The sequence below is a fragment of the Hippichthys cyanospilos genome, chromosome 8, assembly GCF_059441005.1.
Source record: "Hippichthys cyanospilos isolate Australia breed blue-spotted pipefish chromosome 8, RoL_Hcya_1.0, whole genome shotgun sequence".
NCBI lineage: Eukaryota > Metazoa > Chordata > Actinopteri > Syngnathiformes > Syngnathidae > Hippichthys > Hippichthys cyanospilos.
In genome coordinates, this window is record NC_142376.1 from 15727060 (window position 1) to 15871238 (window position 144179).

The 144179-nt window shown below is 38.8% G+C and overlaps 7 protein-coding genes across 18 annotated transcripts; 2 read left to right on the forward strand and 5 right to left on the reverse strand.

The window, feature by feature from the left end:
• Positions 1-4910: 4910 nt before the first annotated feature.
• Positions 4911-9089, reverse strand: pla2g12b (phospholipase A2, group XIIB). Of its 2 annotated transcripts, none has more exons than XM_088421433.1 (4): positions 8567-9089; positions 7720-7784; positions 7422-7587; positions 4911-6035 (listed from the first exon to the last, which is right to left on the reverse strand). In XM_088421433.1, exons 1-4 carry the CDS (start codon positions 9012-9014, stop codon positions 5917-5919), a joined length of 798 nt encoding a protein of 265 aa, XP_088277559.1. In that variant the 5' UTR covers positions 9015-9089; the 3' UTR covers positions 4911-5916. The 2 variants fall into 2 exon arrangements, with proteins under 2 accessions (XP_088277559.1, XP_088277558.1); XM_088421432.1 differs by having other exon boundaries at positions 7708-7784.
• A 5547-nt stretch (positions 9090-14636) lies between these two features.
• Positions 14637-83997, reverse strand: pde10a (phosphodiesterase 10A). Of its 7 annotated transcripts, none has more exons than XM_088421839.1 (24): positions 83880-83997; positions 83666-83800; positions 82914-83075; positions 48336-48467; positions 33791-33819; positions 32007-32127; positions 31503-31552; positions 31260-31400; positions 30275-30430; positions 29579-29629; positions 29018-29076; positions 28826-28877; positions 27571-27713; positions 27350-27442; positions 27058-27244; positions 24622-24764; positions 24025-24108; positions 23788-23938; positions 23543-23698; positions 22639-22811; positions 19983-20094; positions 19777-19857; positions 17753-17841; positions 14637-16698 (listed from the first exon to the last, which is right to left on the reverse strand). In XM_088421839.1, exons 3-24 carry the CDS (start codon positions 82984-82986, stop codon positions 16599-16601), a joined length of 2376 nt encoding a protein of 791 aa, XP_088277965.1. In that variant the 5' UTR covers positions 82987-83075; positions 83666-83800; positions 83880-83997; the 3' UTR covers positions 14637-16598. The 7 variants fall into 7 exon arrangements, with proteins under 7 accessions (XP_088277965.1, XP_088277963.1, XP_088277962.1 ...); XM_088421837.1 differs by having other exon boundaries at positions 31260-31403; XM_088421836.1 differs by having other exon boundaries at positions 32007-32130.
• Positions 83998-86520: 2523 nt separating this feature from the next.
• On the reverse strand, positions 86521-94087 carry tbxtb (T-box transcription factor Tb). 2 transcript variants are annotated; one of them, XM_088421568.1, is made up of 10 exons: positions 93991-94087; positions 91943-92032; positions 91546-91755; positions 91210-91474; positions 90991-91125; positions 90806-90867; positions 90350-90411; positions 89920-90105; positions 89519-89651; positions 86521-87871 (listed from the first exon to the last, which is right to left on the reverse strand). In XM_088421568.1, the coding sequence occupies exons 3-10, from the start codon at positions 91752-91754 to the stop codon at positions 87592-87594; spliced, it is 1332 nt and encodes a 443-aa protein (XP_088277694.1). In that variant the 5' UTR covers position 91755; positions 91943-92032; positions 93991-94087; the 3' UTR covers positions 86521-87591. The 2 variants fall into 2 exon arrangements, with proteins under 2 accessions (XP_088277694.1, XP_088277695.1); XM_088421569.1 differs by having other exon boundaries at positions 91943-92029; positions 93991-94052.
• Positions 94088-104922: 10835 nt separating this feature from the next.
• prr18 (proline rich 18) lies at positions 104923-106479 on the reverse strand. The gene has a single exon (XM_088421649.1). It carries the CDS (start codon positions 106332-106334, stop codon positions 105618-105620), a length of 717 nt encoding a protein of 238 aa, XP_088277775.1. The 5' UTR covers positions 106335-106479; the 3' UTR covers positions 104923-105617.
• Positions 106480-107083: 604 nt separating this feature from the next.
• On the reverse strand, positions 107084-118668 carry sft2d1 (SFT2 domain containing 1). Its single transcript, XM_088421648.1, has 8 exons — positions 118437-118668; positions 117386-117472; positions 116494-116576; positions 114666-114747; positions 114400-114435; positions 114265-114323; positions 111407-111436; positions 107084-109311 (listed from the first exon to the last, which is right to left on the reverse strand). The coding sequence occupies exons 1-8, from the start codon at positions 118500-118502 to the stop codon at positions 109272-109274; spliced, it is 483 nt and encodes a 160-aa protein (XP_088277774.1). The 5' UTR covers positions 118503-118668; the 3' UTR covers positions 107084-109271.
• Positions 118669-120843: 2175 nt separating this feature from the next.
• Positions 120844-135210, forward strand: mertka (c-mer proto-oncogene tyrosine kinase a). Its single transcript, XM_088422267.1, has 19 exons — positions 120844-121080; positions 121856-122171; positions 123404-123504; positions 123567-123737; positions 127277-127363; positions 128576-128691; positions 128767-128956; positions 129531-129676; positions 131154-131289; positions 131716-131866; positions 132399-132487; positions 132717-132812; positions 132901-132981; positions 133056-133148; positions 133236-133354; positions 133431-133540; positions 133639-133798; positions 134006-134142; positions 134226-135210. Exons 1-19 carry the CDS (start codon positions 120993-120995, stop codon positions 134665-134667), a joined length of 2829 nt encoding a protein of 942 aa, XP_088278393.1. The 5' UTR covers positions 120844-120992; the 3' UTR covers positions 134668-135210.
• A 392-nt stretch (positions 135211-135602) lies between these two features.
• tmem87b (transmembrane protein 87B) lies at positions 135603-143312 on the forward strand. 4 transcript variants are annotated; one of them, XM_088422093.1, is made up of 19 exons: positions 135603-135759; positions 136840-136900; positions 136997-137088; positions 137164-137298; positions 137391-137444; positions 137528-137696; positions 137873-137934; positions 138008-138191; positions 138281-138380; positions 138472-138565; positions 138783-138853; positions 140771-140880; positions 140971-141029; positions 141097-141200; positions 141272-141345; positions 141429-141496; positions 141719-141771; positions 141871-141901; positions 141989-143312. In XM_088422093.1, exons 1-19 carry the CDS (start codon positions 135613-135615, stop codon positions 142028-142030), a joined length of 1710 nt encoding a protein of 569 aa, XP_088278219.1. In that variant the 5' UTR covers positions 135603-135612; the 3' UTR covers positions 142031-143312. The 4 variants fall into 4 exon arrangements, with proteins under 4 accessions (XP_088278219.1, XP_088278220.1, XP_088278217.1 ...); XM_088422094.1 differs by lacking the exon at positions 138783-138853 and adding an exon at positions 139027-139098 and having other exon boundaries at positions 140772-140880; XM_088422091.1 differs by having other exon boundaries at positions 140771-141029.
• Positions 143313-144179: the final 867 nt, after the last annotated feature.

Genomic DNA, 144179 nt, shown 5'->3' on the forward strand with positions numbered 1-144179 from the left:
TACTAGTGGGGTTGCATATAACATGTTATTATGAAGTACTGTTGTTTTGGAGTAAGTGATTCATGAATCTTTTGAGTCATCTTGAGCGATCTTGATCTTGAACGGGTCACTTTCTGAAGTGATTTTTTTTCTACCCTCAGTTATGACCAATCAGCAGCCAGTGTCGGTCGGAGGAGGGACTTTATGACATTGACATGCTATTGGCATTCAAGAACGAGTCAGTGAGCGAGCGAACATAATTTCCTGTTGAAGACAAATCAGTGAGTGAAACAAACGCCTTTTCCTGTTCAGAACAAGTCAGTGAGTGAACAAACTGCTGATGCCAAACCATATTAAAAGAAGCACATATATTTAGATAAAGATTCATTATTACACTTGAATTCATAATCATTGTAGAGATGCACACACACATACAGCATTGTCCCACACATACTGTACATAGCAGCATGTTATTTATATAATAATAATATCCATCCATCCATACTCTATAGTCACTTACCCTCAACGGTCACTGGCTAGCTGGTTCCTATCCTACAGTCTTCGGACAGTAGGCGGTGGACACCCTGAACTTGTTGCCAGCCAATTGCAGGGCACACAGAGATAACAACCGTTCACTCACCTAATCACACCTAAGGACAATTTAGTGTATCTACTATGTATGTTTTTGAAGAGTGGGAGGGAGCCTGGAGTATAGTATACCTGGTATATGATTTCAACACTAACCACTCAGCGTGACTACAACATACATGCTCACTGGACACTTCATTAAATTTACTTTTATGAGTTCCAGTCAAAAAGGTAGGAATTTAACAAACAATTTATTCCTGTATCTCTAGTTCAGAACGACGCAACTTTGCAACTTTCTATTCTGTGAGCCTTTTTTAATATTGTATCTCATAAACCGAGAAAAACTGAGCATTGCTTTTTTTAAATTATTTTTTATTCTTAACATCTCATTATTTTGGCACAGATGTGAACATTGTGAACTCATTCTAGCCCGACAGGTCTCTTGTTTCATCCATCTGTATTATCACTTGCCCCTTCAATATTATAAAGTCCGCCTTGAAAGGATTTGTCATCCTCATCCCTGTGGGTGACTCATTTAATGCCTCTAGCTGCCAAGTCAATTAAAAGCCGTGTGTTGTTTGACCCAGGTGTGCGTGTGTTATGTTCAGATGTGAATGAGTGTGAAAAGTCAAACGGTGGGTGCACAGAGCTCTGCATCAACACATAGGGATCCAGATAGTGTGAGTGCGGTCCGGGCCGAGTGCTGGATGAGGACGGGTTCAACTGTCAAGGTACTGTACTATACTGGGTTCTGGATTCTCTGCACCGGCAGTTTTTAATGTAAGCACTGCGCAACTTTCTTTTCTGCTGTCTTGTTTGTGTCTTCTAAAGATGGCAGGCTGCCATGTAAACAATGGAGGTTGCAGCCATGGCTGCTCATCCCTGCATGATTCCTACCGGTGTCACTGTCCCAGAGGGCTGCTACTCAGCCATGACTCACGCACATGTCTGGGTATGCATGTCAACTACTACTACTACTACCACAACTACCACTTCTACTTCTGATACTGCTACCACTACAACTTCATTAAATTTACTTTTATGAGTTCCATCCATTCCATATGAGATCCATCCATTTTCTAGAGCCGCTGATTGGTGCCTATCCCAGCTGGCTTTGGGCAGTCGGTGGGCTATACCCTGAGCTGGTTGCCAGCCAATTGCAGGGCACAGAGAGTTGAAGAACCAGTCACACCTAAGAACAATTTAGTATGTCCAATTCACCTGCCATGCATGTTTTTGGAGTGTGGGAGGAAGCCACTCTGACTTGGGGAGAACGTGCACACTCCACAGTAATCATTTTTACTACACAAAGAAAGATTTACTACCAATATATATATATATATATATATATATATATAGATAGATAGATAGATAGATAGATAGATAGATAGATAGATAGATAGATAATAATAGTGCTTTTTGTATTTTTTAAAATGTGTCTGTCATAGTATTTGAGTGTATTTAATCAAATAAATAATAGATTAGTTGGTTCTACAGGTAATGAGCAGTTGTTTTAAGACCAATGAAGATGGCTTCAATGATAACATTGCAGTCGAAGTTGCTCTTAGGCCAGAGTTGCAAAGGCAAAACAAATCTGCTGTTTTGTTTGTGGTGCAAGTAGTGTTGCAGTTCTTTCAAACCAGGCTTACTTAAATATCCTGTATAAGCAGGCAAAAGCATTGAGGTAGTTTTCATGTCACTTGCGTTTTACACCAGAAGGCATAATTATTCTGGTTCTTTCTTCTTTTTTATCCCATCTAATTAATGAGAGTACTGTATTGTTACAATGTATTCCTGTTGCACAGCAACAGAACAATATCCATGGCCTGGATTTTGTTTGCCATTACATATGGTGATTGATTGAAAATTCTTAATTTGATGACAAATTAATTCCTCAGCATCTCTGGTGAGTATGATATGTTTAATTTCAATATTTTATAGTTTTTAAACTGCAGTGAATAATATATATAAGCATGCTGTGTGATGGAATAATTGTATATATGTATATATGTTATCATGTAAAAACACATTGCTTGCACCCCTCTTAACCCACTCACTCACACACACACTCACACTACATACGTAAACATTTCGGTATTATTTTGAAACTTGTAACCGCCTTCTTTGTAATCTTTGGAATAAAATGAGGAGGAGAGCCCCAGAACACCGGAAGACCCTGGTGCTCTCTCCCTCTTTTGCAAAAGATCGTGTTTGACTCAAAGTTTTGGTTTTTCTCCAGTCTCTCATTATTGATAACTCTGACACTGTGTTTTAGTATATGATGGTCTAATTATTGTTTAATTAAAGTCAAACAAATTACCGCAAATAAATGCACCCTGACACTTAACGGAGGAACACATTTAATTGTATAGTAATACAAGTACTTTTTGTCAGTAAAACGAGGAAAAAAACAAATTCGGCAAACTGCTTGTTGACACCAGTATTGCCATATAACAAACTACTACAGCTCTTCCCTTTGTGTCCAGAATGTGAGAACATTAGGAAGTTAAAAATAATGAGATGAACACCCTCTCCAACGCTTTGTGATGTCGCACCTATCTAGCTTGTGAACAATGTTTAAAATAAACCGGTGTATGGAAAAATTCCCTTGAAAGCAATTTTCTTTTACATAGAAAGAGCTACAATACATGGAAGCCCATACCCTTTGAAGAAGTTTGAGTACCACATACATTCTACTCTTTAATTTAGTTTTATTCGCGAAAGAAACTAATTTGATTCTGCAGCATAGCAACTTGTCATATCAGAGTAGTCTGCTGTCGCGGGAATCAAATGATTGACATTTATAGGGCATTGAACCTCATGTGTCGCATCAAATGCCAAAGTCAACTGCCCTTGGTTGCCGATGAGCTATTGGGAAAACACAATTGTGTTTGTGTGTGTGTGTGTGCGTGTGTGCGTGTGCGTTAACCATAATCGACTGCCAGGTGAACGTTTTAGGGCAATATTTTTGCACTATTTATTTATTTATTATTTATTGCACAATTTGAACAAAGAGCTATTTAAAATGCTTTACAATTACACAAAATTAAAAGAAGGCAAACTAAACCAGTCCATAAAACAAATAAATCAATACATAATTAAGTTAAAAGTGGGGAATGCAGATAAAACTCTTTTGGTAATACAGTGGAACTTTCCAAAATCAATGGAACGACTAAGGATAAGCAATCAAGAATGAACAAATGGATGGCACAGTGAGCAACCTTGTAAAAACTCTGTGTCTTGTGAGCAGGTGTATCTCAGATGAAACAGTTACTCAGTGCTCATCCAACGACCTGCTCTCCAGGCACTACCAGGTTCCTGTCTTCATGTTCATTGGCAAGGAGAATCGGGTGAGTTAAGCAGCATGCTGGGAGCCAGCTGGCTATAGTGAGAGTGTGTGGGCTTATGTTTGCCCGACAGTGTGTTGTTTAGATTGCTGACTGTGACTAATAGACATCTTTGTTAATTAGTCATTGTTTCGAATCATTTTTTTAAAACCTCACCCAATTATATCGATTTATTATTACTGTACTTTAATAATGTTTACTGTAGCATTTTGATTGTGCAGTATGAATACCATTTATTAAAAGTGATGATAAAAATAATGGTTAGCACGTTCACCTCACAGTTCAGAGATTTGAGTTCATATCCATCTCGCTACGGCCTTCCTGTGTACAGTGTGCATGTTCTCTCTGAGCCCGCTTGGGTTCTCTCGGGGAACTCCTAAAACATGCATGGCTTATGAGTGATTGGGTGCGTGAATGGTTGTAAGTCTCTGTGTGCTCTGCAATTGGCTGGCAACTGGTTCAGGGTGTCCCCTGCCTACTGCCCAAAGACAGCTGGGATTGACACCAGCAAGTCTGTGACCCAAGTGAGGATAAGCGGCTATTGAAAATAGATGGATGGATATCATCATTGAATTGCACTTGTCAGGTTAAATTTAAACTAATATCGTGTATTGCTAAGTTTTAATTGTTTAAATGAAAGTTACCTTGTCCCGAAATCAATACTTAGTATTAAAACAAAACAAAACAGAAAGTATTTCAGTCTTGTGTGAATCATGGAGGACATTTAAATAAAATCTGTGAATTTTAAATAAAAGAAAGATTTACTATATATATATATATATATATATATATATATATATATATATATATATATATATATATATATATATATATATATATATATATATATATATATATATATATATAATGTTATAAATCTTTGCATAGTAAAAACGATTACTAATTGAAGCACTTTTTGGGCAGCCTTTCAAACAACAACTGCATTGCATTGCGTTGCAGCACGAAGGGTGGAGCAGGGCTTGGCGTTGTAGAAAATATAGCTGCTGACATCAGCATTGTGCACTGTGCTGTTAGTTTCCTCTTCCTTGCTCAATTTATGGGTGGGTATGAGGTCAAACATTTAAACGGATGACATCATTATTGCCATCTCTCTAACAGTTCTTGTTATGAAAATACATAATGCCATCTATGGTGTCCATGTTATACTGTGTAGAGCTGAACCAAAGACTGTCACTGGCGGAAAGTGGATTAAACTCAATGCGTCTGTGTCCCTTTGCCGACGCTGCAATTTTCAGACATTATAGTAAGTGACATTTACTGTTCATGAAGTCATCACTATGGTCACAGTGCTTCATCGGTAAGAAGCATGAAGACACAATATTATTTGGAACAACAAGTGGTATATAATATCAATGCTTTTTCTTTACATTTGCAGCTTTCAGCAAAGTAGTTTTATATTACGCCACCTCTGAACATTCATTACAAAATATGTTGCATAGACATGACATGCATTTGTTCACTTACCAGTAACAATCAAGGTAAATACACCGAATAAGATACATCTCTACAGCTGCATGATGTTGTTTTTTAATGCAGGTCAAGATTGTTATATAAGTGCTGTTCATTTACCAATGTTTATTGATGTAGGTTTATATGATGGTATGTTATTGTGATTAGTTCAATCATTTTTATTGTTAAATGAAATTTAATATTTGATTAAGTTATACTGCAGTGTACCTTATGTCGTGTCTGGTGAGCGTAGATGACGAGCACTTCTTCTTACATTCATAAATAGCAAATAACTTACACTGAGTTTTACATCCACAAAACACTTCCTTTGTTTGGAGTCTTACATGAATGTTAATGGAGTGGTACAGGTCTAAGAATGGACCTGAACATGTATGCAATAGAAAGAGATTGTTTTCTGTAACGCCCAAACAATGAATTTCATTATGGGGGGGGGTTCGTTGTCATAGTTCTCTTTGTGCAAAAGTATGTATATTTTTTTCCTCGATGCAAAAGTTGTCCATGATGTTCAGCGTCACAGTTCATCCCTCTCCTCGCCTTCACACACACATGCTGCCCTCTGGCTGTTCATGTAAGGACGACATCCAAGAGTCCACACTGTGTTGTACAAGGCATCTGCCATCGACTCACAGGCTAAAAATTGGTAAAGCCACAAATAGAGAATTTTCATTAGCAAAGCATAGACTCATACTAGGTACACGCATAAATCCTTACACAAAAACTACATGAAACGAAAAAAAAAAACCAAACACAAAAAAACAACACAATCCCCTCCCCCCCCCCCCCCCCCCAAACTAACATTGATATTTGTTTTTGCGATGTTAAAAAAAAAAAACACACAGCATATTATCCCTCTCCTTTGTGAAAGTACAATGTTTATATTTACACATCTAGATATACCTGTAGGTCTTCTGTCATGTGTGCAAATTATTTGCTTTGGAAACATTATTGGACACAATGTGATTAGATCAGTGCTTCTCACTTATTTGCAAAGCCCCCCTGGGAAAGAGTGAACATTTCGGCCCCCACACCGACAGTGGTGACTATAAATAAGGTCATCATAAGTATACCTACAATTGTATCCTTTTTTACATGAACAAAAAAGCAATGTAAATGAACTTTCAACAAATGTTAAACTTACTTTTCATTAGGTTTATACAGGTTACATCTTAGTCGTCAAAGTGCCTAAAAATATGCCAATCCTTATTTAAACAGAAACATTTTGACCAACTGCACCATTTGATGCTGGGAAAAAAAAGTTAAATCAATAAATAATATTAAAACATGTAAATTGATCTTGAACATCAACACAGGAGCACCAGTATTGTAAACATTTCAACCTGAAGAAAAAAGTATAAACTTGCTGTTTGATTGATTGATTGATCATAATTGATAATTATTGTGATTTAGAATGACAAAAAATAATTGCAATTTAAACGTTTCTAACTGCCAGAGACTGAGGGTGGCATAGCCCACGACTTGAGAAGGACTGGATTAGATGAAAGTGAGGAGGGTAAGGTGATGGATCCCAGTTTTGAGCCTTGTTTCAATGTGACGGATTTCGCCAGCCCTATTGTTTTATTTATTCCACTTTTATAAAGGATGTGATGACATCCCATTTTTTCCCCTTCAAATCCAGTCAGCAAAGCAGTTGTTCGAACCATGTGTATGTCAATCACACAGTTGCCATTGTGTAACAATGATGAACCAATAAGAATTTTTCACATTGATGTTTGTGGCAAACCGGAACTAGAACTACTTTCTGCGTTTGCGTCTAATGTAGTCAAATCAGATGAGCATTCTTGGTAGCACCTTTCCAAAGTGTGACAGGGAGCTACGTTGTGCCAATTAATTTTCAGTTTTGTGATAAAGGTTTTACAGAAAAATAGTGTCTGCAAATGAAGGCGAGTACATGCTATTGAACTGTCATCTGTAATAGGATTTAGCATTAGCTAAAGTAATGACACAACCAGTGTTTTTTTTTGTTTTTTTTTAAATAAAGACTTCCTGTTTTCTCACCTTGTACTTTGGACACAAATCCGAGACTCCTCTTCAGGTCAGAGCAGATGTTATGAAGACAAGAGCGGAACTTGGTGTCGCAGTCATACTTGTTGATGCCACAGTTGTCATAACACACGTCAAGCTGATTGCAGCACTCAGTCATGGCTGGGATGCCAAGATCAATCTGGCACAGGAGAAACGCTTGTGTTCACGCCAATTAAATTGACATTTATATCAAGAGCTAATCAAACTGTGCATATTGGCTGTTTGGTGCCATGAACAGGCCACTAAGGGCAACCTCCACCTGAAATCCCACCATGGAAGAGCTGCAGCCATTGGGCTCTTGGTGCTTGTAGCCAGGGCGAGGTTGAGGAAGTTCTCCTTAAGAGACATAGAAGATAACATTCACACCCTTAGGTACACTTATGCAATGTAATAACTACTGTGCAGCACGCGGATGGAATAAGCTGCCAACAAAAGTGAAGCAGATGCCAGCGTTAAAGCTTTAGATCCAGGCTGAAAACTCTTTTGTTTTTCATTACATATAAAAACATCTGTAAAATATTTGTGTCTAATCTTTTACTTGCCTTATACATCATTTTAATGACTTGAGTAAGCTGTCTCTTATTTCTAGATTTTGTCGCATGAAGTTCTTTTCTTATTACATGATTTTAGAGGGTCAACTTTAAGATGTTCGACTTTTAACAATGTAAAATCAGACCGTGTTAGTACCTTGTATATGAAATGTGCCACATAAGTACCGCTAAGTAGCCTATAATAGGATATCATAAAGAGCTGCATTAAACACTGCATTTGATTGTAAGAATTATTTTAGGTAGCCCTATATGGGACAGAGAATCCCACTGAGGAACTTAATGTGTATTTAAAATCGCTTGCAACTAGTAGTGCAATTCAACCCTTCCACAAAAAACATGATGAGATATGATGTGATGTCAGAGTTGTTCCTTTAACATATAAGAAGTAACAGAGTGAAAGCTTGTCTCTCTGTTACGTAACCAAATCATGGCTGAACATCCCGGGTTTTTTAAGATGCAACATCAAGAAAGCCACCTTTGGGATTTCTCATCATTACAGAGAATGTTACGAAAAAAAGATTTTAGTTTGACCAGAAAAGAGGAGTGCATGTAAGCCACCACACTCACCGTATCTGCAGCGATACTGACAAACGCCATTGTGGCCCCCCACTAGCTCCACCAGGGAGTCAAAGTAGCCGTGCATTGTCTGGAAACTGTTCCTAATTGAAATGAGGCTCCAGCTGCTGTTGTTTTCTTCAAGTGGTGCGGGAACGTTCACATGGACTGTCTCAACTTCATTGTTCTCCCCCATCTCCTCTTTATTCTTAGGTTGATCCTGGTCCTCCACGTCTTTGCTGATTTCTCCAGGCCCTTCGACTTCTTCAGGAGATTTGTCCGTTTGTATTTCAGAAAGTTTGACGCTCTGGTCTTCGTACAGTTCGGTGTCTTCCACAGCAGTGTTTTGTGGATCCAATGTAGGCTCCTCCTGTGCTGTGGACTGGTAGTGGCCCAGAGTGGCACACACACCAGCAGAAATGCAAAGAAGTAGAAGAAGAGTAATGGTCCGAAGCAACATGGTCGTAAGAATGTCAGACGTGTTGTCAGCTGCGTGAGAGGAGTCTGTGAGTAAGCGATGACAACAACACTCAGCTCTTACTGAAAGCAGACTTTGGCCTGCGATTTGGCTCTGGCAGACAGCAGGGCACTTGTTCTGCAAGAGGGCAAAGGTCAGCTCCAATCAATAAATATGAGTCCCTACCTAATCTTCTTCTTTTCTTTTTTTTCTGGTTATTGAGCAGATTAAAGAGCTGATCTTATCACAAATGTGTCTATGAGACTAATGGGATTACTTGGTAATGGTAAACAATCATATTCATTCTACAGGTTTTATTCATACTGTAGCCGCTATCATGACAACATGACTGCCCTAAACAAAGGTGGTATAAAAAAAAATGATGCTGAAAAACTCTAAGATCAACCCACATTAATATAATTATAAAATTATGTAAGTGTAAATATTAAATATAATATAATTAAACAATTAATATAATTAAACATCAAAATAATACTAAAAAGTGAAAAAAGCAATGAAGAAAACCTCACGATGAATGGGAATTCAATTGTATAACAAACTATTTTACACTAATTTATTGTGAATTAGCATCTTATCGTTCCCTCATGAAAGGCAGCAACATGTGCAATTACGCAACATTGCATTCTTTTTTTAGTTAGTAAGTGAATTCTCCATTTTATAATCCATACATTTTAGAAAACAAGTGACATAATAATGAAAAAAAAAATAAAGGAAAAAAATACACTATTTGCAAACTAGGCAGCACGACGGCAGACTTGTTAGTAAATCCGCCACACAGTACAGAAGTCGTGTTTTTTTTTTTTTTTTGTTTCCTCCCAAATATAGTACAGTACGCAAAATATGCGTGGTAGATTTATTGGACTTTCTTAATTGTCTTGGAGCGCATTTGAGTGTGAATGGTTTTGTGCCCTGCGATTGGTTGGCATATAAATCATGGTGTTTCGACTGTCGTTTGATTCCGAATATTTTTTCCCCACCAGCTCACTTGTTTGTCAAAAGGCTTCTTGGGCTCCTTTCACTAGCGGGCAGGCGGTGGACCCCCACAAAAGTCAACAATTGGATTATCAAATTGTTTCTCTTCAGATTGCAAACTACGTATTTAAGACTGATAATTTGTCCTGGTTGCGTCGTCCAAACCGTCCCATTTGCCACAACAATTCCTTCAAAACGAAATCAAAATATACTTTTAAACAAATGGACTTTGGGAAATAGATGAGAGGATCATTATTCGTTAAATAATTATGGCATTTAAATGAATTATATCTATTAGTAATTCAATGTAACTAACATGATGAGGCGTGGTAAAAACGAATGCTTATGAATTATATTCAAGTCGATGCCGCCCTCTAGTGTTAAAAAAGGAAATGTGCTCGTTGTCTTTATGAGAATAATGTTTGCTTTGTGTAATACTAAACAAGACCATTCTTTTGTTGTTATTGTTTTACACTGCTTCTCCTCTTTAGGATCTATGGCAAGGTGGAGCATGTCCCAGATGATTGACAGACAGGAGGACTTTAGAAAAAATATGAAATATAATCCAATAGGATAGGAGCAAAGATTAATCTAAAAATCAATATTGCGGGAAGGGGAAGTCAAAACACGTGTTTATTTTTGGTGGGGACACTGTGTATATAGTCACATCTCCCTGTCCAACTATCCTACATACTGTGATAAAGACAACCAGTTACTGTCTTGTTGTGACCATGTGCAGTGTCTCCATTTTCAGCACTGCTGTGATATATTTTTTTTCTTCCAGATTTCTGATTGGAAAATGCAGCGTTAAGATATATGAGAGTCGCTGTTATCTTCAAAGCTAAAATGAGAGTGATGACATGTAGACCGAAAGGTCAAACTCCCTTGAGTAGTTTGCTGATTTCAGACAAACTGTCTTAGGTTTGAGGCAATCAGAGTCATTATCTGTCTTAGTCTAAGCAAACTGATAAAATGCAATATGTAATACTGTATGTAATACAGAAAAGACAACAACTAGTTTAGAAGAATCATTGTCAAACGTGGGTTTTACATAAAAGTCTGTGTGCTGCAGGACGCTGGAACTGGGCCCGGAAAAAGCAGTAGAAAATGGACAAATGGGTATAGTTACATTTCACTGAACAAGAAGAAAAACACAATTCAACAATGACCCATACTTTCTTAACTGAAAATGTTCTGATTTCCTGTATTCATAAAAAAAACGTTTACGTTTTTAAACCTAAACTCTCATGAGAGCATGTTGCACAATAGTACACTGGACTCTCTTTATGCCTGTCGAAATGACAAAGTGATTATTTGTTCATAGTACAGTACAGACATATGATTTGAGGTTAGCATGTGCAACAGCCCCAAAGGATAATGTGACTGACTTACTGTAAATGTGGGTTTACATGCAGGATAGAGCAGTGCAGTGTCTCATGAACTATGCTTTATGTTTTATTCCTCCAGGCTTGTTATGAATAGAACATTCTATAATAGTGTGTGTTCTTCCGTTTCACTCTCATTTATTTAGGCTTTTCCTGTAGTTTTTTCTGTACCAAAGAGCATAATTGGCAATTGATTCTCCGGTCAAAGTGGCCACTACATGTCAATATAGGGCAGTAGAAACATTTAATTTTTTCCAGTGTTTTCTATAAATTAAAAAGCAAAAATTGAGCTGTTTTTGTATATAGCTTGCTCAACATTTGAGCTCTTGAAAATCACAATCAAAGATTGCCCATTTAGTACATTAGATCGATAACGATATGCGAAAGAGGAATATTCAATACTATACATAGATACTGCTCAAAACTAAAACTAATATTATTTCATCGCCAATACATTACATTTATGTAACAAAAAAAAAGTTGTGTGAAAATTTTGTAATTTGACCCTGTTCACATCACTGATATCTGTGGTTGCTCAGATAGCTTTGAAGCTAGAATGAGTATAAAGAATAAATAAGTGTGCATACACCATCATTCCCTGATCTTAGGCCTTTTCAGTGGCGCTAGAAGGTGGTGGCCAGGGATGGCAATGGTCACCCCAATCAATTTGTCGGCCACCTCACAAGTACTGTATGTATTTTATTTCTTTATTCCCAGTAGTTGTTTTGTTAATAATAAACTACATATTCTGACACCTAATGAGCCATTCAGTCTTTATTTTATGTTTCTATGGTTACAGGGCTGACATTTTATTGTTGAAAAAAAAAAGTGTGTTTTTGTGTTAGACAGTTCCTGATTAGCCTCATGCATGGAACCTGCAAATGATTGACTGCAGATCAATGTCAACTCTTTATCCAAGTACAGTTAGTACGTATGTATATATTTTGTGAGGAGTTCATTTAAATTAATGGGGAATCTTATTTATGAGTTTGTATCAGAGAGATGCTACAAATATGTTAACTTACAATTAAAGAAAACTATCAATTAGCATTGAGTTACCAATGATCATTTATGCCAGTATACAGCTTGTTAGCTCATAGCTTGTTAGCTCACAAGTGTTAGCAAGTTCACTTTTGTTGAATGTTGAACTATATTGCTTTTGTTAATGTTAAAAGAATACAGTTTTAAATATACAGTACTTAAGCAACAGGTAATGAGCCTAGAACCTCGAAGAAAAAGAAAGCTTTGAACAGTCCTACTTGAAATTGTGATTTTTCTTGGTAAGGACTTTGAGCACTACTTTCCAGCCAAAGTACCTACAAACTGACAAGGAATGTATTCTGGACATATATATATATATATATATATATATATATATATATATATATATATATATATATATATATATATATATATATATATACACATATATATATATACATATATATACATATATATATATATAATTTTTTTTCATCAAACCAGAAGGGCTTTAAAATGGCAGCAGCCTTAAAAGTATGTCTCAGACTCCCTACATCTGTATGAAAAAAAGAGACAAGCGGAGGGCTCCCATTAGTGTGGTGCACGCTGCTTGCATGTTTTCCCAGTTCCTTTGTGGCTCTTCTCCTGGTATTCCTGTTTCCGCCCACATCCCCGAAAACATGCACGGTGGGTATGTTCAGTTCAATCAGGGGTGTCAAACTCATTTTTATCGTGGGCCACATTGCAGTGGAAGTTTCTGTCGGAGGGCCGGAATGACTGTAAAGTCAAATAAATTTTCAAGTTCGTCACACACTTTTCGAGATGGAAATCAGAGGCTGCTAAAAACTGTTCAAAAAAGAGATTGGGAACAAATCTGGGTAGTTCTTTCCCCCCAAAACTTTTAAAAGTTGAAGACAACTTGCAAATTTGACATTTTTGCCATAAACATGAAGTCCAATCAGCTTCTTGCGGGCCACATAAAATGATTTGGCGGGCCAGATCTGGCCTGGAGTTTGTTATCTGGACTCTAAATTGTCCTTAAGTGTGTTTGTATGTGTGAATAATGTGTGCCCCGTGATTGACTGGAAACCAGCTCACCCACTGCCCGAAGAAGCTGGGATAGGCTCCAGCTTCTCCGCGACCCTTGTGAGGATAAGCAGTTAACATGCATGGATTGATGGATAATTAGAGCTCATGCTGTCAGGACTTTTGGGGCCAATCGCAGATCAGAGAATTTAAAAATAAGCAATCACCGATCCAATCACAAGACGGGGCAATATTTCTTCTTAAACAACTAAGTTTCTGCATATACTTGTATACTGTTTATAGAGTATACATATTTTATAAAATAAAGCATTTTTACCATGGTTTAACCATCTGTGACATGCCCAAAACTCACAGGGATGCACTGATAAAAAAAACAAAAAACACCAGTGACCTCTCAAGACTTGACAGATATAAAGCAAAAGTTTAGTCACGTCGAACACAATCAACTTGAGACAGAAATAATAAATTCCAAACTTACTGAAATCAAATTACTGCACTGTAACTTAAACACGTTAGAGTACAAAGTAAACAATGCAAATAAGGAACTGATGCTACAAAAAATATTCCACTATATAAAATGTAGTCACACTAGTGCAAAAAAGTAGCATATCGTTTCCTCTCAAATTATTCATTCAACATAGAATTTGCAGAAGCGATCAAAGACATATTTAATCGCTTGGGAAATTGACATTACAGCCAATCACTGATTTTAATTATCGTCCGATCACATTCAAGCCAATAAATATGAATATTAATCCACTATTATGTATAAAATACATGTGTGTCAGGTCACTTATACCTTCGATGTCCACTGCTAGTTGACTCTCAAGGACCGCTGTTTGTGCCGCTTTTGCCTGCTTGACACGTTAGGGACTTGCCTTCCCATCTCACACATGTGACAGCACGCTCCCAAAAAAAAAAAAAAAAAACAGCCAGTGGGTACAGTGGAAATGGAACGAGCTTAATTTCCCTCAGGATGCATCCAAATACAGATGAGCCTTCACACACATCATCAAAGACGTCATTGAACACTACCAGGAGGTCTCTGTTGGACTTAACTCTGCTCCGGCATTTTCTTAAGACCCTTACAATGACACATTTGCACAAATGCGGATACGTCCTTTAGGCCTCGACAGTTTTACTATGTGTGAACTGTGTGTGTACCAAGTGTAAAATGGATAAATAACTACGACACACACAAAAACGATTCAACACAATGTTGTATTTTTCATGTATTTAATAAAATTCATTTTGGCTACTGCTCTTACGTTTACATTTGAAACATTCCTCAATTATTCTGGGTAACAGTAACATGTATGACCATTTTGTTTGTGTCTCAAACAAAAAAGGCCAACATTATTTTTCTTTGTATAAAAAAATATAAGTTAATTTAAAATTTAATTCTAATTAAGAAAATAATAGGTTTAATAGCAATAATATTAATAATAATCATCACCAAGAATAAGGATAAAGATATGCTAAACATAGTGCAGATGATATAACTGGTGCTTAAAAGTAGAAGGAACAGTGCAGTGTTGTGGACTTCACCGTGTTCTCAACCATGTGGGGTGAAAGTTTATAATAGACTCTTACACTCTTGCAAACACACGCGCACACTCACAGAAAGTGCATGACTGCCATTCAGTTTAGCACCATTAGAGCAGATATCGATTCTAGATTGTACACGGTACGCACCTATTACTGTACTTTATATGCAAATTATATATCAACTTTAGTTTAAGTGCATGCTAATTGTCGCTCTTGGTTGGAACTTACTGGAAGCGATTTTGAACAGTAAGACAGGACGCACAAAATGCACATGCTGCATTCATGGCATCAACAGAACATACGTTGGATACAAAAGTATACACATCAATGTTCAAATGACAGCGTTTGCACTCTTGTGCAACCTCCCGATCTCAATTGTTAATTTCTCTCCACAGCTCATATTAACAATGTTACTTTTTTTCAAAATGATCGAAGCCTGGCATTTGAAGAGAGGTGTGCAGACTTTTTGAGTATCCACTGGAAATGGGCAAAGTGCACATTCACACGATTGGGGCCAACTTAGCATTTGTGAACCAAATTATTAAAGGGACTACGTCCACTGGAATGACCATTCGAAACGTATTCAGGAAGATCTTGGAAAATCATTTCCGCAGGACAACGAGCCGATGGTGACGTGTTAAACACACCTGCAAAAAGTCAAGCAACAATCTTGCGGAACAATCCCAGAGTTACATGCAGCTTATCAGATTTGACACTGACGACACGGAGTAGTGCTCAAGTCTCATCTTCTATGCGTGGAAATCCATTGTAAAATGTTTCTAAGCCGTCTTAAACATGTGACCGCTTGCAGAAGGTTCCAAGTGCAAGTGATGGCCTAGGGGCAGTGCTGTGATGGGGGTCAACTTCAATGTTGACATACAGTAATCCCCGTCCTTTTGTGGTCGCAGTTCATCCTTTTTTTGTTAGAAAACAGATGGTGCGGGATGTCTGCCCTCACTGTGTTTAAACAGGTTGTGTGTCTTGATTCAAGTACTGCAAAGGATTTTTGCTCAAAAGTAAGAAAGAAAACACATTCTGACGTCCCCCTCATCTATGAGGTGGCATTATTACACCATGCATGTTCAATGTTCTACACATTCCTTCTGTCTCTGAATACCTTGCTGAAGTAGTAGTGACTCATTTACCACAGAAGGCAATCAGTACCATTTTCAAATATGAACCCACACGACAAGGTTTCACGTCGCCTTCCTGTGAAAGGTTCAGCGTAAGGCCTCTCAAATGCAAGACCGCAAAGAATCAACTCAAATAATAATAATAATAATAAAATCATAAGAACAAACGACACAAAGCCAAAGGAACAACCAAAATGGCACAAATCCATTTGAACAAATGAATCCCCAAACGGAGTGGATGTAGGGTGTTGAGTTTTAAATCCTCCCCGATAGCTGTCAGTTAGTCAGGGATCGCTAAAACCGTCAGCATTGACACCTCCGTCACCCATTGAGGTAACTTGTGTTTTTCATTAAGTCATGGCGCCTTTTTGCTGATCCAGCTCCTGCTGCCCCCCCTCTCCCCTTCCCCCCAATAAAAAAAAAAAAAAAAAAAAAAGCTTCAGAACTGTGGCAAGGTTTCAGGTTGAAGTCGTAATGACAAGCAGTCAACCCTTTGGTAGTCAGTTGTCCACCTTGACAGGTCCTGAATCAGAAGGCCGGCTAGGAATGACATCCTCCACCTCTCCGAGCGCTATCTTCTCCCATTGGCTCAAGTTCTCCCTGGAACACACACATAGCGCCTGCTTCAGTCACACTCAACGACCCCGTATTGAAATGAACTCCTGCCATCCATTTTCTATGGTACCATCAACTCATTTGAGTCCAGGCTGAATTGGGATAAGAACTGATGTACACCTTGAACCTGTCAGGAAATTGCTCGCCCTCACATCTAAGGGCAATTCAGAGGCGTCAATGTACCAAATAAGTGCACTTATGGAATGTGCAAAAAGTCAAGAATACCCACGAGAAATCCAGCTGAAGAATGGGGAGAGTTTCAGACTCACACCCCAAACCTCTGTTAGATGTACTGTGCAACGGGAAAGTATTCAAAGCGCTTTACTTTCTGCATTTCGTCATGTTCCAGCCTCATTCTAAGATGTACCAATATCATACCTCAACATTCTACACACACTATCCCGTTAATGGGGGGGGAGGGGTGTTTGGGGGACATATTTGAAAGCAAAAAAAACTAAAAAAAAAACTAAAAAAAAAACAAAACAAAAAACAAAACAAAAGCAAGACAAATGTCAAGATGGAGGTTCTCATAGGCTGGACACATTTAAATAAAGATTTTGCGCAAGGTTGCTATGGCAATCATAAATACTAAACTATTGCAAGCTTGTGCATCAAAATTAAATACTAATGTGCAATGTGATACACACATCCACTGGTCACAATATGTGTTGCAAGTGCTCAACAACTGCAGCTTAGTATAATTATAATTAACATAATCACTGACAATTAAGTGCAAATCAAAACTGAGCATTGTTATTTATTATTACATCATAATCTTATTTGCTTTTGTTTTTGGATTTGACAATAAAGCCAATTCAACATGCATACTTGGATTTGATAATGAATGGAGAACACAATCTGCTGCAATTGGCTGGAAACCAGTCCAGCGTGGCCCCCGCCTACTGCCCGAAGATGGCTATGGCTGGGATAGGCACCAGCCAGTGACCATAGTGAGGATAAGCGGCCGGAGAAAATGGATGGATGGATGAAAAACAAAATCTGTTTAGATTTTGTGAGACATGCATTATGGAATCCTTACTTGCACGCTTTTAGAAGTGGCCTGGATGGAGGGAAAAGATCTGCTAGTGTCGTATAACATGGAATTGCTACAGCATTGTAGAATCCCACCTAAAAATGGAGAGTAATTAGAACCATTATACAGAATCAAAGTATAAAAATTAACACCTGCACAAAATGCATGTATGAATTATTCACCACTGAAATATCCTGCTAATATGACACGTTCAATGTTAATGGTACAACATACATTTTACTGTCTTTAGCAACAAATATTTCTTTGGGGGGGCGAACCATAATAGTAAGTCTTTCTGTCTAACTCAGATACTAGGCAATACTTCGGCTGGTATTTTCTTTATTTCAACGTTTTTTTCAATTGATGATGCAGTAAAAAGAAATGACCCCAGCTTCCATAAGACCTCATGTTCGATGTCACATGCAATCTAATAGAAACTGTGCAAGACATTGTGCTAAATAGTTTACAATTATTAAAAAAAAAAGAGGCATATTCAGCAAATCCCTGAATTTAGACTGTATCCAATGCACACTCTGGAAAGCTTCAACTGGCGGCATCTTTTGGTTTATTTTAGGGGCTGCAAAAGCCTCTAAGTGATTTGGCTGCATTTTTAATACATTTCTGTTTCATTCATTTAGTTTTCCAAAAAGGACAAAATGTCAAATATAAAATGGTCATAAAATTATTGAAAGCATTTACACTCCTAATTCATCATTTTCAATAAAATATGATTATAAATTCGAGGCTTTTCCTTTTTCTTCAGGACACCCCTTGTCATGCATCATTATTCAGTCATTTCATTAATCACATCGAGAATGTTCTCATTTACAGTCGTTACGTTCCCTGATTTGTCTATGACCTGACTTATCAACTTAAAATAGCCATCAGTGGCTTCACTTTCACTTCTCCCAATAGTGCATAAGTGCAACGTAAAATGCGCTTGCATCAGTAAACACGAATCGGCATTGATAGTCCAGGCACATCAGTATTTGATTGCCTTGTTAGCAAACAGGGCGATTAAAAGCGGAAAGGAGAGAAAGAACTTGGAAGGATGGCTGTTGTTGTCAAGAAGGTTGTAGGTCTTCATTACTGCTGGAATCAGCAGTAACAATTAATTAGCTCCTGCTTAACAGCAGAATTATCAGAATATAAGTCAAGGATTTCACAGAATGAAGTCATTTGTGACTCAGACAGTCTAGGCATCATATGCAAATCAATATGGAGATTAATATGAAACATTTCAGGCAACTTGCATTATATAGGAAAGTAATTACTTGAAAGCAAAGCACGCCAGGAGATAAAACCAAATTAGCCTGTCAAGGCAGTCACTTTAATATGACTTTTGTTATTGATTTAAAACATCATTGGGGTATATTTTTCTTTAATCATTTTGGACAGGTGCATCAAAATCTATTCCCTGCAGCTTTATTTATTTTATATTAGACATGCAGTATAAAATGATTAAATGCACTAACGCTCCATCTCTCTCTCTCTCTCTCTCTCTCTCTCTCTCTCTCTCTCTCTCTAATACATATATACATACATACATACATACATACATATATATATATATATATATATATATATATATATATATATATATATATATATATATATATATATATATATATATATATATATATATATATATATATATATACACACTGTGTATATGGCCTTTTTAAATATACTGTAGTACTGTATTAATAAAAAATAAATACAGCAACATGTTTATTTATATTAATCATTTGTTCTATTAGGGTCCTTCAAATTTAATATGTTGATGCTAAACTTTTACACATTTTTGTCAGTCCTTGGATTCGTTCACATTCCGCAAATCCCCCTATGTCCTATGTTATGTTCTATGTCCTATGTTATGTAATAACTGGTGACGTTCCTGGATACAACTATGGCTCGAAAATAATGGACTTTTACATTTCTGAGAGGAGTACATGAATCACAACTTTGTTGACAATGTGCTGGCTATAAAACAATGACATCTTTAAAGTGAGTAAAACTTGTGGTCTTACTTGGCCTTGAGGGACTTCATCCTTCTTGTCTCGATCCATCATTGAGATGGGCTGCATTCCAATCTTCTTCATCTCATCTCCCTGTTGGAAAGCAAAAAGTACATTGATATGAAATCCATTTATGCAATAACGTTGATAGTAATTCAAACTTTTTGAAACTCTGAGAGCAGATGCACATTATTTTGAAATTGCATTCATTGATGTACCTCGGCCCAGAATTCAGCGTAGATGTCGTTGGCTGTGAGTCGTGTGATTTGCCATTGCTTAGTTACAGAGCACAGGTCACATGCTGTCATCATCAGACCAATCACACGGTCCCTGGAGGCGAGCAAAGCTACATTATCGCCTTGAGTGCTGATATACCCTTCACTAGTATTTCTGTGTGAGAATCTGCCCAACTCATCTGTACCATACTAAAAGAAAAAGATTAAAAGCTAGAAATATAGGCTGATAAGCTTTTCCAGTGTTTAAAAACACATTATAGCTTTCACTTTATAGGACAAGAAATTATATAAAAATACACGTTTTTCTTCTTTGCCCGTAACCGTAGCGAGTCACGCAATGATATTTAGTAAAAAGTTTGTTTTGAATATAATAAATGTGTATGTTAACACAATGATAAAACTGTTGAAAGAACTGTCATAGTATCTTATAACAATGTTTACACAATGAGAAAATTGTTGAAACAATTGTCATAAAGTATTTCACCTTAAAGTAGTGGTAAATTACACATGTACTGTATTAAAAATCATCCATTTTTTATACTGCTTGTCGTTATTAGTGTTGCACGTAACTATCTCCTCTGACTTTGGGCAAGAGGCAGAATACACCATGATTTGGTTGGAAGGCAGTCACAAGGACAGATTAGCCAAAAAACTGTTGCCGCCCACATTCACAACTATTTCTACAAATAGTCTTGCAAAAAGTCTGCAAATCTTAAGCAGTAGAGGAAAATAAACTTGCATTGACTATTGAGAAAAATATTGAATATTTGATTAGTCTGATGCGCTTCTGTTGTTGTTTTTTGGGTTGACTTTTATTTTTCTGCTTCTACTGCTTTAGGCAGTGGTATGCCAATTGCTGCATTTAAATGACAAGAACAAAACCATTAGTCACTAGCTATCGTGTGTTAAGGAGTGAAGGATGTGGATACTCAATAAGTCATTTTGGTAAGCCTGAGGAATCAAACAAATTCATTTGTTTAATTGGTTATTTGAAAATCAATGTTTTGAAAATTAAATAAATTGTGAAATCAAATGTTATGCACAAGTGGGAAAATGCTAGATTAGTAGTTTAAGGGACATATTTATATTATTGACTGCTTAATTGTGGCATTAATGAAAGTTATCCATGAGCTATGACCAGCCTTTTTGTTTATTTATTTCTTGCAATAGCTATGACCGTTGACACACACTGCTTCATTACTTCAATTAAAGTTGTAATATAATTTTTTTGAAGGGGTTTGTCGCCCAGTCCTATAACAGGTAAAAAAAAAATAGTGTGTGAAACAAGTGGATGCGGTCCATTGGCTCATTTTGGACCGTTAGTAGCTGGAGTCATTATTATTTTTATTGTGCTAAATTCACATCTTTTGGTGCAGATAATCCAAATGCTAATACGTGATGTAGCATGCTAATCCTAATGTTATTTATTAGCCTATTTTTTAGCCTTACGTGTGTAAAATAAGGATTTTGAAAATACATTTTAAAACTGAAGAGAGACTTTTTGAATGATTTCCAGTGGACAAGGAAGCTCTCTTTGGACTCTCCAGTGCATTTAAACTGTTTTGTGCTTCATGTGGTGTCTCGCAACATTAGCCTTAGCTTTTGTTCCGTTTGAGATCATGTACATGGACGTGGTTTCTTGCTGCCCATTAAATGTCATCATCAACTACAATCAACTTAGAATTTTTTCTCATCTACATCTCACATTTTGCTTGATTTGAAAGTGAAGAGACGATTTGTTTAGACGTTTGTAAGGTCACAACGCACCTGCGCATCATCAAGCCTGCAACTACAAAACCTGAACTTTGTGGAATGCAACACCTCTTTTGTTGTCTTTAACCTTGTTGTTTTCAACAAAACTTCAAACTGATTGTGTTTGTATCGATTTTAATGACCAACTTAAAACAAAAAAAAAACTTTTAATTATTCTTAGCAAGATAAAAAATAAAGTTTTATAATATAATGATAATTTCCCCACTAAGTGGAGGCACCATCTAGATTTCAACATTCTCGAATAATTTACTACTAAGGTCTAGAAGTCTTCTTTCTTTTCCGGTCCTATGTAAACTTGATTGTAGCCTTACTTGGTTGTAAAATAAAAAATAAAAAAAAACAGGTCCCCGCCGATAGCCCCACTACACTATTAACAGGACTATTAACACCTTAGTGACATGGGACGGTTGTTAAACAAACATAGCCATGCAGTCAGTGCTAATCGATAATATAACGACTTGCCAAATTGAATGTTGATACAACTGCATGACAAGGTTGGATTCAAATGTCGTGAATGATTTGCTGATTAAAAGTGATCAGCAGGTGTGAAATAGCAACCTGCAGTGCAGCATTTACTGCAGCACCCCAGCGGGAATTTGCCAGAATGTCCAGATTACTCACTCTGGGCCTACTTAGGAATGTGAGGCGGACGTGATCACCGCTTTCTCCATCATGTCTGTATCAAAATATATTCAAACTATTGCATGTAACAAGACTAGTGTATTATAGCAGTCAGTCAGACATTCATTAGCAAAGCACGGGATTATAAAGGGTTGCCAGCATTCTTTGAACTTTGAACCAAAATATTGCAACTCCGAAGCGTCAAAGATTTCAAGCGTCCATGGGTGACCTGGTGTGGCCTCACCTGTGTGAGTGGTTGTTGAAGTCTAGATCACCAGAGGTGAGAAGCTCTGACAGTTGCTGGTGGTTATTGAAGTAAAGGGCCAGGTCCGTGGCGATGATGGCCTTTCGGATGATCTCTAGCACCTGCTCGTACTCGCTGGAATTCAGGTTGGAGAAAATATTGTGCCCTTCCAGCTATGAGAAACAAAGAGATCAATAAAAAAGCAAAGGCTCCACTTATGAGGCGTTCAGTTCAGCTAGACTCCAAAAGACTAATAATAAAAATGGAAGATTTTAAACCATCACAAAATATGTTGACCATGTGTTTAAGTGTTTTCGGAACAAACAAAACAAAAAAACATGTTGGCGAGCGTTTGTCCTTGCTCTGATACACCCATGGACAAATGCCCATTGTATTTTATTGCCGTTTGTTTACGTTGACAATATTTCCATCTTTGCATTCTTTTGACCTTCTCTCATCCTTTATGACTGCGGGAACAATACACATGCAGTATCGATATGGATAAGCAAATATATGTTTTTGTAAACTGTAATGATAGTTTGTATTTTTTCTGAGTGGAATCCATCTTATCTGAAATAAAACCCAAAACAACATCAGGTCCTCCTGATTCAGGAGGAGGAATTTTGATTTATGACAAGTGGCAAAAGGGCTATTCTAAGTTCTACCTACAACTTGAGGACGCAAAGTTTGAAACAGCATCTCCCAATTTTTTACATTTTCAAGTTTGAAAAGCACATCCCCAATTTAAAGTACAATTTTTGCCACTGTACTGCAATATATATTGATAGCACCGCAATATGTTCTGATCCTAGAGCTACCTATACTGCAGCCCATGAGCTGTGCCACTAGAATCGCACAATTCTCAGAGTGGGAATCAAATTTGCTTTTCATAGTGGAGCTCTACCTGCAAAATGGAGACAGTCTGAGAGAAGTGATGCTGCTCCATAGTGGAGGTGGAGTAGAGAGCAGCCAGTGGGTGGTCAAACTTCTGAAGGTAGGTGTTGCTGTACCCTCGATGGTCCAGATCATGGCACAGACAGGCTATCAAGAGCCCCTTCTTCTATAAAAGTAAAGAGAATTCTTGCAGCCACACTCTACACCTAATGGAATACTAATTGAATTCAAAACATGACCCAATGAATGACGAACCTCTAGCTCTGTGAAGGTCCCAGGGGTCTTTTGTAGGATGGCGTACATACAGTGGGCCACGGTCACGGCATGTTTCCAGTTGTGGTAGGGTACACGCCGGTAATTCTTGCGTACGGACATGGTGAATCGACAAAGCTTTTCCAGCTCAAAGCTAAGTCACGTAATAAAAAGAGATGAGCGAAATAAAATGAGCTTTGATTGGGATACTGGCATCCTAACAGCTCTACGGTAACTTACCTGGTCTTTCCACAGGAGCTGTGAACCATGTAAATGAAAACTGCTGGCCAGATCTCCTCAAAGGGACTTATGTCAAAGTGAAACCTGGAGGAGGAAGAAGAGTCAATTTTGCTGGGTGGGTTAAGACATGCAAATGTCTTCCTGTTATGACATTGTTGGCTTTTAATACCACCCTTATTAAAGACAAAACAAATACAGCATTCAAATTCATATCTGCTTAAATCTTTTTTACCTCAGTCATTATAGACTTTTAAGCACCTATCCCACAGAGAGTCGAATGTCTGCGAGTGTTGGCGAAGATGGTGGGTGTTGCGTTCTCGTCGGAGATTTTTAAAGGTCCCAAACGTTTGCCAAACATTTGCAAAAAAATGCTTATTGAAAATTAAGCCCGAAAGGCAACGCATACAGTACACCATAGAGCCAATGTATGAAATACTGATTAAAGAACAATCCTCTTCTTGTCTGATGCCGACACAGCATTATTGCTTCTTTTTCAACAGATGTAAGCATCAGAAGCAATGAGTATAAGGTATAAGGTGCGTATGTGTACATTTATGCAGGCATTATGAAGAGAGAAGCCCATAATAGAAGACTCACATTTCGATCTCTTTATAAATGAGTGAGGGAAGGTTGAGCTGAGTGAGAGTTTTCCATTCTTCTGAGGTGCAGATGCTGTGGTAAGACAGTTTTTCCATTGTCACTCTGTAAATGCATTCAGAGTGGCGAATTCGATGGTACATCTACAGACAAGGCAGACACGGGAAAGTCAAAGAAAAGGCTTGAAACAAAGAAAACACGAGCAACTGTAACCATTCAAGGCATAACCTATCACCAAATTTCAGTAATCAAATAAAGGCTGTTGGCACAAGCTTCCTGTAGAATCCAATTTACTCTATATTGATAAAAGTATTGAGACACACCTTCATGAATCTGTTTTGGCTACGTTTCTTTCTTCAGCCACAATTTTAACAACATTTCACTTTCTCATCTTTTGGGGCAGTTTCTCTATTCTAGCATGGTCCATAGAGCCTTAGATGGATGGCTTTGATAAGAGTTTGAGACCATGCGGCTAAATGAGCAAAGAGGTCCATTAACTGTGTGGCTAAATGAGCAAAAAGTTCCATATATTTCAAACGTCGTCACAGAAAAGTGTTCCAGGAGAGTCTATGATATCTTCCCACTAGTAGAACGAACAGGTGTACACTTTTGCCCATATAGTCCCAAGAGATGGTTCCCAAACAGTTTGCCGGGCGGCGTACATGAGTGTGCCGTGGTAGCTTTAAAAGCCTACACACACCTATCCCACACCGGAGGTCAGGACACGTCTGGGCATCAGTATGCGCTGTCTGATTAGTTTAGAAAAAACCCTTATAATGTTCAAGCCGATGGCGTTTTCAGCACGGTGAATCGGCACTGGACAGTTGAGACATTTGATCACTCTGAATGGCTACACACGAGGCAAGAAAAGAAGTGAAGAACGTGGATAAACAGTAAGTGAGGAAACGCTTTGACGATGTTGCTCATTTTTCATATTGGAACCCTCCGCATTTCGACAATGTCTGTTTGGACAGAAAAACCAAGATTGTGAGACTTTGTTTCATAAATGAAATAGATAAGAGGTAGGCACTGTTTACACTTTTATATGTCATGCCTTCTTAAAGTGATTTCTGGGTATTTTCTTTCTAACAATGAAGAATCGTGACTACTGCTGCCAATGGTTTGGATGGTTATTACTTCTTAAGCATGTACAGAATATATTTAATAGTCAGCATCTCTGTCTGTTACTGTTTAATTTTTGTTATTTTTCCATCGCGACGTGTCGACAGTCGGTCCGACACCACGGGTAGGTGTTGGGTTACAGTTGCCCGACATCAAATTGGTGTATCCAGGCTTTACTGGTGTGCCGTGGGAAATCAATAACTTTCATTGAATTGGTTAAAAAAGTATTTACAGCGGACCGTGGTTTATGACGTCCCTGCCTTAGGTTCTTTTCACCTTTCAACGTGGACCGCAACATTTTTTTTTCCCCCTCTTTATGCTATTTTTTTTGCCTTACGACATAAAAAAACAACAGCTTTTCTTCTTACACATAACGGATGTGTCTACTAGGGGCAACGCGCTCATACGTCACTACAATGCTGGTCTGCTATTGGTCGGAATCACGACTCCCTAATATACTGGTATACTATTAATCGGTGTCACGGGGTTGTGAAGATGCTGGTTTGCTATTGGTCGGCGCACAGGGTCACAAAGATGGCTGCTTGAAGACTTGATCCCGTGTGAGAGTGCTTTCAATATTGTATTTTTGGTGCATTTTAGTGCTTATTTCACATTTTAATTGTTTAGCCACGGGTCCCAAGATTTCTTGTGATGTTAAAGAGAGAAGTACGAAGATGATTTATATGGAAACGAACTCAAGAAATAGCCTAGGCAAGGCTGCAATCACTAGGGAATTGGGCAACAAGCTCGTCACGCTACTCAAAAGTAAATAAATCCTTTCTATATTTTTTATTTATGATGTTATTTAATTGTATACATGTGTATTATGTATATGTATATGTTTTTATCTGGGTTTTTACATGCATTAGCTAATTAACATAGGTTTGGATACGGCGAATTTGCGTTACGATCCCAACCGCGTAATGGTTTCATCTCGTAAACCGGGGGCCCACTTTATTTATAACAATGTATTCTTGTCTGTCTATCTATGCCAACAACTTGTAGTGACAGACAGCAAATAAATGTTCTTCTAGTTTCTGTCACAAAGTATATTATTGACACGTATCCACTTTGTGATAATTTGGTTGGTGGTTTGCTGTATTTTTTTTAACTTAAACTATGTGACTTGACTCAATGAAGTTTGGGAATCACGAATCTAGATCAACAAACATGTTAACTCATAGCAACGATCATTTAAATTGTAATACAAATCAACACTCTCATACGGGGGCAACATATCCTTGCTACGAATGTGCGGCGAAGGATAAGTACAGTACTGTTGTTGTGAATGAGCGTATTTGTTCACTGACTCACATTTGCACAGTGTAAGGCCAGGGCGCAGAAGACAGCAAACATCTTGAAGTTGTTCTCATCTGTTTTAGTGAAGGCACTACCGCTTAACTTATTCACCATCTGCACCACTCCGATAACAGTCCCCCTGCTCACGATGGGCATGCACAGGATGTTCCGCGTAGTGTAACCTGTTTTGAGGTCCACCTCTCTGTTCAGTAAATCCAATCATCACAAAGTCGGTTTAGTACACAAGGGAAGAAGAAGCAGAGTTGTTCATGAAAATGAAGTAATGCCAAGCGCTTTGAGTGTTTACCGGTTAAACCGTGGGTCTGCATAGGCATCTGGGATATTTAAGACTTCCCCTGTCCGAGCCACTTGACCAGCTATTCCTTTGTCTATGGAAAACCTGCAAGGACATGCGAGAGGTTTGCGGTCAATTAACATAGCTAATGATTAGCAGATTGATAATAAAAACACAAGGAAGCATGTCAACTTGGAGTTTGCTAAAAATGTCAGGAAGGGTATTCTACACACCTAATTTCTTTGGTTTTCCTAAAGACAGGCTTGCCTTCTTTCTCCTCACCAATATCGAACAGGTCAGAATACAGTTCTTTGTTGTTTTGATCTACCTGGAAGAGTGCACACCTGTCGGCATTCACCAGGTTTTTTGCATATATCTGTAAAGAAAAAATAGCTAGCCATCAGAACAGGGATGCCCGAACCTTTTTGCCCAAAACCAACTTTTCCGGCTACCAACCATTGCAATGCTCCTTTTTTTTGGAGGGTGGGACTACTTGACATTCTTAACTGCTAACGTTGTAATGGCAAAGGTCAACATTTATAATGCAAATTGTTTGTCGATGCATTTATTACATTTATCCTCCACTGATGTGGCTGACTGCATACTACCCTGTGATCATTTTTTTTTTACAGTGTAATTGAAGTTATATAAATAACACTTGACTGTACAACAAACCTTGATATTTTTGTTTTTAGGTGATAACCCTCCCTTATTAAGTATTGCATAATGTAAAGTTATGTATAGTTATGTCTCCAGAGATTTTAATGTGCACTTATAGTGTAAGGAATCATATGATTTTTTTTTTTTTTTTTTATTCATTACTAGTTTTACGTTGCGCTGTGAGTAAGAAGTGTTGGCTTTTCATTTAAATGTTGTTGATTCTCTATTAAGTGTTACTACATGGGCTAATCATTTATGCGATAATTGTTTGCTGTTCTTACGATATTGTCAAGTTACCTAACACAGAATAATGAGTTGCTGGCATCACAGCCATTGTTCATCCGCAGTTAGTTTTTAGCCGCAATGTTTGCAGTTTTTTTTTCTTTTTCTTGTGGAATCTTGGGAAATGTGGTCAACCAATACTACCTTCGCAATCAACTGATCATGATTGACAAATTCAGCATTCCTGCCTTGAAAAATTAAACATGGCATGATGATATGGATTTATAACATCCTGCATTACAACAACCAGACATGGCATTATGCAATATTTATATGTATGTATGTATGTATGTATGTATGTATGTATGTATGTATGTATGTATGTATGTATGTATGTATGTAAGTATGTATGTATGTATGCATGTGTGTATATCTATATGTATTTTATGGCAATTGTTGGACTCACATTTTTCGAAAATGTTCTGTAAAAAAAAAAAAAAAGTCCAAGCTAATTGGAAATTGCAAAATTAACATGTTTTGTGCTTTTATTTGTTGACACATCCTCTTATCACTCACAATGTAAACAGAAACAAGAAGACTACTTACCATAATGTGTTCAAGTAGAGAATCTATTGCCACAATATTATCAAAGTATGTTCTACGAGACAAGAAGAAATGATGCCTTGACATGTTTGACAAAACATTGAGAGCATGAAAATGAGAAAGCACTCTTAGGGAGCATTGTGGCAGTGCTGAGGCTAAATTCTAGTTGTGTCAACGGACAAGAGTGACTCTTACTTTGACACATCTAGTAGGAAGTCATTGAGCTCAGTTTGTTTGGCGAGGCCTCGGCAAACCTACGAGTCGAAGAAGAAGTAGGTCAGGTCATACGTGAACTCACACATTTCCCACTTGCAGCATCCTGCTTGTACTCCAAACACACCAATGTGTCTACGCCAGTATTTTGCAGCAAGCAGCCAGCCAGGGAGTGCCGTGTGCTGCAGTCCTATGCAGCTCACGATGGCTCAAGGCCCACTGTGGCCAGTCTTGCAGTGGGACACTGCTTCTCTTAGGTGTTATGCTAGGGGTTCACATAAAAACAGTGCCGGGGCGTAATGACGTCCTCTGAGACCTGTTTGTTGAATCTACGGCTTAGCTGATTGGACAGGGCCTGGTCGCAACCCCGTTCCAGTACACAGTGGATTTCTCCATTAGAAACAGCAGTGCAGAACCAGAACAAACAATGTCGCTAACATCATTATAAGTGGGCATGTCAGCATCCACCTTATTCCCAAACATGTATTGAGTACATTGGAGTGTACAGCATTTGTGCACAGGTCCCTGTGGACGTTTGCTTACCTGTACTTGATGAATGGCAACTGAAGCCCACGCTAAGTTTGCTGTTGCAACCTGGGGGGGCGGAAACAGTAAAATGTCATTCTTACATAGCTTTTGTTAAAAATAAAGTGAACTGAAGATGCTTTTGAAAACATTGAAACAAAGTCAATTTGACCCATGTACTATTGAAAGTGATGCTAAGAGATCTTCTTTCCGGCTGCAATATTGATTCTCCTCAGAATAATTTAGTGGGATTAAGTAAAAAAATACATTTCGAAAAATTAGAAAAACTAGAAAATTAAAGCTGACTGTATGACTGTACAATTTAGTGAACAGGGCAGTTCTTTGATGCAAAGAGGATATCCATCCATCCATCCATCCATCCAAACAGTATTGTAAAAGATATACTTAAATAATCAATGAATTGAGCAAGTGGGACTTTTAGTTGCAAACCATTTGGTAAAACTGCATATAGCTCATGTTTTTCATCGACAGCAAAATTATTTAGCCTCTCTGCTCCCAAAAATTTCAGTTGGCAATATGTAAACATACCATGGGCTCTATGCACTATGGGTTTCCTTTGTTTAAAAGAAAGCCTGGTAATGTAATGTAAAATTAAAGAAATCCCTCCCTTTAGAGATGTGTTTCAGATTAGGGCAAACACCATGCTAGGCTCCATTGTTCAAATGTACTGTGTTTTGTCTAGGTGAAACTGACCTCTTGGTGGCTGAGGTTGAACGGCTCCTTGCCCCAGTGCCGACGCAGCTCCAGTATGGCGATGAGGTCCCCGATGGCAGTGAGGATGGGGAGGCACAAGACAGAATGAACACGGATCCCTGAGTCCTGCCCTGTGCCATCTGGGAAGCGCTCGTCCTGGAACACACAGGACGATCGCGTTCCATTTATCAAAGAGTTCTTAGCTCAACCAGGTCCAGTGGCTGCAAGAATACGATCATTCAAGCACATTTTTATGTACCGTATTTTCCGCACTATAAGGCGCACCGGATTTTGTCTTCTCCTTCTGAGAGCTTTGACAGGGGATGCTGTTGTGTACCTTACACTGAAAAGATGTCTCTGTACGACTTCTTTTTTCGAAAGAGTTCTCCACATGACCTCTTTTCATCTGTGAAGCTCTTTGAGACTTCGGTGATTTAGGGCTATACAAATTAAATTTGATTGATAAGGCGCACCCTCAATTATTGACATATTTTAAAACTTTTTCAATCACAATAGCAATACTCAAAGTAATAACAATAATAACTCAAATCATAACTTTAAACTCTCAATAGCATAATAACTCAATGTCAATATAACCAAACTTGTTCAACTGTAAACACACAAAAGAAACAGGTAAAGCTTACTTTATCAGTTCACTCCCCATCTACAAATCCCAATCTCAATATTGATCCATATATAAGGCATACCTGATTATAAGGCGCACTATCAGCTTTTTAAAAAAAAAAAAATCAAGGCTTTTAGGTGCGCCTTTTAGTGCGGGAAAAACGGTAGTTATTATAGTAAACTATATCCGCGGCCATGTATGTTGAGTGTGTTGACGCAATTATGCGCGCGCTGCTGGAGTAAGGTCTCGATCTAATAAAAACACAGTGCCAATTTCTTTTTTTTAATCGTTATCACAAAATTCTCATAAAAATAGTTTGTTCTTCACACAAGTTATTAAACTGGCAAAAGTCAGCCTTACCCCCATGATGTCTTCTACTAAAAGCGTTTTGCGAGTCTTGGCAACATGAGCTGCAATGGTAGTCCCGAATGCGATGGGGCCAGAGGGCACAAGGCTTGGGGGACCGTCCTTGGTCCTCGTTGGGGTGAACAAACATAAACTCTGCTTGGAAGCATAGGAAACCAAAGAAAAAGTGTAAAAGACAGCGCAAACACAAAACTACAAAACACCAAATTGGTGGTAACATATTTCCTTAGTGCTTACATTGTTGCATTCTCCCAGAAAGTAAAGTGCAAATCCGTCAGCTTTTGTTGCTGCAGGAACGAGAAGACAAATGATTAAACAGTGGAAACACAAGCAGGTCAATGAGATTGTGATCAAAGATGTCCATATTTTCACAATAAATAATAATATCTCAAGAGAAATTGAGTTCAAGACTGACTGTCAATACTGGAACGGAAAAGATATCTCCTTGTAACATGATATGGGCTTGAAGGCTCGTTTGCTGCATACGCACTTAAATCTGAAAACATGTGCATGAGTTTTTGTGCTGCTGTTTAGGTTGGCAACATAATTCTAATGAGCTCAGACAGTTACTTACTATTATGTTTTTTCTTGATGTGAAATAATCCAAAAGTATCCGTCTTATGCGTATGACTCACCAGGCAACTAAAATGTGCATAGTGTCTATTATGGACACACATGAGTTTTTCGCTGTCTTGGTGTTTTTTCTTTTTAATACGGATAACCCTCAATCCCATCTCGTACCTGTTTTGATGATGTTGCAGAGTTCATAGAGCATCAGCTTGTTGTCTCCTCCAGTGTCCAGGCGCTGCTCCATGTGGCTGTTGAGTTCATACACCACACCCTGCATGTTTGCATCCTGGTACTGCTGGACACAAACGGACACAAAACATTGCTTTCCATACTGTCCGCCCTTGAGTGAACAAACATGAAATATACAGAAAACATGCGATATTTTTGTCGTTGAAAGAACTAGGACCTTCCCAGCATTCTCATAGGGAGAAGGTTAATCTCCATCCGCGACCAGAACCTGCTATTTCATCTCCGCTTTCGAGCAGCGAGATCACCTAGCTCGCATCCTGAGCGGGGGCTGTCGAAGCGTCACAGCTCTGATTAAAGCGCTGTCGAGCTTTGGCGCGCACCTTCATCTTAAAAGTGTGCTTATGTAACAGGCAGACCTCCTGCCTTGCACAGGGCCAAAGACCTGTCATGTCTGCGCCTGCAGGGAGGGTGAGGATGATGGTACAGCGGGGAGAGCGGCGCTCTAGAAAACCTTCCTCTAGGGATCCATTCGACCCTCCCACATCCTGTTTGCGCAGACGTATGGATGACGCACCAAAAGGTTGCGTGACCCTCATTTTTTCCCTGCGTATATGGGTTTGTAAGTCCCCTTCATTGAGGTCATGAACCACGCTAAGAAGACAGATACTGATTCCCGTGAGCAGAGGCATCGGAATCAGGTGTGAGTTAGGTGTAAATACACGAGGGAAATCGTTCCAACTGTCCGGGTAAGACATTGCTCGCTAACGTGTTCGCTGACGTGGATTTATTTGTTTAGTTTTTCATCGCACAGGTGATGTGTGTACTATAGGATGAACAGACATCACGGTTTTGAAGCTTATGTAATGAGTTCTAGCGGATTTTGACAGTGCCAGTATGCTGTCCACTTTTCACTCAGATCCTTTTCTGGTGTCCCACTGTTATTTATTCAAGCCAGTAGTTTGGGACATGTTTATGTCAGCCACATGCAGTCTGTGATTCTTACAATAATCCAATTAATTATTACTTTCACATTCACGTTTGCGGCAAGCCGGAACTAGAACTACTTCCTGCTTTCATGTCTAATTCAGTCAAAGCAAATGCAAGTTGAGCGTTTCTGGCAGCAAGTCTTTAATGTGGGCCAGCAAGCTATGTTATGCCAGGTAATTTGCAGTTTTATGAACATTATCTATAGAAATACTCAACAGCAATTTCAAGTCTGTGAGCACATTACAGGGGGTGTGTGGAAACATTTTCTTATTTGTAATATAACAAAAGAAGTTCAATGTCACAAACACGCAATTCTTGAATAGTTACCTGTACCAATACCACTAGTATTTGGTACAATCACCTTTCTTGGAGGGTATATCACATTCTAGCAATGTTCCTTATTTTTTTTAACACAGCAAAACATTAATGTCTATTATCTATTCTTTTCATTTCTAGTTTCTGATCATACAACAGTCACAAACAGGTAGGGACTAGTATGGACTGCCACATCGAGTATTGATACCTTATAAGCTGTTATCGGCACTGATACAGTACCTGGCATTGGCACTCGCCTTATCTAGAAATAACACAACCACTGGTCCCTGTTATGAACAGATCCTGGTCAGATTTTTTTTTTTTAATTGTACAATAGCAAACATATTTTCATATTTATAAACGGTAATGTATTGTCATTAAAATCTTTGGAGAGGAAATCCAGATGATGCAAAATAACACAAACAAACATTAGTCCAGTTCATGCTTATAATGAGGAAACATACCCTGCTGACCTCTTTCGATGACGTGTCATCTGTGAAGAGAGGACAAGCACATTTTAGAGAAAAAAATACAATTGATACATCAAAAATAACCAAGTTTGTATGTTGTTTATGATTACCAGTGTTTCATTATGTTTGAAAGTTTTATCGCATCTTGCATCTATTTATTACCACCGACCTTACCAAATCATCATATTTTGAAATTAAAAAGGATTTAAGCTCTACACCACTTTGGTTAAATTTGTACTGAAGCAAATATTAAAAATTTTAGTTCCCAATGGTTATATGATTTTAATTTCATCTGGGTAAAATTGATCTTCTAGAGGTCCTTAAAGTTCATCTGGGCAAAACTGATCTTGTAGAAGTCCTTAAGGCGCTACTCTGGAATGATGCTAGCGTTTCTGCTGGCAGCGCTGTAGCAACACATCTCCAGAATTTGACTTAGGGATTACATATGCTATTAAAGCAGTCGCTTCTTAATTTTACCTCACAACACCGCACTCTCAATTCATGACACTATACAATCGCAGAATCGTGGCTCAGTAGTGGTAGGGGTTGACAATTTAATCTTTATACATAATTTCACCTTTATACATAAAGATATTGTCCATCACAAATAGTGAACAATGTTTCACACGTACCATTGATCTCCAACCACTTTTTGGAGCAAGTCGGGGAGAAAAAGACACACTATACCACAGGACAATATATCAAGATAATCTTTAGTGGATGAATGGAGTGGTCAGGTTTAAAATTGGCCAAGAATATCATTCCATGCGTGCAGCAGAACAATGAATACAACGTGTGTAAAAATAGTTAAGTGCTATGAATAGCAATAATTCTATGGTATTTAGCAATAATGAATAACGATCATTTTTACAATAAAGTCACAGTCAAGTTGACTAACAACTAACAAATTTTATTTTTAGTCAGCGACAGCTTTGTTATGCAAGCCAGCCACTGGTCAGGATCATTTCAAGAGCAAATGACTCACATGTGACAACTCTGTAGATGCCACTCCTCCCAGAAAATTACATCCTGCTGACTAGGAAATGAATTATTTGGGATCATTTGAGGTTGTATCTTAGGTCACTAAAAAGTCCAATTGACTTGAATTGGAAATGTGCGTTAGCCATTGGTATCTAGTGATCGTTCCTTGTCACTGCTACATGTGTAAGCAATTGGTTGGTAGATTAGCGTACTGTCTTGAACCATTTGATGTTAATGACCTGTTGAACATTCGGCCTCAACCAAAACTTCAGTGATGGGATGTAAAAATGGTAAAGCACTTGGAATCTATCTCTGAAAAACTATTTCAACATTATTAAACATTATTCTCAGGTATGAGTCCATACATGATGCAAATGTATGCATCTAGATTTTCCAGCAATCGTTCGAACAATAGGAGGCTCCACAGGAAATGGACAAATGAAGGCTTGTTGAATTCTCAGTGCTGGTGGTTTGGACTAAAGAATAAATTTTAAAAAGGACTATATATTGCACATAAATTGTGGATTTATATTTCCTTTTCTTTTACTCGGGGAGACATTTGTTCTAATTATGATGCTATTAAAAGCAAAATCCAGTTAGAAATCATTTTACTTGACAAGTACAAAATTCCGAGACCTCTGGACCAAATTCCTGCAGGGATTTGAGGCTATTGGGAAGACCGTAAACAGATGAAAATTGACTTTGGACATACACATTGACAATATTTAATGATTGCCAATGACAATAGTTACTGGATTTATACTGTGGGAGTGCTACTTGGGATGAAAATAAAACCATTCTCACAGTTTGAGCAGTCTTCGGTGCACATGTGTCAACAGAGCACAAGAGCAGGAACTGCTCCGATCTCTTTGATAACATTTCATGTGATCCAACCATGGAAAGCCTCGGGTGCATTGGAGAAAAGAAATCTTGCTGACTCAAGCTGGTGCAAGCTTTGAAACAACCCTCTGTGCATGTGAAAAAAGAATTACAGCCGGCCACATTGTTTGCTGTTTTAAACATGCCTCCCTTCGTTTCCTAACTTAGCCGTGAGAGCTATTTTAGAGTGAACCCCTGGCCATGTGTGACGTCAAACGGAGAACAAGGGGGTGCACTTAAAGAATGCAACGCCTTTGAGGAAAAATAAAGCAAATTGTCTTATTTTATACAGCTGGTTTCCAAAGTGACTTTTTAATGCCAGGGACCAACCGGAACCAATTAAGTCCACCTCCTGTTGCAAAACAGTTGCTCCAATATATGACAAAAAAAGCAGCATGCAATGTGTGTTTCACCCTTTTTTTCCTTCCTTTTACTGGAGAATCCAATATTTAATTTTATTACAATAATATTGGAATGAAACACAATGCTAAGTGAATCTTAACAGTCTGGATGTTGCATGGCGCAATATTGTATCCAGTGACTCATGTTGTCTTCTCATGATATACTCAATTAGGTTAATGGGAAACTATGCAAGATGTTTAGACGGTCTAAATATAAACTGTGCAGCATTGGAATAGATGAAGAAAAAAAAATTCAGATCTAATGTCCTGTTGTTTGGGTTCATCATGCTAGTGTTGATGGATTCATATCAGAAGCCGTTGTCATATTAATGAATAAAGTACGATGAAATCGCAGCGCATCCAATTTGCTCGGAATCCGTCTGCCTATGCCCCACTCAAAGTTATCAAAATTGGGTTAAGCCAGCGGTCAATCTACTTTTACCGGACATAGATAGGGTTCATAGCAAATGTAAAGTTTAGACAACTTTCTGCACCCAAATTGTCAGGCCATGCCAAAGGATGCCCGTCACTACGCCAGAAATCACTGCTTGGCACAGAATGGTCAGCTAAATTTTCAAACATCCATAGCAAGGCCTGCATGAAAATCAGGATACGCCAGCATTTCCACATGTGCCTCTCCAAAAATAGAGTCCTGAGTGTCCACGTGCTCATGTAAACATGTGAGCACGTAGACTGTGTTAAACCATGGTGTCTGTTATAGTTTTTTAATTGTTTTTGTTTTGTTTTGTTTTGTTTCCCTTTGTAATGTGTTAATATGTTTAATAAAATCAATCAGTCAATGTGCCTTACAATGTCACCAATGAGTCCAGGCTAATGACAACCCCTATTTTCAGTGACAGCCTATGCTTTCAGTAAACAGCTACCTGTGGGTGGAACTCAGAGATGTTCTTGGAAAATATCCAATACCCCTAGAGCAGATATTATCTACTTTATTATGAAAATTGAATAAAGTTTTTAATTACATGTCACTGATGGTGTAGAGGTAGTTTTGCCTGCCGTTTGCGCATGCAGCGTGGGCTCAGTTCACGCTCATTGACGGTGGCTGTAGAGAAAGTGTAGTTGCCTGTCCCTTACTTATGACCAGTCCAGAGTGTGGCCTTTCACCATGCTAGAGTAGGCTCCAGCTCGCCTACAACAAGTAACCGCATCAATAAATTCATTGGAGTGTCTGTGAGTTTTGCTGAGTTTTGAAGAACTCTACATTCAATAGAAAAAAATTAATGGCTCTCTGGTGAACTGTTGATGAGACACAAACTTGATTGAGAAGGTGTGTCGCACTACTCTGGGCTTAGACTTTTCTTTTTACCTAAGCAAAATTTCTCAGTCGACTGCGTCTAACTTGCAGGATCACTGACGGGAGCTTTATTGATCTGCTGCCACGGTTACATAATCTCCCACAGGACACTGAGCAGCCAGACTGACTCAGCGCTCGATACGTGTCAGCCTAGTGGTGGTCTTCAATTGACCTCGTTTATGGAGGACATACTAGCAACAGAAGATGAGCTATGCTGCATACCACAAATGGAGTAAATTGGAAATTACAGATGAGCGCCTTTGAAAAATGCATAAGAAATGCCCACCAGAGTTGGAGGTCCCACTTGCTAAACCAAATTTGGCTGTACACATTGGCTATACAGTGAGCCTCAACAGCTGATCTCACTGATCTCCCAATCTGAGTGTTTTTTAGCTTCACACATGACAAAGCCATATAAACTGTTTCAATGATAAACCTATCACATAAAATGTTCCTGAACAACATTAACATCATTTAACGTTACGTATGCATTTTATCAATGGTAACTAGAAGGGTGGCTTGGTGGAGCAGTAGTTGGCACATCCGCTGCACAGTTCAGGGACCCAAGTTAAAATCCACCTCGCTCCGACCTTCCTGTATGGAGTTTGCATGTCCTCCCCAAGCCTGTGTGGGTTGTCTCTTGGAACTCCGGCTTCCTCCCACATTCCAAAAACATGCAGGGCAGGTGTATTGGACATAAATTGTGCTTGGGTGTGATTGGGTGCGTGAATGGTTGTTTGTCTGTGTGCGCTCTGCAATTGGCTGGCTACCAGTTCAGGGTGTCCTCCGCCTTGTGACCGAAGTCAGCTGGGATACGCACAAGCAAGCCTGCGATCCTTATGGGGATAAGCGACTTTAGAAAATGGATGGATGTTAGATTGTTGCTTAAAATGTGTACAATATTTAAAGGCTGTGATGGTAAAAGTTTGCCCTCTTGAATGGATGAATTAGAGCAGAGGTGTCAAACCCATTTTAGCTAGCATGAAGGAAAATCTATCCTCAAGCGGGCGGGACAGGTAATATCAAACCAATATCTTAATCTATGCGTGCTGGCCCGGTCCCAGATCCTTGTGAATAATGGGGGCCAATTGTAAATATATTGTTGAAAAACAAAACAAAACAAAAAAAAAACTTCAAGTCAAATAACTTCCTTTTTGCTCCCCTTTATCACAATATAGCAATTTTACCTTTAACCTAAACAGGCAAAAACAGCATGTATTCGGCACACGTTTTTTCCATCTTTAAGTCCTAGATAGGCAGGAATTTTCAGGATTTTAAAGAAGTTTAGGGGTACAGAAGAATTTAAGCAATGGCTGTTTTGCTTCTTAAGACTATTGGCCGAAAGCTGCCATTGTGCCTAGTAAAGAATTAATTTTATAAAAAGGATGGTAATTTTCTATTATCGTTTTTCCATTTGTTGATAAAATACATCTTGTGTATAGAACCTATAGGATGAAATAAATAAAGAAATACAATGACACACAAACATTCAGGGGAAAGATAATGCTCCAATTTAAATTTGTGGTTGTACAACTTCTTTGCAAGGAGTGCAGTCAATTGCCAAGAATCGGACAAAATAAAATGGTGCAATGGTGTCTCAGTTTGGACCCTGAATGGAACCCATGTGATGATATTCATGACAGAAAATGTTGGAAACACAAAGAAGTAGTTGCTAATGCTAAAACGAACGCTTATTGAGTTCCTTTACATTGTCTCACTGAAACGATAAGCAAGCTATTTTGCTCCCCTCACATTTGTGCCTCACCTAATTATTTGCTAATTGCGTATCACTTTAAACAAGACACACATCTTACTGGTAAGTCTTTCTACCATGACAAGTCATTTCTTTTTTTTTTCTCTATAATTTTGAAGCTGAACCCTAAGAGTGTTGTGCTGTGTTGCGTTGTGTTGGTATGTGCAGCCCGCATCCCTTCCCTCTGCCTGGTGGCAAGCCCTGCAGGTGAGACAGAGCACTCATCCAACCAGTGGGGGGTATGTGTAACTGGGGCAATCCACACAAACACATCTTTGTCTCTGCCTCACTGTCATCCACACTTTGAACTAAAATGGGGAATCAGCTGCCTAACACGCTTGCCCTTTAGGCTCAGTTGAAAGAGTCTAATCTGAAACAGAATACACACTTTCAAGCACTTTTTTCAAAGCAGCATTGGGATGGATAACACTCCTGATACAAATTGTCAAGAGTTAAATCGAACCACAGTGGGCCCTTGCTAACCACAGGGGGAAGGGCCCTAACACAACCACAATTAGCGAATATATGCAAATATTTGAAACGCCTTGAAAAGTGACTGCGAATGGCTGTAACGAAAAACGATTTGAATTGGATCATCAGTGTTGATTTTAAACCTTTTGAAATTTTACGCAATGCTCATTTCAAACCCTAAACACCTCCAAGGTTTAACTTCACTTCCTTGAATCATTTCCAAGCATTCCATGTTTATTCTGCGCTCTCAGCACTGAGCGAGCAGGTAAGCATGACTTGCAAGAGGCCTGATGATGATAGCAAGCCTTCGAACAACCCGTGCAAAACTAAATACACACCAACCTTATCCATGTCTTTTAGCTTTGCTTTGTTCTAGAGCTGGGGAGGAGAGATTTTGCACCCAGTCAGCCAAATAAACTACAACACCATCATTTACTAGTTGCAATGTTTTCATGTAAAACATGCTAATTTGGGGAAAATGTGTGTTTGGAAGCAAACAGTCGGACAATCAACGTCAGTGGTAAATAATTCCCCCATGGGCAGAACTGATGTTATAAATATTGGTTTCCCACGAGACCAATTTGCTAGGAGGAATGACTCTTAGTGATTGCGGTTGCTTGAAACTGTTTTTGAATTTTAATATCAGTAAAATGCCTGTTTTGGCTCCTTCATTCAATCGGACGGGGTAGGCTCCCGCAACCCTTGCGAGGAAAAGCGGACAAGATGATGGATGGATGGATGGATGGATGGATGGATGGATGGATGGATGGATGGATGGATGGATGGATGGATGGATGGATGGATGTTTTGTGGGCTGCCGGCATAGAACGATATCAATAAGGGGACGGAGTAGCCACACAGTGAGAGGTGCAGCTTCAGTAAACGAGATGTTTCACTTCCTTTTTCAAAATATCCGTGCCATAAAACTCATGTTTGATAACTAGCATGAAGGAAAATCTATTAAAATAAATTAAATCGCCAGTGTGCAAGATATAATTTACATACATGTATTATGTTTAACTGTGGGATGTGGAAAAATACTATACAGTATGGATCTTGCTTTGTGCACTGGTGCATACAGTAGTCATCTTGTAAGAGCAAATTATTCCCACAAAGTTGGGACTACGATGAAATTGTCCGAAATAAAGTGTGGATAAACTTGACTGTCCTGAGCAGAGTCCTGACCTCAACCCAATAGAACACCTTTGAGGTGATTTATGAGTGGAGACTGAGAGCCAGGCCTTTTTGTACAATAACAGTATGACCTCACAAATGCGCTTCTGGAAGCCGGTCAACATTTCCCATAAACACATATCCAAACATTGTTGACAGCCTTTCCAAGAAGAATTGAAGCTGTTATAGCTGCAAAAGGTGGACTGACTTCATACTGGACCCTATAGATTAGAAATGGGGTGCTGTTTCACAGTGTCCGTGTTCCTGACTATCGTCATGGATGAAATTACTTACAGATGAGTGTGGGTTTGAAACTGGAGGATAGTAAGTTTGATAGCCACTGCAAACCATTGAATTGAAACCGGGAAGAAAAGCATATGAGATAAATGAAGTAGTAATAGAAGTAGTAGTAACTGCTACTCTGCATTTGTGTTACTACAAATGTACACTTTGTATATCAAACGGTGATTCTGTTTTTATTCTCTTTTTCTCTTGTTTTAATTTCTCTCTCTCTCTCACGCACACACACGCACACACACACACACACACCCACATGCACCCACGCATACATATACACACACACACACACACACACACACGCACACACCCACACACTTGTGTGTAATTCTGATGTAATCCAATGTTGTCCATCACATGATAAAAAAAGAACGGGACATGCTGCAGGGACTGCTTCCAGGAAGCAGTTAACTCAGCACTGATCACATGATGACAGGGCCTGCTGATCTTAGAAAAAGTATAAAAACTTATCAGCTCTTAAAAGTGTCACAAAAAATTATGACTAATAGTGAAATGAATCTTTATTGCTTTTATTACTACAACAGTGCAGAGGACAAATGTAGGAAAAGTGTGTATATTGATAATCTAAACGTTAACAAAATCTACACTTTAAACAACCTTTGAGAGATTTTTTTTGAGGCTCCATACGCACAAAAAGGAAACCCTATCAGTTACTATGCAAATTCAGGTTCACTAGCGACCCAGTAGGAAAGTAACAGTACATAAAAAGAATCTACATAAAGAGTCTACAAACATGAACAAAGTGTAGGAGTTGTACTTTGTAAATGCAGGAACCATCACAACAAAGGCAATGCCCAATCTGTTAATTTGTTTAAAAAAAAAAAAAAACCTTCAAAGAAAACAAGATGAGTTAGTTTTAGCTCTTTTCATCCTCTTAGAAGTGGATAGAGTAGCATAAATAACCCTTCTTTAAGCAAGTTCAATTAGAACATGGGGAGCAAGAACAAGATGCTCCAGGGGTACGCTGACTAAGTGGGGCTACAAGACCAAACCAGGCATCTGTAAATGTGGAGCACACCATGGAACATTTTCCCATCTGACCTCGACAAATCTAACCCCTGTAGCCAGAAAGACTTGCAAAATTCATTACACTGGCAAAAATTGCTGTCGAAAAACTGAAGACAGTCGGCTCACATCTCTTTGAGAAAATGAAAAGAAGTTGGTATGCTAGCAGTTGATAAACTTGAAGCGTGTCTAAACAAAACAACAAGGAATCTCTGAAAGCAAAATATATTTGTAAGGAAAGTGCGAAGGTAGACACACAAGCCACACATCATTGAAAACAATTCTTTTTTCAAAATGTCTTTATAAATTAATAACAAACTAATTTAATCCAAAAGGCATGTTTTCAAAGTCCAGACATTTATTCCCATGGATGTATTTTTATTTTTGAAGTGTTACACTAAAAGAGGCTCTGAGAATGGCTGATATAGAATCATTTAAATATTCAACAATTTAACTTAATAAAATGAACCATCAAACTGCAAATGTAGAAATGTTGAAACGACTATAGACGTATCTTTATACCGGTGCATTTACTTTAAACTGTGTGTTCGACTGCAGTATCCGTCTTTTTCGTTCCGGCTTCCTTCTCTTGGCTTGTAGAAGGGAGCGAAATGGTAAATGGCTGAAAGGGGGCTCCTCCCAGTCTTGCTCAAGGTTTCTTATTTTTCCCCAGACGGGGTTTTGTTGAGTTTTTCCCTTGCATTTCGGGGAGATTTGTTCAGGGCATGCCATTGTGAATGTGTGATGTTCTCTGTGCTTCTTTCACTTGTGAAGCCCTTTCAGACTCTGTTGTCATTATAAAAATAAATTTGACTTGACTTGAAAGCTCGGCCAATTCATACATCTCTGGCTTAGGGTCTTTTTTCCTGTACAGTTGTGCAGGTAAAGCAGGAGATCTCGGATAAATATTTGAGGCTTGGAAGTATGTGCTTTTAGCTTGGGTCAATAGTTTCCATCGTTGATAAATTATCTTTACAAAATTGCTTGACTCATGGATGGTCATCGAGTTCCTTATCATGTGGAAAATAATGTGTAAATGAATGCTCATTGACTGTTTTGTAACAATAATGAAAAAAAAAAAAGATTTGTTGCTTGTTGGGAAAGCTTTTCAGTTGCAGGGTTGTAACAGTCACTTACTGTTAACAGCACTTACTGTGTTTTTGTAAAACAGTGTAGGACGCTCTTTGAATGACAAGAAGTGAACAAAACAGTTAAAAACTCATGCTGCTAAAATTAGGCATGGATGCAGAAAAACCTCTGCAATAAAAGATTTCCTAATTAAAAAAAACCCCAACAACTTCTAATTCCAAGGATACACCCATTAAATTTGTGGACACATGCTGTCAGGGGAACACCACTACCAGGTGGCTTACCAAAAGAGAAGTGTCGACTAATTATGCTTATTCGATTCCACTTCATTTGAGCCGACACTACTTTGCAGAAAGAATTTTTTTTCCTCAAAAACAAAATATAAGAATACATTCTGAATTTGGTTCGATAATAGCTCAAGAAGCAATTGGAAAAAGAGAAAATAGTACACAAAAAAAATAATACATGCCCCCATGGCTCATTACTGGTGCTGGTCCAAGTTTGCTTGCCTCTCTTTCATGCACAACTAATATCACTAACCACACACATTATAAAACTTGATTAGCATTAAAAAGGACATATAACCAAGCGGTTCAGTTGAGTGTGGTCCACCATGCTAAGATTTCAAATGGCAATAGATGTGATGTAAATCCAGAATTTAACATATTTGCATTCTGCCAATCAAGTGGTAAAACAAAATTTACCGTTGAGATTTAATACATTTTAAATAATTTGTATTAAACAGAATAATCGTATTGTCCTGAACACAATTTGGTGTAAACAAGGCCTAAGTGAATGATTCTAGCACCATAATGTGTAAATTCTGCTTGGTCCTGATTGTCCCTTCCTGTTTTTGTACTAAGCATGCTAAAGTCTCTGTAAAATGATCTCAAATCTTCTCCCTCACTGCTCTGTGATAAAGTTCTGCTCTGATTCCTCTGCACTGACCCAAGCTGAATGACTCCAGCGAGTTTTTCTTACGTGGCGCCAGAGAGTTTGATTACCACAAGGGCCTTGAGAAATGGACACCCTTCTATTTGTATGAAGAGAGCTGCTAGAAAATGCGATAAACGTGTCCTCCGCCAGTTTCCTCATTTGCTCCAACACACCCAGAGCCAGCGTCCTCACTGCCACCGCCGACAATCCAACCCCCCTCAATCCCCCCCTCCCCTCCCCTGGGCCCCCTTCAGCCGAGCTGCATGTCTCTGGAGGATGCCTCTGACGTCAGCAGCTCGACCGGGCTGTGCGCCAGCACTGTGGGCCCTTGATGGATGCCGTTGGTCTGGGAAACAGCTCACTTAGTGTGGAGTGTGGAGCGGTGCACACTCAACACGGCCCGCTTCAACACATCCAACAACCTGTAAACAACCCGCGGGCCCGTTCCCTCTCTTTGGTCTGTCTATCACACACTTTGACAACTGAAGTAGAATGGAGGATTCATAAAGCAAGAAGACCCCAAAAAATAAAGAAATTAATTAAGGCCGAAAAAGAAGTCCACTTCAGGGAAAATATTTTGGTGCAGTGGCATTTTTTGTATGACAAGAAAACTGGTGGGGCACCAACCACTTACATACCAAGAAGACTACACTGCTACTCTTTAAAGCAGTTCCACACCATTTCTTGAGCCAAGGCACCCATTTTACATAATCTCATGTCACACCACCAGACAAACGTGACACAAATAGAATGAAGACTGTCATAATGATAATCTTAACTCAGTTTTCGCCGGTTTATCGTACCTTTTGCTATCCAATGGAAGCAGTTTAATTGTTTTCCTGTTATGAGATGTGGCTGACACGTGAGATAATGACATATGTACTGGTAATTAATGAATAATAATTCTCATACAATTTAAGTAAAATTTGAACATTTCCCATTTCCCATATGATCCCTCACAACAGGCTCGTGTGCCGCAACACTTCAAATTTCATTACCCTACAGGACTTTAGGCATTTCACAAAATTTCAGCGGGAATAATAACACTGAATAGTAACTGTAATAGTTAAAAGTCAATGAAGAGTGGCATAGGGAGGAGTGGTCTTCATAGTTCTGAAAATCCAACGCACCTCTGGTATTTGTAGCCAAAAATGCGATCAATTTTGCATTAATTGTTTTGTAGATCTATTATGGTATCCTAATATTTCATTTTATTGTTTTTGCAAAAATGCCTTCACACCCCCCCCCCCCAAAAAAAATCAGCAGTTTAGACATACATTTTTTCCTTGATAAGATCATTCAACACATATATTTGTGCTCCGAAGTCCCCCCAAAAGTTCTAGCCACGCCCACTAGGCAGTTTGAGAGGAAAAGAGGAACAGAAAACCAGAAAGACACACACTCAGGAAATTACATTCAAACAGCACTATGATCATGAGACACATTTCCTATATACAGTACATCAAAGCTCTGTATTATATATTTCGAATGGGTTGGTACAGTATATAGGCAAGTCCAATTTAGAGTTGTGAATTTAGTAATGCCAGAATATTCTATAGCTGGTAATCCTCACTAGGGTTGCTGGATAATCCCAGCTGCCTTCGGGCAGTAGGCGGGAAACACCCTGAGCTGGTTGGCAACCAATTGCAGGGAACACAGAGACGAACCATTTATAGGTCCATTCATTCACCCATTCACACTTAAGGACAATTTAGAGTGTCCAATACAACGGCAATGCATGCTTTTGGAGTGTGGGAGGAGGCCGGAGTGCCCAAAGAGAACCCATGCGGGATCGGAGAGAACATGCAAAGTCCACATAGGAAGCCAGCTGGAACTGAACTCGAGACACTGAACTGTGCTGACTGGAAAATATACAACATACTAATTAATTATCTGTGCTCCTTCGCTTTAATACGGTACCATGTTTTGCCATTTTAATGTTTGTTGTTTCCACATAGCAGAGTATGTGTATATGTATTGCTTGTATGTAAAGGTATTGCTGTATGCTCTGTTTGTATGTTTTGCTGCACTGTGTCTTGATGTAGCATTGGTTTTGAAGGCTTCATAATTAAGGACTGGATTTGAAACAACACCAGATATGGGTATCGGTGCTTATACAAGCCATAGTTGAGGGTATCGATACTTGCAACAGCTGCTGATACCAATATCGGCTGCCTGCTTGTTTCTATTTTACAATGAGGTGCTAGAAATGAGAAGAATAGAAAATTAAAAAATTAATAATTAAGGTAACAATCCATTTTCTTCTGCTTATTTGGGTTAGGGTTGCTGAGGTTGTATCTTTAGCTGGGAAGCCCCTTTCCTCTCTCTATCCACTTTGTCTAGCTCTTTCAGGACTATTTTAACACATTCTTAGGCCAGCTGGGAGATATGGGGCCCAATTTTCATCCCAAGCCTAGCTCAACGCACAGTGTAACTATAGCGATTTGCAATCTGGACGGTGCTATTGAAGTCATTTTAAGATACCACGCTCATAGTCACCTACTTTAAAGCATTTCAGCCGGCCGACTAAACAGCACTGCTGAGATTCAAAATCTTTCTCGGGACTACAGGGAAGAAAAAAAGATCTCAGACCACGGAGAATGAACAACATCATGTCAACAGCGTGTTGCGAAGGTCAACTTAATAAACTGAATAAACACACCAAATAATACTTGGAGTAAAATGCAAAGGTGGACTTTTATTTTAAATTTGGCCTTTAAAACACTGTGTAACTGTATTAGCGAAGTGCCGAGCTTAACTCAATTTTTATTGCCTTCACATCTGCCCAGGACGATGCTTGTGACATAACAGTCGATTCCTGAAGTCCAATGGTTGCGTTAGGCAATCTGTAAAAGAGTTAGTTTTTTTTGTTTTTGTTTGTTTTTTTTTTCATTTGCGTGCCTCCCTACTCTAAATCCCTCATTTATCGTGGTTTATGGGGACCGGAGCCCTGGAGCAAATTCCACAAAGTCGGATATGCCCTCTTATGGCCATTATACCTACATAAATAAAGTGGATAAATTGTATTCAATAAAACCACCTGCCCAGTGATCTCCTAACCACAGATGTGTCTTTTTTTGGGCACCAACCTTTATCTTTATTTACAGAACACAACATACAGTGTGCCAGAGCGTGGTGGGCAGCCACTATCTCTTCCCACAGCCCCAAGCACCACCCCCTGCCACCGTACTGAACTACAACACCCATGCACCACAATTTTTTGTGGCCTGGCCTGTGTTATCTAGTCCCATTCTTGTCCCCTAACTGCCGTGGGGAGACGCAGGGGAGATTTGCTCTGCAGGGTTGCCCTCGGGGTATCGGCCATTGCACATCGACCAAACGGGACAATGGGGAAGAAGAGTTCACACTGGAGTAGTCACTTTATTTCAACAATGACCACTTTGCTTCACCCCATGCAACAGTCTCGCTTACACAGTTCTCTTCCACACTCATTAACTAATCCAGCCGTGCCCCCCCCCCCATCCACATGTACGTCCCACACAGCTCTCCGTGACATTCATTCACCATACCCTCAACACTCGTAAGAATTGTGATGAGACGTTGTTGCTGCTGTTTCTTCTTTTCTGCCAAAATTCCCTTAAATATTGCCATGACTCCACTGGTCTAGAATTACAAGCAGTTTAGTTTTAAGCAAAAGTGCCTTTATTGGGGGCAGAACAAGACTGAATATTAACAGGCTGTTATACTGGTTCAGACTCCACGTTAGGATGTGGGAGTGTTATTGCAGGACATGGGAGTGTTATTGCAGTAGATCCGGTGGGTGCTGCTCTAAAACAGTGACACAAAAGTGTCGTATCACTGCACCTACGGCATTGTCAGCATGTGAATGTCGATATATGTATTTTTGAAAAATCTGCAAAGCGGTGAAGCCATGAAACTTGAACTGAGATATAGCAAGGGCTCACTGTCGAAGATTTTCTTGGGTCGATGGATCGGGATGTACCCACCGTCATAATCACTGTAAAAGCAAATTCTGAATGCGGAAATGGAAATTCAGGGCAGCCCCTATTTGCGGTTGATTTATTTGGTATTATGTGGACTCAAATGTACAAACACGCAACAGAAGGAACACATGACAGTTAGATCTCAGTCTCAGTAAAATGAAATAAGCAGAACCAATCATAATGTCGGAGTGATGCCGAAAAGTAGACATTTGAACGAGTGTGTGTGCGCGCGTGTGTGTAGTTGCGAGTGTACCTGCAGGCCTGCTGCTGTTCTTCCTCTTGAGCCATCTGTCCAACGTTTCGGCGCTCACGCTCTCCAGCACAAAGTCATCCAGCATCTGCGGGTGCAGAGAGAGGTAGGCCTTCACTTTCTCATCTGTCAAGCCTGAGAAGCACAGAAGCAAAAGACTGTTTTAGCTCACTTACTCCACAGCCGTGTTCATGAATAAATAATGCACGGAGATTTGGAAAAAACATATGAGGTTTGGAGGTAAACAAGATATGGAGGATGACATAAGTGTTATAACTTGGTGTGACAACATGTGACATGCTGATAGTTCTCATACAGGAAGGCTATGCTTATGTTTACAGTCAAGCTGTGTCTCGAGGGATGGGAGCCCCCAACAGAGGCAACAGAATAAAGGAGGACTCGATTGTGCTTAATAGGCAATTAGGTTCTTGAGAGGTCGCTAAGTGCTGCTGTTTACTGTCTTTGTTGTTAGGGAAAAAGCCTTTTGCCAGATTATTGTTGTGGGGAATTTGTTTTTAATGCATCACCGGAGTCTGCTAGAGAGAAACCAACATGTTTAGGTCCTCCATTGGTGTCAAGGGTTCGACTAAAGCTTTGAGACAGGACGTCATCACATCAAAATTTTCATTCAGATTTGAACAATGGAAATTTATTTCACAACAGTGAGTTTTTCACTGTTCTTTTTTTAAAGCACTAATTATACACCAAAATATTGACGCTGTGCTGTGTGTTGCCATGTGAATCAAATACTGCATTTAGTGGACAGCATAAGACACTTAAAATCCTTGAATTTTCTGTGTTCATAATAATCAGGTGCAACATATGTAAAGATGTTTTAGTTGAATTCAATTTCACTCAGGGGGAGCACTGTGGTAGTGATTAGCACGGCCGCCTCACAGTGCAATGTCATGGTTTCACTCCAGTGTGTAGTTTGCACGTTCTCCCCGTGCCTGGGTGGGTTTTCTCCTGTTTTGCGTTCCCTTCAATTGGCTGCCAACCTGTCCAGGGTGTTCCCTGCCTGCTGCCCAAAGACAGGTGGGATAGGTTCCAACGCGCCTGTGAACCTTTTGAGGATATGTGGTAAAGCTAATAGATGGCTGGATAGACAGTTTGACTCATTTGTTATACTGGTTTGTTTCTCTTAATGTGCAGCAAGGCACCGTATAACCCATTGTGCAGACTACATTTTCATTTTTAAATTGAATCTGTTCATTGAAACTGTGCCTTATAATCCTGTGCACATTATAGCCTACAAAATATACAAGATAAATTCCCTGCCCCAGAAAAAAATTATGATGCTAATAGATGTCCAGCTAAACAAATGCTAACAGCTACTATAAGAAGAAAAGCTGGCATCGGACTGGAACCTAATGAATCATATTTTGGTGAAATCCATATTTGTTTTTTAAACTATTGGTCAGTCCACACGTGTGAGTGATTGCGTGACAAATTATTGACTAATCTAAAGTGTTGAAAATAGCTTCATAATTTTCACGATGGAATGCTAATGGTTGAACAAACTAACATTTTTAAGGTGTGTTGAATTACATACATATTTTTTAAAACCTAGTGGTCAGTTCACATATGAAGGTGATTTTTTTTTTTTTTTTTTTTTACAAATTATTGACTAATGTAAAGTTTTGAAAATGCAATGCCAATGGTTGAACAAACTGCATTTTTTGGGATCTCCTGAAAAGTGATGACTGGAAATAGTAAGAGTCACAGAATGTGATACACAGAATGTTTTGCCAGTCCACATGCAATAAAATACGATTCAAAAGCATTAGGCGAATACTGGTTAGAGCGGGAAGAAACCATGTTTGGTAACATGACCACTGTTTAAAATTGGCCCCATACCAAACCCTCTACAAATCTAACAATGAAACCTGTCTATTTTGTCCACAGAACAAAAAAAGCAAACAACAATAAGAATGAATTATGGAGTTTCATGGGAAAAGTTCCTAGATTTATTTTTTCTTCTGTCCATGAACCAAAAAGGGGTTGACCAAAGAAAAGCAGCAAGTGACATAGCCTACTTCATATTCAGTAGCAATAATGTGGTGACATTTGTCTGTTAAATATGATTCCATTTTGACAGTGGCAGGTTCTCTCAATTTCATAATTATAAGCAAAGGGCAGTACACTCTACTGTACAGTATTTTCACATTTTGGATGGTTAGAAGCTGGTTTTATGTACTTTTCCTGTTTTAGCAAATATTGTTAAAATTTTACAGTTGAATCCGACTTGGATTTGAATTCAAGTTCTTATGCCCCCTGAAATGGCAAAAATAATTACATATATATTGAAGGATATACTGTTTATAGCATAACTTAAATTCTGCTCGAATCAAATCATTCACATGCACCTTAACACAATCACTGAGAATTGACCTCAAGCTGCTTGGACCAAAGTCAGGTGACTGTACCACTACATCAGTGGCTGTCTTTTAATATGAATTAAATTATTAGTTGAAACACTGAAGTAAACATGCAGGCATGTCAAGGTCACACAGATCTAACATTTGCAGGCAAATAAGGAAATGGAAGGTGGAAGTAAAGGGGGTTTTGGAGGGTGCAGGATGCTGCTCTGCAGTCTGACACTGTCCAGACACGAGACACAGCGCTTCAGAAGTGCAAGGCCTCATGAAACTCCTGGCCAGCTCTGACGCAAATCGGCGGAATATGGCTTCATAAATCAAAGCAACTTAAGGGGGTGGGGGAGGGCCAAAGACAGCTGCTGTAGACAGAAACGGGAGCCCAGCATTGCTGAAACTTTTTTGCTTTTTGGAACACGGGAAAGTTAATGTCATAAGCACTTAAACATGTATACACACACACACACACACACACACATATATCTATAAGTAATGTGGTCATTTATGAGCGAAGTGCGACGGCATATCCTTAAAAAAGCTAGGTTCTATTAATTTTAGAAAACACTAACAGGATGAGAACGGGATGTTTCTGTTGGAGAACGTTCAGCCGTGGAGCTGGTCCTCGAAAGAGTGTTTACTTCATGTGATGGTATATTTGTGGGGGAAGCATGCAGGTCAAGCAGCGTGGTGGCAAACCAAGGCAAATTGATGCACTTCATTTGTTTCCTCGTGAGCAAAACATTAAATGTGGCCTTGAATGCTTGTTGGCATAATCTTGTAAATAATGAAAATTATTGAGACTACTGTTATATATTTTATATATGTTATACAGTATATATTCATGACCAAAACACAGTGTTGACAATTTGATGCTCACCTTAAAAGTTTTGTATTTCAACATCTATCCATCCATTCAGTCATCCATTTTCTTAGCCGTTTATCCTCACTAGCGGGCATGCTGGAGCCTATCTCAGCTTTCTCCGGCAGAAGGCAGGGGACACCCGGAACTGGACGCCAGCCAATCACAGGGCACACATAGGACAAACATCCCTTCACATGCACACGTAAGGGAGAGTTTGAAGCATCCAATTTACCTACCATGCATGTTTATACAGTACAGTGGATAAATTTAATTCACTATACGGCTATCCTAGAGAAATACAAAACCAAATATTCATTAGACTTGAATGTATCCCAGCAAGTCATCTTCTTTGCATTGAGTTGATCAGGTTGTAAATTGTAGCTTGGGAAATGTTTCCCTGCTCCACTTCAATGGGTGTCTGAAGTTGCTGGATTTTGGCAGGAACTGCACGTTATTGTATATGCCGAGCAGAGCATCCTAAACATGCTGAATGGGTCACATGTTTGATAAGTATGCTGGCCATGCAAGAACTGGCTTGTTTTCAGCTTCCAGCAATTGTGTACACATCCTTGCAGCATGGGGCCGTAGATTTTTATGTTAGAACATGAGGCTACCATCAAGGATGAATGGGCCTCAGCATCTCGCCACGGTATCTCATAATCCCTTCCCCATCATGGGCAACAAAATCCACAAAATTACTGTCAGGAAATTGCCATATTGCCCGGATGACTGTGCGAAGATGATCTTGAAAATTAAGAAGCTGGATGTGGAGGTCATGGATTGGTGTGGTTACATATGGTCCGTGGATGCGAGGCCAGTTGGATATACAGTACTGGCGAATGAATGTCAATGCCTTTGGAAACAGCATATTAGTCCCTCCAGGATTTCATTTGTATGCTGTTTTCATTCTGGCAGTTAGATTTTGTGGTCTGATCAACAGAATAGAAAGATATGTTCACATTAACTCTATCTGTTCATACTCATTCCTGTTACAAAAACTAATTTGACTTTTAATACGAACGTGACCACGGACTCTGCAATGCATTCCGTATGTGCAAAGCTTGACACTGTGACACACACAACTGACAATGTAATAAAACAAATAAATAGTCTGCGTGGTTTAACTAGGCTTTATTACTATGTTTTATGCAAAATGTTTATAATATCCAGTTCAAGTTGGTCGTTTACACTTTGTTGAAATCTTTGCTTTATTACTACTTTGTTATGCTTCAAACCCATTGCTCTGTGAAATATTTTGAAATGACACGTTGGCCATGAAGGACAATCAAGTCATAGTTGGAGAACAGATTATTAATTATCTTGAGTGAAACATACACAGGCTTGCAGGCAATAATTGTCAACATATTTAACCATCCCTGAATTGAATGCTTCACATGGATATAGTATTAAAGCCATTAAGTTAAGGAACTTACTTGACTGCCACTTGGCTTTTCAAAATTGAACCCGACTGCAATATTTGTCAGGCCCAGGAAAGTAGCACTAACGTTTAAGGAATAATGGCGCAGCAGGTATGTGGCTTTAATTAATAACAAATAGTGCCACTAGAATGACTGTAACATCCACTAAAATCAAGACTTGAGTTATGTAAATTGACTGGATAGATGTATCTTTATTCGAGTCATGTATTGGCGGTCAGCAGCTTGTTGCGCTGCATGTTCACGGGTGAGTGGAGCCCATTTGGCAGAGATGTGGTGCCTGACTCAGACTTGTGCTTCCTGTGTAAAAGCTGAAGCCTGAGTTCATGCAGTGAGGTATTGTTACATAATACTTATCTGGATGACAACACACCACACCCTGACACAGGGAAAGGGAAGGCCAAACGAGTCATAGTCTGTCTAGATCACTTCACTGATCATTTCAAAATTAAGCATGTGAAGTCTAGCAGTCACTCAACAAAATTGGGAGTTTGGAGCTCAGAACGCCACCAGAATGAATGCACGTTGATCAGTGCTAGCAAAATTAGCTTACTTCTTCAATGGACAGTGTTTCCATAACATCACCTCGTGACTACAACACAAGTCCAAAACAATGCAAGACACTGGCAGAGACACACATGCTGTACGTACTAAGGTCACCAGACAATCATACACCACAGCAGCGGCACAAATTGCACATTGTAAATACACAGATATAGAGAATAAAGAAAAAAAAAATCTTACTCTTAATAGCATTTTAATACCATGCTCTATATCAGTGGTCCCCAACCCCCGGTCTGCGGACCAGTACCGGTCCGTGGATCAACTGGTACGTGGCCGCGTGGGCTGCACCCGAAATAATGTTTTGGAGATGATTTAGTTTAATGGAGGTCGCGTGACTGGGCGCGAAGGCACGTCGGGCGACGCGATGGATGGAGGGATGGAGCGACGCAAATGGCCGCGTGCGGTCACGAGAAGCGAAATTTTGCCTTTTGCGTGAAGTGATTTTTTATTTACTTATTCCGCGTTTCGAGTCGCCACAGCCAATCAACTTCGGGACCATTCAACGGCTCACGCAGGGGGCAGGAATGAATCATGGCGGCCGCTTTGCAGTCACCGAGAGCGATCCAACACGGACAGCTGAGCTTTCAATACGAAACAGAGGCAAGCAAGACCCCACACCTGGCTTGTCGAAAGGCGGAAGCGAGAAACTGGTATGTGCAGCGTTTGCTTCACTTAACAGCTGTTGAACCGTAGTTACTGTGCTAAGCTAACGATAGCGCAGCATTGTCAGCACAATATTTAGCACGGTCTCGGCCACTTGATTGCGACATTTTATTTTTTGGCAGGCGAGTATTGCCGCAAAGAATAAAGGTGCTGTCGGTGAAAATATTGGCTCTGTCACATCCCAGAAAAGTGAAAGTTCTCAGTTCTCTGCTCTTCTTTCCGGCCGGCCATAAAGTGCACAACAAGCTCGCTCCAATCCCCTCCCCTCTCCTCGCGCGATAATAAAAGTGGACAAAAAAGTACAACAGCGACAGAAAGCCCCGTCCATACATTTGTGATGTGGTTTTTATAGCAGCCAGCACCCCCGGTCCGCAGTCTAAATTTAAGGCGTTGACCGGGCCGCGGTGATCAAAAGGTCGGGGACCACTGCTCTAAATAACCTGTATGTATGCATCAGCAGTTAGCTTAATGATTTATTAATTGTGATCGCTACACTGAGCACGCCCTGATCTGCATGGATTCGTTCTGTAGTGTAAAATACCTTAGGTGGGATTGTGACTGTAATTGATTGTTCATCTCAGTGTGTCCTGTGATTGGGTGGGAAACAGGTCAGGGTGTACGCCGCCTACTGCTCGAAAACAGCTGGGATAGGCTCCAGCATGCCCGTGATCCTCATAAGGATAGGCGGTCCGGATAATGGACGGATAAAGAAATAAAAAACAAATAAATACATAAAGTTGGGTAGATAATTTGGTTATTTTCGATGTAGCCCGCGTGCTGAAAAACTGAGGGTACCCCTGGTGTAGTGAGTTAAGATTGTGTTCTAAGGTTAGCAAAAAAATTGTATTCTTATTGGATAAAACCCCAGTCAAATTTATTTATTCATTCAACTAGGTAAGGGTTGACTTATATCGGATACGTATTTTCATTATGTACATTACAGGCTTTCCATTCATTCGTGATTTTAAAGCATTGAAACAGGCCGCGATTAGGTCAGCAGTTTATTAAATATAGCTCCTACTTTTATTCCCCCGTTTTCTCAATCAGGACTGGAAAACGGCGAACTGCTGGATGACATCTGACCTGTTACACTTTCACACAAGAAGAAAAAGCCCTAGAGTCCATTTGACGCCACATTTCTTTTATATGAGGCTCCTTTGGAGAATTGCTTAAAAAAGTTCTATGAAGCAAGGCCTTATTTGTCTAGCCACAGCTTTTGTGTCGAACAATGATTGGGATTGCATGGGAATGTTCTCTACTCTTGAGCAACGTATTTGACTTTCTATGTTTTATTGCTGTTGCAAGGGTGCTTTAGAACAAAGGTTTGAAATCTCAATCAGAAACCAAGCTGGCAAAGCTTCAAGTTGATAGACAACTCAGAAAATGACCATGTTTTAAAGGCATAAAGACAGCTGCTACGCTGAATGTGGTGTGCATGTGAGGATGATGAAAAAAATAAGCATGTAAATATTGGCAGCTTTCAAATAAATCAGTGTGGAAAAATTCAGAGAGCAATCTTATCAGTTTATCCTCCAGTTTTTCCCGTACGTCGGTAACCACCCACTACAACCACATAAGGCTGGATTTTTGCTGGCTAGCTACAAAAATTGTAGAAAAAAAACAATAGCAAAAAATGTGGTGTTTGTCATAAAGGATTGCTATGCATGCAGAAATCGTTTGTCTATGTAAGCGAGACTAAACATCAAGTTACTCACAAGGCAAATGATCTAATAATCCCAGTATCGACTCAACAGTTCCTGCTCAGCCGTCTAAACAAACGTTCGTGTTGCTGACTCCCAGTTACCAGTTCAGTCCAGTCTGCTCTTGCAATGCCAGTGATGTGAACAATATGTGTTGGTAAAATGTGCCCCGTTATGCGGCGGTTTCAGTCAAAGCAACAGGTAGTTCTATAAACCCTGGTAATTCGAATTCCATATTTTTTCCGCCTGTTCCTGACGACAAGAGCCAGCTGCTATTTAGGATAGAAGGCATGACAAGCAAATAGCACATATGTAGTTCAAACGTATACTGGTGACTCATTTATATCTCTAACATTTCTGGACATGGTGAGAAATGATCATGATAAATACAAATGCTGATGTAAACCCTGTTGTTGTGCACTTCAGTCTGACTGCTGCAGTATTTGACACTTTCCCTTGGTTTTCTTGGTCCTTTCCTTGATTTTCTTGGTTAACTCTTTTAGTGCCATGGACGAGAAGTCTCGTTTTTTTAAAATGTAATAAAAATGATCAATGATGAAATTATCATCTAATACGTTTTTTGTTTGTTTGTTTGTTTTTTTATGGAGGGTAGCTGACACCCTTGACTAGTGCTTAACTATTATTGTAGTACTGTACTGATAACTGTGACCATTGGATGGCAGTGTTGCCATACATACAACACAGATATTACATACTTGCAATTCTAAGAAAGGAATGGAAATCAATCTTTCATATGATACCACCCACATTTACATAGACATAGCACGCAATATTCTGTCAGCCTTGAAAGATGTGTGAAAATGCTAAATATACTGGCACTTTAGTGGTTTCCTTTTCCAAAAACCGCTTGGCACTGAAAGAGTTAAACGTGTCACTTGACTTTGTTTAAAAGCATCATACCAAAAAGTAAACACAGGAGATTAAGTCAACATAGCATCACAAATCTCAGTGGTTTTTAAGCACATTGTGCCTCTCTGCTTTTCAGCATATTTATTCATGTCAAAAGGTTGATGTGTATTTGAATGTGCGACAGACTGACCAAAGAATCCTCAGAAAGTTATGTTTTGATCTTAACTCATTCAATGCCAGGGAAGTATTTTAGACCTACGATTTATTTAAAACATACTGTTAGTCGTTAAGAACACATTTATTTGCAATTTTTTGGATTGTATAATAATTTAATTTATTCATTTGAATGAAAAATGGTCTAAATCTTACATATTGTTACTTTATGTATCTGGGATTTCTTGTTCGGACTCTTAAAAATATGTGAAAATGTGTCCCTGGCATTGAATGAGTTAACCATGGATGATTTTGGCAAAAAGTCCTTCGATGAAGATGCCATCATAATGCAAAAGAATCACTTGCTAGCAAGATTAACAAATGAGTTGTGGCATTAAAAATAAGGAGAGCTGTTTTTATTTGTCTGTGCTAGTTAAGCATGAGTTTAGTATAGCGAGAATGATGTATGATCATGTCTGAATGTGTAGTTCATTCTTTTTTCAAAGAATCACGGAAATCGGTTTGTAGTTTTTGCAGAACTCTGTTTGACTAGATGACAAAACAACTTGATTTTCATTGATTGGCCATAGTCATCAAATGCCCTTAGAGACTTAAGAAGATTTTTTTTTTTTTTTAATGTGGTCATGACCTCAGTGAGCCATGCATGCAGGAGCATGTTAAGTGAGCTTGTGCCTTTAGTGCTCTGGTCAGATGATGTCAAGTGGTCATGTCATAAGTCTAGCTGATCTTTAGTGGGCAACATATTTCTCCTCTGCTACACGCTCGAGAAAAAAAATGAGTGAAAAGGGTAAAGGAGCACTTCTCTTGAAGCTTACACTGCCTGGCACAGAGTCAAGGGCAAGCTGCCAGGGTACTACTTTTCACTTTTCATGACAAGAGTCTGAGGCAGGAAGGGAGAGGATGTGTGAGGGGTGGGGAGTGGCGGGCTGGAAGCAGGGTGCGTGCGTCAGCAGCTCCGCCTGGGACTCCCTTGCCAGGAGGTTTGAAGCATGTGCTTCTTATCTTATCTACCGTGTGAGAGGGGCGCAGCACAGCGGCCAACACCGACATTCAGTGGGCACCAAGAGCTACGGTGAATAGGCTTTGATTCCACTCTCACACTTTTCACCTCATTTATTCATCAAGCCAGGAAGAGTGTGTGTGCAGGTGAGTGCACACACATGCTTCTTCTACTCCTCTGCAGTTTGTGTCCTGACCTACACTGCTAAATCAATACAAGTCAGCTCAAATGTGTCAGATTAATTAGATCATGGGTGTCAAACACATTTTAATCCCGAGCCAAATTGTACTTCTAGTTTCTCTTAGGGGGCCGTTATGGCTGTGGAGGCAAATAAATTTTATTTGTGATCATCACACATTAACATAATTTTGATTTGAGGACAACTTGTAAAGTTGGTATGTTACAGAAGTGGACACTTGGTCTACATTTATGGACTGTCCATCAGTCCGTTGCCGACGCACGCCCGTTTTGATGAGTGACCTACGAATGACAGGAATGGTAAAAAAACGGTAAATTAAACATAAAAGTTGCAATTTTCTTTCATCGTTGTAATCGTTAGAATAGACATTACGTCAGATGTCCATCATGGAACCATCACCCCGCCACGCCCCTTTTTACTCACTGAAATTTAATTCTACTAACTTGGGTGTTTATCTGCTCTATTGCCAAATCTTTATAGTTCCAACTGAACAACTAACAATAGTCAATTTACAGTACCACCAAGCAGTGGAGACATATGTTCAGTTGAGTGAATAACCCGAATCAGTTCAATTCACAACTTGTCATTCACAGCTATAACACAGCTGACTTTACAAGAGATTTATTTTTAGTTGCTCCCCGTCTTAGTCCTGCAAGATAATTGCAAAAAAAATCTTTAATTCCCTAATTAAAGACTTTTTTTTTTTAGTAAATTCAACCTCAGCAATACTTTGTTTCACTTGTAGTGTATGCGACTGATGAATTTTAGACAAACGTCAATGAAACCGTCTCCTGTAGTTGTAGGGCAGGCAGTTATAAATGAAAACGGCATGTACCATTTCAGAGTAATGTAGAGCATGGTATTGCCATCCAGTGGACATGATTGCACTCATGTCCCCTGTATTAAACATGATGGTGTACTACAGCCTAGGCTTAAACCCGTTAGCTGGCTTTGTTTTCGTGTTACACTTATATAACTGTGTTGTGTTTGAATTGCATTGTAACTGTAGAACTAGAGAAATGGTTTTACTTTTAAGTGTAAATGAAAAAAAATTTGCATGAGCGCAGACAGCCGTAGACCAGCGCCTGACGAATGGCGAACCAGAAAAAAGATATCAAAAGTCACCCTCCAGTGGTGGTGGAAGGTTGGGTAAGAATATATCGACGGACTGATGGACCAATGGATAGAATTTCGTCTGGCTTGAAGAAAATGACGGACCGATGATGACTAAATGGGTGGCCAGGGTGTCACAACACCTCAGCGAGGGTGGCCAAGTCAGGGTTTCATTAAATAATATAATTGCTTTTTTTATTGTATAAATTTAAATGTAAATATGCAGTTAAAGAAAATAACTAGCAGTTGTGAAGCAATCAAAGAATGTTGCCTGAACGTAAATATAAGACAGAAAAAACACATATCAAACAGTTTCCTTAGGTGATACATGATAAATAGTTTCAATTATGATTAATTATTATTATGATTAATTTTAAACATGTCTCACAGTCATTGGGATGCCCATATATACTACATTATTAGAGAGAGAGAGAGAGAGAGAGAGAGAGGATCTCCATGGAAATGTAATTTGCATTATTTCCACTTCTTTAGCCCAGGTCATTACACATAAAGGGCGGGGGCTATAAATGGCAAGATGAGATGTAGATAAGATCTTGGTATATGCTCACGGGCAAACGGTGACACACAACAGACACACATCAAGTGGACCATGACCTTTCACCTCTTGTGACTGCGGCGCAATCCATCCACGTTCTCTCCCGCTCATCCTGTTCAGGGTTATCGAAAAAGTTGAATCAAACCCAAATGGCAACAGACTCCATCCTGGACTGATCGCTTGTCAACCGCAGGCAATTACAAAAGTGGCATTGAGCTCAAATGTAGCCTGCGCCAGCTGCATGAATGTGAACCCAAACCATAATAATTCCACATCAACTTGTTTCGTTTGATGAGAATTCCAAGGATGGCACCAATCATTAAGGTTCTGAGTCAGCATCTTATCCAAACCACTGGTTTGATGTACGTAAATGCCGTGACGCCAAAACCCCCCTCCCGCTAACTCCACTGCTTCCCAGAGCCCCGTCGATGGGGTCGCGTTCGTCATTGCACATCTGGACTGATGTTGAACTGATGGGAAGCTGCTAATGAGAACCACAGAACCCAGATCCTCTGTCTTCTCCTGTATCACATTTTTCAATGAGCTCCAACATGAGGACAAGTTGGAAGGGAATCTATCTGTCTGTGGCCTTTTCCCATCCCCTCAGATACCAAGTCTTTGACCAGCTGACAAAAGGGGTCAACGGATAGAGGATGCCTTGAGAAGAATGTCATCTGTTTTGTCACTAATATCATGCACTGTGCCCTGGCTCTGATCCAGCACTCCGCAGATTTTACATACAATCTTTCAAACTGCATTTCAGTCTTATTTTCTTTGGCTTCTTCAACTTGATGTTTTTAAAGCAACTGAAAAGGTCTTGCTCCAGGGCGCCCCCAACGGTGCTTTATGTAAACAACATCCAAGTCACTGCTGTCAAATGTAAATCGTGACATCCTGAGAAGCGTTTGGGAGGATTTTTCATATCGGCTTGACGTTGTCCATGATGCCGGCAGCGGCCATATTGAGCCCTTTTTAAACATAAAAAACTTGTTATGTACAACAAATTCAATTTGAGTTCTCTATTGTGTTTCATTTTTGTTATAGTATCACATGAGGCTTTTTGCATATTCTCTTTGAATCAGCCTATGCACTTACATTGTCGCTAAAAAACTGAAAAATATGTTGAAAAAAATGCAGTGAACATTTCCTGCCTGACAATGTTCAACATTCTTCATCCAGTTTAGCAATTTATGGAAAAAACAGTTGCGCGGAAAAAAAACAAACAAAAAAAAACTAAACAAATCACTGCGCGATCACATTATGGTTGACCTTAAATGAACATGGCTGTCTAACAAAGTGGCCATAGAAGACACTACAAACAGCTGGAACAACTCTTGGATGTTAGGCATACTTGGGTCACAACGAGATGAGCAACAACATACGTCAACATACCCAAGTCTGCATTAGTTGGGTAATTTTACAACACGTTTCAGTTTAGAAGGGACAAACAAAGATAAACATATGCTGCAAAACAAACCACCTGTTTGGCCTGCCAAAATGAAGGGCCACATGCCATAGCTTACAGTATAGTAACTAACTATACTGTACAAGACTCATGTCATGATTTGTTCTATTAAAAATCCCATAACGATTATATACAGCCAGTAGTAGACAAGCAGGAAACTAAGAAGAAAATATATTCATTTCCAGCATATCATTGTCATCTGGACAAAACGGCAAAAAAAGACAAGTGCAAAAAAATGCAAACACAATGAAAGAAAACCTTTGCAAAAAATAATAAAAAATACCGACCACAAAAAAGATTCAAAACAAAAAACAAACATACACACATACAAAACAGCTGTACTGTACTGACAAAATATGCTGCAAGATGACACCAAACAATGGTGCGATGCCACTCGCTGGCAGGACCTTGACCAATCTATCACACAATAGGGATGCGGCATATATCACCCATACTGGAGTGGCATATACAGTACTACACATTTTTTTTAAATAAATAAATAAATTTACAGCATTGTGACTTGAGAGATTTTGGCCTGAGGCCAGAGATTTCTTAAATCAAAAAGGAATAGGGAATAAGCAACATCATGGCCTATGGCTTTACTTTTCCTTCGTGAACTTTTATTTAAAACTCAATTACTTTTTGAATGATATGTCTACAAAGGAAATGGTGGCTGAAGACCAAATTTATGCAAACTAACCGTGATTTTGTATTGCTTCCCACACTTACGTCTATAACATAATAGGAGCAGTGTAAACACATTACTATTGAGACTTGGGAATTCTTTCTATGTATACTAACCTAGTGGTGGACAAAATATGTCAACATTTTGGAGCTAATTGGTCCTCAGTTTATAAAATATTGTGATTCCAATCAAATTACTGGTCTCTCTGTGACATTTGAAGTAAACAATGCATGGTCTGCATGGTCTTAACCTGCGTGGTCTGAGTGACTGTCGGCGGTTAAATTTTTAGCCTCAACAAAGACAGGCTGTTTTTCCAACCCTTTATTTTGCCCCCTCCAGCCCAAAGACCTAAAACCCCGACTCTTCCATGTCAAATAAGATTGTCGTATTCTGAGGTGTGCTACGCGTGGACTTGTCGCGGTAACAATCTTAAACAATGAAGACTGACAATCTTAAATATTAAAGGCATTCAGTATTGAAACCAAAACTGAAATGAAAATGTTTGACCAAACCGAAAACCGACAATGAAAAACGCTTGGTCAATTAATTAATTAAGTATTGTAAACACAATAGTGACTAAATGAACCATTTTGCAGTTATTAATGCTTTGACAGACTTTGCTTGCTTTAAAGTCTGACTGCGTCTGAATGTACCACTTGTACTGCATACAGAGTTAGCGGCCAGCGCTAATGTTGGAGACTTGTGACATATCATACAACGACAAGATAATTCAGTAGCAGTTTCTTAGCATCTTTAATCTGCGAGTGAGTCCGATTTCTTTTTTTTTTTTTAATGGTAGTGTGTTGATGTCGTTACCTCAGGGATGTGACAGCAATAATAATGGAGTCCCGAGGACTCAAGCTAGCCAATCTGCTGCCAGAGCAACAAAGGCTAAATTCAAAATGAAAGCCTTCTATGGCCATTGCATTATCGTCCATGTATTATTTAATGTGTGTGTGTTTCTTTAATTCGACCTGTGCAACACTTGATGTTGTTAGTCTTCCTTGGTATGTCCTTTTTTTGTAGTCCCAGGACAAAAAGCCTGGCAAGTCGGAAGAGCACTTTTCTTGTCCCTCTAAGATGCTTTTCAATTGTTGCCTATAAAGTGATGCGACTCACCTCCTTGTGTGCTCAGGAGAAATTCAAACAGATGCTTGCTGGTTTTTGTAAAATCACAACATCCGTATTTGGATGTATTGTTTCAGGTTTAATTGTCTTTTAGCCGAAAACAGAAAATGCAATTTTTGCCATTTTCTGCCCAAAATTTGCAGTGGCTGAAGGTTTGCTGAATTTCTCCCAAAAATCTTCATATTTTTGGCTAAGCCCACGATTGCCGAGCTGTTTGACCCCATGAATTGACATCAACCAAATGTAGACAATCCAACAAGCGCCCTTACTGACCGAGGAGGAGGTGACAGTGATTGAAACAAAATATCTGCTTTTGCTTTGTTTCCTCTAGGTGGCACAGGGAGGATTGAGCACGAAGCACCAATCAACTTTCAGTTTAGGATCTACAGCTACACCACCTACCCAATTGTTCCTTATTGTGTTTCAACCTCATGTTGGGATTCTGCTCCAACTGGATGAGCTCCCCAGTACGCTTAGGCATTTTCCCAGTAATCCTACATTATCTACTTCTTCCTGGCAATTTTCATGGCGCTCCCTTCCAAGTTATTAGTTGAGCTTTATGTTCCAGTTTAGAAGGTATATTTTCTTCTACTGTTGTCTTAAAGGCCATTGTTCTTTTAAGTCAAACTGTAGGCTACTTTGAGGTTTAGTGGTTGTTTATGCAAAGGTAATGCATGGACATTATAACTATAATTTCAAAATAATAATTGTATAATGCAACGCATTACTTTTAAATGACAGCATTTAACTACTAATACACATTCAGTATTGAAAGTCACTCGTCCAACGCTTTATAGAAGGCATATTATTCCATCTCTTGCTTTTTTAGAAACAAAAATGTATATATTTATGTAAGCGCTGTAACACTGGCTATAGTACAACAATCAGACACCCAACAATGTGAAAAAATAAAAATCAAATAAGCCATGTTCCCTCTGTGTATACTCAGTGAAACTCAGTTCATGCAAATACTACGTCTACTTCTAGTACTACTACTACCTATAATAATAATTATTCTTTTTATCATTATTATTATTATTATTGTTATATTTAATAATAATAAATTCTATATTTGTACTAAATACCCAAAAAGCATGATTGACTATGAGTGCTTTGTCATCACTCACATTTCAAGAAACGCACATTCCCTAAAGGTCACCGGACTCACTGAAGGAATATCTCAACTGCCGTGATAGAACGCGTGCAACATAATCGCAAATACTATCACAAACACAATGTTATCCTTGTGGTTGACTGTACTGCAGTGGCACATAGGAGATAACACATTGGGCTTCATTCTGAGATAGAGGTACAGTACAGGGCGAAAGTGGTGACTTTCAAAATATTATTTTGAAAGGACACTTTTCGTGTCACATTCTGGATAATAATATACACATATAGTTACTGCATTTGGTGATTAGAGATTGATGGTTACAGGTCAAATCTAAACACTTGCTTCAGGTTCTGAGATCAATCAAGTAAAAAGAATTGTATTGTATTGTATGTATTTTTACACAAGCCTTTGTTAGTTGGGTACCACTTTTCAGTTAACATCATTTGGTATCACTTATTAGGCATGGCTTGACATTTCACCATTTTTTATTCAATACTGTTTTTGCACATTTTATAGTATGTTCTTTAGTGATTTTATTTTTGCTAACACTTATGGTTTTTCTTGCACTATTATTTGTTTTGCTTGTTACGGTTTTTCTTTTTAATTAAATCTTCAGTAACGTGTATAACACAAAAATAATGTAAAAGTAAAATATTTACACTACTCCTTAATCCAACTACTATTTGTTTATTTATTTTGCTAATATACTTCTATAGATGTCAGAGTAGAAATTATTGACAGTATGTTTTGAGCGTAAAGCGGGTGGGGAGGCGTGTACCGGCTTTGAATTCTCCATGCCTTACTACATTTACGGGAAATGTGGTTATTAATGCCTATCTAGAAATTGATTGGGCATTTCTTGGTTGGTTGTGTCACAGCCTTGCTTGACAGACCTCCGTGCGACTCGCAACTAACTCGCCGCATGTTTTATTAAAATGGACCGCACACGCTTTCCAAACAGCGAATCAGACTGCTTCCAGGTCCCCACCCGTGGACAAGCCATCAATGTGTCATTCATAAACTTAAGTGAGCTCACATGAGGAGACAAGACGTCAAAATGTCGATGCCTTCGCACGTAACTGTTGCTGCGCGCTACGCTCCAAGTCTTGGGCATCATCTTCAAAATGTGCTATATCCTGAAATGAAAAGTGTACCTACTTGCACCCAGGAAACAGTCCGTTAATCTTCTGAAACAGCTTGTCGAAGACGGACCATCTTCCATGTCGGACAGTGAGCGCAAACTGTGAGAGGAGCCGGGGACAAAAGTGCGCTAAACCCAACAACTACAAAAAATATTTAATAATGTTAATAATAATTAACTAACTAACTAAAAAAAAAAAAAAACTACTCCAGGACAAGACGGGTCCTCAATATTGTGAAGGGCGCGGAGGGTCGCGTGCTGCCCCCGCACCACCGCTGCCACCGCACCTCCACCCAGCACCGCTGGCCGAGGTGAAGCTCCAGTCCGTCCGCCTCCTCGGCGTCTAGCTCCGCCGTAGATGTGCACAAGACTGGGCGAGCAGGGGCGACAGCGGAGGAAACCAGCGCAGTCAAATACGCGCGCGTGCACACACGCGCACGCGGAGAGGGGAAGAGAGAAAGCGCGCAGTGTCAAGTCAGCCACAAGAAAACGTTTTCCGATTACTTGGTTTCACAATAAAATGACACTTTGCTCTGGGGCAATAGATTGGAGGTGCTCTGATGCACTTATTTTTTAACATACCCGTAGCTCACGTGAGCATGACATGTCCTTTTAAGGATGATACTTTTGTGAGTGGATAGAAATCTGAAAAATATTGGATTTTGAGAATGGACTGGAGCATAAATGGACCGCTCTGCTATACCCTATCAATGCAAGCCCTATGTTATTGATATACAATGATCGGTAAGGACGAAAAAAATGGAGAGTAATGTCAAAATTATGCTCATCTAATCTAACAGAGGTTCTTCAATCCAGGTGGAGTGAATAGTATGGAATTGGGCACTCCCTGTTGTGTAAATCCAGTGTACGAGACATTCAGTGGATGGCATGAGATTGTGTGGCGCATTAGTCAAAATAGTCAATATAGCAAGGTCTTACTCTTATCTAACGAGATTCCACGTACCGGTAATGTTTCTCTGTGTGACGTGAACAACATTTGTCTGCGTTACAGCTTCACTGAAGAGCTCCTGTCATATGTTCCTGCCCTTATACAGTATAGTATTGTTTGGCACGATCAAATTGCTAAATCCCTGACCGTACAACTCAGTCTGCTAATGTTATAGTCATCAATCGTACTGTAGGTTCTTACCATTCAAATTAGTAGGGCTGGAAATCACAATAAAAGTTAAACCAAGTTGGTCAATATCCTTTGTGAAACTGAGAGATACTTTGTTTTGACACCGAGTTTTGAAAAAACACATTCGCGGAAGTTAGCTGTTGATTACGTGTTCTTGATTATGTTTTTTCAAGGGATGGTCCAGTACCAATACTAAGTATCAGATAGATAGTTGTTGGCCTCCAAGTTATCGGGTACTTGTGACGGCGGCCGATATCAAGGCGTCCTCCTGTGGCTGTTTCAGTGTCAAAAAGGAGCAAATAGCATGCATGGCTGGTTCGAACATTGCAGTGGCATTTTTTTCAATAGGTTGTTGTGATTAGCGAAACGTTGAGAATGTCGGCCCCAGTTACTTGAGTTACTATTTTATTAGTGATTTTTGGAGGGCTATGACATCAGACACATGACACAAAAGTAAAAATGATCAATCTGTCATGTAAGAACACCTTATGGGATAAAATAGCCAATATGATCTTTCAAACCGATACGATCGTCTTGATATTGTGTATTTTTATAATGCAATTTGCATAGCGTATGTATATGTTGTGTAAACTCTTTATTCTCTTGTATGTGACACTGCTCGGGTGCTGCTGCTTCTTAATTGCCATTAGAGGAGAAAGTTATATTGTATTGTATTGTACTGTACTGTACTACACTGTACCGTATTGTATAAGGACAAAATACAATTAGCAATTTAGCCTAAACAAATGAAGTTTACATTTGAATAACTCTCTAAATATGAATTTAAGATCTTTTTTTTTTTTTTTTTGGCCTCCACCTTTGTGTTGATACAATGCTAAGGAGGCAAGACCTTAGTAATATTTGGAATGGACACGTGCAATGTACCAGAGTAGGAATGGGCAATCCATTATTTGACAAAATGATGACAATATTTATGGAATTAATATCTGATTATCTTGAAGCAACTGAGGTAGAATGACATGTACTAATTTTCCTGTAATAAGGAGAAGTGCCTTCTTTGGCTTGATATTTTGATTTATGGAGTAATTCTAAAAGTAATTGCTTAAAATAGCATAGTGCTCATAAAGATAAAGATTTACTTTGCAGAAAACACCATTTTAAAGCCGATGCGAACATTACTTAAAAAACAACAGCAAATTACATAATTCCTATACTAAATGGTTGCAGGAAAGCAAAGTGTGAATGTGAATACAGTAGAAATCATTTAAAAATTGTAATCAATTACTTGATCCTAACACCGATTGTCTTCTGTTGTTCTAATGTAAGACCTTAGAGTTGAAAGAGAGTTTAGTACTTGTCTTCATGTGCATCAATTGGTCTCAACAGTTTGTGATCTAATCTACCATATACTGTACAGAACTGGAGTTCCATAGAGTAGTGGTTTTCAAACTGTTTTTCAGTCATGTACCCCCTGTAAAATATTTTTTTTCAGCCAAGTACCCCCAGATCAGCATAAAGGATTTTTGGATGAAAAAAAAAGGACGTTGAGTGTAGTGCCATCCTTGTCTGATTAATTAAACTTTGTCCTTTGTGTTTTCCAGGTTCCTCTCCCCAGAACACCTGATCCAAACGATTAGCACATTATCCTAATCAATTGAATCAAGTGTGTTTGGGAAGGAAGCATCGAAAACATGCAGCATTTATATTATTTGCAACTCCAGAAGATAAACCGATTAACATCAAACGTTTTATTTCTGGCCCGGCTACTCGAAAATTGCATCATTAACTCATTTTGAAGGCTGAAGGAAAAATAACGAATGCATTAGGAATTCTTCGGAATCATGGAATAGAACAGATTTTGACTTACAGGTATATGGAATGACTGAGCATGATAAAACATGCAATATTTCCAAAATTGACAAAATTGACCATTTTGAATGGCAGTAAATGAGCCAAACCATGGGCTAAATTTGACACCTATGGGGTGTACCTCTCAACCTCTTATTTGCAAGCATTTAGAAGGGACAGCAGTGTGGCATATTGAAAGTCAGCATCTTTTGATCATCTATGCAATAATTTAGCCTAATCGTATTTTGATTTTTTTTTTGTATGCTTTTCCTTTGCTATCACTCATCAAAAACATCAGCCAAAAGCCCATTTTGGGTCAAAATTTCCCAGGGGTTAAAGGTACTGTACTTAGTAAAGACAAAGTTACAGGTGATCTCTATTTCCACTGTAATAATCAGAGAAGAGGTGCTGGCGTGCAAAATGAAAAGAGCTCCATATCTCCCTGCCGTTCAAAGATGTGCACTTGACTTATTAGCACTGAGTGCGCCTCAGCAGCTCGCCAGAGTTGTCAGGCAACATGATCCAGCATAAACCCTCTGTGCCGCAGCGCTACATTCTGATCATATCGAGAGTCAGAGTGGAAGGTGTGGGAGCGGCGGCGGGTTACGTCAGAGTGTGCGCTATCAATCACAGGCATTCCTACACTCTCCAGCAGCTGGCCCATTCAGGGGTCACGTACTGGAGAACATAATGAATTCTCTGACGCATTCTGTTGCTTTTCACTTCCACTGCGGAAATCATGCAAAAAAAAAAAAAAAAGTACAAACAACTTGCTGTGACTCGTTCCCCCATTTTATTGTAGGTGCAATTTGGCAAATTGTGGCAAAAGTGTCATGCACGTGCGTACGCACGTGCTTATGTTTGTGCAATGCGTGACGTGGTAAGTGCATTGGCTGGTTGCAACGCCGCAACTGAAAGTTTACTTCAGACAAGCAGGGCGAAATAGATGAAGGAGCAAAATTTTTGTTTTAAATGCAACTTGACTGTGCTAACTTCATTATCTGTATATGGAAATGCGTCGCTCAGATTGCAGTCGGTCTGACGTCAGCATACTATAAGGGTCACTATCATATGTATGCTGCTAAAGGAATGGAAACCTCCAGTAACAATTATTCCCTAATTTGTTGGACGTCCAGACCTTTAAAGGCACTGGACAGAAAGACTAAAGTTTCCCACCTTAATGAACGGAACACACTGTCAGTTCATTATTTACTACAATCTGATTAGACAGGAAATAAATTCCCATTTGCTTAAGGCTCAGGTAACAACCAATCATGACTCACTAGTTACCTGGGTCCGGTCATGTGATCTTTCCAAGCCGTACCACAATAGATCATTCCCTGAGCCGTGAGCACATGGGATTCCATTGTTTTGGTGACAAGTGAAAAAGTGTGTTATAAAGGTATTAATTGTAGACAAAAAATTATTTGGTTATCAAACTAATTATAAACAAAACATAGAAACGTTTTACTGCAGAATAAGTTTCGTATCCCATGAACATGTGTGAATATCTTTTACGCATAGGGCAAGGTAGCTTAAAATCACCGGTTAAGCACAGGGGAAACTCTAGTCCTTGGGGGCCGGTATCCTGCATGTTTTTATTTCCAAAACACCTGATTGAAGTTACTATTTCATCAGCGACCTTTTCAGTAGCTTGAAAATGATCCTAATCATTGGAATCAGGTGTGTTTGAGAGAGAAATGTTGAAAACCTGCAGAACACTGGCCCTCGAGGACTGGAGTTTGACACCTGTGTTTTAAATAGTTGTTGTTCCTTGATGAATAAAACTGGTTAAAAACCACGTGTTCATTATTTAAACTTTACTCGGATAATATTTGCTATTTGTTGATGATCTGTGAGGTATGGGGAAACTGCAGTATGTAAACAAAAAAAATATCAAATTTGTGAAGAGGGTAAACTCTTTTTGTGCACTATATCCTATTTTTACTTGAGTCTTATTCCTGCAGGAATGTGAAATGTATCCGAAGACTTAACAGCCATTGCTTAAATTCTAACGCACCCCTAAATTTCTGTAAAATCCTGAAAATTCTAGCCTTTTTAGGAGTTAAAAATAGAAAAAGATGTGCCTAATAAAGGCCGTTTTACCCGTTTAGACTGTCCGCCTTACCCAATAAAGGGTTACATTCAGTTTAGAACCGTGTGGAACTGGAGCCGAGCCCAACCTACTGGGCAAAAATCAGACTACACCCTCATCTGGTCACCAGTCATTCACAGGATACATTGACAGACAAACATTCGCACAGACGCTGAGTAGGAATTTAACCATACACAGTCTACACTGAAGTCAGATGAGAAAACCCCTCCGTGACTCACCGTAGAATAGAAATTGAACAATGTGGATGGCAAGCTCTTTAGAGCAGCGTATTCACTGATTTTAATTATAAAACAAATGCTTTAAAATGTTCCCTGCAAACTTTGTGTTTGGGCGTTCATAAGCTTATGTGAAACGGTTCTGGATGAATAACCTAAAGGGAAATGTGGGAGATCACAAGGGACGCCACATCTCTCCCTCTGACCCCCCCGAGTCAAGCCCTACTCATCCATGAGTGTTTTTGAAGGATGGACTTATACATTACAGTATACAGTATGTCTTTTTGTCTGTCACATGGACAAAGTAGCTCTTCAAATTGTTGCCGGCGCTCGTGTCCACAGCGGGATCACCATCTGACTCAAAGCGGTCGGCGGCCATGATGAAACATTCTATCCTCTTGGCTGTTTTAGAACAAACATCCTCCTGATGACTGCAACCTCTGTCTCCCGGCATCCCCAGACATGAGCGCTTGTTCACACACTCACATTTGCCCCAACCCCTTTATAACCGACCTTATCCACTTAAGTAAATTTCCAATTCACGGAAATGCGCAGACTTTTTTTTTTTCGGTGCATTGCATACATGCTCGCGCACAGACCTGAGATGTGAGTGAAACATTTACAGATCACATGCAAGCAGAAACATGAACGCATACACACACAGAGGTGCATAGTCACATTTACAGAGGCACACAGGCACACTCTCACACATCACATGCAGAACACACACACATGCATGCACACACACACGCCACAGAGATTTTCAGTCCCCTCCCCCCCAAATGAATAGTCTGTTCTGACAATCCACAGGACAGCCGGCGCATTGACGTCAGAGGCAGGCCCATGAAAATACAGGGTCCCTGGGGGGCTGGGGGAGCTATGCACATCTTCACAGCTTGGCTCGTAACTAGCTCGGCGACCAAGCGTCAGATCACGCTTACGCCGGGCCTTTTATTTGTCTGAAAATGCAGTCATTACAGAAGATGACGAAGAAGAAGCGCTACATTTACACAAAGCTCGGCGTGGAGACATTAGCATGCGACTGCATTGCGGATCATCTCACTGTGACGTCAATGGACGTCATCGTGCGCCGTGATCCATTAGGACAAATGTGAGATAAGTACATAATTTAGGTTAATGGAAATACAAATCAGAGCACATCATTAAAGTAGCTGCCTTGTTAGAGTGACTGTCAAACTGAAGTAAATGAACACACCCAAAGGGGACGCGCAGGCCCCGGAGAAAGTATGACCTCTTTGTTTATAATGCAACGTTCTCGACACCTTTGTTTAGATTTTACTGCAAAGTCGCCATCACGACATGAGAGGCATTTATCTTGCACTTTTCTCTCTTGCTGCCATCTACAGTATATCTGAAATTATGTAACAGGCATTGTTTGACCGGCTAGACTCTTCTGTGTACCGGGGATTTTTTTTTCTTTTTCTTTAACTTGATGCAAAATGCTCACATATTTACCACAATTTTGCCCATTGTGCAGTGGTAATGAAATTAAAACAAGACTTATATGAAGAAAACCTTTAGTGAGAGTCAGCGAGAAGGAAAATAACAAAGATTTGTTTTACGCTGTAAAACCAATCATTTGCTCATCGTTTTTCTTTTGAGTATATCAGGAAAAGGGGCAGCAATAGTGGTTTAGCCTGTGCGCCTCACAGTTCTGGGGTTCTGTGTTCAAATTTCGGCTGCGCTCTCCCTGAGTGGAGTTGCTATGTTTGCCATGCTTTCTTGGGAGAGGCTCATTAACTATGAATTCAAGACAAAACAAGCGAGTTACATTTTGCAAAAAATAAAAAAAGTAGCCTTTACAGCGATTCCCAAATGGGGCACAAGAAGACACTTCGGAAGGTACATGAGATTTTAATAGGAGTTCTGAAGAAACCAGCACATGTAATTTCACAATATTTACCGCTGTGACCGGAAAGTTGATTTTCAAATTAAGAGTACATTTATTGAAACATGAAGCAGCTCAACGCTAAAATGTGGTGGATTCTTTTACAACACATATGCCTATTTTTTTTACTATTCACACAGATCTACATTGTCATTAGTGACAGCATAATCTATTTTATGGAGCTGGTGAATAATAATAATAATATGCCTTTTGATACCTCTACAAATGTAGTTCCAAAGTTCAAATGTAAATTAGATACAGAGAGCATAGAACTCTGTTTTGAATCTTTTTTTGCCCTTTAGGTGGTACTTGGCTGAAAAAAAAAAAGAGTTCACTAGGTGCGCATAGTTGAAAAAAAGTTGAGAACTACTGGTCTATTATAACGTTATATTACATTCATTTTGAATGTAGCATTAAAATTTGAACTGATGGTTTTTTCACATAAGTACTTCGATATTTCGAATTGTTTGCAGTTCCAAAATACTGCGTGCTTGACTTTTGGGTATTGGACGGATTACAGCACATGATGCACATGATCTAATATGTCTTGCAGCAGTCGTGCAGCCAGCGCGGCTCGTCGAGAGGAAAGAGGCTGATCGCATGAGGGGTTGCCTTTTATGGCAACCCGAGTATGATAGAGGTGGCCGACTTTGGTACCGGGTGATGCTGTACTTCTCTGCATCTTGGGGCATTATGAAATGGCGGCAATTCTGCATCCAGCAATAAGTGGTTTTGTGCTGCGTTAATTTGACACTATCCTGTCCATGTCCGGGTTAATTTAACTTAAAGGGTGTCGTTCTATAAATCTAACTAAATGTAATTTTTAACCTAACACAATTTAGCATTTCTGAAAACGTAGATGTTTGTTAATTATTAAACTGAGAAAGAATGTGTTTGTAATTTCAAAGCGTGAGTCATACCTTGTGTAGACAGAATACATCACACATGTATGTGGAGCACTGCAATGCAAAGCTTAGACTGTGATTTAAAATAAAAACGAGGAAAAGATGTTTAACTCAGTAAGACAAAAAACATGATGAAAGATGGATGCGAGGCTTGGTGGGGGCCGGGGGGGGGGGGGGGGGGGGGGGGGGGTGTCATCCGTGTGTCTGTGTGTGTGTCTGTGTGAGCTAGGTGGAGGGGTGGGGGGTATCTGCGTCAGAGCAAAAGGAAATGAAGTCAGAGACGGGAGCAGGCGTGCTTGAGCAGGAGATGCTGTTACCGCCACTCACAGCAGCCATTCGGGCCTCGCGACGTCTACGTCACAAAGCTGGCACTAATTATGTTCGTCTCACTGTGTCGCACACATGCACACATGATGTGGAACGGAATTTATTCATGTGCATTAAACACACACACACACGAACATACACACACTACACTTTCTAATGACCTTTAAATTACCTTGACTTGGTGTGTTTTATTTCAAAGCAAGTAAGATGTAATATTTGGTCTGTCTAGATGCACTGTCAGGAACACAGGACTCCTCAAATGTGCTTTTATGTAGTTTTATATAGTACATCAGAGGGTGCAAAGTCGAATTTCACTTGTCAAACAATTGAGTCTTAAAATTAAAGCAAACGAGGACAACAAAAGTGGTTGGTGTCGTACAAGGCTTTAGGAAGTTTTGTGAGTCTTCACTGGTCATTGATTAACTCCACGGATGTGTTTGGTTATTTCGGTGATTTGTGGAGCTCCTACATAAGGTTACCACTGGTTTCAAGAGTGGGAAAATGGCATATCAGCAATAGTGAAAGCTATGTGCACATATCTGTGCTGGATGTTCGCTAAAATAAATAATAGTACGATTTTTTTTTTTTTTTTTTACCTAAAACGTCCACACCAATATTAGTTATTACTGTGAATATTGACAAATATTGATTCATCAAATGGTATATTATTTTTTAAATACAAGCCCTAATGTCTTACATTTACATGACAGTAATATATAAAAAAAAAAAAATGTTAGAAAGGTTGTATGATAGTGGTTTTTGATTTTGTAGGATATTCACATTTCTTAGGGTATTTTATTTCATGACCTGAAAATACTAAATATAATTTTAAAAAAATCAACAAAACATCAACATTTTGAAAAATGTTTTTGTTGGCCATTTGGCCATTTAAAGACCACTTTTCCAAAATGGGTTTTTCTATGCCATTCTATTGTTGTTCCATTGAGACGTTTTTCCCAAATCAATTACATAAATACCAATGAGCTCACCTAAATACCATGGCTAATTTATCCACATTTCAAGCTTTAAAACTTTAAAAACTTCCTACTAATTCACTGCTCAGCCATTTACAATTGGATTTTTGACCTCTATAGCCATCAGTAACAGGGAAAGATTTGGTTTGCTTTATTGGTGCGCTGGTTCATGGAGAGGTCCACACTTTTTTAAGGCCTGAAGTTATAATCGATTGCAAGTTATTTTGCTGATTGTCAAGTTACTCAGCTCGCTAGTTCGAGAACCACCGATGTACAAACTTTTACTCTTTTTTTTCAAAGGTATTTGGACTGAACCATTATCAAGCCTAGAAGACTAGAGAAAAGCATTTTTACTTGGAGGCGTTATATAAAATCCATATGTGTTATGTGCCTGTAACCACTTACAGTAAATTAATAATGAAAGCATGACTAATCCTAGTTTTACAACAGTAGTTAGCAACTATAGTATCTGTACTATTTGTAGTTAGGGGGATGCTCAATAATCGATACAATATTTTCTTAACAATTGGATCAGTTGTGTGGAAGTTATAGCTACGGAAAAGTTTTAACCTGCAGGCCTCCTGTTGACTTGGTCCAGGTTTGCAGTCTCAAATGATGAACAGCAAGACATGAGCCGTTAAATTTTATCTTGAAAACCTCTGGGCAGCAATAATATTTTTCAAGCAATATTCGTATGGAAACAGAAGATTAGAAGAATCAGGGTGAAATTCTCCAATTGAAATAGTAATGAAATATTGAAAACAAACAGATCATCATTGTGGAGAAGATTTTGTCAAAATGAGCATCCCTGATAATATTTGTTGTGCAGTATAGCAAAGCACAAAATAATTTCATAAACACACTCATTCGTCTTTTCCTAATACAAATCCTGCCTACTTCTATTGCCGCTCAATTGTGACCTAGATTTTTGCATGTGTAATTGGAGAGGAAGACGACGGTGATGATGAACATGTGCTTCACAAGCGCTCATTTGCTTCACTGACGTCACTAGGCCACGGAAAACGCTTCATTGTCCAATCTTGTAAAGCTGCAATATGAGGTGTGTGTGTGTGTATGTGTGTGTGTGGTTAGTGGTTTGAAGGGGGCTGCCACATGTCTCTCGTGTTTGCGTCATCATGTTAAAAAAAAATCAAAAGGTATTTCATCCCACAGGCCACTTGAAGTTAACAGCACAAATCTATTCACGTGTACACGTGCACTTGTGCCCACTTTTGTGTGTTCTTGTTGAAGACGCACACACACACACACACACACACACACACACACACACACACACACACACACACACGCAGTGGAGTAAGTTTGAAAGGAGCCTGTCGCCTCTTGTTTGTTGTGCGAACCAGCCAAAATTAGAGAAGTGACCTCTTCAATAAAGAAGTGATGTCAAAGGTTTTGTTGCACAAAGATGCCCTGTATGTACATATGTCAAGTAACTCGCACGACAGACTAAAACTAAAATTGACTTGAATCCGAATAACCGTTGAGGATGATGCTTTCCTGACATAGAAATACCAAATGAAACTGTCGTTATTTTCCCAACTTTGGTCATTGTTTATATATTTATTTAATTACTGTAATTTAACACCCCCATACAAATGTTTGCTGATTTTTCTGCATGGTAGTTTTGACTCAACTTAAATCACGGTTTGTTGCCATGAGGAATTTAGCATCAAGAATTTGTCTCGACTTTTAACAATTTTGAAACGCTAGTTCATGATTTATTACTCTTTTACTATAAACTTAAGCAGGAAAAGTGTCTTGTAGAATTTTCCCATCGGTCGAGAATAGATTAAATTGCAGTTCTGGAAAAACATTATCACCAATACATGTTAAAAATTATTGGCCTGTATAATAAGATTTTTTTTGTAACACGTTTTGCATTTGCATCCTAAATGAATTACTCTAAAATAAAATAATGCTACATGTAGGACATTAGTCTCTGTGCCTATTTAGTGCTAATCCAAATGCCATGGCTTGGCAGAGGGCAGCAACAGTGTGACAAATTTATCACTGCAAGCAAGCTTTTGACTAACTTTAAATATGAACTGAAATCTGAAATTCCATCAAAGTAACATAAAAACACATAGTAGGATACTAAATGTTTGTGTGGTTATCTGGAAAAAGCCAAGTAATTAATGACATAATTAATGACAAAAAAAAAGGTCAAAACTGAGCACTAATCTCAACACTATGATAATTGTTCATCGCAGGGTTTAGGGTTTGGGATGTCTAGTGCCAAGAAATGAGGGAGTGGTTGAGAAGACAAGTGGAAGTCGGCTGCCTTGCACCAGCCCTCATCACAAGCCAAATAAAGTGAGTATGAATCATAGGTGAGAAATATGGTCGCTGACGTCCAGGCTTGTCAGTGTGTCTGCCAAATAAAACGAGGAGTCAGACGTCAGTTCTGCGATAACACATGGCTACACACACACACACACACACACACACACACGTATATTCGCCATGCACCTCACACTATAGGTACCATTTGTTTAATGAAAAGTGTATCTTTAATACATTCTCAAACTACAATATAGCTGAATATACAGTGTGTGTTTGTTTTTATACTGTTTTGTTTTTCACGTCGTAATGGGAGGGGGTTTGCATGTATTACACATGATATCGTTTTGTAAGGTCTTTCAGGAGTCTGAATGGCTTCTTAAATCTTCATAAACTTTCACCCATGAACAACTGCATCAAAGCGCGTCCCCTCATGTTACTCATCTTTTATACTCTAGCGCCACCTAGTGTCTTCTGTCGAGCTAGTTTATGCAGCGTGAAAGAGGCATTTTATGAGATTGAAGAGGTTTTAAAAGTCACAAGTTCCATTAAATATATAAGGACAGATATGATATAATGGAACTGGAGGCATCGTTTATTTTCCAAGCGCCTAAACGTAACCTGCAAGTTACACCAAAACCACTAGTAGGCAGTATCAACCTGAACACGCAAAGGGAAACTCGATTTGTCCACAAAGATGACCACGACACACATCTTTTACCGATAGCGGCAAGCCCGTCCATTTTTCTCTTATTGATGATATAAAAGTAGCAAACGCATTCCTCTATTTAAAAGGAAAGACATACTACATTACAGACCTGCTTTTTACCTGTGACTCTCAAATATGAAAAAATAAAAATCACTATCATGTTTGATGATTTCATTAAAAATGTTTTTAAAAATTTCATTTAAAAAAGAGCCAGCAGTTGTTAATATGAATTTAAATGCGAACAATTAAAAGCGCAAACTCTTAATGAAATGATAGCATAAACCACAAATGCCAAAATAAAAAAAAGTTGGTTTCTTGAATATTCATCATCATTATTATTTATTGTGGGAAATTTTGTGAATGGAAATGGATGATGATTAGTATAATGATTATTATTGCATTAGTTGTAGTATGTAATTATTATTAATAGTAGTAGTTTTTTTCTTGTTTGTCTTATTATTTAAAACGGCTTGCAAAATAAAAACATCTTCAAGTCAAACATTAACGTTTAATACTTGTAACTTTCCTCTTTTGATTTGTAATCGTTTGATGGATATTAAATTCTAGCATTGACATAGCGGCGATGTACTGTATAGCTACACTACAACTATCCTAGCAAGGTGAGCAATGAAAGAGTCAAATTTGACGTGTCTGTCCCTGCAACATTTACTTTTCACTGATAATCATGGATAAGCAGCCAATGTAGTGTAGTTAGTGTGTAGTGATGATGGCGATAAATGACGACATGAACCTCTGTGTCTTTAGCCTTCTGTCAAAAAAATGCGGTTTGCATTAAAACAGACATGTAGCCACAGTGCCGAAAGCTCACATTTCTACAGTATATTTCCTTAGCGCAGACTGCAAGATAGTAGCATTTTGAGGGGGCGTGCACCCCTGAGCGGTCACAGATGTCAGGCACAGTCATGGCAAGGAAGTGCCCGTATTCTCCTTCTGCGTTAGCCAGAGGAAACTCTCACTTGGGTGTGGGCCCAGAATGAGCAAAAACCTAAACCTGTGATGCAAATGTCACAGAAGAGAACAGGGTGAATCCTGAAATGCGCTTTACAATCACTTTCAACTGACTGACGTATTTGTCATTGTTTCTTTGAGCGTACGATCATATACTCAAGTACAACATCTACATAGCCCGGTTTGTTGTTTTGCGTGTTGCATTTTGACACCACGAGATGGATTTCACACGCACTGATGTAAATGTTCTGTCCGGCCAGTACGGACATGATTTGTGACATCAAGTGTTTGGGAGCCAATGCGAGGCCCCCTCTCCCAATTCAGCATAGTGTGCTAGTATTGTGAGGAAATGACATGCCTCCAGGGCGCAAACACAGTGAATGGATCTTCTTGTCAAGCATGGAACTTCTTGCACCCACCAGTCAAACTCCCCAAAAGTCACATAGTTTGGAATTCAACCAAATCTCAAACAATGTGTGGAAATTATGCCAGCCTTGATCAATGCGGGATTTTCGTAATGCTGCCACACATATTGGCAACGGGGAAAAAGTAACGAAACCCATAGAATTGATCAGTGAACTTGTACCATCGTTGGAAATAGTCCAGCTGCGCAGTGCAACACACCCCGGATTTGTCATTTGCCAATCACAGAGCCTACAACAAACAGACAAACAACTTTTCCACTCACATTCAAACATATGTTTAACTTAGCTCTCTTTGTTTTACGAAAGTCAGTTGCCTATAGGTTTCATGTATGAATGTCTATTTCCCTCTCCATGCGTGATTTTTAAATGTTATTTTCCAGACAAACGGTGAGTCCAACCTGAGACGATTGTTAACATTTTCTCTCTATGCTGGATCTTCAGTTTACAATTGAGTCCAAATCATCCAAATGTGACAAACATTGATTTACACTATTTTCAGTACACTCAGTAAATGTCTTATGTCCTTTTTATGTCCAGGAAGAATCAAATCACTCTTTATTTACCATGTATATTTTAAGTATGAACAATTACAAAATCAACCAGAAACGACAAAATTGATTGTTCTCCACTTTTACCATAAATGCATGATAAGGTGTGCATATCTACTTTATTCCCATGCCCTATGGGCCATTGCATGAATTCTGCTAAAGACCTGACCTTAGAAGCTGATTGTTTATATGGTAACTGTTTGCATGTGTCCAGGGAAACATTGTGAAAACTACGGCAGAACGATATGGAATTTTTGAGGCCAAAAAAAACAAATACACATTATTAATGTGCACCCAATTTATTTAAATGTCTATAATGAATAAAACACAATTTTCTTCCTTGCAATGCATTTCAATATGTGTCAATTATAAGCAGAGTGTCACTATTAACAGGCAGGCCTGCTACTAAGTAATTTAGTGAAAAAAATGAAGATTTGCTGTATCTTAAATGACAGATCGGCAGAATGACCTAACCTGTATTAATGGTTAGAGTACATGAATGAAAAGGGGAATATACATTTCAAATATGGACAATTATTTTTGGCCAATGTTTGAGGGCCGTAATCAGTCGATTTAATCGTCTAGCAGACTAATCGGTCAGTCGTTGCCGCTTCTAATGCCACTTCCTACCCGTGTGTGCAGTGTGAGAGAATGACAAAAGAAAAATAAGACACCAACGAAGTGACTACTTTCTGAACTCTCAATTCAGATGTGAGACAATGAGCAATTTCAAAAGCACTGAGGCGTGTCAGTTCCTCCACAGTAAAAAAGTTGGTGGCGTTTTGTTCAAAGAGGTTGGATAATATTTTATTTCACTTCCAGCAGTTGTAGGAGGCAACCAAATGAAGCTTACATGGTAACTGCAATACCAGGACAGAACGTTTTTTGTTGGGGTGTGCCCAAAAAACCTTCACATAAGAACAGGGACTCTCCTATACTCCAATTTAAATCGATTTAAAACATCACTCTATCGATATTGAAACTAAAAGAGAACTCAATACGCTTCATGTCCGCTTCTGTACTTTTTTTCCGTACTACGTCGGCGGTGTGCAGTGCAGTGTAATGATGTCATCACGAAGCCCGTTCTGGAAAATCAAGCAGTGAGCTACACTACGCAAAAAAACAAACAATGGAGGATATTCAATTGTCCAGTTCTTATTGAACGCGGTCTTGTTGCGTATGCGTGACGTACATAAACCGTGAATTTAAATGAGACACTTCACTCGAACATGGCTCCCGATCATGTTGAAGCCGTGATTAATATTTCTTAGCTGGAAGGCGGCTGTTAACAGATCAACAACACCGCAACGTAAATGAGCTAACCAGTAAAAAAAGCAAATGGTCCGTAATCAACGCAACACAAAACCTCAGCATATCCTCAAAATAAAATAGAACAAAACAAAATCAAATACAAAACAATGTACGCAAACTCCAAATTAATTCACACATAGATACTATTCACATATATGTAAATGAATGAAAATATTGTCCGTACTGCACTAAATATGTTGCAATTGTGACTGATAATGTTCGCAATATGTTCAGAGATGAACAAACTGGCAAACGTTTCATGCTTTGCATACACAATTTAGCTGCTTAATTGAAATGTTTTTTTTTCATATCTTGTTTGTAACAAATACTGAAAAATATCATTCATTTGGGCAACATTTTTCACATAATATATTAGTCCTGCACGTTCTTTGAAATGACGGTGGGGGGGGGGGGCACATGTGCCTTACAAATTAAAACTTAGTAAATGTAAAAAAAACACACTGTTTGCTTTTGTTATTCCGTCTTGCAAAGTAGACTAGTTATGTGGTGATTCTTTGCACAACTATAGATCGAAGTTGAAAAACGTTCATGAGAGTGTTCAATACACCTGCCGTGCATGTTTTTTGGAATGTGGGAGGAAGCAGGAATTCCTGGGGAGAACATGCAAACTTGAACATACAAACTCCACACAAGGAGGCCAGGGTGAGCTGGATTTGAACTCCGTACTTTGAACTGTGAGGTGGACGTGCTAACCACTCTACCACTGCGTCACCACCAAGCTGCGCTAAAGCAGTCCTTCTCAAATAGTGAGGGGAGCAACCTCCAAGGGGCACGACGCAATCCAGGTGATGCAGTGCCACTCTCAATGTCAAAGTCTGCGCAAGAGTTTTTAAATTCTGTCAACACATCTTTTCTAAATCACAATAACGATGAATGTCATTTAGGAAAAAAGTACACACAATGTTTTATACCTTTCTTTTCAGGTTAAAAAAGTTTAAGATACCAGTGCTCTTGTGTCAGTCTTGTGTTAATGTTACAGATTAGTTTACACGTATTATTTTTTTGTTGATTCGATGTTTTTTCAGCATCAATGAGGATTCACATATTTTTATGAAGCACTTTTAATTTTTTTTCAGTTCCAAACTCACCTAGATGAACCCTGTAAAAAAAGTAAAATTAATATTTGTCAAAAGATAATTAATCTAGTTTTTTTTTCTTTTGTTCATGTTAAAAAAGATTTTTGGCATGCCTGTTATGATCTTACTTATAGAGTCCATAGAGAGTGGTGCAAAATGTTTTCTCTTTCCTGGGGGAATAATTGAGAAGCGCTGCAAGAGCACCATCTAGGGGAGTAAAAAAAAAAAAAATCACAAGTGCTTATGAAGCTTCATTTTCTCGATTACTGAATAGCAATATATTGTTTCAGTAGACTATAAAGTATGGTACCTTTGTCAGGAACATCTGATATTGTCATTCTTATTTGTACTCATTGAATTCATTGTCATGTAAACAATATAATTATGAGAATTATTGGTGGCAAAATTTGTCATTTTTCTTTATATTTCTCGGGGTACGGGGTGTTCAATTTGCTCCTTGAGGAATAAACGATTGACACCATTTGAAACTGTGCCGTCATTCAAAAATCTAAGAAGTTTTTTAAAATTCTATTTCGAGCAAAGTGTTTGTACTTCCATCCAGGGCTCCACAAAACTGTTGGGTATGTGGTCATACAGTTCAATTCTGCAATACTCCAAACGTAAAGACACATCAACTATGACTTGCCGGATAAGAGATTATAGAAAATAATCCTCGTCCACCCACACAAAACCCAGATTAAATATAGGGAAAGAGATGATTAAATGGTCGATTCCCTCTTGGAATACAAGGGAGCAATGATTAGAGAAACGATTGTTTCCTACCTTGATCACTGCATCCTTCCAAGGGAGACTCCTCGAATCCCAAATCGTCAAGACTTTTCCGTTTCTTCGACATTTGCCGGACGTGACAGAATCCCCCGCCGATGTGTGAGACAACTTGGGGCGTCTTTGTCAGCCGGCGGGATACACAACACGTGGAACCGTCTGCGCGGGGTTACGAGAGGGGTGGCGAGCACGATGAGAGGCGCTCATTCAGACGCTTGTGAGTGCGTGCGTGCGTGCGTCGTCCTTCCAGGAGTCCGCCGTGCGTAATCTAGTCAGTCCGCTCACTTTTTGACCGTCGCGAACGAAAAATATCATGCGATTTGCCTCTCACGTGTGCGACGGATTACCATGTGGGACTTAATGAAAAGTAAATTTACGCACGTGGTAGCTAAGTGACTTGTTCCGCCACGTATTGTTCCGCCAAAAGTGGCCTTTCGTCACTGGTGCCCGCTCTGCCTTTGAAACTCTCGCATCCCAAGTCAAAACGTTCCGCCGCTTTATTTATTTTTGAGCGAATGGCTCTCGGCGACGTCAGAGGACCTATATCTAATCAAGGGTGGATGACGCACAGCGGACATCGCGGGACTTCTTGGATATACCGATGAAGGAGTGTTCGCCGCCCACTTTAAAAGAGCGAGCCTTGACAGACGTGCAAACACGCAATTTCTCTCACTTCTACTTGTCACGTGAGCATAGGTGCACACGTGTGCGTAATATTGGCGGTGTGAAGTGCGCGCGGGTACTCCTACCTTCTCGTTTAAGAATCCATAAATCCCCCGAAGCTTTGTGGTCGACCAAGAAACCCTTAATCCATGTGTGACAATGACACAAATGGACCCAACGCGCATTGTTGGAGACCAGCCTTGAACTGATTGCCGGCTAAACTGCAACTACACAAATGAATCCAGAAATACATCAAACTGCATCAACCGGGGTGTAGCGTAAAGTAAAACAAATAATCACCTGTCTTTAAAAAAATACCAGCTTTGAAAGGCTGGGAATAAAACATACAAGCAGCGTTTCCGCGCATGTGTGCTGAACCAATTGGTTAAAAACGCAGGCATGCAGTGACAACAAAATTTTACACACTTCTTTCCTAAAAAAAAAATCACAGATGGGTGCCACCAGTTGAGCACACGCGCGCGCGCGCGCACACTCCTCCCCACCTCACTCAATTCTCCCACATCCTGATTTATTCATGAACACACCATGAGGGTCACTAGATCATATTCCTTTCTTCACATCTGGTTTATATTTGCTGTGTAACGCCCATAGCAGTGCAGTGGAGCCCAGGAGGAGTGTTATATTATTTCACACAACAAATTCAATTCTTGCTGCCTCTTTGCTCAAACTCTTTAATTGTGAAGGTTTGCATTCGCTGACGTTGATGTTTGGTGGTATTTTCTAAATGCAAACACCTCTCTCGCTCTCTCTCTCTCCTCTCTCACTCGACCCCCCCCCCCCCCCCCCCCCTCCTTTCCACTGCAGCTGCTGACGTCAACACATGCTTGCGTCAATGCTGCCTGCTTTGGCAGAGAGGCTTTTTCATTGTGATCATAATGGGATTATTAGATTTAGAGAAATACCCTGCCTTCATGTTTCTTACACGCATTTTTCAAAAACATGATCGATGACCCATCCTTTTCTTTCTTTCCTTTTTGCTTGAAATATGGTTATGATCAAAGAGGACTCGTGATGTCTTTGGTTATATCCAAGTCATTTTAGAGATGAAAGACAAATGAAAATATTTTACCCAGAACTAAAAGGAACTTGCATTGGCTGCATAATACACATGCATGCATTTTGAAACATTTCAATAGTGTTGAGATGCTCACGCTTGTTCATGCCAGTGTGTTTGTATGAGACACATGAGGATGTTATGATGTCCTTAAACGTTGACCTTCTGCAAAGAATGAACTCTACTTCCTCTAAGTAAGGCTTGATTTACCTCACATAGCTTTCTTAGTCTCTCATTGACATACATGCACACTTTAAGTCAGGCTCCTTGTTAATTCATATGTGTGTATTAAATTCTTCACTTGACATGTAATCTGATTTTCCTGCCATTTTAGGTAATATGCTTGGTAATATAAACCAAAAGCAAATGTCTTAATTGAAATAAATATGACAGCAAAAGATATACAATTGCAATCCAAGCATGAATGTCACCCTGGGCAAGACCTGCATTAAGATGGCCCACCACCCCATAGAAACATTGTCGATTGCATTTGTATTTCATTTGTGTTGTTTTCTGCCTCAGAAAAAAAATTGTGTTGCTGCTACTATTGTGTAAATTAGAGACTATTTTATTAGGAGATCCAGAGTTCACCTAGCTCCATATGGACCCAGAATGGTAACATTTATTAATGGATGATTTCTGTTGATTTTTTTTGTTTTACTGTTATGGTGTTTTGATATTACACTTTTTTTTATGTCATTCAGCCCCCCCTCCATATGGACTTGACATAGTACATTCATTTATAGTAATATTTCTTTGCTAGTTTGCATTGCAAACAGACATGTACTCCTATGGTTTTATATTGGCAATGTCACAACCACAAATTTGTCTTGTGTACATACATAAGGATATTACCAGTTTTGAGATGCCATGGAATTAATATGGGTGGAGCTAAATGTTTAAATCCGCCACAAAGACTCTAACACGCTGTATAAGAGCCTTTCTTTCTTAAACTATTCCTTCCTTTCATAATGCTCCATGGTATGGCATGATGTTTATTATTTTTTAAAACACTTTACTGAGCCTCAGAAATGATAAACTCAACCCTCAGTCAGCTGGGATGGATTTTATTATTGTACTAAGTGCTATTTAATAAAAGTTGTCAAAATGGCCGAAATGGTTGACATTCATTCTGGGTGAACAAAGGATTGTAGGCATACAATCAAGGCAAGTATGGAGTAAGATCGCAGTTCAAAAAAAGTATGCCTATTAAACCATTCCTATCTATAGTTTAACCATTTGTATCCGTAATAGTTATATCTTGTGAGTACCAGTCGAAATTGTGTGAGTATGAACATTTTTCTTCTGAGGATGACTGGAAATAGTGTGGCTTTACATATTTGTTTTGTGACTATGAAGCGAAAACCCATAAACGCAATACAACCCTCACTTGTACGGCTACGAAGCTTCACTCTGCACAACTTCACATCTGTGCACAAACCTCTTGTGTGGATTGATGTCTTTGAATACTAAGTTTGAGAGACAATTTGTAAGTTGAGATGACGTCACATCAAGCTGCCAGGGAAAGTTAATCAATCTGCAAGCCATTCGGAGCACATGTGTCAAGCAGAGAACAGTGATGGCAAATACAACAATTGCATGGAAGCTTTCAATAGCTCATCATGCTTATTCATCTAGATGGTCAAATGAAGCTTTTGTAGAGCACTTGTGGCCATTTGTTTCTTAGTACTCTGAAAATTGGTTCATTTTGTGCCTGGTCATGCATAATGTACACACCAGAAACTCCCACAACATGTACAAAATAACTGAACCGTTTTATTAGGTCCTGTTGCACAAAAAAAGCAGCATCAACAATTTCTGCATTTGCTAAAACACAAATTCTCCATTTGAAGTGTCGGTGGAAGAAGGTGTTCATTAGTTTTGTGATGTACAAACAGTTGTTTTTAATACCTTTACGCTCTTGTCATATCAAAATGTTAGTGATGCCACTCAGTATGACGCAGTGTAGTTCAACGCCACTACATTGAGCGCTAATGCAGTGTATAAGTCAATCACATCTCACTACTATACAGTAGAATTAAATGATTTCCCTTAAGCGATCTACATTGGAACTTTGATTGACAGAAAAACAGATAAAAATCATTTTAAAATATGTCAATATTATAAATGCGACCATCAAAGGTTTCATTGTCAATTGCATGATTTTGGCAATGTAAGTCTTGTTCCAGCGTTTGTAAAAAAAAAAAAATAAAAAAAAATTCTGCAAGTCTGTGATCACCGATGACACAATCTTGCCTGCAACCAGAGACTGTCATGCCAAATATTACGCCACAAACTTAAAATCAGAAAACAAAGAAAAAATACCCCAAGTTAAATGTTGATACAGCAGGTAGTGTTTGTCCACAATTTAGAAGCTTAATCTTCCTAAATTGTGGGTTTTTTGTAACGTTAATAACAACAAAAAACATGGCAAAACAATCAAAGCCATGACCACCAGTTAATCACAATGGATGCAATTCACGTGGATTTTGATATTTGAATTTTCTGTGCTCATGTGCTCCTTTTTTGTCTGTATCATTTACATCATTAGCCGTATGCAACATGGAAGAGTCGATTTCTCATTTGCATTAGAAAACATTATGAAGCCTGTAAGACATTTGCTCAATATTCACTTCACAATGGGCATGGACTTAATATAAGCACTGAAAACTGAAATTGTGCCTCTGAGAATCAACAATCAGTAATGCAGAGAAATAGCATCAAATCATCATAAATGTATTAACGGCAGGAGGCCATGAAATCTCCCTTTCAATTTTAAAGGATGGAACTTCAATTGCTGGTTCCCACTAGTAACAAACAAAACCAGATGCCACCATTCACAGATCTCATATAAATTTCCTTGTGCCTGAGAATTGTCATTTTAAAAGAGTCTTGTTCAGAGAAATGAAAGCATTCAACTGCAATCTCTGTGCTCCATCACATGGAGGGGAGCGTGACAGGAGTCCAGGCTGGAGAATGTCGCTGCAGAGAGGCATCAAACTGAGCCGAGTCGTGCCCCTCGGTGCTGCTGCTGTCATACATGGGTGAGCCAGAGGAGGGCGCTGGAATCGAGTGAGCCAGGTTGGGATAGTGATTGCTAGACCCTCTCAGGAACTGGCCGCTCAGGTTGTTATTGCTCATCCCTCCCGAATGGTGGGACGCAGGGGTGACTGGAGTCAGCGGGCTATTGCTCATGGACCACAGGCTGGTGTACTGACTTTATCAAGACATGGACACACAAGATAACTCATCACCAGTTTTGCGATGAAATGACTAACTAAGCAGTTGAATACTAAAACCATAGCATCATTTGTAGAAGTATTTGTTCCAAGTATTTGTTTAGTATTATGCTTAAAAGATGTTTCCAATATTTTGGTTACTCAGTTTAGCAACAATCCCAAAAAACTAACTGAAAACTGTGGGGTGGTGTAGAGATAGGGTTAGACTTTAAAGAATTTGATGTTTTTGGTGGGGACCTCTTGCACTTGTGGGAACCGTTTTGGTGAACCCCACAAATTCAGACTTCTTTTTGAGGGTCAAGACTTGCTTTTAGAGTATACTGTATGTTTGAAATGGTTTGGGTTGAGGTTAGGGTAAGGTTTAAGCAATCATTTGTGATGATTAAGATTAGGGTTCGAGGCTAGGAAATGCATTATGTCAATGAAAAGTCAACTAAAGATATCGCATCTATCATATCTAACTGCTCATCACTCATGTCTATTCAATCGCAAGCTCTCCGGCAGGTGCTCACTTCCACCTTTGCCGCTTTTCCCCTTCCCTCTCCACTCCGTGTCTCTGTGTGACTTTTGAATGACCCACTGCTGTGAGTATGTTAAAATGAGACGCGGTCCAAGGGTGGCTTGACTCGAGTCCGATAGTTCAAAGTGAAGAGGCGACATCACTACATTTGAGGGGTGTAGACGTAAACAATGCTGTCTTGAAAGTGAATATACAGTATGAACATTCACTGCCATTGATAGATAGATCAGTTGAAATTTTTTTCAAATGGGCTGGATATGTTAATCAAGATATATATTACCCATATTCTTTTTTTTTTAATAAAACGCATACATCACTTGTTTATAAGTCTACGATACTTGGAAAATTAGTTTTAAAAATTCCCTCGTCCATAGATTACAGAACCTGGGATTTTTTGTCCCGTCTGTCTTTTATAATAATAATAATAATAATAATAATAATAATAATAATAATAATAATAATAGTAATAATATAAACGTACCAGAGTGAAAAGTATCACCAAACATCTACAATACATAGTAATCAGTGTAATCTATAGTAACACACAATAGATAGCCCAAATCATCAATATATTTCTGCAGTACTAGATGGTTGATTCATGAGAAATTGTACAACGAAACCTACCTTGTTGACAGTCGACCCATCACTGGCTTGTTTTGAATAGATAAGTTGCTAAATGCCACTAGAATCTGTACATAGGTGTGTAATGAACTGCTGAAATAACATTTCATGTTATTGCTACAATTCCTATACCCACTGCAATTTTTGGAAAAGCTGTGACGCATTGTCCCAACAGGGTGAAAGGGTTGAATAACAAGTTATGCGGTAACAGCCATTTATGTTTATTTATGTTTATTTATTTAGTCCGTTTGCTTCTGATGGAAAGTTTGCAATTGCTATGTTTTAATGTAGCAGTTTCAAAAGCCAACTATATAAAAAAAATAAAAATAAAAAAAAACTTTTGAAATGATTGAATTGGTACAGCTCTAGTATCATATTGTAGCATATAGGTGCACCTAATGAAAATGCACTGTGTAAATGCCATGTCTCCATAAACAAATTGATGTTGTATTTTCTAATTAGAGAATAATGATAAAAAACTGACCCAGAGTTGCTAGCAGAAGTTGGATTGTGTGTCATAGACATCATAGTGGAGTGTGTTGGCATCTGGAGACCGCACCAGTTGTCCTGACTTGACAGCATTGGCAGACATGCTGAGGAGTTATCAGCGTAACCTGCTGCAATAAAAACACAAGCAGTCGTGTTTTAATGCAGATATCAAAGCTGCAAAGCGATCAGTCACTTCAGTTAACTTCTGTGCCCTGACCCACTCGGCCTTTACCCTTCAAACGAAGGTGTAAACATTCCTCATCTGAAGGCACAGTAGTTTACAACTTTGGGGCTCCACTTGGACAAAAGCAAGCGGAATGCAGACCGTGCCTAAACCAGTAACATTTCTTTAAGAGTGAGAGACGATGAGCTTTGTTTGGAGGGGAGGGCACTTACTGGGCGAGTTGGTCCGATGGCTGTAAGAAGAAGCGCCGTAGGGCGCCGAGCGGTGGGTCCGGAGCGTGGAGTAGCGCTCGCAGCCGTGGGATGGCGAGAGGGAGATGGAGCTGCCAAACTGACTGTGAGGAGTTGCGGTTGCAGGAGGGCAGAGGGAGCCTGATGCGGGTAGAAACCAACCACCTACTGGCTCCAAAGAAGGAAGACACAGTTTGTGAGTGACCCAGAAAGCATCCATCGGCCACGTCTAAACACAGAACAAAAATGCCATCTTGAATTTACTCAATTGTATTTTGTCAGGTGGTTGTACACAATGAAATGATGATAAAATTGAGTAACTTCAATGCAGCACTTTTTTTTAATGTATATTCAAATACATTTGAAAAAAAATTGAAATTTGTGATACATTCAGAGACATTAAGAGACTTACATGGTGAATACGTTGATTGCTGGTGTTCGATTGTTTCATCTTTGATATCTTTGTCATCACATCTGCAGAAATTTTTAAAAAAGTTTTGACTTAAATGTTTGTCAAAAGAGAAAAGGCAAGGGATAACATTGAAGCCAGGGTGTCACATACTGCAATAGTAGATTAACATTTTTATCCAACTTTTTTTTATCTTTTTTATCTAACTGTGACAACAAAAAAAGGGGGAAAAAAGGAACACTTGAAACATGAAATGAATATATTTTATACTTATATCTCACTATTAATTCAATAAGTATTTAATTAGTAATTAATTCAATGAGTATGTGCAAGCATTTGAATACCTTACTAAAGTAAAAAAAGACCACAAGACCGTTTTTGCAATTTGCAGGTGTTTGAAGAAGTATTCAGTAAAGTCTAATACAGTAAGAGTTAACCCTTATATTAAAATGTATTTACCTTTCTTTTGCATCCAAGAAGGCCTTGGCGAAGGGGTTGTGCTTTATTTTCAAAGCAGTTATCTATAATACAACAATGACAAAAATATTTTAAGTACATGCGCATATTGCGCACAAATGCTACACAAACGCCATGCAAACATCTAAACTATTTATTATCTTTCCAATCGATATTATTTCGCCAACCTCTTCATTTTGGTAGGCTGTCACGGCAATGAATTGAGTCTCCGGGAAAGAATGACTGGTGACCATTCTGCGTGGGCCTCCGACACGCACGATGTGGATGCGTGGCTCGTACTTGTGTAAGGAGTTTAACATGATCTAACCAAAGACGGCAATTTCGGGAGTAAATTATTTGAATGCAAAGATGTACAGAAAGTGCAGGATGAGAATTGCTGTTCTTACTTGGCCTCCCCCGTTGAGTTTATTGGTGAGTTTGACTTTGCTAAAAGAGACCGGAGCTTTCATCCAGTGTGCGCCGAAGTTTGGCGAGTCCGGGTGTATATAAACGCAACTGGGAGTTTGAGGTTCGGGCTTCCCCCCGGGGACCCACTCGCCGCTCACATACTTCCACCTGTGGTTGTCCGCTGATACAAAGTCCAGCAAAAAAGAGTACATCGCGTTCGGATCAAGTCCGGACACGTTGACTTTCATCACCGGGAACATGCGCCTTTAACAAATCAACCGAAAAGATTAGTTGGAGGATTGAACGTCTGAATTGCTAAATAAAGTCGCGCTCACCTGCCGTTTTTGGTCACTATCATCTCGTTAGTGAGATCCTTAAATTTGCCCCAAAGTTCGCTGTCATCCAGTGATAATTTCAACTCCCTCTCTGTGGGGTCGCCCTTTTCGCTGCCCGCCTGCAGCTCACTTTGCACGGCGCTCAGGAGGTGATCCACCCGGTACTGGCCCGCCTTTCCCGGACAATCGCTAACTCCAGTTAGGGACATCCTTACCACCAGCAGCAGGGATGAATGAGTAAGGTGTAATTACTCCAGCAAAACTTATGAATGAAAATAAAAGAGCCACTCTTTATTTACACCCTTCGGGTGCTCTCGAGGATGAGAATTATATAGACAGAGGAGAAGGTACTTGTCAGAGTGACTGCTCGCAACAAAGCTGGTTGGCTCTCCCTTACTTTGATCTTTGACGGCTTGGCACCGATTGGCTGAAGAGATTCCATTGATTCCTCAGGAACCTTCGCTCTTGAATCAAGCAGCTAGGCCTGCTTAATTACAAGAACCGGTCAATATTGACACTGAGATCAAAGCTCACCTGCACAAGTCACACTGCCTGACCGCCTGCGTGCATTTGCATTTTATTTCATTATTTTACCCCTAAATTTCCAAGGAAGAATTAAAATTCAAGTCAAATTACACTTTCAAAAAATCAACCACATTTACCACACTTTTTAATTTTGTGAGACTCAGGAAAACAAGTGAAGTACAAAATTAGTGCCTTTAAAAGTACAAAAGTAATAAATCTTAAAAGAAGATGATGTTATTTTACCAAATTCATCAGAAGTTAATTAACTTGACTTATCAATACTAAAGGACATTTACAACGACATTTCAAATCTTACGATACACATGCATTTCATTGTATTGAAGATAAAAGTCTCAAGGGTACAGCTTGCATTTTAATTGAAAAAAATAATAGCTGCTGAGCTCATAAAAACCAAGCAGTCAAGATGATTGCAAAAGTTGGCGAACTTGAATTCTTAAAAAAAATAAAGAAACAAGAAACTTCAGGGTAGTTTGTGATCTGTGCATATCTATAGGTTTAATTATCACAATGTATAACAATTAGAGTGCAATGAATACATTTTGGAATTCCAAGCAACTTTGTTGACACTATTCTTGAATGCATCATGTAATCCGTGTTTTACATTGTGTTTCATGTGTTAATTAGGTTCTATGTACCTCACATGCACACAACATTGTGACTGCTTACCAGGGCTGTGAAAAAAAAGTTGACCATGTTGGGTGAATTGACTTTAAAATTGGTTGACAAAAACTATCCACCTCAAATCCATGGGAAAAAATTGCCAAAAAATAAAGATTGCAAACAGGAAAACACACACCACAGCAATACCTTGTGGGGCTGAAGACTGTACTGATGTATGGCTTTGTTGCTTGTCTTGGTGCACCACCTTGTGCCCGAATAGCTGATGCTATTTATGTGCTTAAAAACGCTTACAGATTTACTAGATAGTGGGCTTTTAATAAAGACAATATTATCACATGGAGCTTCCCAAAATTTAAGAAAGCACTTCCCAAAAATCACCAGGGCTATATTATCTGAGAATGTAACTTGTCACCACAAACATTTTGTTACTGCTCAGGTTTAGTTGTTCAAATTATAACCATAGGGCAGTTAAGCGCGAAACATGCCCCGTCTGCTCGTCAAAAAGATAAAGGAAGTGGAGGAGGAGGAAGTTAGCGACCTTACAGTAGCTAACAGGCAGTTTACTTATGGAATATTCAAGAATCATCTCTTTTCACATGTGTACAGATAACATAATGTATGCGTGAACTAAATGGTAGTTAATGTCTATTGACCTGTGGTTCTCAAAGTGGATTCCATGGACCCACGGGGGTCTATAGCCTGACTGCAAGGGCGTCCAATTTGCAATTCTAATTTTCTAAACTTCAGTATGGCTGAAAAGTAACAAATATATTTGTTGTCAAATTGAATCTGTTGGTGAATAAAAGGGTTTAATGTTTGCCTTGAGTGATGTTGTTTTTTTGTTTTGTTTTGTTTCTGCAAACATTTGCAATGGGGGTCCTTGAGAAATTTGCTTTCCAAAAGAGGTCGCTGACTCGAAAAAGTTTGAGAGCTCCTGCCTTAAAGGATAATTGCTAGCATGCTAATGCGTATCATGATTGCTAACCAGTTAGGATTAGCAAATTCTGTTGTCTAAAACTTCACATGCATAGAAGATGATAATGATTTAATATTGATATTAAAAAAGATAAAATAGTCAAAGCCCGACTGTTTACATTGAAGTACCCCTGTGTATTTAAATAGTATGATGATTTTTTTGCTATTTCCATCCTTGGATAACTCGTTTCCACAGTTACGCAACAAAACAAAAAGAAACATTAAAGGCTGAAGTGTGTAACATCTACATGCAAGCTTCCGTAGCTCTGTGCTGTTGTGTTGTGGCCAGTTTGTGTTACCAACCAAATCTTGGACGCCTTGTGCCTGCTGTAGCCAGCAATGAGAGTCTGTCTCCATGTCCAGAAGTCTGGACCTCAGTTCACAGCAAGCAGAGAAAAACAAACCAAGTCAGTTGCAGGAGCAGTTAAAAGACTTCTTCAGTGACCTCACTTGTTCTAAGTCTTACATAAGATTTCATCAAATTGGGTCAATTGGGTCATCTCCGAGTATGACACCATAACAAAATGGCTAATATTGTATCTGGTTTTGAAAGTCTCTTTTAAAGTTTGTCTTTAAGTTTGCAAATGTGGGCTCTTTCATCTGTGGGTGGCACATTACATTTTATTTATCATTTCCTACTCCATGAATACTTTTTGATTGAAAAACACCCCCACCATTTTTTTTTTTACAGGAGCCTAGGTTAAGTGAGATGTAAAAGTCGGAGGTGTAACAGCCAGTGTTATTTCCCACAGTCCCAGTGTTTCATTTGGCACCTCGCTCTCCTCCTCCAACATGGGGACTGCGCTAAGTGTCACACTAGGCCACTTCCTGTGTGAGACTGCAGCACTGTGAATTAACGTTATAGGTCTGTATGCTGCTATATTGTCCCACACACATACGACAACGCAGGTGCAACTAAAAAAAAAAAAATACCATTCAATTCTGTAGTCCATCACCCTTGTTTGTGTTTGCATCCTAAAGGAAGAGTACACTTTTTAATGGAGATACAAATATCAAGTTTCTGGCGTGCTAGATTAATTTTCTATTCACAGTTTTTACTTTTTGTTAGAAAAGTGATTCCAAACCAGGGTGCTGCTTTGAGAAGGCAAGAGTAAGAAAAAATCCAAGGGGTGTTTTTGCTTTCTTTTTTAATCGAGCACCGATTCAGTGCAAAAGTGAATTTGATGATTTCAAGAAGTCACCGCTAAGGGCAAAGTTTGTGAATTCTTTATTCGTGAGAATGATCTCAGTTCAAAGCTCATCGATGATTGTGTTTCTCAGGGATAGGGTGACAGGCAAAGCCATGTTGTGGCCAGAGATTTACCTTGTCACCGAACTGCCAAGCTGAGTGGCTGCGCTTCCGACCAATGTTTGTGCCGTACCTCTCGATAGGCTCAACCTCTCCTGGCCCATTTTGGCACTCAGGTGAGAGAAAGATGCACCCTGCGTGCCTGTGCGCATATGTGTATGTGTGTGCTTGTCTCAGCACCGTAGCTTCACCTCACCTCCTGTGTTTGCGCTTTTCTCACTCTCCACAAGCTCTTGAGGTTATATGAAAATGTCAAACAGAGCCACCTGAGTCAATGTTTCGCTTTAACATTAGACAGCATAATTTGCGGCAGCTTTTATTTAACTCCTGGGATCGCTGCCGGTCATTGTACATTCGCACAGTGGTGAGCCAGCATAAACCTGTTCCGTGCTATAATTTAAAAAAAGAAAACAGATGATAAACAAGGTTGTCAAAATGATCTCTGTTCACACAGACTTGTAAAAATGACAGAAAATGCTATAATAGGCACTACATTGCCAAAAGTTGGCAACATTGTTTTGTAACAAAACGTTGTATGCATCTGCACTAACTAATAAACTAAATATCGCCTCTTCATTTTGAGCTTAAAACAAAAAGCACAAGAAACACGCATTTTAGCAACTCAGGATATACAGTAAATAACGTTACATTACTAGAATAGAGTACTGTTGCGCGTTTGTTTGGTATTGTATTAAGTTAACATTAAATAAGTTTAACTAGAGGCATGCAACCAACTGAAGACAACCAAAACCTGTAAATTTGTAAAGTTGGCCAAAAACATTTATTGACTGGAAGTCTTCCTTGAAACAATACCATATTGACTGCCTATCATTCACTTTTTAACTTTTTTTTTTTTTTTTTTTTCAGAGGCACAACATAGTAAAGGATCCTTTGGTGTGCCTTTAAACTGGTGTGCTTTAATTTTGAAGGCCTGCTAGAATCAAGCATTGTCAATGATGGCAGCCTCAGGAGGAGTGCCACCCCCTATGTAATATTATTTAGTGATAACTAGACCTACGATTATATTTAAAATACTAGATTTCCTGTAGTGCTGTTTTGAAGTGTACACCCAGCTGTTGTAAACCAAGAAAGGTAGAAAAAATGAGTAGAAAGGAAATGCTACAGTAGTGGTGAGCTTTGCTAGCAAAGCATTATCAATCACCTATGAGTTGATCTATCCCCAATATATAATGACAGAGGAAAGCAATAAAACATCTGTATCCATGTAAAAACATCCCCATCGCCTGGTTGACTACTGCTTGCTGCTGTGATGTGTGACCTCTACACAAAATGTCAACTTGTTAATATATTCCTAATGGTGTGCGACTTCTCAAGAGGAGCCTTAGTGTGGTGCAACTCGCACCCGATAACACTGCACACTCGGGTGACAGCACACTTTGTCTGATGGGTGCAAACTGGCTCCTAAGTAGACTCCTGAGCAAGGCAGCGTTTACTCACGGGACTGTGAAGCAGCTAACAAATTTATACAAAGCCCACCTGTACTGGACCTGCATCTCAAACAATCCTGTGGCCATTACATTAGATACACATGTATAACCTGATCACTTGTAGATTCAATAGAAACGCATCAATAGAAAATCTGCCTCAATGCTTGAATTGTTCCAATGCAACCAGTAGCCCTGGTTGGGGCTTTAGTGTCTCTCACTTAATTATTCCAACTAATAATAGTATTATCAAAAGTTATTGCCTCATTTAATAGCAGGATTATCACATGAAAAAACTCGATAGTCATTCTTAAAACATTACAAAGAATATTATGCAAACATTTAGCATTATTAGCATGAACAGCGTGAAAACAGTTTTGTATCTCACTTGACTGTGTGTGAGATTCACCAAATAGTACACACAAAAAATGTGTATTATCACAGTAGCTTCTGTATCAATGCCAGAGTACAGGTTTGGTAATTTAAAAAAGAAAACAAAAACAACAACAGCAAAAAATGAATGTCTCTGAGTATACATTAAGAACGCATAGTGGCCATTTTAAAATTATCCAGTGCAGTGTTCTGTCACTGTGTATGTCCTGGTCAATCTAATTTTGCAGGCTAGTGATGCATACTTGTGAAATTCAACACGCTGATGTGATGATGACAAAATTACCTCAAACATAGCAAATGACTGCATCTGGATTTAAATAAATCACTTGCTACAAATAACAATGCTCATAAATAGGGCTTAAGACAGATCGATTGGAAGAATCGAGGGAAAAAACATCGGAAGATGACAGTTGTCGACATGTTTTGACTTGCGCTCTAATTGCTTTTATTTTGGGTATTTCTCGAGCATGTGCGGAATGTACATTTATGGGAGGGTTGAGGTGGAGCACCGCAAGCTGCTGTCTCGCCATGTTTGTCTATGCAGTGGTGGGATTTCACACGGCTGGAAGACTTGTCAGCATCAAGACCTCACTCGCCTTCTGAGCAAGCACCTGATGTTTCGCAGCCAATGTGGTGGCTGAGCTGGGGCCTCGTCCTAAAGGGGACCGTATGCTTTTACTAAACATGGTCAACATCAACAACCACTGAGATATCTGTATATCATCTTGACAGTAAGCAAAGGTTGATTATAACAACACAGCATGTTAAAAAATATTCAGGCCGCTAACAAACGACTGAATTAAACTGACATTGACACGAAAAGACTGTATCTGTTGCCAGTGTTTACTGGTGACTTGGGATCTGTTAAAGCTGTGACTAGCATAAATTAGTCACTAGCTAGCAGTGCTCGATGGCTCAATATAGGCTAGTGTGGTTTATGTCAACGACTCTGCACACTTTCATACTGACAGCTTGACACAGTTGCTGTTCCCACAGATCACTTTGTAAGAAACCATGTTGAATCAAATGCGTTGTTTCAGTCGGCAAATTTTTCTTTTAGACCAAAATTTATGGGGAGGTATTTGTGTAAAATATAATTTTTATAAAAGAGGAAAGAAGTGTACTGTGAACACTTTTAAAGGGACAATGTGTAAGATTTAGACCGTTTTTCACTATGGACAGCAGAAGGTGCTGCATTTTGCATTGTCTGTAGCTATAACAGACATGGCAGCCTCTGGAGGAGTGCCATCCCCAATGTTATATCATTTAATGATAACTAGACCTACAATTATATTTAAAACATACTGTTGGTCGTAAAGAACACATTTATTTGCAAGTTTTTGACATTTATAATCATTTGATTTATTCCTTTTTAATTAAAAACGGTCTAAATCTTACACATTGTCCCTTTAAGTTAAAAAATCATTAAAAAAAATATATAGTTTGTGTTATTTGGTCTTCTGTTTTTTTCAATTGCCTTTCAGCAAGCAAGGATTTTAAAAAAATATATTTTTATCTGAATACTCAATTAGAATTTTCTATAGGATATCAGGATACCAAGAATACTCAATAGCTGCAGCCCTCGTTTTCCAGTGTAGTTATTATTGTGAATTACTGAGGCAAAAAAAACTACACATCACATTGAGAGCTGCTTCCAAAACTATTATTTTTTCAGTCGTTGCACTTTACATTGCTGATTTATTTCTATTGTGTTATATATGATGCAAATGTAATTTTATTTGTATTCATTCATTTACTTTCTACTTCCACTTAAATTTGTTATGGTTAGCCCAGCTGACTTTTGATGAGCGGTGGGGTACACTCGGAACTGGTAGCTAGCCAATCACTCAACAAACAGGGACATGTTGATGCATTTTTATGTAGTGGGTATAATCAGGGCACTTTCCTCCCAGGGACGATGTTGGTAAAAGTTTCCGAAGAGGTGCATTTCCAGGAGAGGACGGGGTCAAGATGGTGTTAGGCCATCTCACGTCTATGTGAGTAATCAGATCTCTCCTTCAGGAGGGTCCATGCCAAACAAGCACCCACTGGAGGCTGTGTTTGCTCTTAAAGTCAAGGCAAACACAGGCCTAGAGGGGTTGCTGGTTATGACCTGTTGGTTACATGCCTTCTAGAGTCATGCTGTATGTCCATTGTTAGCCTTGGCTGTACCTACCAAATATAAAACCTCACTTATACAATATAGTTTCACTAAAAGGCAAAAAAAAAAAATCTTGTACCATTTTTTTCAAGATATCCATGTGCAGAATTCGAAGGCATGTACAGGTCTCAGCAAGGCTTCAATGCATTCACTTACCTTTTTTTTTTTTTCAAGCGAGGTCAGGTACCAGGCTATTGATGTCTGGGAGGTTAATGAGTTGATAAAGAAACTAAACTGAAAATGATGCTTTCTAATAATGCTTTGAAAAAACATATCCAACCAAGATTTCAGTTTGCCTGCCTAGACCTCACTGTCCACGCACATGACTAAGGCTGCGAATGGCCATTCACACTCATAATCACACCTTATGCCAATTTGGAGTCTCCACTGTACCTACCGTGCATGTTTTTGGGTTGGGGGGGGACAGAGGACCCAAAGAAAACACATACAGGCAAGGGGAGAACATGCAAACTCCACACAGAAGAGCCAGAAAAGGAAGCGACCCAGGGACCACGGAACCAAGTGGCAGATTTGCTAACCACTCTGTAACCGTGATGCCTACACACTTTACAAAAACTACCAAACTATTGTAAAAATTCAAAAGAAGAACTCAACTTTCATTAAGGTATAAATTCTAGAATGATTTGTCTTGATTGTAACAAAAACAACATCCACAGTCTCTGTGCGAAAATCAGATTATTTATTTATTTATTTGTTTATTTATTTATTTATTTGTTTATTGTTAAAACGCTGCTTTCCTTTAGAATGTGAAACCTATTGGGACTGGCAACTTTCTTGCTTCAAGCTGATAAAATTATGGACTCTGTTTCCCTGTGCTTTGCGTTTCTTGGTTGGTTGAAGGGGTTGAAGTTGGTTGCAGTCAGCTGACAGATCCTTGTGATCCGTCTGTATGTTAATTCTGGTTGGCTCCCTGAGTGGACGCAGGTACTCACGCTGACTGACTCTGATCTACAAGGCCACACAAGCAACCAAACACTTAAGTCCTGTTTTGACCGCTGGGCCGTGTCACCCATCATCATGTCATTGTCGGGCCCATTTGATCTTACGTGGTTAAATAAAGGTAAAATAACAGAAGAAATGCTATAAGCCATTCATGTCCAAAGATGGCAGTCAAACCGTAGTGGGAAATTCAGGTTTAGAGCGAGTCCCTGTTGTAGCAGTGGCTGGGAAACAGAGCACACAGAACAAATGAGAAGTAAACACGCAGCCACAGGAAGCCATTAATGGCAGCGAGGACCAATTAGGACTCCCCAGGTGTCCTTGCCTTCGTCTTGTTTGGTCCCGCTTCACTTCAATGTCCGTCTGTGTGACGGAGCCTCTCCATCTGAGGTGAGGAAACAACAGCCAGTTTCATTTGCCGAGCAGTTTAAGGCAAAGGTTTTCGTACTGAAAGGCCCCTAAAGTCTTTATGGTGTTCTCTTTGTCTCCTCCCCTCAAGTGCAAGTCATTAGAGAGAGGACAATTACATCCTCTGTATAGAAGTCTTGCTTTTACAGGAGGGCTAGATAAGACAGGATCTCTCTCATGTTTGACCCCCCTCCGAAGTGAATGCTCTCTGAAGCTTATTGCTCTCTTCACACCTCGTCAGAACTGCAACAAGAGAGTCAAAATCAAAGTCAATCCCAGCAGAGACCTTTACGAGGAAGCTCAAGTGCCACTCAAAAAACCTGTTTGACGCAAAGCAAAGTTAAAGCAGGTTCATGGAATCATTTGCTTTTCTCAGCGACAAAAAAGTTGCAGATGCGCTGCTGTGATGATGTTCATGAATATTGATGCCACTTGAGGACTAAAGGGGAAGTGTCAGCATCGCAGTCAAAACAGATGCGCTTTGATTTGGAGTTTTGTGTATTTGAGCCCAGTAAACGTGTCATTGGGAGAAAGGCAATATGTCTGGCTCATCAGTCAACAAGTTTAGGGAGCAAATAGGCAACTCATAATACACTGTGTGTGAGATTGCATGGGTATGCTGTTTTACATGGTAGTTTGAAATCTGACTTTTTCCTGGGATCCAGTTATTTAGAGAAACCATAAGCAATACCTAAATTATTAAAATGATTTTTGACAGCGACCCTTATGTAGTCCATAAGCCCTAGGTAGGAGGGATGGATGGATATATATATATATATATATATATATATATATATATATATATATATATATATATATATATATATATATATATATATATATATATATATATATATATATATAGCCTTTTGGAGTAGCAGAAATTTAAAATGTCATGAAGGTCTTATCTTAAGTTCTGGTGAAAAAACATCAAATGAGTCATAATTACATTGGAGTTTCAAAGCAGCAGTGTCCTACATTACAGTTATATGATTATGTAGTTTTCAATAATACTAAATCGTGCAGAGTTTAAAGAAAAAAAAAGTCTAACCATTGGAAGTATAACTGTGCAGATAAACCCCAAATTGTTTGGGCGTATAACCTGGTTACATTTGGAGTTGTATGGATGTGTATCTTTTAACTGGAAATGTAATGGAAAAAGTGGGCCAGAAAAAAAAAAATGTTAAAAGATTTATCCATTGAGAAAAAGTTGTCTTTTTCCTGACATATTGACAAAAGTTCGGATACCCCAAATGATCATAATTTTTCAGTACATATCAACGTGATTTCAAGATTCAAGAGTTGTTTTGTCATATGTATAGTCATACTACACAATGAAATTCTTATTGTGTTCACATCACCGAGCAGACTACGTGCCACAATCGAGCAAATAATAAAGTAGGGCAAAAACAAAAAAACAGTAATAGAGAAATAAGGGCAGTAATAATGGTCCACTAATAAATGAATGGAGTGGAAGATACTTAATACATATGAGGATGATAGTGCAAAATACCGTGTGCTTGTATTACCATTTTTATTTATGGGAATTTACTGACCACTTTAAATTATTTCCCACAATAATAATCAAAAACGATTTAGGAAATAGATTAATACTAATATACAACTCTTATAGATGCATTATGAAAATAGTGATAACATTGTCAAATGAACTCTTCACTGCTAAGCTAATGTTTGAGCAAGCACATGAGCTATTAATGCAAATAATCAATATACATTTCTAGTTATTATTACACTGTTCATTTAAAAAAAAACTAACATATTTGACTTTTGTTGGTGCATTGTATCAATTGTTTTTTTTTTAAGTCATTTATCTGGACATGTAAAGGCAACTTTTGTGAACAATTGTTTTCATGTCTGTTTGGTGTCATTGTGTGGTTTAGCTCGGCTTGTCTCGCATGCATTTTGGCTGCGCAGCGGATTTTTGTGAATGGACCCTTTGTTCGAGCAAAACATCACAAGGACCGGATCTCTGGAAAAGCCCTTGCACAAGTACGCCACACAGCGGCGCTACAGGATAAATTAAGACAGTGCTGGGGCCAGCACTGGTACTTCCAGTACCAGCAATTTTAAAAACAGCAAGAACTGTGAATATTTAAGCCACCTGAAAAACGTTACACAGTTCTCTGGTGAGAGTTGTGCTTGCCTGGTGGTTTATGTCCTGGTACTCAAGAACAAAAAAATGCATTTTAGGTTAACTGAAGACTCAATATGAATGTGAGAAAAAATTGCTTATCCTGTTTGCAGAACGCCTATTCAAAGACGACACCGTTTTTTCTCTCCAGAAATCTTATAAAACAACACCCTTAGCAATCTTATCTTCTTTTCTTTCCAACTCCAGCTATGTAAATACTGCGAAACCCAATGAGGTGCAATGCATCCCACAATATATGTACAGTATATATATATATATATATATATATATATATATATATATATATATATATATATATATATATATATATATATATATATATATATATATATATATATATATATATATATATATATATATATATATTATATATAAATACATTGCGATTATTTTTTAACTAGTATTCATGATTATATGATATTCTGAATTCTAATCGGCTGTTTTATTGCAATTGTACAGTATAATTGAATGAAGCCTCATGGAACTGGTGTTGCTATTATTTGAAGCATGGATTTATAAGAACATCAGTTAATCATTTCAACAACTCCAACAATGTTGAGCACTGCTTGACGCTTCATATTCCCACCCCTGTACTCAGACAATGCCAGCACCTTTTTACCGCTTCATAGTTTGCGGTAAGGCTTAACCTAAGGGCATGTTTTGGCATGTTGCCACAACTCCTTGCCATTCTTTCTACAAACATCACATTGCCACCATAGTGCCATTGTACAGAAGCAGATGAAGACTGACTGCAGGGTAAAGTAGTTTTCGCCAATTAGGCTTCAGTTACAAAAGAGCTTGATAGTTTGGTTACTTTACACCAAGTTTCTTATAATATACTGCATCAAATGAATTGATATTTTGATTTGAAAATCAAGTGTAGAAAATAGCAACTAAAGCGGTTAACAGTATTTCATTATCGAGCACTAATCAGGGGAGTTGATGACGATTTTGCATTGACTGGCAATCATTTCAACTTTAACACTAATGATACTGAAGTAGACATGTTTACCTCGAAATGAAACAGATGGAGTTGATTTCCTCACTCAAGTTACACCGGACTCAACTCCTCTCTCCTTGAGAAAAATTTGGTGGATGGTATGATAAAGACTGACACACACGTAAGGCCACTCCTCATTGAAAAATTTCTCCCTGTGAGGTCAATGCTCCCCATGAAGTTTCACACTAAAATTACCCGTCCATGACCGAATGGACCTTCATTTCTGTACCGAGAACAGGAACGGCATTCCACAAATGGTTTCCACAATGCTAGTAGCATCCAATTGTCCAAAACAGCTCAATATGATGTGGTATTAAGATTCATGGGTGACAAAAAGACATTAAGCGGGACATTGTTTGTAGACTTGAGAACTAAAGATGTTGTTTTCACCTCCAGCGCAGGCAAATGAATAGGCAGACTTATCTCTCCCAGCAGACACCAATGAATACTACTGTTGTGAGAAAAGGAAGGCTGTAAGGCCCATAAACAAGGCCAATTCAAACAGCACAGTTAGCGACGCATTACACAACTTTGGATCATCAAGTCAGATAATATGATCAACAGCGTGGGTATCATGGGAGTAGGGGACAGTTACGTCTTGGTACGAGTGCAAAGCCATGACCTCAGCCTGCTGCATGTAACAATACGCATGCTTTGTGTGCCTACACAGTGACAACACCTACAGTAGTTGGGACTTTAGAATCTATCAGCCTTTGTGTTCACCACCTTTAAGCTCGGTGTGCTTGTGCCGTTTTTCATGAGTACTCTGGCACATCCAAAAAGCAAGTTTCTCAAGCTAGGTGAAAATTCTTAATTTTCCTTAGGTGTGAATGTGTCACAGGGCAAAAACACAAAGTTTTGGGGACCTCTGTTAACAAAAAATCATCCCACAGTGATTAGAGAAATAACTTGAATAAAAAAAAGAAAAGAAAATTAACCGATAAAATTCAGGCATTGCTTTTGAATTGCAGTTAATACACTATTTTACCCACTTATAAGCAAGTAGTAAAATTTGTGATAATTATTCCACAATTAAAAAAAAAAACACTACAGAAATGTATAAAGCCATTAATGATACCATAATCATGACTTACCATTTGACAGACCCATTGCAATTCAATGTGGCATATTAATTTAAAGGCAGTTACCAAGTTAAGGGATACAATAGAAAATCTTATTTTCTGATGCACATATTGCATTTGCACTTAGTTTGTTGTAGCTGTGGCTGTCTAAAATTGTTGTTGCTAGACACTGTCCTCTCAATTCATTGGACATGTGAGTTGATGGTAAGGACACATAGTTGACTTGAAGAATATATTCTCTTGGTAGGACTTACACACAATACCAGTAACCTATAGCATAAATTAACAGACTCAAGACACTGTCTCGTGGTGAGGTGCATTGTTTACTTGGGTAATACAAAAATTCCAGGCAATTTCCTGATGGGAGCTCCAGTACCTGGCCCCTACAGTACACTGGTCAACCCTGCTTAGCAGGAAATCTAAGAGGCTTAGTACACTAATGCCCAAATGGCCGCAGGTAGCTACAATGGCAACAGAGAGCCACTGATATCCAACAAAAGTCAACGTGACTATAAATCAACATAGAATGTAAAGAGGCACAATCAAGTTCATATTTAGAAGATGTGTGGATAGTACAAAACCTTCGACTTTAAATGGCACAGACTATCAATTTTCATGTATAAATGTTAATAAATACTGTACATTACAAGGTAGAAGCCTTTTTTAATAGGAAATAAAAGAAAGCATGGCTTTAGCAGCAGGGCATAAAACCAAATTGTTGACAAGGGCTTCTTGAGCGAAAATCCTCGCTTATAACCGCAGGAGGCGCTCCACTGGAAACAAAACACGCATGTGCAAAGTCACTCAATTCAAACTTTCAACAATTATATTCAAAGGCGTAACAAGCTTGAAATGCAGCTCTTTTCAAGTCATTCTGGGAAGTATTCCATCGCAGGCAGACATTCCTCAGGTAACGTTTCATTCCACGTGAACAATAAAACAACCTGAAGACTTGAGTTTTCATTGCATCGTTGAACATTTTGAGTCATTTCATGGCTTTCAGCAGCCTTTAAGGTGGGGCAGTGCTGTAAGTTTGTCAACTTTTCCCAAAGCTGCGGCACTTTCGACACCTTTGAGCCACTCTTTGCACTTCCTCATCACAGTCTCGTCCACGTCTCCGTCCTCCTCCTCATACTCCACATCGTCATACTTGTGCTGGTCGTTCAAAAGAGAGATTTTGACGATGGCCGTGATGTCTTGCTCCGCATCCTCCACTTTGGTCACCTGCGCGCCCTTAGAGTTCCCGTGCGCTGCTTTTTTGGAGGGGAAGACGCGCCTGTGGCGGAAGTCCGCGGAAGCGCAGCATTTCTGTTGCTTAGCCAGCATCTGCTTCTCCAAATTTCTCTTCTGAATAACAAGAATGGCCTCCGGCGTGAGGCTGAGCGTAAACTGGATTTCCTTCTTGGTTGCGTCCTCTCTGCTTGAGAGCGGTTTGCCGGAGTCCACCGACGAGGAGCGCCTCACACCTGCGGTTGAGTCCTGAGGTTTCGCCGGGGTAAGCCACGAGCATTTTTGAGGCTCCTCCTTCTTCGACGGGTTTTTACTCTTCTCCTGTTGAGTCTTGCGCCCCAAATTCCTTAAATTGGCCGCTGCCCAAGATGGGGTCTGTTTCTCCTTTCCGGTGTCCCTCTTTTCTCCGCTGGCTTTCTTTTTGCAAAAAAGATCCCTTGCAGGAGAGGGGATTTTCTGCGGGAGACTAATAGGTGGGAAAGGCATTTTCAAGAAGTAACAGGCGACACAAAAATGTGCAAAAAGTGCTTCAAAGTGCAAAACCGCGATCGGCACTCCAAGGGCATCATCCAGAGTGCACCTGTTGTCCTCACAAGCGAGCGTGGAGTTCCGACTGGGAACGCTCACGCCCGGCGCCTTTATGGTGGCTAAAGCGAAGGGGGCGTGGCCAGGAGAAACGCCAAACAAAGACAAGGAGAAGAGGCGCTGATGTCATAAAGCTATTAACTTCCGATGAGACCTCACACGCAACAAAATATGAATCATACTCAAGTGCGAGAGTGAGTGGGGTCTTCTGAATTTCTGGCGCTTTCTCTCGTCATCGTATGACATGAAAGGACTTACTACCAGACAAACGTTGAAATCTCCCACACGTATGTTCAGAAAACAGTCTCATCCTGCGTTGATGAGACATACGATTTGAAGAGTCTCAATATTACATTCTGTCGGTTGAATAGAGGAGTGTTGTGTTTGATTAGAAACATCTTTATTTCAAAATAGGTATTAAAATGTTCATATACGCTTGAATTACATTTAGCTTTAAACCTAGGTGCTTTTATGAAGGGCTGATTTTGGTTACAAAAAGCAAAGTGAAATTCTGGTCTGCACTATACACAACTTCAAAAGTCCATTTTAGTTTGTGAAAGCAGACTTTTCAATACAGTTCAATATCTGATCTCATTCAATCTGGAGGCACATCTCCCAACAGGCTATCCTTGAAATAACAAAACGAGTCATTGATTGTAACCCTTTAGTCAACACATTATTAAATGTAATTTTTACTCATATGAAACAAAGGTCCATTGCAGCGCAGTGGAAGTTAACTTTATGGAAAAATGTGGAAATCGATCCTACTCAGAGGTTGCCATTTTTACTTTGACAGTCCTTAAATTGATTCAAAGTACATTCAAGTGATTCAGTGGGATATCAACTATTCCATCTGTGAATATGTATGTACATCTTTTATTAAAAATTGCTTGAGCATGCCATTTTTACAATTTGCAAGACATTTTGAACTATCATTGATTATCTCATCACTGATAGATAACCTTAGATGGCATTTACAATGTTCAGTGTACAGATGATCACATTACAAACAGGAATGAGTTAGAAAAGGCACACAACATATATGTATTAAGACAATATATGACAATAAAACTTCTCCATAATTTCTACGACCCATAAACAGATTGGGTTTTTTTTCCTCTGCATTCCTTTGTTAGCAGAAAAACATTTTTGATAGGCCAGAACGTTTTGGGATTCAGTTTTGGGATTAAATGGTAATTTTGCAGAAAACAGTTGACATACTGCACATCCCCTAACTTTTAAGCCAAGCATGGCGGGTAAATAAAATTGATGGGGGAAAAAAAAAAAAAAAAAAGTCATTCCTTCATCCCAAAACATTATTTGAGCTCTCAGATTACATGAAGAGGGTATGGTCCTGAGGATTTGTTTGTTATTTAACAAGTTACTTGAACAAGTTGTACTGAAGGGAGACTTTGCCCATAATCTTCTTTGCAGAAGCCTAATGAAATGATGATGGGGATTGCGCAACAGGAATGGCAATGCAGTTTTGGGTTCAAAAACCACAGACGTGAGGGCGTATTCAAATAAAGCACGGAGCAGCTTTAAAGTCTTGACGGCAGTGTTATATACAAAAACACATGCTTTGCCATCACCGTAATATGAACATTTGCACATAAGATGGGGGGTAGCTAAGGTAATGGCGCTTCCACCACTGGTTGTCATGACAACTCAATTCTCAAAGGCTATGATGCCATCATGCTGGAGTAGACAGGGATCCTGTTGGAAGCTATATTGGGTTATTAGGTCACGCCAAAACTGCATTGCTCAGAAAAGCGTAATTAACTAGGTCATTATTGCATCTGGCAGAAAATCCAATTTTAAAATACTCAATTATAATGCAATTTACAGAGTGGGGGAGGTGGCTGATGTACACAAAGGCTACCAACATATGCTGCTATTTTTACACTGTTTGACGGGAAAAGATCAAACGCTGTGGAAATCAAACATACCAGTGCAGAATCACGGAAGCTGTGCCTCAAATGCCCAAGGAGAAATAATACAATTTCTATTCAAACATAGCAGGCAGCTGTATAAAGACAAAGGGAAAACGTGCTCTTGCAGCACAGCCTGCGTCCCAATTTGAAGAGTTTTAAAAAAAACACGTCACTGTTTAAGACATGTATAATAGATTTGAAGAATGTGTTTTGCACCGCATTCATGTTTTAAATTACAATGCGTAGCAATTTTAAGTTAGTTTTTGAACACTCAAAACTAAATATATCTTTAAATATATTAAGCATCAAAAGAAATCACCGCATTAAATGCAAAAGTCAAATCTGCTGAAAGCACTAGACCTTTATTTAAATCATAAAGGTCATTTTATTAAAAGGAACCCCGACTGTCCACTCTAAACATGGGTCAAAAAAGGAGCAACCCATTAGTTGGGTAATCTCGACCCAACCTTTTGGGTCGTGTTACACAAAATGGCCAGGAGTTCCTCTGTTCTTCTTGTTCAAGAGACCCAGAGCACAGTCAAACACTAGAAGAAAGCGAGGAAGAAGACCCCTGGTGAAAATGCAGTTTACAGACTAATGTAGCTAGTCGGTCATTTCAGGTGATGTCTTTGTGACATCTGACTTGCAGATTTTTGACTGAGAAAGAGAGCTTCTGATGTAAAGAGCTCCATTTTATTTCTGCCACTGTTCATGATCGCCAAATTTCTAGTAGAGGTCAGTAGTTGTACTTTGACACGTTTTTTTTATTTTTTTTATTGTCGAGGTTCCCTTTAAGAAGCTGCAGTAGTGAAAAAAAGAAAGAAAAAAAAACAACTATATATTGTACTGTTCTTGCAGTTGCATGTAAGGACCAGTCTTCACTTGAAAGTGTGGACTTCAGAATTTAGCTCAGACAGGTTGTGAAGCATTTCATCACGGCATCTCTGTAAAGGGAGGGAAACAGAATGGTCTAATTAGATCAAAGGGACAAGTATGTTTTATACTGATTGCAATGTATTGAGACAGCTATCTGCTATGATGGATATGGAACATATGACCCAAGAAATTATCCAGGGATAAATGGGCTGACATCCCAGAGGACAAAATGCTATCATGCATATGAAATGCAAAGTGACAAAAAGCACTTCCAGCCTTTCTTTACTATGATTCTGGTGGAGCAGCTCATAAATAAGAGAGTGTGTTTTGACGGGGAAGCTCCACATGTTCATAGTGATGGCGGGGGCCCCCTTTTGCCAGGTGCTCCGTGTTGAGCAATGATGCAAGAGGAGTCATTGCCATGGCAACCACAAACCATTGCCATCGCCGTTCCCCTCACCACATTCTGTTCTTGCCACTAGAGTGTTGCTATGCAGACTTTGCCTGCAGCCTCAGTTACATTTCAGTGGAGGAGGTGTGAAGCCCGTCAAGGTTAAAAGGAGAAGGGGGGGTGAATCATAGCCTGGCTTGGGGGAAGGGAGGTCAGTGTGCAAGAAAGGGGACTTGCTCCTTCTCCAGCTGTGGCTTCATACACAAGCATCATTTTGGAACAGCCTCAGGTTTGTTTTCAGTTTCTCTTGGGACTATTTTTTGCATCACCTCACAACATGAATAAATCATACACCACTGAGACCTCCCCCATTTCCTACTATTAAAATGTAGAGCAATGTTAGCCTCAAAGCACTGTGGGAATCGCACATACGGCATGTTTCTGTACTTCACCTACTTTAGCTGAGGGAGCTTATAAACTGGCAGCCAGGTAAAATACATTAAAGGATCAAGTCCTCTTGCCATGTGGTGGTGTGAGCGGCTCTGATCCCGTTTCAGTGTTTAATAAAAAGCATGTTGATATCCTCCCAAGTCATCTACACGAAAATATCTTAAGAAGCTTGATGATGAAAGACACTAACGTTCAGACAAACATATCAAGAGGGGTGAAATGAAGGAATGATTGAGCATTAGAATGTGAAACTTTTGTTCTCAGGAATTTGGTTTGTAGAACGAGCATGCAAGAGTCTTTGTTTTGTTGTCAGCGTTCGGGTTGGGGGGAGGGGGGCTATGTTATAGCAGGTTACTCAGCTGTTGGGATGGATTATAGGGTCACCAAAACACACTCAGCACCCAAGCTTTGTTGGGCGGAGGGGTCCACTCTCCAAATTAAGACATAATCCACCTTACATCTGGATTGGCAAAACAACAACACACCTCTTTCTTGCGATTGGAAAATGGCCATATGGAGGAATGTGACAGGTGAACGAAACTAATATTAAACATTTTTTTTAAAATCCATGCAGGATCAGTTTGTAGTCAAGGAATTTAAACTCTCCTTTGTTTACATCTAAAAAAAAAAGGGGGGGGGGGCAAAAACGCTCATGTGATTATGAGATTGAGAGCATGAATTCTGAGCAATTATGTCCAGATCTAATGTAATGTTAAACTATTTTTTTCAAATCCATGCAGGGTCAGTTTGTAGTCAAGGAATTTAGACTCTCCTTTGTTTACATCTAAAAGGGGGGCAAATACGCTCATGTGATTACAAGATAGAGAACATGAATTTTGAGCAATTATGTCCATGAAAATGTTCCTTTGAATGCTCCCAAGCTAAATAAATCACAGTGATCTGAGACCAATTCTGGGCACGGAAGCGGTTTGGGGTTGAGGTAAATCTGTCTCAAAGACCATTATTGATGGAAAAATATTTTGATAGTATAACAAAAGAATACATCACCATGCAAAAAAGTGCATGTGAAACAACAAGCTCTCAATTTGTTTGACTTTTAAGTGAGGGGGAAGTGAGGGATGGAGGGAGGCATGAGAGGGATTACTACCAAATGGGTAAAGCAAACAGTGGGACATTTAGAAGCAAATAAAAACATGTTGTTTTTCAGTCTCGTTCTCTCGTGTCATTTGCTCAGAGATTAAAGAAGAAAACTACCAAGAGTGACAGCAGAGGACAGTCTTTCACAGTGAAAAGGGTAAGTTTAGTAGAACAGATTAGAGCCGACATTTTACTCCCAACACTTAGTATCAAGATGGTCTTACCTGGCAAAAGGAATGTAGGAGATGCTGTACCTGAAAGGCAAAATAGAACCACATATTTCTTTTTAATAAAGGGGCCAGATCATATAATGAGGGTGAGTGATCATTGCGAAATAGTCGCTACACGTATAGTAGCCATAATATCAATCAAAATGTCTTTTAACAATCAGCAAAATTTGACTATATCAGATTTGCTTAATTGATGGATTGCCCCCTGGTGGCAAGATAAAAAAAAAAAAACTCAGAAAAGCCGCAATGGACTATGAGCAGCAGAGCTCAAATCACGAGAAAAGAGTAGAGGTTTATAGTCCGAAATTTACAGTAGTTGTAATATAACTAGACTGCTATGTAAGAAGGGATTTACATTAAGAATTAACATAATTCCAAAGAATTGAGTTTAGTCTAGTGCCGATGAAGATTTCAAGACATGAAGCCGTGATACCTTGGGCGAAAAAGTGTGTGGTAAAGAGCTACTCTTAAAGCGGTCCCTGATTAACTCTGCAATAGAGCTGAAGTATGAATGGAACAGTTGAATGATTAACAATAGCTAGAGCTACAGTTTATCACCATTACAGTGGACAAGCTATTAAAAGCAAACTCTTAGGTGTTAAGAATAATGTGTATATCTACAAACTGTGTACACTTTTTTGCATAACAACAGTAAAATAATAAAGTCAAGTAACAAAATTTGGTTACGTGCACAAACGTTTGACTTATAGCTAGTGTACGTACAGACACACTGTTTAGGGTCATGTGATCCTGTATTATAGGTTTATAACATTCAGCCTGAAGTCTGAATTTTGCCCAATGCTGTGTGTGGGTCAGTGGCAATGTCTTAACGCAGAACTGCTTTCATGCAGAGAGCTCGGCTCTCGCGTGGGCGTGTACTCTAGCACCGTCTCTGTTCAGAATGAGCCTGCGATGTGTGACTTGTGGTATCCGTGGTGATGCCTGGGGGAATACAGGCAAGAGCGAGCGGAAGTGTTCCATACGTAGGTGAAATAAGATGGTTGTTGCGAAGCGGACAGTCATGCTGACGAAACACTCTTTTTCCACCCATGGAGTTGCTCAGGGCTTTCACAGCCATCCTTTGTCCACGTTGAGCAAACATGCTCATCACTCACACCGTTTTATATGTTCTGCCAAACAGATCTCTTCAACAAAAGCTCCCTCTAGGGATGTAAACTTTCTTTCCAATAATCTCTGATGTTACAATAAATCATAAATACTAAGGACATAATTCACAGATTGAACTAAGGATCCATTAATATGCTCCGCAAGTGTTTTGGGCAAGCTGGAATTTTAATGCACATTTTACATTGGTGCATTTCTGAGACATAATGATTAAAAGAGACTGAGGAACACTATAGGTCAATAGTTTTGAGCAGGATAAATAAGTTCTCAACCAAATATTTCATTACAACACTGTACTCACACTGAATTTGTGCCCTTGTTTAGCTCTGTTAAAAAGTGGTTAGCATCATTTTGACAATGAAGAACACTAAAAAAAAATCTAATATATGAATTGGACCAGCCATTCAATTGTAAAATGTAAATGAAACTATTTCTGGAGACCTCACCCCCCACCCCAAAAAAAACACACGTTTTGTATTATATGATGGCAGAAGCTCACAGGCAAAGACTCTACAAACAGCGCAGTTAGATTAAAAATCTGTTCTGACAGGACAGGAACCTGTCTGAGTGAGACTTAAGTAGGTCCACATTGGTCAGGCATGACCTAGCAAAAACCATGCTGACCTACTTGGCAAACTATCAGACAAGACTTAAACTAAGCTCCGTTCCACCTACAGGAACTTATGCGAATTGCACTTAAGTTTCAAAGATTGCTCTGTCCTGATGAGAGGTATCAGCTATTTGTTAACTATAGAGAATTGCTTGACACCTTAAGAAGTAAATATTTGTGATGCACAGATCATTAGCCGGGTTTACATGGAGCCATGTATTCCAGTTAAAGTGAATCTAAATGTCCAACTGGAATGAAAATTCTCCACATAAACACTGCAATGAAAATGGATGAAAAGGATGAGTCCAAATCTCAATAGTTATCACAGGGAGGTTGATATACAGAATTCCCTTGCTACATTGCGCTTCATATTTCACACCTTTGGTGCTTTACAGTGCTTCTTTTAATTGAAAAAAAAAAACTGTTTCTTTTAATTGAAAAAAAGCTATAGTGTGGAGAGACGCACTGTGAAGGTTTTCTGCATGATGAACAGATTAGTTGACTGTAATCTCAATCCTTCAATATTGACCTCGAGTGGAGCCCTTACTGATCAAACAATATAACAGGGAAGCAGAGTTTATGCTTCAAATAATTACATCAGTGCTGTGTTTTGTCCTGACTGTACTGCTATTTTTTTGCACGTTCTCGCATGTGAGGTGGAGTGTGCTTGCTGGAGGCAGTCAACAGCTTGGAGAAGATGTACTGGCGAGGCAATCAGTCAATCAGCTCACGGGTACTCCTACAAGACACATGATTGGCTCCCAGCACAGCATAGGCCAATGACGGAAGGAGTGGATTACAACTCCTGCCTCTGTTGGTTGCTGTCATGCCTAGAGCCAATCACATGTCTTGTAGGAGTGCCCATGAGCTGATTGATTGTTTGGTCAATAACGTCCAAGCTGTTGTTATTTAATGCCCAGTTTGCGTTGAATTGTATTATTTTAATTTGGACTTACTACCTAAATGAAATGTGTCCAGGATGTGACACGCAGGTGCACAAAATAAGTCCTTCTTTTGAAAATGTGGGAGCAGGCTCATTCAAAATGTCAGCAGCAACAATCTGATGAATATTAATAATGCCATACTGTTGGCATTTACAGGTATTTTTTGTACTTACCATGTCATTGCTAGAAACTGGAGAATACAAAAAATGATAGCCAGTCCCTTTTTGTGCCACTGCAAGAAAATGTAAAGGTGTGTTTTAGGCACAGTATAAACGCTTCAGCAAAACATTCAAGAAACTTCAACTTACCCAAAACACTGCACATAGTGTTAAGACAAGGCAGAGCTGGTGGGGAAATGAGAAAGATTTTATTATTCCATCTGCAACACTCATGAACATCGTAAGGTCTAGTACTTGAAACTTGCTTTAACAAGGTCAAGAATTTTGAAACGGAACTCATGTAATTACCTAACCCTAATCCTTTATGAGTGCATATCTACTAAGGTACATGTTGTATTCAAATGAATTAAGAGCTACTGAAAACATTCAGCTAGATGTGTCCGTAATGTTCTTACCAGCATAACAATGGTAGCTATAAGTCTTGTTGGCTCAAACATACGCTTTAACTGCTTCAGTGGTCCCATAAGAAAGCAGGTGCTATTGAGGACAAGACAGGCTGATCACATATCTCAAAGAATCAATCAAATGTTAATGGTGAATTTCATTCACCATTTTAAACCAGTATAACAAAGAAAAAAATCCAATTTAAGAAAGCAGCATTCATGACTTTACAGAGAAATGTGAGCACTGGCCAAGCTAACAGCATTCAATATTTAAAACCCTATCCTCGGTGAACACATTCAAAAGCCTCCTGATACTTCGATGACGTCAGTGAATGTAACCTGACAGAAGCTTCCCCCACTCACGAAGCACAGCTCTGTGCTCAGCTGAGCAGTGAGTGGGAGGATGGTGTCTGCGGCGCGTCACATCTGTTAGATGAGACTGTCGGAGCTGAATTACACTTTATACTGCATTTAGTTCAGTGAACTCATACACATTACCAAGGGTCTACAACACACGGCTCCAGAACCACATATGGCTCTTTCATCAATCTGCTGTGGCTCGCTCTCTGTGAGTTCAGATAATAATGAGCGCTTTGATTCAATTTAACCCTTTCACTCCTGTTGGGACAATGCATCCCACACATTTTCAAAAAAAGCGCAGTGGGTATAGGAATCGTAGAAATAACGTGAAATATCATCCTAGCGGTTCATTACACACTTGTAGATTCAAGTAGGATTTGTCAACTTCACCATACAAAATGTCAGTGCTGGGCCAATGGTCAACAAGGTAGGTTGCATTGTACAATTTCTCGTGAAGTATATTGATAATATGTGATCTATGTGTGTGTTACTACGGATTACACTGGAAAATTACTCCCTGTATGTATTGTAGGCGTTTGGTGATCATTTTCACTTCTCTGGCACATTTTTTTGTACAAGTATTGTGGGCTATGGGATATACAATCCCAGTGGTATTGCTTAGGGGAAATGGAAGTGGGATTCTTTAAAACAAATTTTCCAAGTATCCCAAATGTATAAACATGTGATACATGGCCATACGTTGTATTGCCCGCCCCATAAAAAGTGGTTATGTGTTATCCAAATGTAATTTTGAATATGAAAATAATAAGTCACATGCAAACCAGGTTCTTTTAACATGTTCTTTAGAAACACTTTCAAATTCAGCATTTTTACTTTTCCACAATGTAAATTACTGAAGTAATTAACTATGTGGCAAGACACAAGTAATTTTTACTTAAGTTAAAAATGTTAATTTGCTAATTAACAATTTTGGTCAATCGACTTTATTGCTTTTAAAACGTTAACTTTGAAAATGCAAACCAAAGTTGGAAGGAAACACTAGAGTTTGATTGACTGGAGTCATGCACATTTTTGCTGCAACTGATTGACTATAGATGCTCATATAATCACCCAGCCCACCGAATATAGCCCCTCGGAAGGTAATAACTGGGTTGGTGGTGGTGATGGTGTTGACGCATATGCTACGCATTTTCTTGGCTCAGTCCCAAATGGGCCGCGGACTGGCACTAGTAGTTGGGGAACACTGACAAAAATGGCAGCAAATGAAAGCATTGGGGAACACTTACATGACAAAAATAGCAGCAAATGAAAGCATAGTATTTTGGGTTGGAGCTACAGTTAATAAAAATAAGAGAAGTGGAATTATCATCATTTCAATATAGATACGTAAATGAAAGCAAATTCAAATATTGTATTCCCAGCTTCACAAAGTCTGTGACAGGAAACTCAACATTCCAACTGGAAACAACGGATGGGCCAATATCATTTCATAGTACCCCTTGCTATGAATAAGACTTACCTGGCAAGAGCTGCAATATTGCCCAATGTGTAGAAAACGGCAAAGAGTTTGATTCCATTTGGAAGAAATAGCAGAGCTGAGCCCTGAAATATAAACAATAGACCATCTTGTTTGATACCGAAAAGAATACAAACCACTAATTCAAGGTAACCGCTGACTTAAGCCTTCTTAAATTCAAACCCAAATTCATCATTATACTATTACTATACTGCACTGGTTATATATTAATTATTTTAGTCACCATATAAAAGACATCCTCCAAAATGACCATCTGTCAAAACGCTGAGTCTGGCGGAAATAGTAACAGCAACATGAGTATAATGCACAAAGAATTTTGAAAATTGGATGACAGGGTTCTGTCTGGGTTTTTTGTGTCATTGGGGAATATTTTAGTGTGAAATTGTCAATAGAAAATCTGATCACCTAACTTCAAATTAGAGAAAAATAGTGCAGCTGCATTTCTCTAAATAATGTTTCCCTTTCCCCTGCTACTTGGGTGATTCCCTTCGTCCAAGTGGCTGACAACTTTCAGTGAAAAATATCCAAATTCTGAATAACTGACTTTTACTGCACAAATCAACCAATGATAACGCTCGAAATATACATTTATTATTACTGATATTTAAAAACAGGGGTATCGTCAATAAATGGTATTTGAAATTATTTTAAAAATGCTTTGATCATTTGCCTCACAATTGATGACACAATAAATAAGCCCACAACTCATTTTGGGTCTCAACCCCAAGATCTAGGGCATATTAACTACAGACACACAAGGATTGTTCTTTCCATACCATTGATTTGCTTTTGTGCTGCATCCCGCATCCTTAGGGTATTTATAAATACACACCAGACAGCAAATGAAATATGAAAGCCAGGCGGCACCACTCACAAGTATTGAGCACAGGATGCCTGAGGCGAAGCATATGACAAACCATTTCACCCTGGTGCTGTAGCTGAGCGATGTAGCATCAAGGACCTAGTGAGAACAATGGGATAAAGTCACAAGAAAAGCATATGCACATAGAGGCCTGCTCTTTTCCTAATGACTGATTTATACATGTTGCCCATATCACAGCAGACACTGTGATGAGCTACGTTGAAGTCATGGGAGACTCACACAACTCAATACACCAGATTCTGCAAACTGACATGGCGCAATGCTGTGACGGTGGGGAGGGAGCGGATAAGCAATGAACCAATTCAGATCAGTCATGCTTAACACTTAGGTATGTTGTCATTTATAGGATACATTGAAACAACTGTCCTTAACCATTTTATCACCACCTAAATCATTTCCAAAACATTATTTTGGGTGCAGCCCACGCGGCCCGGTATCAGTTGATTCACAGACTAGCGGTTGGGGACCGCTGATCTAAAACACACAACTGCATTATATTTGTCACATGATGAACTTCAGGATGAACATCTATTCCTAATACACTGCTTGATTGACAAGAGGGACTCTTTCTGTAGAATATTAAGGTCTACCATCACCTTGGTCTCCATTGTTTTTTAAGGTCATTGCCGAAGACTTAAATGAATTCATCATGCAGATACTTTTTTTTTTTTTAAGAGCACCAACAAGAACATATGTAAATGTGTAAAAAGAGTGCAATGTCAAAACTTACCTTAACTTATCCTCCTTTGAACAGCATGTAACAAGCATCAAGGCACAAACAGTATAACATTACAATATCAACATCACATAGTAAAGAAAATTATGAAGTATAAAACAATAAAGCAAGCTTAAATGGCGCGATAGAAAGAACTGACATATTACTGAAAATGCCAAACTTTGACGAGCAATATATAACGACTACTTATAAATTATTGGCAGACCACTACGGTATTTGATGCAGAAGAAAAGCTTGTTTTGACATTTTAAAGTATTGACAGTTAGCATTAGCACTATATGCGTTTACTATAGAAGTATGCTCTACCTGGGAAGTGAGACCGAGCTCTTCGTTCTCCTCTCGGCCATTTAGCACACGACGAAGCTTGTCCATGGTCTCGGAAAGTTGAAAAATGAATTAGAAGTCGGTCAATCACAACACCTATAATTTACATGGGCGCTTTTGGGAAATATTGTCAGTTTCGAGCACTTCCTGGCTTCCCAATAGCGCCCTAGTCTTACAAACTGACCTGAGGTCAAATTGATGCGGAAAGTAATGGAGTTGTAAGGAATACGCACTGATTCTAGATCAGTCGGTTCACCAAAGGGTGGCAACTTCCTCTCTGCTCTCTTCTACTTCCTGTGAAATATCCGCTCGAAATGTTTGGAAATGCAACGATGAACTTTGGGTGTTGTTTTGACTATACCCATTTTGATTTGATTTGCTTGATATGGAATCCTTTTATATTTTGCATTGTTAAAATTAAACGAGTTAAAGAAGACGCGCTTATGCTCAGACTCGTTCCCACGGGCCGGCCCTTGGGGGCTCGTTCATCCAAATTACTTATTCCCTCCTCTCCATTTGAGTGACAGAGCTCTGAAATTTTTCATACTACCTATTTAAAAAATGTTATGTTAGGTTATTTTATGTTATTTTGTTCTAAAAAATGCTACCGTTGAGGCATGTATCATGTATCATTAAGGGTAAGTATAAAAACAATCACGTAATCTTCGCTCTTCTCTCTCTCTCTCTCTCTCTCTCTCTCTCTCTCTCTCTCTCTCTCTCTCTCTCTCTCTCTCTCACGCACAGACACACACACACGCACGCACACGTGCGCGCGAGTTTGTACCAGAGCTACCAGCCTTTCGAGATGAGGAGTAGGACGGTATTAGCGACTCCTACTTTTGTACAACATACTGTAATTAATACTTGCTTAAATGCAATTTCTGGAAAAAGAACCTGAGTCTGGTATACTTATATTGCTTTATCTAATGTATTTTATTGTTCCTTATGCTGATGCTCTGTTAACTATTCTTGAGAATTGAGTTATTTGGTCTTAAGTAATTAAATACTCTTATTTAACATCTGTCTTATCAGCAGTGTACAAAAAAAAAAAAAAATCAACATCATTTATCATGATAGTTTGGGGGAACATGTATTGTTCCAAAAACTGTATTATGGTGACAAGCTTAGGTGAATGATCTGGGCCGATTAGATATACAGTACTGTATTGTGAAAATACAGTAGCTGCTCATGAAAAGATGATAAGAATGATCGATCGCTTCTGGAATGTTAAGTTAAAGTGTCAAAACGGATGGAATGATCTCGTTATACTGTACAGTATATACAGTTCATAGAAGAGCATGCATTATTTTGTGCAGTACAATATTACAGTACTGTACTGTATTGTTTCCTTTGTTTATTTCTGTTCAGTTTTGTCGCCTCCTAGTGTAAAAGGGCGGCGGCACAAATAAATATACCGTGACGTTCTTGACCAATATGTTTTGTGATTTATTATTTTTTGATAATTAGATATAAAAATTTGAATTTGCCAACTACCTTCTCACCTTGAATTCATTACGACATAAATATTTACAAATTAACTTTTTGCCGGTAGCCTATATACAGGCTGGAATAATTGCATGTGAAGCTATAAAACTATTAATCCAAAGGCTTATTGTCAGGAGAATTCCTCATTAAAATCCTTAATATGATAACCATTGAATACATACATGCATACATACATACATACATACATACATACATACATACATACATACTTTTTTGCAGCATGATTTTCCTATTTCATGATGACCAGTTAATGTAGGAAATGTCAGATGATGTGTGTCAAACTTGAAAAACTTGAAAAACGAATATTTTACGACTAATTTTGATTTTAAAAACATCGCAAAGTACCTTCAACATTATGTCTCATGTTGTATTTGTTCATAGCACTTGGGCACATTTATTTACTTTGAACACTTATCTTCCTTCCACTGTGCTGTATTTATTTCTGTTGTACAATGAAATTTAAATTACTGCAGTAACTAATACTGACCACACAGTGTCAGAGTTACGCATGAACGGAAACTTTTAAGACCCTTTTAAAAGTGCTTTTTTATTTGTTAATGGAATTTAAAAAAAGAGAAAAATAGACAAAAAATGAATATGAGCTTGATTATTAATTTTAGGTCTGCATGGGTTTAGAGCAAAATGCAGGCCAACATATATTAAAAATTAAAAGCAGGGGGGAAAACAATACTTACCTGTTATTATTATTTGTTTGTAAATCAGAAAATGTGACGTTAAATAAAAATGGGCTTATATGTATTTAGCACGCTAATAGATCTTTTTCATTAGTGTTTACGCTCTTTCCTTCTATCCGTCCCGCCTCCATGGTATCCCGCCTGTGACGTCACCCTAAATAAACTTTTTCTACCAGTTGGCCAAAGTGATTTGGTATCAACAGATCTCCAGTCTCCACGCAAACTGCGTCAAAGCTCTACTTGTGTGATGCAGGTCAGTCGTCGTGCAGTCGAGTCTGAGCTCGCATAATAAGTGTGTAGTTTCCCGTCTGCTTGGACTTCGGAGTTTCGAGGAAAAATGGCAAAGAAAATACCTTCAAATGCCTGGTTTGGATTCATACTCTCCACCGCAACCATGGCACTGACAATGTGGAATTCCAACAACGGTAATTTGTTTGATTATTGGTGGTCTTTTATCCGTTTAACGCTACCTGAAAAGCAGGTTTTACTCGATGCTTGTACGTGACTGCACTTGGGACAACTTTAAATTTACGTGTGGAGTGCTCATGTACCTGAAGAGCAAAACCTCCTCTAACGGATGCTTCATCTCACAAACGTCATCACATCTTGATTGTTTCTTAGTGAAAAATAATCGACAATCGAAAAACTTTATTTTACATTTTAGTTGACTCGTGAATATAAATAAATATTGACCAGCTCTATAATACATTGACTGCCATTTGGCATTTATAGCATAGCGGTCAGTGGTGGTCATTAAAAAAGTAAAAGAATGTGTTTTTATTCCCGTTAAATTTATATATATATAAAAAAAAAAAATAACAATTTGGGCATTTATGGCATAGCTGTCAGTGGTGGTCATTAAGAACTTGAAAGAATGTGTTTGACTTTCCAATGTTTGAATTCATTAGATTGACTTATATATGCAAATAATAATGACTTTCTTTTTCATTTGATTGAATTTCCCTCCAAACCTAGTTTGTGCATAAAGGCGCTAAAAAAGAGCAAGGTTCTATTATATAATATAATGACTCACTATGATCCTAAGGTACTGTCATACTGGCATAATAAAGCATACTCATGCATGTTTGTGCAAGTATTGGAATGATGTTTGGGTTAATAAAGTAATATATGACGTGTTTGAATGTGTAAATAATATTCCAAAATTAGTTTTGTCAAAATCTAATGTGACTGTGTAAACAGCTTTTGAATCCAGCAAACATCTCCCGCGGCCCATCAGGACTGGCGAGCCCCTGGTTGTGCAGGGCCATGCTTCAAAAGTGTACCTCAGCCCAGATGAGCTAAGACGGCTCCATTTTAAGACCACCACGGACTCCCTCCTGTTGTCGGAAGGACATGAGGCTAAGTTCAGCTGCTCCATTGATATTCCTGATACCCAACTGGAACCAACCATCTTGTGGATGAAGAACGGCCAGGACCTGGCGACTAACCTACACATTCTGATCAATGAACTGCAGACCATCACAGACAGAGCAACAACGCTCCTTTCCACTGTCAGGTATGTGGCTCTTATTTTTATTCTTCCTCTACTTAAATGGCGCACTCTCTTAAATGAAAAGAAACAACAAAAATAAAGCTCATTTGGGATACGAAGTAATATATTACAGACATTTGTGTTCAGAATAACGGCGGCTCAGTAGAGCAGCAGTTACTACGTCAGCCTCACAATTAAGGGACTGGAGTTCGAATCCAGCTGGCTCCGGTCTTCCTGTGTGGAGTAAGCATGTTCTCCCCGAGTCTGCATGCGTTCTTTCCGGGCACTCTGGCTTCCTCCCACACTCCAAAAATATGCATAGCGGCGGTATTGGACGTACCAAATTGTCCTTAGGTGTGACTGGGTGCATGAATGGTCGTTCACTGTGTGCCCTGCGATTGGCTGACAACCAGTTCAGGGTAAGCTTGCAACCCTTGTGAGGTTAAGCGACTAGAAAATGGACGAAAATGGATGGATGTGTTCAGAATTATTGAATTTTTTGCATGCTCAAAGACAAGATCATGGACAGAAAAGCAATGATAACCGAAGAATCAAGTTTTTAAATTACTGATATCTCATCTGATTGCTCTGAAGTTGTTATATTATACTCAAAGCTTATTTAGAATGTATTTCCTTGTTGTGTGGGGTATTTAACAATATACAGCGAAGGAACCGAACTAAAAAAGTGAAAAATATGTTAAGGAAGCTCTTCGGCCTTCATTTTGTTGATAATATTTATACAATATACTTGAAGAAGAACATTACGTAAAAACGGAATACAGTGCACTATTTATAATTGTTTAAGACTCAATATATTAATAGACTTAATATATTTGTTTATTTGCTACAAAAGTATTCAGTGAATTCAATAAAGTAAATATCTTTAAAATAACAATCGAGTAAAGGAACAATTTGATAAGAACTGCTTTTGACATGATGCTAACCACAAATGAAAGTGGGAGTTTGCTTTTTTTTTTTTGGGGGGGGGGGGGGGGGGGGGGCGTTGACTTAACTGGTGAGTGTTCTTTTGTTGTCATATTTGTTTTCCATTTGACTTATTGGAGTTATACTGTATTATTGGGAAAGGGTATACACATTTAAAAGACAAAAACATAAAAAAGTTGTGGGAGTAATGGGAGAGCTTGTTTGGGACTTGCAATTCTTTCTGGATTTTTGCATGGCTTTTCGACTGTTTGTCAAAAAATTGTGTTGAACTGCTTGAGTTTCCAAGGTGACGTGTTAAAATGTGTCCCCAGCATTACCCAGGTGCAAAGGGCAGACGCTGGCGAGTACCGCTGCAGGCTGAGCATCGGCAACATGATGGTGGAGTCTCAACCTATCACCATCAGTGTAGAAGGTAAGTCTGGCATTGGGGTCTTGTTGAGATATCTGTATCACAATCCTGAACTGTCTTTGTAGGTCTTCCAACCTTTATCCTGCAACCTGAAGACAGAAACATAACAAAGGACACACCTTTTAATCTGTCATGTGAGGCGGTTGGACCCCCAGACCCTGTTAGGATTCGCTGGCTACGTGATGGAATACCCGATGGCGACTATCATACATCACCCAGCACTTACACTGTGGAAGGTGAGCAAAAATATTCGTTTTGTTAACTGAGAGTAAAAGCGTCAAAATGAATTGATTAATCAACAACAATTTGATGATCAAATTAACCCGCAATTTTGATAAACGATTAATCGTTTAGAGCCATAGTTTCACTTTGAATTGAGTAAATCCTCAGTTTTCTGTAGTTCTTGATGAAAGTGGACTGATTATTTTTTTTGTATAATTAGAAATAAGACATTTGCAAACATTCACTTTTCATTTGAAAAACAATGACTGAACCAGTATTTGAATCACTTTTCAAAAGGAGGGTGAGTAGAAAATCAATCAATCATGTGATATTGCTTAATCATTGTCTTTTGCTGTTGTTTTTGTTGTTGTTGTTTTAATCTCTAAACAATACCAAATAAACAAGATGAACATTAATTGGGGGAAATGCTTTTGCAATACAGATGAATTATAAATAAAATCTGATCAGATTATTGAATTAATTAATGGAATGATAGAATAACCGAGTCTAAATATATTCAATAGTGACCAGTGTAATTTCGAGAATACAAAGGCCAAAAAATAAATCCAACGCCAAGAGAAAACAGTATTTTTGTAAAATCAAAATCAAATTTGCCATTGTCGTTTACACTGTAGTTTGAATAAAGTATAAGTGAAGAATTAGGTACACCAGGTACTACTTTGTTTTGTAGACTATTAGACAAATGTTTTAAAACATTGCAATCAATGTACATTCTATTCACTAGTATATACGATTAGAATATTATATAATAATTGGTTGTACAGCTGTTAGCTCAAGTTTATATTGCCTATTCATCTCTGCGCTTCACTTTGTATTGCTGGATTGATCAGAGTATATATTGTATCCTTGAGGCTCACACACTTTAGTTATGTGATATATTTCGAGGTTTAATAATCGATTAAATAATCCAAAGAGGTTGTATGTTCATTGGTTAGTGTTTTCACTGCTTGCCCAGTCAGATTAATCTTTACCAATACTATAAAGTCTTCTTCAGCAGAAATGAACCTATTATACTAGAGTCAAAGTAAGCTGGTGTGTACTCAGGTTGTATGGTCTGTTGGTGGTTTCTATTCCGCTACATCTTCGCTACCTCAGCATCTCCTTGTGCTTATACAGAGAGATTTTTTACCATCGTGTTTTGGTGCTATTGTTAGAGTCAATGGGCTTACAGCATCCAATTGTGCAAGTATAATAATTTTTCTAACTCCACCATAGTAGCTAATAGGGGGCTATTATTTTGGCCCTTTCTGGCTCAGTGTGTCCTTCAGGCAACTGGCTGTGAGATAAAAGCCTAGTTGAAGGGGTTAAACATTCAGAGCTGTGCTTTGGTCCAGTGTGTGCAAGGGCCGGGGCAGGAAGAGCCTGGAGTGGGGGGTTATACAGGCATTCTGTTTGGGGGTTGGCTCCGGAGACAAAGACCTTATTCACAGGACAGCCCACTCCTCAGGCAGGGAGGGGCTGCAGGCGACCAGAGCTCAATACTTTCACTGCACACATTGCACTTGCCTTATGCAACAAGTGTTTCTATTTCCTCTTTAGGCATCTGTATGAATTCTTGTCAAGGGTTTTTCATCTACATACCAAATATTTGAAATCTAAACCAAACCATAAATAAGTACCAGGGATAGAATGTCTAGACTCTTAAAAAATGTAAAAGGTCATCTTCTGTCATCAACCTGTTGGTTGGCCATCTATTTGTTCAAAATTTAAAGCTACAGTGCTTTTCGCACAAGAAATTGATGAAACAGTATGTTTTCAAAATGTCTACGTAAGTGTAAACACACATTAATCGTTCCAAATATAAAACGAGTATATTAATGAGTAAATGAGTGGGTCTTACATATTTTTCAGTAAATCTTAACGGTTCTTAATGGTTAGGTTATATAATTGTAAAATTATTTTTTTAATGCGATAGTAAACCACGCTGGCCTTGATGAAAAGTGATGACACATTGCTGCTTGCCTGTCAGTGGGAAGCGAATAAGCAAGCAATCACGAGCTTGTGTGTACACAGGCTGGATTGGTCTGTTAGTGGTTTCTATTCTGCTTCATCTTCGCTGCCTAAGCATCTCCACTGTGCTGATATAAAAGAGATGTATTTGTACCTCCAACACTGTTGTTATTGAGGCTATTGTTAATGCCACTGAGTGTTTATACTCTTTATATAATCACTAATATGATGAAGTCTGTAGTGAGGGACACTAGCAAATTTTTTGGGCCATTAACCATTTAACTGTTATAATGTGTGTTGTCATATCAAAAGACTTAAAATGTGTGTCAAAGTTTCTAATTTTAATCATTAAGATAGTCTGAGTCAAGGTAATATAATATAGTCTGTAGTTTACTTTGCATGAAGCAACATCCGGTAGCTTTCACTAAGATGTGGTGGGACAGAGCAGGAAAATGAAGCTTCTCTGTTTGGCTGTATTTTATAAATAAATCAGGCAGTTTTACAAAAACCTCAAAATTACAGGTTGCTAGAGCTAATGTTGCAAGACTTCCTTCTACTGTACTCCCACTTCTTATTCGGAATTGTTTGTTTCCATCTCAATCGTCATCTTACCAGTGTGGTTCGGTCAATTTACTTGAAAACCAGAATACACTTGCATGATGTTTATATACAAATTATGTGTCGCACACAAAACCATATTAGGTAAATCAGGAATAGCAACTGCTGTCATATTATTATATCAGTTCATGAAACTATTTACCAAATGCAAGGTTATATATTGTGTAAAGCACAGATCTTGGTGTCAGACACTGTTTCCTAAAAACAGTCAAGATTGATGTTTCCCTTTTGGTTTTCCCACATTTAACAACAATGACTTGTTCCTTTTGTGATTTGAGTCAAACCTGTTCACTTTTACTTTGCTTCCAACATCTGTTTGCTGTGCACTTTAAGAGTCATGGTATTTTTACAACTTGCTCAGAAATTTGCTAAGGTATTTGTGCTGTACTCCCAACGGTTTCACTGAATTGTGAAACCTCAGTTAATTGCACCTTAGACTTAGAGAGTCAGTGTCATTTAAAGTTAAAAGCAGAAACATGTGGTGCAGTCAGTGTTTGTGTAAAAGTGTGGTACTGTTTAGACAAGCGCTCCAGAGAAGGTCAAAAAACTCTTAAAAAATATAAACAAAACAGAGTGTTTTCTCTCAGGCTGTGTTTTAGTTAACTTGACCTCCAAAATGGAGCACAAAAAGGACTTTTTTTTTCGAGTACCATTGAAACAGCAAAGTTTTGAGATTTTTAACACACAGACAAGACAAAAAAAAAAATATATATATATATATATATATATTTTTTTTTTTTACCTTTGAGAATAACAAAGAAGTAACTCATTCTTAATGTGTCATTTTATAGGTTGAGCACATTCTTAGCTTACCAAAAGACATGACATGAACCTGTTTCATTTTTCATCTGTACCAGAGACACAAGTCTAGACTAGCGTTGTTTGGCATTTAATGTTTCTTCCAAATAATCAGTTTAGCTGAATTTGACTGACCATAACTCTTGCTTTAATGTATCTACTGCAGGGGTCAACAAATACACTCAGTTCAACTGCGAAGCTTACAACTTGAAGGGGGTCAGTACATCCAGAGAAGCAAACATCAACATCAAAGGTATGCAACAAATGCTGACAATAAAGAGTAAAGCAAAAGGTGATGCCAGAGGGGGTGCGGATGACCCCAGGGAAAAGGATTTGTTTTTGCTGTGTGGTGTAATTGTGATAAAATATGAATTATTTTCAGGCACTTTAATGCAGTTGGTTTTTTTTCTGCTTTATAGAAACCTTTAAACAGTAAAAAAGCTGTAAAAAAAAGTAAATAACAGCTGAAAGTTGTTTTTTTTTGCTTTTTTCCTTTTGTCATTGTTAAAAGGGATACATTTAGGTATACTTTTACAATTATTTATAGTTAATAATCTTATTTATGGTCAATGTGGCAAGTGGGGGGCATGAAATGTTTTCTCTTTCCGAGGGGGGGCTTTGCAAAATATACTGTATTCGAGAAGCACTGCTGTAGTATATGGGCACTTGAGTACTGTTGGTAGCGAATTTATCCTCCTCTTTCATCGGGGGGCCTTTGCAAAATATAATTGAGAGTATACTGCTATAGTACAGTATATAGGGCACTGGTGCACATAGTAGCTAATTTATCCCAGGCGCTGCTATATTTCTGAAGACTGCACAGGCACAGACACTTGCAACAGGCATCCTACAATACAATGTCAGTGTAATTAAGTAGTTCTTTAGTGCACTGAATTGGCAATTAAATGTGATTTCAGAACATTGATATGTTGATTAGCACAACGTTGTTCTGAAGTCCAGAATAAATGTTTGCTGGAAAGACAAGACAAAGTCAGCCGTAAAGCCATACTGCTGTAGAGACTTACTGCTGGAAGCAACTTCAAAATAAAAGCATATCAAGGCATTCGCGTCAATATATTATTTTGTATTGTAAGGTTTATTTTAAAGTTGGCCTCTCATTAACAGCTGCTGCTTTTATTGGCTTGTTTTTTTTTTCCTTGCGTGTACACTAAATAAGATGGTATCCGGCGCAGGAAAAAAAAATGCCTCACGCACTTTTTTGAACCAAAGTCAGACGATGATGTTATACGGTAATTGTGTTACTTTTGTCGCATGTTGGTCTGAGCGTTTCTGAGGATAGATATAATGTTATGTAAGACGGTGTTGACAACTAATGTTGGAGTCAAATTTTAGGTCCATTTCTCTCATTTAAAATGCCCATCTACTTTCCGGCATAATTTAAATTTTCCTTTCGCTATACTGTGCTTTTGCCAATGTTAATGACAGATTTTACTGTGTTTTGTAGTGCTTCCCAGGACTGTATCAAACGTGACTGTGATTGCAAGGGAGTCCAATAAATTGATGCTAAGCTGGGTGCCTGGTCATGATGGTTTCTCTCCATTGATCAAGTGCCACATCAGGGTGAGTGTCACATCTGTTCGTTGATGTTCTAATGTCCCTCAGAAAGATCATTGCATGTTCTCTGTGCTATCCAAGTTGAAAGAGGTGAGTCGCAGAATAGGAGAGGTGACAATAACCAGGTTCATCAATGTCACGGCGCCACCATTCCCGTGTGAAATCTCTGGGCTGCAGGCCATGACGTCTTACAACATGAGCGTTTCCTGCAGCAATGAGGTAGGGGCTTCTCCGCCCTCACCTTGGATCCAGAGCAACACAACAGAGGGAGGTGGGTGACTACTACATCCATCTGTTTCCAAGCTAATTTAATTTGTGTTAGGAGAGAATGTCTTTTGCATGCCCAGGTATTTCTTTAATGGTTGTATTGAAGTATAGAATATTTTGTCTTTATAATTTTCTATTTTTTCAGTCTGCAACAAAATATACCACAAGGAATGTTCTTATGAAATAAGTTTGGAATTAAACTACCATTTACCTTAACCTGTTATCTTGCAATAGTGTCAACTGCAGCATCATAAAAAAGGACGAGTGCTTATAACATTTTGAACGTGGTGACTGGAATGCACTACCCAATCTACTTCTAACAAGTTCCTCCAGTTTTCCTAAAAAGACATGTAGGAAATAGGAGCGGTCTTACTAAAAGAGTTTCTACAGGGTGGAGTTTCCCGTCAAGGGCCACCATGGGTGCTACTTTAGCCAGGAAAGGACCACATACCAAACCGTTATCAAAGTTTAAACAGGGAATTCTTTTTATAAGTGGCCTTTTTCCCCATAAAGGTTATGCTGCCATGTTACACATTACAACCTAATTCTACAATCTCTATGTTATCATATATTTACAGTGCCATCAGTTTATCCTCGAAACGTCACGGTGCAGCTGAATGAAACATGGCTGGTGATCAAATGGAAGCCTCCCCCAGATGATAAGATTAACGGGATCCTGCAAGGCTATGATGTTATTGTCCGACATGGGACGCATGCGAACAAGGTGAGCCAGTTATTCTGTTTTTATTTTTAAAGATGTTAGGGGTAAGGAATTGGGATACCGCCACTCTGCTGGGCAGCAATATTCTGTGCAGAGCATGTAGGTATTTATGTTACTACTGTCTAGAAAAGTTAAAAAAAAGAGATTAATCAATTAAGATTTGTACTTAATTGATCTAATTCATAAATTTTTAATTCCATATAAAAATTTCTGAGGAAAACCCCAAATTATTTTTTCAAATACATTGTGTCAACATGATAGATCAAAAGATTGATATATAACAACAAAAAAGTAGCTTTAGCCATTTACTGTATTTTCTTTAACAAAAGCACTTGTAACCATTGACTTTCTGCTGTATTTGAGACTAAGGCCAAGTGCTGGCTGCAACCCATAGTTTCAGAAGGAATGGTGCTATTTTCTTTTGTCAATTGCCAAATAATTAGAAATGTATATATATATATATATATATATATATAGGACTTACATAACTGTAAAAAAAATAATTTCACTGACAAAAAATGACAAAGGATGACTAATTTCAAGACAATGTGTCTGAACTAGAGGTCAGCTAATTTTTTTGTCAACAAGCTTAGGAAGAGGAGAAAGAAGGAAGGTAAGCAATGTTATATCCATTTTAACACAGTTATTAACGGTTTATAATGACATGAATACTTTTATTATGAGTTTATCTGTTGTGGAACTGCAGTAGTGCTTTCAAAGACAATGGTATAATTCCTGGTCTTCCTGTCTGTGTGGAAGTGAAGGAAGCGAGTGTGAAAAAAAAGGAATGTTTTTTCATGATTTGGCATGTGGCTCTGAGTCATGTCAAAGTCAATGGAATATGAATACAACAGGATGTGTATAGTAGACTTGAATCTCCTTTTGTTGTCCATTGTTCCTGACGTCACAGTACAGAGTATAAAAAACTATTCCCAATGTCAGCTCTGACTGGAAGTGCATGTGTGGCTACTGTCGTAAGCATATGCCTAGATTGGTACCTCAGACATGACATATTGTGTGAATCATGGCTTTTGTGAGGCCTGTCGGGACAGTCAGCATATTGGGAGCACAGAGGAACTGCAGATGCTCCCATGCACTGTTGTGAAATACACGAATGTCACATGGCGGCCCCCATTGCAGCAAGTCAATAAGTATCCTTTTTTTCAGGGTATTATTACTGGTAGCCAGTACACAGTTTAGGGGAATTTTTATTTTTTTGCAAATAAGGTTGTTCCTCAAGGGAGATGTATGTTTCATTTTTCTTTTGTTGAAGAACATTTCTTTATAAATGGAGCAAAAGGAAAATGGACTGTGATTACCCAATTATATTTGTGGCTTGCTTTATTCAACCATTAAACCTGTGGCCTCATTTCCATCTGATTCTTATCTCTTTACGTGTAATGATTAACTCTAAAAGATAAACGGGAAGAAAATTCTAATGTGATTGTGACACAACTATTCATGTCAATATGTTCTTTAGATTCATAGTTCTACCAACACGGCTTTTGTAGCAGTGCATGATTTCAACACCACGTACAGTGTGGAGGTGGCTGCATGCACACGTGCTGGCAGCGGCATGGTCAGCCCACGAGTCTGGTTGTTTGTACCAGAAGACAGTAAGCTACTCTCATGATTTATTTCCTCTTACTTGATGAACTGGAGAAAAAATTGTTTTGTACATAAACAAAAGTAAACATGAGTGGAACCTTAAAATTCAAATATACAACTCGAAATTGTACAAATACGAATACTGTACAAAGTTGACATTCTGTTGTACTTTTACTTTCCAGCAGAAGAGCATTTAAACTTGTTTTGCCTTGCATGCCACTATACATCACTGGCATAGTTAGGCAAACAACAAGTTTACTGGGATTAATTCTGTTTGACCTCAGAGGTTCCACTGTATTTTCCTTGGCAGTATTAGACAGTTCCCTCACTAAGAGATGACCATTGTACTATTGATGAACTATGTGGCTTTGCATTGCATTTGAAGTGAATAAAATATCATATTTCACAAATCACTTTTAAAATTTGTATTTTAGAATCAGGCCCATCACCATCCTCAAGCCCCGGCACCAAGATCCCAGATTCTGTCAGTGTTGTTCTCGGTGTGGCGTGTGGAGCCTGTCTTTTGATGCTTCTCCTTTGGGTGGCTATCTGTGTACACAACAGGACATCTGACTCTTGGCTTGGGTATGTTGAAATTTCAATACTTAAGTTGAAGTAGATTTAATCAAGGGTCTCTCTGTCTCTAAAGTTGATGACCCTTTCTTTGAAATGGCTTTCGGTCCTGTAAAGAGACACTGGTCAGAAGTTCATAAGGCGAGCTGACTCATCTTTCTACAATCACAAGCTTGAGGAGCTTTCCTGATCATAAAGTGTCTTATGCTTCCTATTAATCACTACTCTTCACACCTTAACGGAGTGTAGCTGTGCAGCTGTCAGTTTGCTATGGTTCACAACAAGTAGCTGTACATTGTAGAGGTCAGTGACTCAGTTTTGCCTGTCAGGATGAAGTTTGGATTTTGTCGCCACACACACACACTTTCAGGAAAACAACAGCTGACCTCCAGGAAACAGCTCAGTGTCCATACTTTGACTGTCTATTGTTTTTAATGTGCGTGTGCCTGCGTGCGTTCAAAAAGCTACGACGGCTGAGTGAGCCGTGTATGCAATGATTTATTCCTCACGATGTTGTTTTCTTTTACACTGTCTCCTCCTGCAGGCGGTTGTTGGGAAGTGGACAAAAGCAACAGCCGATGGTCCAATACAAACCTCAGAGATCGTACAATCGGACAGCTGTTGGAATAACACGTATGTTTACAAATACAGTATCATTAAGAACAAAAGCATATTCTTAAACAATACTATATCATCGATGCAGCATTTATGAAATAATTCAATAACATGTTTCAATTTAAATTGGAGAAATTAACAGGTAAAATGATATTTAAGTTATGTAATTGATTTGCCTTTTCATAAAGGAATTGGCACAGAAAAAATCTATAACAATCTATCCAAGCATACGTAATTTTGTCTGCAGTTGTAAACCTTGGCGTCAGCGATGAACTCCATGCCAAACTGCAGGACGTGATGGTCATGAGGAACTTGCTATCCATAGGAAAGGTTCTTGGAGAAGGTGAAAAAAACAACCTCAGCAAAAAAAAAAAAAAAAAAAAAATTATGATGGGTGAAATGAATTATTTATTGTTTTATTTTCCTATCAGGTGAATTTGGTTCGGTGATGGAGGGTCTTTTAAGACAACCAGATGGGACATCGGAAAAAGTTGCTGTAAAGACAATGAAATGTAAGTCTTTTTTTAAACATATTTTTTGCAATGATTCAAATGAAATAGTAATTTTTTTCATGTTTTTCAAACAGTGGATAGCTTTTCTCAGAGAGAAATTGAGGAGTTCCTGAATGAAGCAGCCTGCATGAAAGATTTCCACCATCCTAATGTCATCAGGCTGCTTGGTTAGAACATATAGCGTTACATCTTATGTGTATTGTAAGAACATTGCTGTTTTGATCTTCATTGTATGAAATTATCGCTTTCTACAGGTGTATGTCTGGAAATGGGTGCCGGAAACTTCGCCAAGCCTATGGTCATCCTGCCCTTTATGAAATATGGAGATCTGCACACCTTCCTGCTGCGCTCACGCCTGGGAGAAAATCCAGTGGTAAGGAATTTGACTATCAAATTAACTTTGTGTACTTCTCACCACATTAAATCTATCATCATGTGTCTTACTCCAGTTCTTACCTACACAAACACTCCTGAGGTTCATGGTGGACATTGCCTCTGGTATGGAGTATCTCAGCGGTCGGAACTTTCTACATCGTGACCTGGCCGCTCGCAACTGCATGTGAGTTACCACTGCTGCGGCTGTGGTGCTTGTATTATGTGTAAGCTTTACTTCTAACCATATGTGTCATTGATTTGTGGGCTGGTGTTCCCCCTCAGGCTGCGAGATGACATGACGGTATGTGTTGCCGACTTTGGTTTATCCAAGAAGATCTACAGTGGAGATTATTACAGGCAGGGCAGAATTGCCAAAATGCCCGTCAAATGGATAGCAGTTGAGAGTCTGGCAGACAGAGTATTTACTGTCAAAAGTGATGTGGTGAGTACCTCAATTAGTATTCTATACAAATCTTTGAGATTATTGAGCACAAGTCTCCAACCTTCTTAACACCAAGAGCCAGGTCCATATTTTCTTCCTTTTCTTGAAAGTGTGGTGGCCTTTTGTTCTCTATATTTTTGACACTGTAAGCATTTTCCATTAATAGCGTTCATATTCATTAATTATACATTCTTTTTCATCCCGCAGTGGGCATTTGGTGTAACCATGTGGGAAATCGCTACACGAGGGATGACGCCATATCCCGGAATTCAGAACCATGAGATTTATGACTACCTCCTTGAAGGGCATAGGCTTAAGCAGCCAACAGACTGTTTAGATGACTTGTGAGTGTTTTCTTCTCGGTTTGCTAGTTTTGACTTGTTGAATCTTGTTGATTTATCTAAATGATATCTGTCATTGTGATTAGGTATGAGATTATGTATAGCTGTTGGAGAGCTGATCCTCTGGACCGACCCCTTTTCTCCCAACTGCGAGAAATGTTGGAAAAAATAGCAGAGAGGTTTCCAGAGTCTTTTAGCAAAGAGGATATCATCTACATCAACACCAGCTTCCAGGATGAAAGCCCTGATGGAGACACCATAGAACATCCTATGCTCAGCTCTTCGCCTTCCTGCAGCCACCAGGAAGGAGAAAACTCAATAATTACCGCAGACGTTCATGGGAGCATGGAGGATGAGGATGACGACAGTCGTTATGTGGTGGTTATCTCCTCAGATACGTCACCAAGATTTGCAACTCTGGACACTCCTCTTTTGTCGAGTGATTCGTCAAGTAACTCAAATTGCAACATGGCTCGTGATGGTACACGGACAGATCCCACCTCTACTCATATTTCCCACCTGCTGTAAAATTTGATATCAAGACGTTTTAAGATATCGTATGGTATTGTACTGAGCTGTATTGGATTGTATTGTATTAAAAAATCCCTACAATAGTGGAATACTAATATTTTGCTATGTTGCACTGGAAAAACGTGTAGTGTTCTTTAGTTTCATAAGCAATTTATGGTTTCGACAACTTACATTAAATGTTAATGTTGATGTCAACCTAAATACATGTTTGCACATGAACTTAAAATTCATTAGACTGTGAAATGGTTTAGTGTCGTGTATGGTTACTGTTGATGTGAATATTGTAATTTAAATAACCTAAATAAATGCATATTGTCTGCTGCGAGATTAAAACATGTATAGAGTATGTCAGGAGGATGTCATCAATGGAACCCTTAAGACGATTGTTGTTATGGGATGTAAAAATTCTATACATTGTATTCTTGTCATTAATTTATGTTTCATGCTATAAAACGTAAATAGAAATAATACAATGATTAGCAATTCACCTCAAATTAAAATTAACTGCCATTCTATGAGGAAATGGTGTTTGGGCACTGAGTCGAGCGCTCTATTTCTGGGACTCGTATCCCCTGGGTGGTTAAACATCTCCTTGGTGGGCCCTTGGCTTTCCCTGATAGAATTCATAAGTAATGTAATTGTTTTCCTATCATGCGGAGTTGTTTCTACTTTGCAAACTTTCCATTGATTAAAAAAATGAAGTTAGTCGTGTATAAAACATTTGTTTTCTTTTTTAAATTTTGCATTCAATATTAAAAGCCCATATGTATTGGTGTTTTAACGAACCTTCACGTTTCGGTTATTCTTTATCTCGATTTCTATAGGTAAATAATTGCAATAACGGTACAATACAAGTGCACTGCGAAGTGACCGACAGAGGAGCATTCTGATGTGGTGCGTTCATGTCACCTCGTGAAGGAAAGTGTTCACGCGTTAGACGCTATGGCAGCTCTTCTAACGAGTACGTGGAGCTGTTTGACAAAACGGAGTTTCTGTACATGGACATTTCTTTATATACTCTCGCTTGTTACTATAGAAACAGCCGCTGCTGCTCCAGAGACCGGATTATGGAAAATTACCGTTTTACGTGTAAGTATAGAACGACCAATTATTGATACAGCTAGCCGTGTTAGCCGTGTGATGCTAGCTTGGTGTCATTTAAGAACGCTGTCCGCCGGTAAACTTCTCTTGACTATTTACAAATTCACGTCATAACAGAATATTTTAAGCCCTTCGGTTTTTTTTTAATCAGTTAGCACATGTCGTGGAACACGTAAATTGATGATAAATCGAAACATTGCTGTTTTCTTGGCTGGTTTAGCTAGCTCCAAGTTGGAACGTCGGTGTAATGTATACTATTTTGCTTTCCCAAAACCCTTGGGAGAAACATTGCTGGTGTATTTTTATGTTTACCTTGCTTACTTCTTTGGACGTTTTAACACAATTAAAACACAGAAGAGAAGCTTATCATTTAGTGTTTATTGTTTACCTTACAGACCAGTCAAATCCATTGAAGCTCGATAATGAAATGCAGACGTTTCTGATGACTCTCACGGCGATTTTGATTTTTGAAAAAAATATCTTCAAATTTGGCCTAGTGCAGTATTGCTTACACAGTATTTATTTTATTTCACTTTATTTTATCAAACTACATATTACTTTAGTGTAAGGCCATGAAAAGAGGCTGTGTAAAGGGATGCAACCTTCCAACCAAACATTGAATATAAATGTAAGATTTTTTTAATAGTTTTCATGTCTTAACTATATATATATATATATATATATATATATATATATATATATATATATATATATATATATATATATATATATATATATATATATATAAAATGTATGTATGTATGTATATATAACTATACCTATACTAAATATTTCAAAAGGGGATTGGCGCTATGGAATAATTATTCCGAACAGAGATTGAGGGTTGAGCTGTGCGGCTTAAAAATTTACTCAGCTATTCATTCAAATGTTTTATTTTTATGAAAACACATTGCCATTTCTAATGTAATAACATAAATTTAGCTCCAAAAAAATGGGTGTGTATTTAAGGTTCATGCTAAAATTTCACCAAAATGTCCTTAGTCCTTACCAAGTAGACCTGGTTACACTTCACTTTTTGTCAGTAATGGAAGATTTGCTCTTCAACAGACCTCAAGACCACTACTGTTACGAAAGTCCATGTTCAAAGACACTAACATTGAATTGAAAGGTAATGCATGAACAAGATGGCAGTCGAAGGTTTTCACAATGAACACACTCTCATTCTGTTAATTCTTGCTTGTTTGTTTAACTTGGTTTGATGCAGTTGTGTCATTTGGCTGCCCTGAGGAACTAACATTCACCATTCACTGGTATTTGAAATACTACCCCTGCCACAATGATTTCAATAATATTGACGTAAGTATGACCATTTAAATATTCATAGGGGCTGTCCTTGCTTGATGAGAAGATCAATAGATTTTTTCTGTGTAGGAAATGTACGAGCGAACACCACTAAGTCGTGGGGTAAGCCTTGATCCGAATCCCCTCGTAAAAGGAGAATACATCGAGCATGAACACAAGCCAATAATGTGTAACAGTGATCTGCACGCCTTCCCAATGCTTAAAGTAGGTTTTTCTTGCATTAGCCTCTCTTCCTCAGCGCGCTCATTCTCTCAATCGCAATTGTTTTATGCTCTTACTTCCTCCACTTTCTTCAGAAAGCCAAGGCAGAGCCACGAATTGTCAGTCCACCTGTTGAGGGTCAAGAATTGGTCAGTTAAATGGTGACATTTTCCATATGCATTTGGTAGCAGTTTTATGTTGTAATGTGTGTAGTATTTTTCCAATGTTGCAGGATGAAAGTGACATCAGATGGATAACAGAAGAGTACGACGCTGGCACACAGACTAACAGTGGGACAGTGATTAAAGACAATGTCATAGCCTCCACATGGAAGGATGGGCCTTACCTCCTTGTGGTGAAGATTGTGCCCAGTAAACAAGATGCTAACTGGAACTTAACAAGTGAGGATTTTTTTTTTTTTAAACATTAGTCTGACGAATGCTATTTCTGTTTTTTAGGGAATTTCTGGTTGTGTTCCACATGATTCATCCAAATGAAAAGATATGATTGAACTTTGGAAACAAATCAAACATTCATTTATTCTCACTTGTCATTAAAAAAAAACATCTCTTTTCAGTGAATGTGTTGATGAAAGGCAAGCATGGCTACATTTCCATCACAGAGTACCCTCTCATGATTGTAAGTGAACAGCATTTTGTCAATACGATTTGTTGTTTGCTTTTAAAAGATTTTTGATACAATTTGTTGACAGTTCTACATGGTCATGTGCGTGGTGTACATTCTGTTGGCCCTGTTGTGGTTCATCTGGGCTGCTTGCTATTGGAAAGACATACTGAGGATTCAGTTTTGGATCGGAGGGGTCATTTTCCTGGGAATGGTGGAGAAGGCGGTCTTCTGCGCTGAATACGAAAACACCAACACAGTTGGCTCGGCTTGTAAGTGTCCACTGACGTTCTTTATCGAAAGATACAAACGTATTGCCGTTTAAGGTACCGGTAATGATTTCGCCTTTTGGGTTCTTCAGCTCCAGGCTTGCTGATTTTTGCAGAGCTGGTCTCTGCCCTCAAGAGAACTATAGCCCGCTTGCTCGTCATCATCGTCAGCCTCGGCTATGGTATTGTAAAGTACGTCTTATCTGTACACGCCGCTATAGATTTCAAATGAACAAGCGTTGCTTCATTATGAATCTGTTACAATGGGTCTCTGTCCTCTCAGGCCTCGATTGGGAACAGTAATGCACCGAGTGGTTGGTCTCGGAGTTCTCTACTTTGTCTTTGCTGCCATTGAAGGTGTACTAAGGATAACTGGGGTGAGACGTTGCCCTCTGTAATGTAGAAAATAGTTGTTATGGCAGCAACCACTTAAGTAATGCCAAGTGTTCCGACTTGGTACTGCACATACAACATAGCCAAGTATGGAATACAGCAGCGCAGTAGTTTGGTTATTGTACACTTATATTCAGCGTTGAAATAAGAATCCAAATTTGTATGTGCATGTATGTATGTTTTTGTGCTAATGTATTTAAGGGTCGAGACAATGGCCCAGCTCTCATCACAGCAATTGTTCTGGCTGTTTTAGACTCATTCATCATCTGGTTCATATCCTTTCAATGTTTGACCGTCAAAAATCAACGTATCTCTAATAATCTGTCATTTCTGTATCTTAAGGGGTCAGGTTTCTCGTTTCCCTTCATGCAATTCTGTGAACAGTTCTGTTTGCCCCTCTTCCTTGTGCCCACATGCGATTGTCCTGTTGTGTCCTTCTTTCCAGGCAAAAGACTCTGACTTGGCCCTGCTGGCCAACATTCCCCTCGCTCTGCTTGACTCCTCTCTATGCTGGTGGATATCCTTCCACACACTTTTTCCTGCTTTCCCTCTTTCTCCCTTGCTTTAAAAGCAGTTAGACCAAGAGTTGCATGTATATAATTGTCTGTCATAATAAGACGTCATAACAAATATTGCAAACCAGCACTCTCTTTCTTGGGTTCTATTCTGCCTAGTTGCCAGTAATGACATCTCTTGGTTCAAGAAAATTTGCATGGATTCTTTCTCTGCCTTAATATTGCTTCTGCATCCCTGTACACTCACTGTCCACGTTGGTACATCAACACACGGTAAAATCCATTCATATGCTCACAGACTAGATTTGTATCAAGAATTCTGCCTTTACAGAAGTACAGTATTACAGCTATGCAAAGCAATCCAAGTGAAGTGATAAAGTCGCTATTGCATTGGTACTGAAGAGTTCGTATCAATCCTTTACAGATATTTATTTATGTTATTCACCGGTCCCTTTTGCGATCCCTTATTGGTGCATGCACATGGGACACAGCTACCAGCCCGCCATGCTATCGCTACAATCATTATTTTCAGTATCTTCAAATCCAATCCAACTTTATTTGTTAAGTACTTTAAAACAACCACAGCTGACCAAAGTGCTGTACAGAGCAATAAAAACATCGTAAAACAGATACAACAGCTCACGGACATAAAACGCTAAATCTGATAAGACAAATGAGTAAGGCTCCAAAAATAGAATAAAATGAAAGATGAAAAGAATAAAATAGCGAATAAAAATGGTAGGGATAAAAGAATAAAACAAATACTGGTACCATGATTTACTTGGTATCGATCAAAACCAAAATCTCAAGTATCAAACAACTCTAAACTGTAGTAATGCATACTCACTTTCAATTGGCACTGTCATGAAGGCGTTCATTCAAAATGTTTTCATTGTTGTGGTTGTATAATTGCACTGCCTAATCAAATTAAAAATATAAAAGAATAAACTGTTTAGTTTTACTGTGTAAAATAGCTCAAGAACTCTACAACTTAAAGACTGTTTTATAATTGAAACTGTATTTTAAAAACGCTTCTATGCACATTTATTTCATTTGACTTTACACAATCAGTATTTTAGGGGCTGTTCAATAACCGAGCCAATCTTAGGATGTGGGAATACGCTTATGTCTATTTAAATGACATGGTTATTTACTGCGTAAACGTCTTTTATACTGTTTATGTATCAACACATATATTTCTATAATATTTCTAAAACAAAGCATTTTGTCAATGGTTGCACAAATCTTTGCCATGCCCAAAAGTGACAGAGATGCACAGGTAAAAACATCAATGACCTCTTGAAGGCATTCGAGAAATAGCCAGACATACAGTGAAAGTTCAGTCAGATCAACAAAAAGCAACTTGAGACAGAAATAACTGATGCAACTCACTATATGGAATTTATTATACTGAAATTAACGTACAACACCAAGTAAATACCTCAAATAACCAAGTTGATGCTACAGCAAATAATCCTATAACTCTATAAAACATTCATAGAACATAATTTGCGCCACTGTTCAATGACATCTCTGATCTCTCGGCAAATTGCATTCAACATTACAGCCACTCAGTCATTTTGCATGACAGATGATATATTTAATGGAGTGTGCATGTGCGAGTATGGAGTTTGATTTGAGTTGAGTTGGGCATTTACCTTGACTGCCAGTTTACATATTTGTCAGTCTGGCTCAAACCATCAAGACTCTGAAGCTTAGAAAAAACCCAGTCAAGTTGTCCCTCTATCGGCACTTCACAAACACACTCATATTTGCTGTCATCGGTGAGTCCAACACTCGTTTTTCAACAGATATGTGTGTGTGTGTGTGTGTGTTACGGTTGCTGGTTATTTATTTATTTTTTAATCTATCAGCTTCCGTCATTTTCATGGGTTGGACAGCCAAAAAATTCCGTTTAGCCGATTGCCAGTTGGTAAGTATGGCATATCTGTATTGACTGTGTCGAATCAATTCATTAAATCAAGACCATTTGTGCTCAGGATTGGATCGAGCTGTGGGTAGAAGATGCTTTCTGGAGGTTTTTGTTCTCCCTCATTCTACTTGTCATAATGTTCCTATGGAGACCATCTGCAAACAACCAAAGGCAAGAAGTGCAAGTTCTTATACACCTTGTTTCCTCTTCTCTTTTTCCTCATTGAATGTCAACACCCACAGGTATGCCTTCACACCTCTTATTGACGACTCAGATGATGAGGAAATCGAGGAATTTATTGCCTCTGCAAACATTGGTGCGGTAACTTAAAAGAGTTGTGTTTCGTTTTAAATACACTGGCTTTTCTCCTCTGCTATGGTCTCCTTTTCCCTTCCGCAGCTGGAATTAAAATGAGAGTCACAAAAAATGAAACAAATGGGGCTGTGAAATCTCCAGAAGCAAACACGGTCAGTAACGCGCTTGAGGTTGTGTCAAGTGTTAAATAATAGTCTATTGATTATTCAGGAAGCACTCTATTAAGTGTAAGGGTTTTACCGTTTTAGTCGATGAGTCTGATTTGAGTCTTGAGCTGAAAATGTTTGGCAAAACCTCCAAGAGCCACAAAGAATCTGCATTTATAGGCTTCTTCCGACAGGCGGCAGTGTTTATCTCTTTTTGTCTTCATCCAGGAAGAAGATATGAAGTGGGTTGAGGAAAACATTCCGAGCTCTCTCACTGATGTGTAAGTCATTAACATTGATGAATATTCAATTTCGTGGTTTGAATTAATGCGATCAAATAAGTTCAGAAATATTAAGACTGCCGTTGCCATTCTTTTCAGAGCCCTCCCAGTCTTGCTCGACTCCGATGAGGTATTCCTGATTAGATCTATGTGCCTATGCCATATGTTGAAACATGAAATGTTGACTACAGTTTACCTTACTGTTTTTACTGTGTAGGAAATCATGACAACCAAGTATGAGATGTCCAAGCTGGAATGAAGGCAAAACTTTGTGTGATCAGCAGGTGACGAGGAGGGCAAGCGAGTGGCGACTTTTTTTTTTTTTTGGGGCTGCAGACTGGCAACTCGTTGCTGGTAGCGCTCGACTAATGCCCTTCCGCCGGCCGAACTTTCTTCTCTCAACATATGTGGTTCGTCTTTTCCTGATAGAATCAATTTGAGCCCTTCTTTCCAAAGAGATGATGTCATTTAACACATTAAGTGCTGTATTTATCTGCATTTTTTTTTTTTTTACAAGTAAATACAGAGGGCCTCATGCATGAACACACTCACAGATGCACACTGTTGTGGGGCTTTCAAATGAGATGCTTATTTATGAAAGTAAAGCTAATTAGTCAGATCATTGAACTTGATCTTGTCGATTCGAAGTGGGATTTAAACACAAGGACGTCTCGTGTAATTTTGCGACAGGATGTTGACATGACAATATTGGAAGAAAACAATTTGCTTCTATGCACTTCCGCCGTTAAAACTGTGCCTAAATGTCGTTCTCGTATGAGGCCTGATATTCAAAAAGTCTCAAATTTGTTGATGTGTCGTTCAATGTGTGAGTGTTAAGATGAAAGACTTGGCCGTTTGTACAATTAAACCACAAGGGTTCTGTCGATATGTACTAAGAGAAAGAGTCCTCGTGTGTGTGTGTGTGTGTCTTTGGAGCAATATATTGTATAAAGAAATTGTGAACTGTCATTCTTATTTATTTGTGACATGGGTGTTGGCTAAGTTTACTTCTATTCTGTTTACAATGTCTTCAGAGCTGGACCAATTTCAGTGTACTGGGCAAAAGGCAATTCGTTTTTTTTTTTCCTTTTTTTAATTATTAATTCTTTTTTTCATTAATGATCAAGCCTGCTTTTTGTACTCATTTTATTATTACCGGTATAATTATTTCATTTACTGTCTAAAAATGTTCCCTTAGCACTGTCGTCATGTGTGGGATGCTTTGAGTGGTTAGCAAAAGCACAAGTTGATCATCTCCAGAGGATTATTTTATTCTAATGTCAGTGTTGATCTTCATTTCCCCATCGGGTTTTATGGAAAAGCAATTATAGATGCCTGATTTAATGGCATTATTCTGCCTGAGTTATGAGAGGTTACGTCTGGGTTGTTTTTTTTTTTTTTTTTTTAATTGTATGTATGCATTTTTTTTTCCACGGTAAAACGTGTTCAATCTTAAGATTATTTATGGAAATATGTTGGTTTTCAGGAATATAATTTGCTCTGTTATTACTGTAATAAAATCAATTGTTTTACATAGGATATTGGACTGTGTCATCCCATAATGTGTTTCTTTCTCAATGGGCTTCAAAAACAGATCCAATACAAACACCGCAGAATTATGACAAATGCTAATGAAACACAGAAGAGATTGAAAGATGATCTTGCTGTGAAAATTGAAACTTCTTAAAAGCAGTTTGATCGTGAATGCTTTGCCACTTCAGTCTTATTTGTTTGGCGTATCATTAAAGATTCTGATATATAATACTTTTTTCCACCTAAAATAAACTATTGGTTTTAAAACATGCAGATGTAACTTTTGAAATTTGGGCTCTCTTTTGAAAAGCATAATATTGACTTAGTTTTGATAACATTAGTGAGTTGAACATGTGTTTCTTGCGTTCTTTTTTTGGGGTAAGATGCATGTGTTACAGTACAGCAAATACAAACATACACACAGCCTGGGGGAAACATTAGATAACCTTGGGGCGTTTTCTTTGAGGTAAATTCACCCTTCGTCAGAACAACAACTGACATTCTTTTTCCATTTTCCTTCCCTCTAGCCCGGAAGTTGCCCTCCATTGGCCTTTGTTTTCCAACCCCCAACAACTTAATCACAAAAAACCCAATGCATAAAAATCTAATCAGAAAGCATAATGTTCGAGATTAAAAATCAATGCTTGATTATGATTCTAATTCATTGATCACAATCTCATTTTAACACCCCTCGTTTTAATTTAAAACTCAATGAGAATAGAAAAAATGCCACTGTGACCAGACTGACAAAAGAATATCATCAGCATTCTCAAATTTCTGATTTAGGGACTGTAATAATGAAATGCCAAGTTCCCTTGAACTCTTTGTCAACAAAAATGAAAAGCGGCTATGATAAAAAAAAAAAAAAAAAACAT

Excerpts from the sequence above, each read along its gene's own strand:
- sft2d1 (XM_088421648.1), bottom strand. The coding sequence starts at position 118,502 with ATGGACAAGCTTCGTCGTGTGCTAAATGGCCGAGAGGAGAACGAAGAG. Across the intron at positions 114,324-114,399 it reads CACTATGTGCAGTGTTTTGG|TGGCACAAAAAGGGACTGGC; the intron begins GTAAGTTGAAGT and ends ATTTTCTTGCAG. Across the intron at positions 109,312-111,406 it reads TCCTACATTCCTTTTGCCAG|AGATGCCGTGATGAAATGCT; the intron begins GTAAGACCATCT and ends CTCCCTTTACAG.
- mertka (XM_088422267.1), top strand. The coding sequence starts at position 120,993 with ATGGCAAAGAAAATACCTTCAAATGCCTGGTTTGGATTCATACTCTCC. Across the intron at positions 133,355-133,430 it reads GCCTGGGAGAAAATCCAGTG|TTCTTACCTACACAAACACT; the intron begins GTAAGGAATTTG and ends GTCTTACTCCAG. Across the intron at positions 133,541-133,638 it reads CTGGCCGCTCGCAACTGCAT|GCTGCGAGATGACATGACGG; the intron begins GTGAGTTACCAC and ends GTTCCCCCTCAG.
- tmem87b (XM_088422091.1), top strand. The coding sequence starts at position 135,613 with ATGGCAGCTCTTCTAACGAGTACGTGGAGCTGTTTGACAAAACGGAGT. Across the intron at positions 137,697-137,872 it reads TGCTAACTGGAACTTAACAA|TGAATGTGTTGATGAAAGGC; the intron begins GTGAGGATTTTT and ends ATCTCTTTTCAG. Across the intron at positions 141,772-141,870 it reads CCGAGCTCTCTCACTGATGT|AGCCCTCCCAGTCTTGCTCG; the intron begins GTAAGTCATTAA and ends CATTCTTTTCAG.
- pde10a (XM_088421835.1), bottom strand. The coding sequence starts at position 82,986 with ATGTCGAAGAAACGGAAAAGTCTTGACGATTTGGGATTCGAGGAGTCT. Across the intron at positions 23,939-24,024 it reads AGCTCCTGTGGAAAGACCAG|CTTTGAGCTGGAAAAGCTTT; the intron begins GTAAGTTACCGT and ends TACGTGACTTAG. Across the intron at positions 19,858-19,982 it reads ACGCTGAATTCTGGGCCGAG|GGAGATGAGATGAAGAAGAT; the intron begins GTACATCAATGA and ends GCTTTCCAACAG.
- pla2g12b (XM_088421432.1), bottom strand. The coding sequence starts at position 9,014 with ATGTTGCTTCGGACCATTACTCTTCTTCTACTTCTTTGCATTTCTGCT. Across the intron at positions 7,785-8,566 it reads TCAGTATCGCTGCAGATACG|GAGAACTTCCTCAACCTCGC; the intron begins GTGAGTGTGGTG and ends ATGTCTCTTAAG. Across the intron at positions 6,036-7,421 it reads ATTTGTGTCCAAAGTACAAG|CCTGTGAGTCGATGGCAGAT; the intron begins GTGAGAAAACAG and ends ACCAATTTTTAG.
- tbxtb (XM_088421568.1), bottom strand. The coding sequence starts at position 91,754 with ATGTCCCTAACTGGAGTTAGCGATTGTCCGGGAAAGGCGGGCCAGTAC. Across the intron at positions 91,126-91,209 it reads AACTCAACGGGGGAGGCCAA|ATCATGTTAAACTCCTTACA; the intron begins GTAAGAACAGCA and ends GTCTTTGGTTAG. Across the intron at positions 90,412-90,805 it reads TTCTTGGATGCAAAAGAAAG|ATGTGATGACAAAGATATCA; the intron begins GTAAATACATTT and ends AAATTTCTGCAG.
- prr18 (XM_088421649.1), bottom strand. The coding sequence starts at position 106,334 with ATGCCTTTCCCACCTATTAGTCTCCCGCAGAAAATCCCCTCTCCTGCA.